This window comes from Podarcis cretensis, assembly GCF_951804945.1.
Source record: "Podarcis cretensis genome assembly, chromosome: 17".
NCBI classification, from domain to species: domain Eukaryota; kingdom Metazoa; phylum Chordata; class Lepidosauria; order Squamata; family Lacertidae; genus Podarcis; species Podarcis cretensis.
Window position 1 is genome coordinate 41613707 of NC_137187.1, and position 143677 is coordinate 41757383.

Below are 143677 nucleotides of genomic sequence, written 5' to 3' on the forward strand. Positions count from 1 at the left end.
TGGGTCCAAGGGGCTAAAGCTCTTTGGGGCCCCTCAATCTTTCTCTTGAAGGGGCCCATTGTTGAGGCCAAACGCAGAGCTGGGCACAGAGCAATGTTAGAACGTCACACAATGTCGCACACGTGACGTCAGGACAGTGTGCGACATCACTTTGGGCCTGCTCAATGTACTTTAGAAGATGACGCCTCTGGCACTCGTCAGAGTGGGCCTCTTCCCCCTCCCCCAAGCCCCTGGTGATGGCCTTCGAATCCCACTTCAACCATTGGGTGAGATGGATTTGATTCCCTCCCCTTGTTCCTGACTCCCCTCTTCTTCCCTGGCCTGGGAGGGGGTGCCAAAATGAGGTGAACCAAAATGTCTTGGGTTGGTCCTGGCTGATGGGAGGGAGGGAGGGCAGTGGCTTCAGGGCTGCCAGAAGGGTCACTCAGCCAGAATTTTACACAGCTGGCTTCTGCTAGAAACAGCTCAAATATATATTCACTCCAGAGCAGAGGTCATCAACGTTTTTAGGTCCATGGGCTCGTTTGGCATTTTGAGCGAGGGCCATAAGCGCCACCCCCTCTGGTCCCTTCTCTCTATCCCTTCCTCTTAATTAGCCTCCCTCCCCCAAGACAGAAGGGAAAGCTGCAGTCATTTCAGAACCAGTAAGTTGCTCTGAGTCGTTTCCATGAGCTCAGCAGCGAAATCATCTAAACCACTGAGCCTCTTGGGCTTGTCGATCAGAAGGTGGTGGTTCGAATCCCCGCGACGGGGTGAGCTCCCATTGCTCTGTCCCAGCTCCTGCCAACTTCGCAGTTCAAAAGCACACCAGTGCAAGTAGATAAATAGGTACCGTTGCAGTTGGAAGGTAAATGGCATTTCCATGCGCTCTGGTTTCCGTCACGGTGTCCCGTTGTGCCAGAAGCGGTTTAGTCATGTTGGCTACATGACTCGGAAAGCTGTCTGTGGGCAAACGCCAGCTCCCTCGGCTTGAAAGCAAGATGAGCGCCGCAACCCCAGAGTCACCTTTGACTGGACTTAACCGTCCAGGGGTCCTTTACTTTTTCCTTGTACAGTATAGTATTAATTTGGGTGTGTTCGTGGTCTCACTGTGTGTAGGCAGCCTGTGTCTGGACTTTACCATGGGGCATGCTAGAATCCTCCCCCCCACAACTGCAAAAAAACTTCACAGATGACAGTAGAGGCACTTTTCTCATACTCTGAATCTATGTCTGAGTTACACATTGCATGTATTTTATAATGTGTGTGTTTTATTCAACTGACCAAAAGAGTTATAAAAATAAATAAATATGGAAGTTTAATAATCTCACAGTTCTTCTTGATTATAGAACAGCTGCTATTCAAATATATTCAGCAACATTTACTCTCTGGGTCAGGCAGCAGACATAGTTCCATGACTGAGCAGGCAAAGCCCAGATGACCACGAATGAACTGTACTTGCCTCAGGGGAGCCTCCCTTGGCTGTAGCAGTTGGCCAGTCAAGTAACACAGGCCTTCCCCCTCTCCCCTTCCCACAAATGCCTATAAATTATTATTGTTATTGATACAAAATACCTTTCACTTACACATCATTTCACATCTGTAAAAACTAATAATTTTGGTATATACATTTGGCAAAACTTTAATATATTGTGAAATGTGTTTATTGTTGTTTTATTCTTATTTTGTATTTCATGTAATTGTTGCATGTCATATGCCACCGTGTTAAATAGTTTAAATAGATGAAAATGAATAAAAACTGGGTTACAAAAAAAGAAAAAGAAAAAAACAATGCCCAGCTTTCGAGCCCCTACAGGCCTGATGCAAGATTTCCTCTTTGTCAGCTGCTCCACGCGTGGGAACCCAGCAGGCAGGCGCCTGCCACCTCCTCCTTGCAGGAAGCCAAACATCATGTGGGCGCTCAAGAGAGTCCTGCAGCCCAGGCTTTTCCCCTCCTACCTCCGCCTGGCTGGCTGCAAAGAGAGGGCCATCTACGCACCACTTCTCCTTCCTGTTCCTGTGTGATCAACTCTCACACAGTTCCAGCCACAGTGTGTGTGGAGAGAGAGAGAGAGAGAGAGAGAGAGCAAGCAGCTGAAGCAAAGTTCACCGAGGGAAGGTGCCTCTGAGCAACTGCAGAGTGCCTTCACCTCCATTACTCAGTGTAATGGTTCTAGGGGTTGCTCGTGGGTAAACCAGTGCAACACCTGGCTGGGTTGCCTGAGTGAACCTTTTCTGTCCGGACAGCCACTCGCCCGTGGCTGCCTCAATCGCTGGCAGAATCCGTCAGTGGGCGTTTCTTAAACTTCTTCCAGCAAAGAAGCTCTTTGACATCTAGTCTCCTCCTACTCTCCCTGCGCGGAAGCCTTCTGCGCAAGCAGGGTGTAGGCAGCGGAGGACCCTTACTCTCCCCACTGGTCCCTGGCAAGGAGTCATGGGACCGCCTCGCCGATTCCCCCATCTGCCCCCCTTCTCCACTGGTGCTACACTGATTCTCTTCCCCAGAAGATGGGCTGCCTTTCCCCATCCAGGGACGCTCTCTGGAATCCCTCTGGAGCCCGCTCTCTCCCTCCGGCCCTGATGGCAGTTCCCTGACACTCAGTTACCCACAAACATGAAATTAAGGGGAGGTCTCTAGACCTAAGGCAGGGACTCCCACAGAGCCTTAAGCACATCTGGACACATTCTTCTTTGGAAATAATTCACTACTAGCGTCTATGGGAGAGAGTGCCCTTGAGCACATGCAGATACCTCACCACTGGGTATTCTGAGCCTAGGGGGTCTTTTCTGACCTCATATGTATATGGCAGGGCCCCTCCAGCCCAGTGGGTTATTTTATTTCGCAAGGTGTATCCTGCTCCATGCCACTGATGCAAGAATGGTGCATTAGTGGGAGTTTCATTCTGCACTGTTAGTTCTGAGATGCTCCCCCAGTGCTACTGTATTGCTGCCATCTGGAGGGGCACTCTTGAGGTATAGCGCACGACAAAAAAAGCAGCCACCTCTGAACATTTGTGGTATAAAAGGCTACAGGATTTCATAGAATCATAGAGTTGGAAGAGACCACAAGGGCCATCGAGTCCAACCCCCTGCCAAGCAGGAAACACCATCAGAGCACTCCTGACATATGGTTGTCAAGCCTCTGCTTAAAGACCTCCAAAGGAGGAGACTCCACCACACTCCTTGGCAGCAAATTCCACTGTCGAACAGCTCTTACTGTCAGGAAGTTCTTCCTAATGTTTAGGTGGAATCTTCTTTCTTGTAGTTTGGATCAATTGCTCCGTGTCTGCTTCTCTGGAGCAGCAGAAAACAACCTTTCTCCCTCCTCTATGTGACATCCTTTTATATATTTGAACATGGCTATCATATCACCCCTTTAACCTCCTCTTCTCCAGGCTAAACATGCCCCGCTCCCTTAGCCGTTCCTCATAAGGCATCGTTTCCAGGCCTTTGACCATTTTGGTTGCCCTCCTCTGGACACGTTCCAGTTTGTCAGTGTCCTTCTTGAACTGTGGTGCCCAGAACTGGACACAGTACTCCAGGTGAGGTCTGACCAGAGCAGAATACAGTGGCACTATTACTTCCCTTGATCTAGATCCTATACTCCTATTGATGCAGCCCAGAATTGCATTTCAGCAAGAAGTTATGGAGGGAATACACTGATTGGAAGCAAAGCAATAAGACTACCCCCAAAGTTTTGCAGGCTGCACAAATAGTATTGAAAGTGGGATTGCATATACTGGAAAGGCCCATAATCTGCTAAAGCCTGAGACCAACATACATTTAAAGCACACCCACCAGGAACTGTAGTTTGTTAATGGTGCTGTGAGCTGTAGCCCTGTGATAGGGTAAACTAAAGTTCCCAGGAATTGGGGTGTGTGGTTTAAATGTATTATGCGTCCACAACCCAGCTATTTCTTAAGAGCAATAGCAGTGAATAACCCTTTAAAGACTTCCGGGTTAGCGCCATCGGCAATGGCGGAATTCCTCTGACTAAGAGGAACCCGCTCTGTGAAATTCGGGTCTTGCCGCCGCAGCGAAGGCGGAGACCCCTTAAAAATCCCAGGCGGAGGAAGCCTGGGAATGTGGGATTCGGCTGACACCAGGAACGCCCCCCTACCCGCAGGGAAACCCCTTTTTTGGGGCTTCGAAACGACGTGGGGTGAGCGGCACGGTGTTTTGAATCGACCGCTATTTTTACGGAGTGAAGCCGCATAGCCATTGCCAGAGAGCGCTGACTTTTTCTTGTGGACAATTGGATTTCAAACAACAACCCGTGAGTAGAACGGGAAATTAGGTTTTTAAAACAATTTAATTTGGCAAGGAACGGGGGAAGGTCTAAACAGGAAGTCCACCTCCCCCTTTTGTAAATAGACTGAAGCAAAGAGATTGTTAACTAAGGTCTTGGAAAGCTCTACATAAAGGATTAAAACTTCACTGATTGAAACTATTACCTACACTCCCTTTGGAAGCAGGGGAAGCCTGCTGGAGAAGGTAAAATTTAGGAACTGAAGCGTCACAACTCCAAACCCGGGAGAGGCCTGTGAGGAGCCCATCGACGGTGAATAGAAAGGTTTGACAGCTAGCTGTTAAGATACAATTGTCCATTTTTGCGTCTAAAAAGAAGGAAAGGTAACTGGAATTGTTATTAATTTACTTTTGAGACTTTTGGGACTGTGCTGGAAGGATTGATAGACTGCTTTCCACTAGAGGGAGTTTTGGGACATAGTCATAAAAATGCAGCTTGGAAATTAGCCTAAAGATAAAAACTCTGAGAAATTAGCTTTGACCTTGGACATTTCAAGGATGTCGGCGGAGAAAAAAGTTACACTTGAATTGAATAGGACATTTTATCTGTTGGGAAAGCTGAATGAACAGATAGATGCCATGGCTACCAGTGTTGATATTTTGGGAACAAAAGTAGGCATCAGTAAAGAAGTCGACAAGAATCCGGCACAAGAATCTTTCTCAATTGAACAAATTGAAGAACCAGAGAAGGAGAAAGTTGTTGTTAAAATGATGCAAGGGAGAGCTTTAACCCTACAGAGACAATTGGAGGATTACAAGTTGAGGCCTTACATGACTGTAATTAGGAGAAGCCAGTTTTTGGAGATGGGAGCCTGGCTTGATTTGGAAAATGAAAAGTGGAGAGATCACCCTATGTGGGGATCAAATGACTTTTGGGATATGAATTTGAGCCAGGAGGGGACCGAAGTTTCTGGGGCCTTTGGACTCGGAAGAAGTGTGAAACAAGATCGGGAATACTTTATGGGCCCTATCTTTAATTGTGGAAATCTGGCAGACTTGATAAGAAGGAATATGACCATCATTGGGTTGGAGCTCCCCCGAGAACTGTTTCTTAATATTAAAGATTATCAAGAAGATTGGCAGATGCGACATGAAAAAGACTTAAGAGCTTCGGATTTGAGATCTCCAGGTTGATGGACTGTTGTAAGCCGATGGAACTGTTGGCAGGGGCCGAGACCGGGGAGGGGAGACGGTGAAAGAAAACTGGGAATTTAAAGTGTATATATTGAGATTTTTTTTTAATTGCTTTTAATGAGAGATGGAGAAATCGTGGAATGGAATTTTTATGACCCTAGGGGAAATGTCTTAAGAGAATAGGTTTAAATATATCAGTTTTAATGAGAAATAAGATTAAATAAAGTAAAAGTGGATGGCTAATTGGTGAAAGAGAGAATGGAAAATTACAGTATATTAAGATAAATTATTAGGATAAAAATAAAGATGAAGGATTTGCTGAAATATCTATTTGAACTAGAAAACAAAGAGGGGAGGTGTGAGGAGGTCAAGGAAATAAGTCATAGAAAAAAAATTATGTAAAGGTTTAACTTGTTTTTTTTCTGTATTGATTGTATGTATTTTCTAATTTTTTTCTTTTTTATCTGTTTTTGCTTTTTTTGCTTTTTTGCATTTTTTCTTGGAATTTTTTTTTTGGTATTGTGTTTTCTGTTTTTTTACATTGCAATGTTTTAAAACCTGAATAAATATTATTTAAAAAAAAGAAAGAAAGAAAAATAAAGATGCTGTGGCAATCCAATCTAAACAAAAGAAGATGGGAGCAGGAATCTCACAGAAAGGGGAACAAACTTAGCCCCTTATCTTCGTAAACTTATTTTCCATCCTTCACTCATCCAGTTCTATCTCCTACAGCCTTCCAAAGGTCTCCTCTTCCCTCACTTGCTTTAAGCCCCTTATCAAAAATCAAGTTTTCTGGGAAGCCTTAGAACTTCGATCCTTCTCTGCAATTGTATACTATCACCAAAGTTTGGTGGTTGAAACAACCCCATATTCTTCCTTGTCCTCTCCATGCCTCCATTTCTCACTCCAACACACACACTTTCCTTGCTGTTTCCCTGTCTGTTCCAGACAGTAAGCCCCTCAGTGTAGGAATACGCCATCTCTCTTCTTAGATGGTGCTATATAAATTATAGTTTCTGTTGTTACTGTTTTTGTTTTTATTAAATGGTGGATTAACATCTGGTGTCCATCTAACCACCCTGCAAACTGTGCTCAAATGAATTAAGATAAGAGCTAATCCACACTTCCGCTTGAACCATGCCTGGAAAACATGAGTCTGAGAAATTTTCCCCTTGCCCCATTCGTTTCCCAGGGAAAGCCTGCTATTCAGTGCTAAATGGGAGCAGCTGTCAATCCAGATGAAACCTGAATTGCCATTTGATCTGAGTGCTAAAAAGCAGTTTTCCGGGGGGGGGGGCAGTGGGAGAAGAGCCCTAAACACATGAGCCCTAAATGCTTACTGAACAGGAGCAGACATCTGGTTTTGCTGCTACTGGTGCAACATGGCGTTTATTCTCTCTGCACCACTCCCAGTGGTCATTCCTCCTGTGGTCACTTCTGTGGATATCTTTAAATCTTTTGCTTTTTGTTCTCCATTTTTTTAAAAAAACAAACAACAACAGCGGCTGTGAGGCAGGAGGCTGCCCCGATCCAGACTGAGGATACAGCATTCATTGAGGGGGAGAATTTTAATACCTTTTCTTTGGCCGCTGCACCATTTCTCTACTGAACCCCCCCCCCTTGCTATTTGTTGCAAATTGTAGCTCAGTTGCTTGGCTACATTACAACTGCTTTCTGTGAAATCAAAAGCCCATACGTACAGTGGTTACAAACTTAATTCGTTCCGGAGGTCTGTTCTTAACCTGAAACTGTTCTTAACCTGAGAAGCGCTTTCGCTAATGGGGCCTCCTGCTGCTGCTGCGCCACCACCATATGATTTCCATTCTCATCCTGGGGCAAATTTCTCAACCTGAGGTACTACTTCTGGGTGTTACCCGAGGTGTCTGTAACCCAAAAGTACCACTGTAGTTTGCTTCCGCCTGCAATGCTCTTCATCCCATTCATCGACTAATCTCTTGCCTGAAACAAGCTCTGGGCTCAGCTTGGCCTGCCTCCCTAGATGGTGCTTCCATCATTGCCTCAGCTTTCCCCAGGAGCTTTCTGGGCATTGGGGTCCGTCAGAGATGCAGCTCTCCAGGCCATTCATGCTGGAGTTGTCACCCACGTGTTTGCAGCATGCTGAGTGCATCTTTCTTGCGCAGATGCTTTGCAGCTTAGGAATCTGCGGAATGGAGCCCAGGAGACCTCCTCTCCATATGCTGGGCCTGCTCCAGAGAGGCCTGTGTCTTATCCCAGCCTGGCCTGGCATAGCTGGCCCCTCTCCCTGCATCATTCCTGCCCCACCTCCTTCCCTTCCACAGCACCCTGCGGGGAGGGAAGCACTTCCTTCTCTCTTCTCCCCGGCACTTCCTTCTTTGTGCAGAAGAGACCATGTTTTCTCTTGAGCAGCGCAGGGGAAATCCAGGGGGTGGACACTGTGTTTTCTCACTCTCTGTGCAAGGAGGAAGTAGGCAGCTGAGGGGAGTTTTGAGGCAGCAGGAAGTTACCTTGTAAAGAAGGTTACATTTCCACTTTTAACTGAGAATATGGATTTGTCGGATGGAAGTGAAGTCCTTAGGCATCTGCTGGGGACAGGTAATAAGGAAAGAGGGTTGCCAGCAGGGATGGAAGGAGCTTAACTCCAGTTCTTTCACATTCTCATTTTTCTCATCTTAAATTCAGCTCTCTCCATTTTACAGCAATTGGTGGGGTTTTTTAACTCACAACATTTTAGTGCAAAGTTATCCTAATAAACATCTGCTATATGTAGTTTTCATCCCCTTCATGGATCACTGCCTTGCCGTGGCGAAGGGGCTTGAATAACTCAGAGAAGCTATGAGCTATGCCGTGCAGGGCCACCCAAGATGGACAGGTCATAGTGGAGAGTTTTGACCAAACGTGATCCACCTGGAGCAGGAACCGGCAAGCCACTCCAGTATCCCTGCCAAGAAAACTCCACGGACAAAGACAACGGGCATATAAAAGTTATGACGCTGGAAGATGAGCCCCTCAGGTCGGAAGGCATCCAACATGCTACTGAGGAAGAGCGGAGGACAAGTACAAGTAGATTCAGAGCTGATGAAGTGGCTGGGCCAAAGCCGAAAGGACACTCAGTTGCGGATATGCCTGGAAGCAAAAGGAAAGTCCAATGCTGTAAAGAAAAATATTGCATAGGAACCTGGAATGTAAGAACCATGAACATGGGTAAGTTGGAGGTGGTCAAAAATGAGATGGCAAGAATAAATATTGACATCCTGGGCATCAGTGAACTAAAATGGACGGGAATGGGAGAATTCAGTTCGGATGACCATCATATCTACTACTGTGGGCAAGAATCCCGTAAAAGAAATGGAGTGGCCCTCATAGTCAACAAAAGAGTGGCGAAAGCTGTACTGGGATGCAATCTCAAAAATGATAGAATGATCTCGATACGAATCCAAGGCAGACCTTTTAACATCACAGTAATCCAAGTTTATGCACCAACCACTGGTGCTGAAGAAACTGAAATTGACCAATTCTATGAAGACTTACAACACCTTATAGAAATGACACCAAAGAAGGATGTTCTTCTCATTATAGGGGATTGGAATGCTAAAGTAGGGAGTCAAGAGACAAAAGGAACAATTGGCAATTTTGGCCTTGGAGTTCAAAATGAAGCAGGGCAAAGGCTAATAAAGTTCTGCCAAGAGAACAAGCTGGTCATCACAAACACTCTTTTCCAACAACACAAGAGACGACTCTACACATGGACATCACCGGATGGGCAGCATCGAAATCAGATTGATTATATTCTCTGCAGCCAAAGATGGAGAAGCTCTATACAGTCAGCAAAAACAAGACCTGGAGCTGACTGTGGCTCAGATCATCAGCTTCTTATAGCAAAATTCAAGCTTAAACTGAAGAAAGTAGGAAAAACCACTGGGCCGGTAAGATGCAATCTAAGTCAAATCCCTTATGAATACACAGTGGAAGTGAGGAACAGATTTAAGGATTTGGTGGACAGAGTGCCTCGTAACATTATACAAGAGGCAGCAACTAAAACCATCCCAATGAAAAGGAAATGCAAGAAAGCAAAGTGGCTGTCCAATGAGGCCTTACAAATAGCGGGGGAGAGAAGGCAAGCAAAATGCGAGCGAGAGAGAAAGATACAGGAAATTGAATGCAGATTTCAAAAAAATAGCAAGGAGAGACAAGAAGGCCTTCTTAAACAAGCAATGCAAAGAAATAGAGGAAAACAATAGAATGGGGAAAACCAGAGATCTGTTCAAGAAAATTGGAGATGTGAAAGGAACTTTTCGTACAAAGATTTCCATAATAAAGGACAAAAGTGGTAAGGACCTAACAGAAGCAGAAGACATCAAGAAGAGGTGGCAAGAATACACAGAGGAATTATACCAGAAAGATATGGATGTCTCGTAGTGTGGTTGCTGACCTTGAGCCAGACATCCTGGAGAGTGAAGTCAAATGGGCCTTAGAAAGCACTGCTAATAACAAGGCCAGTGGAAGTGATGATATTCCAGCGGAACTATTTAAAATTTTAAAAGATGATGCTGTTAAGATGCTACACTCAATATGCCAGCAAATTTGGAAAACTCAGCAGTGGCCAGAGGATTGGAGAAGATCAGTCTACATCCCAATCCCAAAGAAGGGCAGTGCCAAAGAATGCTCCAACTACCGCACAATTGCACTCATTTCACACGCTAGCAAGGTTATGCTTAAAATTCTACAAGGCAGGCTCAAGCAGTATGTGGATCGAGAACTCCCAGAAGTGCAAGCTGGATTTTGAAGGGGCAGAGGAACCAGAGTCCAAATTGCAAACATGCGCTGGATTATGGAGAAAGCTAGAGAGTTCCAGAAAGACATCTACTTCTGCTTCATTGACTATGCAAAAGCCTTTGACTGTGTCGACCGCAGCAAACTATGGCAAGTTCTTAAAGAAATGGGGGTGTGCTGGTCCAGGGGGGAGATTACCGTGGGGCGAGGTCCAGGACCTGAGTTGAGGGTCGGCAGACAGTCCTCCACGGGCGAAGCGGGGTCCACAGCAAGAAGCCGGGCAAGGACAGGAACTCTGGGGGAACAGGACTGGATGCTGGCCGAAACAGCTCTTCAACGACGTTGCTCCTGCAACCTGGGACCGGGCTGACTGGCCTTTATCTTCTCTGAGGCCAGGGGCGGTCCTGGCCCCCAGGAGACCTGCCTCTCCTGGCCTTAAGGTGAGCACTCCTCCTGGGAGAAACCAGTTCCCTTCGCCTCTCTGCCCTGAGCCTCTGCAGTTCAGGAGAGGCTGAAGGGTTACTGGACCCAGGGGGGAGACTCACCTGTAGGCACTGAGTCCTCAACCACCTCTGGAGCCAGAGTGGATTCACCTGGTCCCTGCTCCTGAGGATCTGGCACAGGTGCAGGCGCTTCAGAATCAAGGCCCTGTCCCAGCTCAGCCGGCCGTGAAGGCAGGGACTCCTGTGCAGGCTGGGATTCCTCCGGTTCAGCCTCTGAATTGGATTCCCAGGCCATCACAGGGAGTGCCTGATCACCTCATCTGTCTCCTGAGAAATCTCTATGTGGGACAAGAAGCTACAGTTAGAACTGGATTCAGTTAATTTATTAACGGATGCGAGAGAAAGAGGTGGCTTCGCCCTGCCAGACTTGAAACTATATTATGAAGCATCATGCCTCTGTTGGTTAAAGGAATGGATTAAATTAGTGAATGGAGAATTGTTAGATTTAGAAGGATTTGATATCTGTGGTATGAAAAGAAAAAAATTCATAAAGGTTTTGAAAACCACATCTTCCGAAGATCATTGATAGAGGTGTGGGAGAGGTATAAAAATTTGTTGGAACCAAGACTCCCCCATTGGCTTTCACCATTGGAAGGGTGCTCAATGGTTCCTCTTCATCCTGGAGAAGAGTGACTAGTGGGGTGCCACAGGGTTCTGTCTTGGGCCCGGTCTTATTCAACATCTTTATCAACGACTTGGATGATGGACTCAAGGGCATCCTGATCAAATTTGCAGATGACACCAAACTGGGAGGGGTGGCTAACACCCCAGAGGACAGGATCACACTTCAAAACGACCTTGACAGATTAGAGAACTGGGCCAAAACAAACAAGATGAATTTTAACAGGGAGAATACAAGATGGGTGACACCTGGCTTGAGAGCAGTACATGTGAAAAGGATCTAGGAGTCTTGGTTGACCACAAACTTGACATGAGCCAACAGTGTGACGCAGCAGCTAAAAAAGCCAATGCAATTCTGGGCTGCATCAATAGGAGTATAGCATCTAGATCAAGGGAAGTAATAGTGCAATGTATTCTGCTCTGGTCAGACCTCACCTGGAGTACTGTGTCCAGTTCTGGGCACCACAGTTCAAGAAGGACACCGACAAACTGGAACGTGTCCAGAGGAGCCATGTTCAAATATATAAAAGGATGTCACATAGAGGAGGGAGAAAGGTTGTTTTCTGCTGCTCCAGAGAAGCGGGCACGGAGCAATGGATCCAAACTACAAGGAAGAAGATTCCACCTAAACATTAGGAAGAACTTCCTGACAGTAAGAGCTGTTCGACAGTGGAATTTGCTGCCAAGGAGTGTGGTGGAGTCTCCTCCTTTGGAGGTCTTTAAGCAGAGGCTTGACAACCATATGTCAGGAGTGCTCTGATGGTGTTTCCTGCTTGGCAGGGGGTTGGACTCGATGGCCCTTGTGGTCTCTTCCAACTCTATGATTCTATGATTCTATGATGAGTGTGAAAAAGATAAACATGAGGGGGAGGTGGATAACTTATGGAGAATTGATAGTAAGAGAGGGGGGAAATGGAAAATGAAGACTTATGAAAAATTAAGAAATATTATAAAAAAGAAAGTAGGAGAAAGGAAGAGGAATGGTTAAAGGCAATAATAAGTTCAGAAATGCGTTAACAATAGAAATTTTAACGAAAGATTGGCAGAGAAACTGAGGGAAGTCAAAAATTGATGAATGTGAGAGTTAATATGAGTTGATTGTATAAAAATGTTTGGAAAATGAATAAAAATTATTATTAAAAAAAAGAACTGGATATGGAACAACTGATTGGTTCAAAATTGGGAAAGGAGTACGGCAAGGCTGTATATTGTCTCCCTGCTTATTTAACTTATATGCAGAATTCATCATGCGAAAGGCTGGGCTGGATGAATCCCTAGCCGGAATTAAGATCGCCAGAAGAAATATCAACAACCTCAGATATGCAGATGACACAACCTTGATGGCAGAAAGTGAGGAGGAATTAAAGAACCTTTTAATGAGGGTGAAAGAGGAGAGCGCAAAATATGGTTTGAAGCTCAACATCAAAAAAACGAAGATCATGGCCACTGGGCCCATCACCTCCTGGCAAATAGAAGGGGAAGAAATGGAGGCTATGAGAGATTTTACTTTCTTGGGCTCCATGATCACTGCAGATGGTAACAGCAGCCACAAAATTGCTGCTTCTTGGGAGAAAAGCAATGACAAACCTAGACAACATCTTAAAAAGCAGAGACATCACCTTGCCAACAAAGGTCTGTATAGTTAAAGCCATGGTTTTCCCAGTAGTGATATATGGAAGTGAGAGCTGGACCATAAAGAAGGCTGATCGCCGAAGAATTGATGCTTTTGAATTATGGTGCTGGAGGAGACTCTTGAGAGTCCCATGAACGGCAAGAAGATCAAACCTCTCCATTCTGAAGGAAATCAGCCCGGGGTGCTCACTGGAAGGACAGATCCTGAAGCTGAGGCTCCAAGACTTTGGCCACCCCATGAGAAGAGAAGACTCCCTGAAAAAGACCCTGATGCTGGGAAAGATGGAGGGTGCAAGGAGAAGGGGACGACAGAGGACGAGATGATTGGACAGTGTTCTCAAAGCTACAAACATGAGTCTGACCAAACTGCGGGAGGCAGTGGAAGACAGGAGGGCCTGGCGTGCTCTGATCCATGGGGTCACGAAGAGTCGGACACGACTAAACGACTAAACAACAACAACAACAACATATGTAGTTTTCACTAATGTACACATTTGTCAGCAATTTCCCCTAACATAATGCATTTTGTGCATTCTTTTCACAAATACGTTCATTTTTATGCATACTTTCCCCTAATAAGTGTATTTTTGTGAACATTTTTCGGATGGCATAGCAAAATGAGGCTGTGCTTCATTTCATACATTGTTTTCAAAAGTGCAAATTTGACAGACACGTGAATCAAATTTCTCTCCTCTTTCTAGCAACCAGTAGAGCGGGGGGGGGGGGTTGTAGTTCTTCCAGACTTCGGGGGGGGGGGGAATGCTGAGTAGCGGACCTTGAGCTGCTACACACCTTCGCGCTGCAGCATGGGAGAGGAGTTCGTTTTTTCTCTGTAGGGAGACAAACCAGGAAAGTGGCTGGAAAACCCCTCATGACTCTCAGCCGTTGTGCTGTCACACATTTCTATGGTAACCACTTCTCCAAATGTTAGAGATTTCAGGAGCAGCCTTTTACAGGATTTGTTTCCTTATAATTAAAAAGTACGGCAGTCTTTATGGGTTTTGGGTGTTGCTTCGTGGTGGTGGTTTTTTTGGGGGTAATTTCTGTTTATTTGCAAATATCCAAGTTGAAAAGGAGGAAGCTGTCACAGAGTCAGTGTTGGTCTTGCAGGCAGCTTAGTTTCATTAAAAAGCATCTTCCATATCTTTGGAATTCACACACACACTGGCTTTTTCTTACCAAGCAGCTGAAAAAGCTCTGACTTCTTTTTCATTTGCCGGCTACTTTCAGGGCTTATGCACACGAGAGTTTCATGTCGATTTGAAGCTGTTTATGTCATTAAGGTTGTGGTTATGATTATGATTTGCTCTGTCCACATGATGTCCTCCTCATTTGGTCCATGGCATCCACTGCTCCAGGCTGTTCCAATGGCCAGCCTCTCTTCCTCTGTCTCTTAGGACTGCAGCTGACATTGAGCTTTTGGACTCACATGTTACAATCCAAGTTAGAATCATGTAATCAGCTCAGAGGACCCTTCTTTCCTTTTTTGTTTTCCCCACCTGCACCCTGCAAACAACTTGAATTAAAGACCTCCATGCCTCTCTGCACACCAGCACAGCTTCAAGCTTCCGCAGCGTATGGGAAGGATATAAATGTTCTATTTAAAATAATAATAATGAGACATTATTAAGTGACTATCTCAGGAAGCAGATTGTCAGATTGTCATTGAAGGCAGCAAAGTAAGGGGAAAGGTCAAGTGACTCACAGGACATGCCCACAATCTATGCAGAAATTATCCTGTGTGTGCTTCTGTTAAACAGCCAGTTCACACAACACACCAGCAGCTCTGAGCGTGTGGCAAATTCAGAACAGGTTAGAACGGAGTGTGCAGCAAGAGCAGTCATCCGATTGCACCCCATCCCATAGCCAGATCAGGTCTCATGGGTGCATTGACATTTGATCAGGTGATATATGCCATTACCTGCCAGCAATGCCCTTCTGAGGACAGAGACAAGTCTCCATGCAGAAGAATGAATGGACACAAATCTGACATCAGAAATGGCCAGGACCAGCCAACACATGAGACAAGGTGAAGTGACCATCTTGGGTGGCAGGATCCGCAGGGGCAGCAGATCCGGCCTTCAAGGAATGCATCGCCTGCTGCTGCTACCACCATGGTGGCAACGACTGCTGTGGTGTGAGCCTGAGATGCTGGATCTGCTGCCTCCTGGACATCCCTGCTCCCTGCAGTGGCCTCTCCGTGATTAGGAGGTGCTGCTGGTCTCCCCCCCCCCCTTGTTCCTGATAAAGATCTTTATCCCCCTCTTATTCCCCTAATGTACTCCCCGCCCCCTTCTTTCCTGTTGGCGGAGGTGCCGTTTTGTGGTTTGCTTTAAACCCAGCCCTGGACATAGCAAGATTCAAAAGTCATTGGGGGAGCATTCCAACCTCCCAAGACATCCAAGGCCTATGAGTGAGAGGTGTCATTGTCATTGGTGGTTTTTTGATCCTTGACGTACTTCTGTCACGTCATGTTCTCTCAGTACCTGTTCACTATGTTAATATACAAAACTCCCAGGGCATTTTGATCAGGGGGATTTTTTTTTTTTATAATAATATTTATTCAGGTTTTTTAAAGATTACAAAGAAAACATGAGAAAACAAAAAACAAAAAAAATACACAATACAACACAAAACAGAAAAATACAAAGAAAAAATACAATCATTAAAAAAGAAAAAAGAAAAAAGCAATTTAAATCCTTTGCATAACAACTTCCCTTTTACTTATTTTCTTCACCTCCCCACACCTCCCCTTTCTGTATTCAGATTCAGATTTTTATTTCAGCAAGTCCTTTCAACCTTATTTTTTTAACTTAATAATTTATTTTAATATGTTATTATTTTACTTTCTCTCTTTCATCCATTTCCTCGGTTCATTTTTGCTTAATCCTCTATATCTAATCATTTTCCCTTTATATCCTTCCAACCTTATTTTCATTTGATTTAATTCATCTTAAAAACCACTTTTACTTTATTCAATCTTAACTCTCATCCAAACTTATACATCAGTACTTATTCTTAAACCATTTCTCTAAGGTCGACCAAAGTTCCCTTCCACGAATTTTCCCAATTTTCATACAGATAACAAGACAAAAAGAAAAACAAATTATAATTATATACCCTTTGAGTTCCCAGTTTCTATTCCACCCATTCCCCCTTCCCGGTTCCAGTCCCCCGCATGTGTCCATCAGTCTCAATATACAATTAGCCTGGAGATCTTAAATCCGAGGCTCTTAATTCTCTCTCACTTCCTCTCTGCCGGTCTTTTTGATAGTCCTTAATATTGAAAACCAAATCTCGGGGAAGCTCCGGCCCAACAGGATCCACTTTTCTTCCATCCAGGCCTTCATACTTAAAGATGAAGCCTATGGGGTATTCCAGATCTTGTTTCATACTCCTTTCAAATCCAAATGTCCCCAAAGCTCCAACTTACACCTTGATCAAGTTTGTAATCCTTAGGTCTTCAGATCTCCACATAAGGAGATCTCTCCATTTTTCAACCTCCAATTCAGGCCAGACTTTCCACATCAAGTTTTTATTTTCCTTTATTGCCATCATGTCAGGCCTCAAATTACAGCTCTCCTTTAACATCTGCAAAATTACAGCTCCCCCTTCCTTTTCTTCAGGGACAACATATATCTCCTTCTCCAAATTCTCAAGGCTCTCAAATTTCTCTATTTGTCCAGTTAAGTAGGCTTCCTGCGTCAGATCCTTGTCCTTATCAAATTCAATGAAGGTATTCACTGTTAAATCCAAAGCTGTAGCATTTGTAGCCAAAACATCAATTTGACCTTGCAACTTTCCCAAGAGAACAAATGCTCTGTTCAGTTCAGCCTGTATTTTTCCTCCTCCAGCCATTCTTTGTAATGTCCCAAAACCCCCTCTAGGGGAGTTTTAGTTCCTTGATGTTCCTTTCAGCACAAATCCAAAAGTCCAGTTAGTTTGTATCAGCCCTTCATTTTTCAGGAGCAGATTGTAACAAAATATAACCAGCATAAGCAACAGAAACAAAGTCCTCTTTTTGCATCTTGACAGCTAACTTGACAGCTGTCAAGATCTTCTATACCTCATCACCAGGCTCTCGCGGGACACTCCTGGGTCCGGGGGGGTGGCGCTTTCGCTCCCAAATTTAGTTCTTTTTCTGCAGGCTCCCCTGCCTCCAATAAAATTCTTATGGTGCCAAACCGTGAAATTAAAATCTTTTACAAGAAAAAAGAAGAAAAATTCTCCTCGACCTTAGTTAACCGGTCCTTTGCTTTAAGATGTTTACAGAGAGGGAAGGCTGACTTCCTGTTTAGACCTTCCCCGATCGTGCCAAATTTTTTTAAAAAAATTCTTTAAAGTTCCAATTTCCGTACTACTCACGGGTTGTTGCTTTAGAGTCCAAATGTTCACAAGAAGAAGTCAGCGCTCTCCGACAAATGGCTATGCGGCTTCACTCCGCGGGAGAAGCAATCGACTCTCAGCACCGCGCCGCTCACCCTGTCCCGTTCCGGAGCCTTTAAAAAGGCTCCTTCACGGCTTGGGTGCCCGCCGAGTCCCCACGCTCACAGGCTTCACCCACCTGTGATTTTTTGAGGGTCCCCGCTTCGCCGCAGCGGTAAGACCCGATCCCGCGAAGCCGATCCCTCCGGAGCTCAGAGGGAATCCGCCATTAGTCGTTGGCGCTAACCCGGAAGTCCTGATCAGGGGGAATTTAGTCCTTAGTACTCAAGTTTTCTTGGGGCTTAGTATCACTACCCACAATGATTCTGTGGAGGACAAGAATTTTTAACAGATTATACATATTAATTGACTTAACCAGTACCAGGATGTCTATATTATCAAGAACTGTTTCGTGAATTACCAATGGTACTTAGGAAATTACCATTGTCTGTATTTTTCTACATTTCCTTTCCTTCTTACCTCACAATCTCCCCACTCCCACAAAAAAACCCTACATGTACTCAGGATAACATTTCATTACGTAGTGGTGGACTTTAGCATCTCAAATTTCAGTGGTGTCCTTGCGATGCCAAAATTTGGCGTCCCACCTGCCTCCGGTGCTCCATTTGAAATACTAGTTGTGGAATCTCCCACAGCACCTCCAAGGCTCCATGCCCAGTGTGACCGAACCAGTCATGCTCCCCTAAATCCGCTTCTGACTTCATACTGTATGTGTACTATATCCACAACAGAAAAGCTTGACTGCTTAGGCAGCACTAGAGAGTTGGAGGTTTGTGTGCAAGCACTTCCTGGGCAAGCACACACTTGCCCCCCTAGGCTGGCACTTGATCAGAGGAGCCCTGAAACTGCCACTCGCTTCTGGGAATGTCTTCCAGGGTAGGCAATGTCAAAAGTCTATATAAGGGCTTGCGCACCATTGTTCTGGGTTCCTCCTCCCTCTGTGTGGTGAGTGTGGACCCTGTTGCAACAGTTAATGAAGATCAGGCTCACTAGCTGCATTGCTTCTCCCTATTCTCTGGCTGGCCTCTGTTATTTTCTCCTTCTGATAGAGAACTTACTTAAGGACTCTATATGGGCTCTTGGATACCCCATAAGGGAAAAGGATCAGTTTTTCTTATAAGAGTAGGAACAGAGAGGAATCAAGGGGGGTGGCATGTGTAAACCTGTGGCCTAGCCTTTAGGTTTGTGGACCCTGCAGGGGCTTAGCGTGTGCCCCAGGAAGGGCAGGCACGTGGCGGGTGGGAACAGAGGGAGCCCGGCCTATCAGCCCAGCCTTCCCCGCTGCTTCAGGGCACACTGGCCCTGCCTTGGCAGCCCCCCAGATACCCCAACAGCAGCACCGGCACGCTGCAGGGGGCTCGCTTGGAAATGCGGGGGAAGCGGTCCTTTGCTCTGGCCAGCCCGAGTCTGCCTCCTTCTTTGGCGAGCAAATGGGCAGGGGTCACTCTGGCCAGGCAGGGAGTGCTGTGTTGCTGTTCAACACCACCTAACCTTAAACAGTAGGTATACTTAGATGTAGAAGAGGCTTTTATGCAAAGGTTTCAAATGCAGCAAGATACAGTAAGATATTATAAAATTTAATTTCTTTGGAGCCCTCCCACTTAACCCCACCGCAACTAATCAGGCCCACTCCTCCCTTCCCCCTGCCATTGCAGCCCCACTGCTTGCTTGCAGGATGCATCTGGGCATCTGATCGGCGGCCGCTGTGAGAAGAGGATGCTGGACTAGCTGGGCCCCCGGGGGCTTGCGCTTAGCATAAGATCCTTCTGGATTTGGATAGTCGGGGTCATGTTCTTTGTAAGAGCAACGAATCATAGAATTGTGGTGTTGGAGGGGTCCCCATGGTCAAACCCCGTGGTCAAACCCCACGGCTTTGTATATTGTAATACATGTTTGTGTTCGTGACTGCATTAGTCTTTTAATGGATTAACTCTCCGTTCTTTTTGAAGAGGGGAGGTGAATTGTGGTCCTGCCAGTTTAGCCATCCTCTAAGGAAAGAAAGGGATGCGGGTGGCACTGTGGGTTAAACCACAGAGCCTAAGGCTTGCCGATCAGAAGGTCGGCGGTTCGAATCCCCACGACGGAGTGAACTCCTGTTGCTCGGTCCCTGCTCCTGCCAACCTAGCAGTTCGAAAGCACATCAAAGTGCAAGTAGATAAATACCATAGGTACCGCTCCGGCGGGAAGGTAAACGCCGTTTCCGTGCGCTGCTCTGGTTCGCCAGAAGTGGCTTAGTCATGCTGGCCACATGACCCGGAAGCTGCATGCCGGCTCCCTCGGACAGTAAAGTGAGATGAGCGCCGCAACCCCAGAGTCGGTCACGACTGGACCTAATGGTCAGGGGTCCCTTTACCTTTACCTTTAAGGAAAGAAAACTACTAAGACTACAAATGCTGTTGCTCCTGCTACCAATTTGAGCATCTGTTTGCAGGGTTATGCTCACCTCACGCTAGAACTGGAAACACAACACTAAGGTGGAACTGCATGGTGCAATCTGTGACAATCTGGCAGGGGAGAGGAAAACACACACAAACAGAAAATGAAAAAATTGTGTTTTGCACCAGTGTATCTGAAAAGTTCCTCCAGCGTAACTGTCACTGTGGTAGTATATCTGGTGAATCTCAAGTGCAGGATTGTGTCCTAAGTCACTGGTCTGATATATTTGTTGCAATCTACGAGACTTCTGCCACACCAAAGCTAATTCTCTTAAAAATCAAATAGTTGTTTCAGTTTCAAATGGCAATTCAATATACTGTAAACACAGAACAGCATTAGCAAATGGGGCAGGAATGTACTGTTGGCTTGCAGGCTTCCGGTGGGGGTGGGGGAAAGGAGAACTATGCTTTTTCTAGTAGGGAGAAAATCCAGTATCTAAGTAAGCCAGCTCAGTCTCCTGTTCCGGAAATATTTGTTTGATGCAGAACTGATATTTAACTCTGCCTTCGCAAATTCAAAAAGGGGGTGGGGGGGCAGCAATTATTTCTTCCTGGTTTTGAGCCAATCTTCAACTATCACGGGGAAATTGTCGGAATATAAGTAGATGACAATGTCCTTGATAAAGACTATTTAAGGCTCACAAACTTTCCACAGAATTTCCCAGGTTGGCTAAGTATTTTCCACAAGTCATTTCTTTGTCCCTTTACACAAACATCCAGGGAGCAATTTTTAAGGGATACATATGACACAAAGAGATTCTGAACACTTTGTTGAGAAATTCTGTTTGCTGGAGAGGGAAAGACAGCTCTTTGCTGAAAGGGAAACTGAGTGTTTCATTCACTTCAACAAAATTCCCGAGAAATTAGCCAGCTGAGAAAATTCCATGGAAATTCCGTGAGGTCTCAAATTTTGTATGTAAGAATGGGTCACTTGAAAATTGCTGGGGGTGTTGGAATCATAGAATATATATTTATAATAATTTTGTAATAGTAACTTTCATGAGACATTTTAAAAAGAAGCATATTTTTTTAATACTCTGTATACGGTAAGTGCCCGTTGTCACTTCAGTTTTTGGTATGCCACGTAGAGATTTTTAAATAAATTCAGCAATGTAGACATTAAATAATCAATAATAAGCTGTTCAATCATAGAATTGTAGAGTTGGAAAAGCTGTGTGGGCTACTCATAGCACAACCTCTACAGCCTGAACACGTTCTTCTCTGGCAAAATAACGAGGGTCCTAGGGACACCCGAGGCCAGGCCCCTGCCCCTTGATGCCACCAGGCCCTTCTGACACCTCCTCTCCCAGTCCTCTCCCTCGGGCCACTCCTTGTTGTCCCCCACCAGCCCCTGGGCTCTGCGCTTTCTTCCCCTGGGGGTTCCCCAACTGGTGCCTCCCACCATTCCTTTGTCCAACCAGCCCCGGACAGTTTTTTGGAAATTACTGAGCGGACTTCAGCCGTCTGCTAAGGCGATCATTCTGTCAGGGGAGGCATTTGGGCTTGCTAGATGGAATGATCCTCCCCGCTACCCCCACTGCACTGCTCCAGGGATACTGGGAGCAGAGATAAAATACTGGGAGCAGAGAGAAAAGAGCCATTGCACAAGCAGAAATCCTTCTGCCAGGCTTCCACTACCAAGACTCACTAACTGAACCTCACCTTGAGTCTTTTTTTAAAAAAAATTATAAGCACTTTGATTCACGTCTATTATTAAGTCTCAAAATATTATTTATGATTAAAAGTCATATTAGTTCAATCTTTTTTGTTTTAATTCCTGGATGCAGCACAGATCCATTCCTGGAAAAGCCAGGCTAGCTTCCTGGTCAGGTAATGGCCCTCTAAGTTTGGGCCATTAAGGTAACAAAGCCAGTGTCTCTGTGTCAGATGGCAAATGGGTGGGCTTCCCTCCATCAACCCACTAGTAGAAATACAAAGGCCTGAGTTGGGATCTTTAAAAAAATATTTTTTTAATGACTCTCTTGGTTTACAAAAGTACATGCCTTGTCTCTTTTTTCAGGTTGTACAGCCTTTCTTACAAATCAGTTACATTTGTTGTGAGTACAGTACAGTGGTACCTCAGGTTAAGTACTTAATTCATTCCGGAGGTCCGTTCTTAACCTGAAACTCTTCGTAACCTGAAGCACCACTTTAGCTAATGGGGCCTCCCACTGCCACCGCACCGCCGGAGCACGATTTCTGTTCTCATCCTGAAGCACTATTTCTGGGTTAGCGGAGTCTGTAACCTGAAGCGTATGTAACCTGAAGCGTATGTAACCTGAGGTACCACTGTATAAGGTTGGGGAAGACGAGGTGGGGAAAGGAGGGCTGGGGTGGAGAAGCTTATTTTCTTTTGTATAGTGTGCATGTGGGGTTTTGTGTCATCATCTGGGTAGGTGCTCTTTCTATTTGTTATTACATTTCCTTGGTAGTGAAAGGTATTTGGGGGGGGCAGGGGGTGGTTGGTTGCCTGTGGTTGGCGGCTGTGGGGTTTGTTTGCATTTGTGTGGGGGAGAGGGCTTGTTGGGTCAAATTAGCCAGAATGATTTGTATGCTATCAGTGGATTCTTGTCGTTGTCTTGTTGGGTTGTGTGATAAAGGGGAGCCATACTGGGGTGAAGGCGTCCTATTTTTCCCTGTGTCAGTTTCAGTCTGTTGGTTATCTTTTCTAGTAAGGCTGTTTTCCATACTATTTGGTACCAGTGGTTCATGTTTACTCCTGACAGGTCTCTCCAGTGTCTGGCTATGAGGCTTCTGGCTGCTGAAAGCTCTTTATAATGTGAGTGGTCATTATGATCTTGGAAGATGTTCAGTAGGGCCAGTTCTGGGGTGAATTCTGTTTAGTTATTTTGCATATCTCTTGGAGGACTGATGTCCAGAAGGGTTGGATTTTAGGGCATTCCCACCACATCTGGAGGTATGTGCCTGTGGAGGTGCAGCCTCTCCAACATCTTGGTGAGGTTCCTGGGTGTACAGTGGTGCCTCGCAAGACAAAATTAATTCATTCCGCGAGTTGCTTTGTCTTGCGATTTTTTCGTCTTGCGGAGCGCGGATTCCCCGGGTATTAACGGCTTTAAGAAAAAGGAAGCAAACCCGCAAGACATTTTCGTCTTATGAAGCAAGCCCATAGGGAAATTCGTCTTGCGAAGCAACTCAAGAAACGAAAAACCCTTTCGTCTTGCGCGTTTTTCGTCTAGCGAGGCATTCGTCTTGCGGGGCACCACTGTATCAGCGCCAGTTTCCGTGGTGTTGAGTACCACCCGTAGGTGAGTTTCTGAGTGAGTTCCCTTCTTTTGGCGACAAGGACTTAAAGGGAGGTTTAGACCATATTCTAGTCCATTGGGTGGGTTTAATTTCATACCCTATGTTGTGCTCCCATTATTCTTTGATTGCGTCAAGGGGGATTTTGAGCAGTATTTTGTATATTGTGGATACCATCCTTTTGCTGTGTCCCTCTGCTGCCAGGAGAAGGTTTTCGAAGGTGGTCAAGGGCCTAGTGGTTGCTGATTTTGCCACTGGATTGTTTAATAAGACAGTAGTTGACGATGTGTTAGCCAAGGCATTTGGGTGTCCCCTACTTGTATTTCTTGGGTTGGTATGGGTTTGTTGTTTTGTAGAAGTCTTTTAGACAGTGTAGGCCTTTGACTTGCCAGGTTTTTATCTGGAAGTTTTGTGCTGCATGTTGGAATCGTGGGTGATCGGCCAGAAGGGTTAGTGAGGATGGAGAGAGTTTGCCTAATTTTCCTTTCCATGCCTTAAGCCAGATCTTGTGGATAGTTCAATCTTTTGAACATTTAAAAAAATAATTAGGAGAGATAGGTTTGAAAGAGGGTGGGATTTTTAGAATAGCTAAAAGAAGCAGGCATGGGTTTAGAAAGGTTGTGAAACAGTGGTGAAACAGATGCTGTCTGCAAGGTCAACCCAAGTTATTTTGCCACTAGCAGCAAAACAGAAAATGGAGTTTCCCCTCCTCGTCCTTTGCAGTCCACCCCCATTTCGACCCCCAGCTGCCACACCTCCTTCCCCCCACGGCCTGAGGCAGCTGGAGGCGGCCTAGGGAAGCCCCATCCCACTGAAGGCAGTGAGCAATGAAGAGGCAGCCCCAGAGGAGCCGGCGGAGGCAGCGCGGAGCAGCCCAAAGGCAACTGCTTCCCCCAGCCTCATGGCAGGCCAACCTTGGCGGTCTGCTTCTCATTTCCAAAAAAAATATTTGTTTAAAGAAAATCCCCTCACACAAAATTTTCGCAAGTCAAGGGAAATTTCTCTCCAGTCTATGTACGAGAGCTGCCCCTAAGCAAAGTGGAAGGAGAAGGCGGGGGGGGGCAGGGGGGCAGGTTTCACACTGAGGCACTGAATATTACACATGGCTAGATTACACCAAATAGAGTCATGCAGTTTTCTTTTAACCCCACGGCTCCCCCCTGTGGTAGTCGCAAGAAAGCCAAGGAAGCTAAAACAGACAAGACACTTGTGGCACCTGAAAGATTAACCCAGTGGTTCATAGGCGCTGTGTGCAGGGGGGGGGGGGGGCTGGGTGCTCCTGCCACCACACCATTCCCCATGAAGGGGCCAGGCACCCACAGCTTTTTGCACCAGGAGGGGGCGCGGAGGAGGGTGGGACACAGAGGGAGCTCGCTGCGCCCCGCCCCACCCCAGTGAGAAGGCTACCTTGGCAGCATCCTTGCACAGTGCTGCCTAGTTGAGGTGAGGGGCAGCAGCCCAGCCACAACTCTCCTCCTTCTCTTCACCTCTCGGGTCATGCCTGACCCAGGAGCGCAGCTGTGGCTGGGCCTGAGGGAGCTGGCAACTCCCAGGCGTGCAGCCCTGTGCTGGAGAGAGGTGGGGTGGCAACATGGCTGCCGCTGCCTCTCCTCCTCCTCCTCCTCCTCCTCTCAGGGCAGGGCAGGGCAGGGCAGGAGATGAGTGCCTTGGCCGCAGTGGTGCCGCTGCCGCCTCTCCTCCCCTCCGGCCCTGGGTCAGACCTGACCCACAGCGGAACTGCTGCTGGGAGCGAGGAGGCAGCCTCCAGGGACGGAGCCGGGGGGTGCCTGATCACACCATCTCTCCAAATGTGTGTGATGTCAGCTCATGCCGTGGATGTGTCGACATCAGGCGTCCACACACCCACGTTGTGTGCGGCCCCCGGCCCCCACAGTCCCTTGCTCCCTTGACCATCCACAGTCCTTCCATGGCTGCCACGCGCACTGCAGGCATGGAAGTGGAGATTTCCCCATTCTGCCCCATTCTGCCCAGACCCCTTTTGGCACCATTTTTGGCACTTGTGTAAGTGGGAACACAAGCCACTGTTCTCCATGTGGCAGCCCCAACCTGCCTTTCACAAAATTAGTGTGCACATGGGGGTGGGGGCTGGAGAGGGCAAAACAAGATTAAGATCAGAAGCAGAAATATTTTGTCACTGCCAGGGGGAGGAAAGCAAGAAACACACAACACACATGCAGACATGGTCCTTTCCTGCAAGGTTCCCCCTGTCCCCATAAAGCTGGTTGACTGTTAAGGAGGAGCAGGGATGCCTATGTTTTCAATTAAACTGTTCAAGATGAGGTTTAAACTCTGCTCAGCACCGTGCTTTTAAATGCAAGTGGTAAGCTTATCCTTTTGACTGATACCTCACACACATGGGCCTGTAGGGTGATAAAATATAGTTCATTATATTGTAGCACCCTGCTTGTGGTTAACGCTTAGCTGGAATGAAATATTCAACGCAGCAATAGAGAAATTAAAATAATAATTTATTTGTCAGACAAATAAATATGAGGCACAGTGGTATATGGTTACCAAGCTCTGGCCTGGCCTCTTGCCATTCTGGCCAGCACTTATATTTCCTTAATCCAGCCCCCTTGCTCCTCCTGTGGCTGCCTCTGTCCAATCAGCCTGGTTGAAATTCCTATTGGTTGTTTGCTAGAACCAATCACAAAAGATACACCCATTTCCTTTTGCCCTTTTATGGGAAACAAAAAGCTATATATTCTTCTATCTATAAATGACAAATAAGTAGTAATATATCTTACATGTGTCTCAACAAGGAATCTTAATTACCAGCTCACCTCTTGCCCTCCTTGCCCTATTGCCTTCCAAAACAGATGGTTAATCTTGAATTTTTATCTTAAACATATGTCAAGGATTTTGAGTTCACATCAACATTGAGAGATCGCCTTCATTTTAAGGTTTCTAAACAAAAGGCCTGACAACCATATATCAGGAGTGCTCGATGGCGTCTCCTGTCTGGCAGGAGGCTGGGCTGGTGGCTGACTTAATTTCAGGATAGTTACAACTCTTACAACTATATGAAATAAGAATCTAGCATTTCTTAAATCCTTTGCATAATTATATTTAAACTAATATATTTAATACATAAATAACCTTTTAAAAGGAAAAGAAATCTTAAAAGGATCTTAATTTAAGAAAGAAACAGCTTTAGAAAAGACTTCCCAAAAATGCTCTCTTTCTGCCAGCCAGACCAGTTGCTTTTCAATTTGCTCTTGGCCTTTTTAACCTTAGGAAGAAGATATGGCTCATTTTACTATTTATCAACCCTTAATTTGTAGGGTCAGTGTAACCTTGGCTGTCAGCCTGTAATTCCCTTTTTACGACTTTGAGAATTGTTTTCTGCTATAAATCAGGGGGCCCCCTTGTCTAGGAGTAAAAACATTGCCAAGGTTCTTAGGCAGCTGCTCTTCTGCCTGGCATGAACATTTGAAAATCTTTAAGCTCATTTTAAAATACAAGCCCTGATTAAACATATAAGCTTTAATAAAAATGCAGGCTTATGATTAGATGCCTCAATATTCCCACACCTACCTAATACAACCCATCAGCCATTGTCACCAAAATGCTGGACAATGAGAGCAGATTTACTTCTACAGAGCATCTGCCCCCATATTTAACTCTGGCAACTCCAAAAGGGAAAGATTAAGAAATGTAGTTTTTCTACAAGCAAATGTAGTTGTTATGTACTGAAGTTCTCACCATAGGCCAGCAGGGGGATACTGTAGATAGTTTTCACTCAGGTCCACATATGCAAATAAGGGATTGAAAGTGACGTTCAGTGATTGGATAGTTACAGAAAATGGTTAATGTTGTGTTCTAGTGGAGCTCTATATAAGCAGCCTGGCTGAACCCTTCAGTTCAGTTGTGTTCTGGCCTGTGAATAAACAAGAGCTGTTTGAAGAATCGCTGTGTCGTCTGATATGTTCACCCACAACTTAACAGTAGTCTTTCTGTAAACAAGCCAAACACTTAAAATTCAAGGAACAGGCCAGGAATATCCCAGAGGTTTCCAGGCCCCCATGGAGCCTGTGGTTTAGAGCTTTGCCTGCATTAACCTCAGAGAGGGATGCATACCCAGCAGCCTTTTTCAAAGACAGTGGAAATGCGCAGCCATAAACACTCCTTTCCCCAAGCACCAAGATTAGCCTATGTCTCTAGACTGTTGAGAGAAAGTGGTTCCGTGGGTGTCCCTTTTCCAAGATGGGGAAGGGTATCATGAGCATCTGCTTATCTACAGGGTCTGGTGGCTCCTCCTCTGAGACATGCTTCAGAGGCAAAACTTGCTGTTGCCAAGCTCAGTGGCAGGCATCCCCCTTAGGGAGATTTGTATGGGTGGCATACCGAAGCCTTTGTCATTTAGTACTCACACTTCAGGTCTGTGACATTCATTTCTCAAGCATGAGGCAAGCTTACCACTATATACCAGTTGGAAACGTTTAACCAAATAAATGATTTTATTGGGAGAAAGGTGGGCAGAGAAGGGCTGCTGAACCCCAAAATCTGCACCAAGGAAAGTTACATTCAGCAACCTGTATAAATGCATAAATGGGGGGGGGGAAGCAAAATTTATCTTATTTTGCATAATTTATTCTGGTGCTGCAAATCATAGGGAAGGTCTCCCCACAGCGGCTGGGATTTTTAATCAAACCAGACTAAGCTTCTGAGATTTCAATGGACATTTTCCACATCCTTAAGGGCTGAAAACTTGATCCCCTCACCTTTGAGTAATACAAAGATTCTTTTCTAGCTGAATTCCATGTCTGATACCATATTCTATATGTTTTCTCTGCCAGAGCTCTAAGATCCACTCCAGCTGCTCTAAAGGTACTTGGCTGTTCACCAGGGGTGTGGGAAGGGGGGGCAGTGAGAGCGGTTCTCCCTGGGTGTCATCCCTGGGGGAGGGGTGACAAAATCCCCCCAGTGGTGATCCACTGCGCGGATCGCACGCCCTGGGCAGGATGCTCCGCCCCCTGGTGCACGGCATGTGCGCTGCTCCGGCTGCCCGAGTGGCTAGCTCCACCATTGCTCTTCACAGCAGCAGTCCCTGATTTTGTCTACAGCTGGTAGCAGATTAATGGAATTCATGTGCTTTCAGGCTGTCATCCAGTTCTGCCGAGTGCGGTCATACCTGAATCACAGTAAATTATACCCTCTCTTGGTTGCTTCTGTGGGGGCTTGCTAAGAAATGGATCTTTTAGCCGTCTCCATTGTGCCAAGAACAGTCTCTTTGAGACTTTGAGCTTTCTTCCCCAATGATCATCTTCTTTTTAGGCAGTAGCAAATGGTGCCCAAGATGCCCAAGACCAACACCGACACGATCACCCAGACTGTAACCCAGCTGCGAGGCGCCTCTGCAATAATAGAAGACAGCACATTAGGTAATGGATGTAATGGGTGCCTGAATCCAGATTTCTGCATTGCAGGGGTTTGAGCTGGATGACTCTCAACGTCCCTTCCAACTCTACCATTCTATGATTCTAGGATGGAATTTGGCTGCAGAGGAAGAAGTGCTCAGTAAGTGGGGGACAAGCAGCAAGAAGGGCTTGTGCACTGGAAAACAGGCTGCTGCAACAGATGGACCCTGGGGCACAACCAGCCATGGAGAAATTCTGCATGAGCCTAATTGAAACCAACAGGATGTAGGAAGTAGGCAAGAGCCATACAGTGCCTCACATTTCAGATCTCCTGTTCAAAACAGTGGCAGTGGTTGAGAGCGCTGTCTTCCTGCTGTTCCCCAACCTGGTTTGGAGGCTGGCGGTGCTGAGAAGCGCTGCTTTCCCCACTGCCAGCCCCACAAGCTGGGGGGACAGCAGGGAGGCAGAGCATTGACTTCCCGCTATTCCCCGACCTGGTCTTTGAGGCTGGCGGTGGGGGAAAGCAGCGCTTCTCCCCCCCAGCCCCAAAGAGCAGGTCGAAAGGAACCCAAAGCCTCCAGAGCCCAGCGGGAACTCCCACTGGGCTCCAGAGGCTTTGGGTGAACACACCCTGAACGCACAGAACGCACCTTGACTTAGAGGGGAAGAACAAGGGGGAAAAAAATTTTCCCCTCTTCTCTCCCTCCTTTTTTTTATTTTTCTTTATTAATTTTCATACACACATATACACACAAATGTACAGAAAATAAATTATTCACGAAAAAAAACAATAAGAAGAACAACACAACTTAATTATGAGAAGAAACAGAAACAAAGACAAACATGTAAGTTATTGACTTCCCTCCACCTCAGTTTTGGGTTATGTAATACATTTTCCCCCGCAGTTTTTCTTTAAAACTTTTGTATGTCGAAGGGTTATAATAAGCCTACTGTGATCTTTGGATTTTTTAAATCTACTTCAATATAGGTTATGAATTTGTTCCATTCTTTAATAAACTTTGTTTCTTTCTGGTCTCTAATTTTTTGTGTTAATTTTGCCAATTCTGAATATTCAAATAATTTACTTTGCCAATCTCTTACTGTTGGGATATTGGTTGATTTCCAATTTTGGGCGATTAAAATTCTAGCAGCTGTTGTTGCATACTGGAATAAGTTCTGGTCCTCTATCTTAATTTCATTGCCAATCATTCCCAGAAGAAAATTTTCAGGTTTTTTAACAAAAGTATATTTAAACATTTTTTTTAGTTCATTAAAAATGAGCTCCCAGAAGTTCTTGATTTTTTCACAGGTCCACCACATGTGGTAAAAACTACCTTCCTTGTTTTTACACCTCCAGCACAGTTTATCTCCATTCTTATAGATTTTTCCTAAATTAGGAAAAATCCTCTTCTCTCCCTCCTATGGTCCGGTGCGTCCAATAGAGCGAAAAATGTCTTCTTTGCTGCCTTCACTGCCACAAGGTAGGCTTCATAATGAGCCCTTACCAGTGTTTGGTTGCATTCATTTGGATCTTCCCTCCATTTGTGTTCAAGTCGTCTTCCAGCTTGTTTCCTCGCCCTAAGCTCTGGAGTGTACCAGGAGACCAGTTGGGCTCCACGAAGTGGGAGAGGGTGCTCAGGGGAGTTTGTGTCAATAGCCCGACCCATTCGGGTGTTCCAGAAGTCAGCCAGGGCTTTGACAGGGGCACCAGTCATATCAGCCGGAAAAAACCCCAGAGCCACTGGGAATCCCACTGGATCCATCAGCCTCCATGGGCGGACCTTCCTAATAGGTCCCCCACCTGTGCAGAGGGAAAAGGTGCTGGCATCCTAAATCTCAACAGGAAGTGATCTGAACATGACAGGGGACTGATGTCGATGTCCGCCCCCCATCACCCTTTTCCTGCCCAGTCAAGAAAGCAAGGTCCAGAGTGTGGCCTGCCATGGGCGTTGGGCCGGTGACATGGTGGGACAGCCCCATGGTTGTCATGGCTGTCATGAGGTCCTGAGGCGCCCCAGAGCCAACTGCCTTGGCATGGATGTTGAAGTCTCCCAGAACCACCTAAAAGTAGGGCCCATGTGCCCAGGAATCATAGGACCAGCTAGTAGTCAGGCTTCATGTGCCTTCGTGCCCAGGAGATCAAAGGACCAGCTGGGAGGACAGAGTTAGTGCAGGGCCTGAAGATGCTTCATGAAGAAGCTCCCAACAATTCCTCACATGCATACCCTCCAAGTGTCCCAATTTTATGGAGGCAGTCCTGGAATTATCATCCCGGCTTTTGTTTTGATCCCGGAATGTCCTGGAATGTCCCTATTACCCCCACCAGCACCAAGCTTGAGGAGGAGGAGGAGCTTGTCGCGAGTGATGACGATGGTGGCAGTGGCAGCTGCCCATCGCTGTCGGCCTCCTCCTTTGGGCAACTCACAGCAGCTGCTGGAGAGCAGGCGAGGAGGAGGAGAGGCTGCCACCGCCAAGGCTCAGGCCCAGCCCCGTGGGACGTGCAGGCTCTGAGGGGCAGGCAGAGCCCTGCCCTCCTGCGAGGGGAAGAAAGGGGGGAGCAGAACGCAATTGGTCTGGATTTTAAAAAAAATGCTTTGTGCATCTACATCTAATTTTGCCCCTTTCTAAAATGTATTTATGGCTGTGTGTTTTTCTTTTTGTAAATCTACCAAAGAATAAAATAATATAAAACAAAATCGGGATTAAGGTGTTTTCTCAGGACAGTGAAGGGCCTGTGTGCTGTGTCCTGTTGGTGTAGCAGTGGTGGCCCTTGCCTTTTTTCTGACAGGAAATGACATCACAATAGCAGCTCATATTCTTCCCTCATTTAATCTGAGTTTACCCATTCTGGGGGAAATTAAATGAGTTAAAAAAGCAACAATGACTGGTATCAATGGCCCATTTGTGACATTTCACACTTGCAAATTAAGTCCCGTCCTGGAAGCACCCTTGGATGAGGAAGGACTTTGAGAAAGTGCTACACTGGGGGAAGGGGGAGACTGGAAAGAAAGTCATATGCAGCCTACCTTCATACAGAATGTCCACCTCTGTCGAGCCATCACCATAGACATTATGTACTAGACATCGGTAAGTCCCATTGTGGTATTTTTGCGCTGAAGGGATTGTGATGGTCTTATTGTTATCTGAGTACTCCACGCCAGTCTGGGAGGGGAGATCCCATGAAAACTCTGGAAAGGGCTTTCCCTCTGCATGGCACTTCACCACAAGGGCTGCACCAGTTTTGTACACCGTGAAATTTGTTGAGATGTTCACATTGTATGGACTGGCTGCAATAAGAAAAAACAATGGTTGATGAGTTGCAGAAGCCATCAGCCACCTGCAATCGATATACAAATGGTCCTTGCTTTACTATGAACACTTTTCTATTCCAATCCTCTTTTAATTAAACTAAAGTGTTCTTTGAAAAATTAAAAAAATGTTTTATGCTTGTTCTGATTATGCTATAATTTGTTATTAAATAAAGCACTATGACAGGTTTAATTTTGTTAGCACTGCTGCTTAGATTTTGTAAATATAGTTAGATTGCAGTAGTGAAATAGTTTTAAAATTACTGTCATTGTTTTGTGTAATGGTTCTAGGGGTTGCTCGTGCGTAAATCGGCGCCACACCTGGCTGGGTTGCCTGAGTGAACCCTTTCTGTCTGGACAGCCACTCACCCGTGGCTGTCTCAATCGCTGGCAGAATCTGTCAGTGGCCGTTTCTTGAACTTCTTCCAGCAAAGAAGCTCTTTGACGCCTAGTCTCCGCCTACTCTCCCTGTGCGGAAGGCTTCTACGCAGGGAGGGTGTGGGCAGCGGAGGACCCGTGCTCTCCCCGCTGGTCTCCGGCGAGGAGTCATGGAGCCACCTCACCGATTCCCCCATCTGCCCCCCTCCTCCACTGGTGCTACGCTGATTTCCTTCCCCAGAAGATGGGCTGCTTCTCTCCCTCCTGGGACGCTCTCCGGAATCCCTCTGGAGCCCTCCCTCTCCCTCTGGCTCCGATGGCAGTTCCCTGACATCCACCTCCTCCCCAGGACCCCCTCCACCCCCGGCGCAATTTTCCGATTCAACCTCGTCTCTTTCCTCGGCCGACGATGCAGGGAATCCCGTGAAGGAGCTGTCACCATCCTCTGAGGATTCAAAACCAGCTTCCCACCCGCTCAGATCTCTTCCCGCAGGGGGGACCTCCCAGTCTGATTCTTCTCCCTCTGACACCTCCCCTCCCTCCTCTTCGGAGGCAGGAAAACCCACAAAGTCCCCTTCATCGTCTGTGGGTCCAAATTCTTCCTCCCAGAACCTCGCCAGTGGTTTTGGTTTATCCGGGAACAAACTGTGGAATTCTTCCACCAGATAGCCATCATTGATTGATTCAGCGGGGACCCACGTGTTTTCTGACCTGGGTTCTCCCTCCCAAGCTACTAAGTACTCCACCTGGCGACCTCGCCACCTTGAATCGAGTATTTCCGTGGCTTGGTTGCGGTGTTCCCTCTCCTCTACCCGCGGGTGGGTGGTGACTCGGAAATTCCCACCCCTCCCTGTACGGTGAAAGTAGGGACCTATGGAACACCGGATGTATCTTCATGCTGTCAGGCAACTTGAGTTTGAATGCCACTGGGTTCACCTGCTGTGTTACCTCAAAAGGTCCCAGCCACCTTGGCTGCAACTTCTTGCACCCTCCCTTTAGGGGTAACCCTTGGGTTGACAACCACACCCGGTCTCCCACCCGTATGGCCTCCCCCTCCCGACAGTGCTTGTCTGCCTGCCTATTGTAAACTTCCTTGGCCCGCTCCAAGTTCATCTTGAGTTGCTGGTGCAAGGCCTCCATTTCTTCTACAAACTGCTCAGCCGCAGGCCCTGGGGTGACACCCATAACTGGCCATGAACGGGCTCATTCCCGTGGACACATGTTCAGCGTTACTGTACGCAAATTCAGCCAAAGCTAGTTTCTCTACCCAATCGTTCTGTCTCTCGCTGACGTAGCAGCGTAGGTATTGCTTGAGTATACTGTTCGCTCTTTCTGCTTGTCCGTTGGTTTCGGGGTGCCTTGCCGTCGAGAAGCCCACCTCTACCTGTAGCAAGCTCATGAGCTTCCTCCAGAACCGGGAAGTAAATTGTTTCCTGCGATCTGAGATTACTCTCGAGGGAGCCCCATGCAGTCTGAAAATGTGAGCCACAAACAACCTGGCTGTCTCCTCTGCCGTCACCGCATGTGAGCAAGCTATGAAATGGCACATTTTTGTCAGTAGATCGACTACTACCATGACTGCTGTTTTCCCCCTTGATTTGGGCAGATCTGTCATAAAATCAATGGACACCACCTCCCAGGGTCTTCCCGGTGTAGGTAAGGGTTCCAGTAACACTGCGGGGGCAGCCCTCTGCCCCTTTGCCCTCTGGCATCGGTCGCACCCCCATACATATTCCCATACGTCTTCCCTCACCTTTGGCCACCAGAACTGCCTGGTCACGAGCAACATGGTCTTGTGCTGTCCAAAGTGCCCAGCTGTTGGGCTGTCATGGAGTTGTTTAAGTACCTTCCCCCTCAAGGTCTCCCCCGGTACATACAGTGCCCCCTTATAGTACAGTAGTCCTTCCTTTTCCTCAAACCCTCCATGGTCTTCCCTTCCGTCCCGGAGTTCCCTGATTTTCGCTTGAACAAACGCGTCGTCTCTAATAAGCCCTGCCAGTTCTCGTTTCCCAACCAACGCTCCCACACACACACACCGGTCCTCGGGAAAGACATGTCGGATCTCCGGTGGTCCCTCTCCTTCCATGTACTCCGGTTTCCGGGAGAGAGCATCTGCTCTTACGTTTTCCTCCCCCGGCACGTATCTGATCTCGAAGGAAAACTTGGAGAACTCCTGGGCCCATCAAATCTGTCTCTGGTTGAGCACTCGTGCGGTCCGCCAATATTCCAAGTTCTTGTGGTCAGTACAAACCTGGATCTTGTGCCGCGACCCTATCAACAGATGTCTCCATCGCCGAAACGCCGCATAGATCGCAAGCAGTTCTCGGTCATATACTGTATAGTTTTGCTCTGACTTGCTCAGCTTCCTTGAGAAAAAGGCACATGGCCTCCAGTCCTGCTTGGCCCCGGGCTGCAAAAGGACCGCTCCAACGGCTCGGTCGGACGCGTCCGTCTCCAGTCTCATGGGCTTCTCCAGATCAACGTGCAGGAGCTGCTCTTCCGAAGCGAACGCCTTCTTCAGCCTTTCAAAGGATTGCTGGGCACTTTCTGTCCATGCGAACTTCTTTTTGCTACTGAGACAATCTATGATGGGCGCTGTCAAGTGAGCGAAGTTCTTTATGATCTTCCTGTAGAAGTTGCTGAACCCTAAGAACCTCTGCACATCCTTCCGGGTTTTGGGGGCTTTTCATTCCAGCACCGCCTTCACCTTGCCTGGGTCCATAGCTAGGCCCTTGTCTGACAACTTGTACCCCAGAAACTCAACCTCTCTGGCGTTTTTCCAGCTTGACCCACAACTGATGCTTCTGCAGTCTCTGTAGCACTTCCCTGACGTCTCCTGAGTCCGCACTTCCTGGCGTACGCCGATCGCCAGCACAGCCTTTGTGAGCTCATCCATCGACCGTGGCCGGGGTGCTCGGGACAACTCGTCTTTCACTTCGGGGGACAGACCCTCCTCAAACAACATTTGTATCAGTTCAGAGTCCAGATCCCACCCGAGCCGATGAACTAACATCGCAAAACGCGACCAGTAGTTTCTGACGGACTGGCCCCCCTGCTTGCACCCCATCAGTTCCCGCCGAGTCACACTTTGCTCCACCTCGCTGGAGAACATCGCGTCCATCCCCTGGAAGAATTTCTTAAGGTCCTTCAAGGCATCATTTTGCGTCGCAATTAGGGGCCTGATCCATTTGCGTGCCCCATCCTGCAGATGCCCCACAATGTAAGCCACCCTCTCCCTGTCATCAGCAAAGTCATCTTTCTGCAGTTCCAAAGCGTACTGCACTTCCATTCGGAAAGCATTGTAGTCCTGGGGCTTCCCACCAAACATGTGTACCAGCCCCGGTACCTTCCTTGCAATGGGGGTGGGTCTGACCTGTGCATCCTGAGCCCGTCTTTCATCCAGCCACGCCGTCAGGATAGCTACATGCTGCTCCCAGTCTCGGTTCCTCTCGACCAGACTCCACACTGCAGCTGGTTGCTTCGTCTCTCCGGCTGTCCCTGTTTGGCTCATCGTGCTGCCTCTCTGGGGCTGCGCACAAGCAACGTCAGGGACTGACGGATTGCTGTAATGGTTCTAGGGGTTGCTCGTGCATAAATCGGCGCCACACCTGGCTGGGTTGCCTGAGTGAACCCTTTCTGTCCAGACAGCCACTCACCCGTGGCTGTCTCAATCGCTGGCAGAATCCGTCAGTGGGCGTTTCTTGAACTTCTTCCAGCAAAGAAGCTCTTTGACGCCTAGTCTCCTCCTATTCTCCCTGCGCGGAAGCCTTCTGCACAGGGAGGGTGTGGGCAGCAGAGGACCCGTGCTCTCCCCGCTGGTCTCCGGCGAGGAGTCATGGAGCCACCTCGCCGATTCCCCCATCTGCCCCCCTTCTCCACTGGTGCTACACTGATTTCCTTCCGCAGAAGATGGGCAGCTTCTCTCCCTCCCGGGACACTCTCCGGAATCCCTCTGGAGCCCTCCCTCTCCCTCTGGCTCCGATGGCAGTTCCCTGACATTTTGAGTGATCTTTGTAAGCTGCTTTCAGAAGGCTCATCATAAAAAGCGTGATAATAGGTAAACAAATAAATCATAAACCTAAAACAGCTGTGAGATACCCTAGAAAGCCATAGACAGATGCTATTCCAGTCACAGCACCAGAAGCCAAGCATTGCCAGGCTACGATGGAGACCAAACACTCCCCACTCCCAATTACATTGTACCCAAAAAGGAATGACCGCTCCTCACATTAAATGGAGGGTGCCCTTTGCATGGTTGCAGGCAGTCCCCTGGACCCTATGCGGCACCATTAGCACAGGCTTGGCTTCACCTCCCCCCAGGTGGGATACCTGGAGGTCTCTGCCTACCTCAGTCAGTTGCCCAATCCCGCCTGGGGAGGTGTTGCCAAGGTGATCAGGCCAGGTAGGGGGAGGGACTACCTGCCCACACAATAGGGGGAGGGTCTTACTTGGGAATCACCAGTTGGCTCCAGAGCTTCTCCCACCCTACCCACCCTCAGTTAAGACTTCTTTTGCAGGTTAACCTTTTCTCCACAGGTACGTGGGCGCTGCTACGTCAAGGTCGCTGTTGAAGGGCCGGAAAGGAATTCTCCTGCATTGGCAGGTTTGCCTTCCCCGTAGCAAAACATCACAACTTTGGCAGTATCAGGCCTTGGGTGGAATCCTTTAGTCTATCTTTCCTGAACTGGGGGGGGGGTGCAGAAGTGACCCACGCCCCCCTCCTCTTTGCAGCTGTGATACCAGGGTTCCCTGTTAAAGGGGTTATTTGAGGGGAGGCTTTGGCCTTACGCCTAGAGGTCATCCTTGCTCTCCCCTGTGATGGGGATGTTGTACTCCATTACCCAAACTTTGTTGTACTCCATTACCCAAACAGAAGGATGCCCTCCAGCCTTTCAAATAAGCTCACAAAAGATAGTAGCTTTTTACTTTGGCTTCTTTTGCTAGCCCGATGCCGTAGCATCCTGATCGCCTCCTGGGCCAGGCACGAACGGGGGGAGCCCACTGCTTCCACACTGCAGCCGGCTCACAGTGTTGAGCCGCCTCTCCAACTCTTGCCCGGGGGGTGGAGCTGCACAGATCGCAGTGTTGGAAGAGGGCCCTGTGGCTGCTCTCCGATTCTTCCGGGGGATGAAGCTCCCTCCACACAGCTCCCTTGGGTGCCATCGTCAGAGAGGGGGGCATAAAAAGGCTGGCCCAGTCAGGCCTTTCTCTGTTGAGGTTCCTGGTTGAGCCCCTTAAAAAAATGTGCCTGGGCGGTGACCTCCTCAACCCCCCCCCCCATGCTATGCCACTGTACTAGCCTGCTAAGTGAGCAGCCTGCGAGCTGCAGAGGAGGGGGAAATGCTTCTTCCACAGCCAGCCACTATGGAAACACAATGTCCGAGCCTCTTAACAGGCCAATAAAATCAACACCCTGATCATAAAAAGCTCAGCAACTTTGATTTCCTAAAAACAGCTCAACAACTTTGGTCTGCCCCAGACACCGGCCGGGGTTGCTACACCGCTGCTGGTCCTCAACTCCCCCTATCAGGTAAGGAGGGTGAGCTGAGCCTGGATGGAGATGAATTCTCCCCAGTCCCATCCCCTGAGAGTTGAAGCAGCTTGAAGGTGATACAAGGTGACAGCATGTTTGTCCATAATGTTCAGGCCCATCCCACAATTCTCAAACAGGTTTTGTAGAGTTTTATATTGCCTCAAAAATAGACAACAATGGGACAAAAAATAAACCACAGGCAACAACAGTTTTGCTAATATTGTAATGTATAAAGCCCAAGACAGCTTAGGTAACACTTTCTCCCGTATAGTTCATTGGTGGGGCCTTCTTGGTTATACCACAGCCTGCAGATGCCCTTCTTGAAGTCACCATGGAAACAGCCTTCTCAGTTTGGGCTCCCACCCAATAGTGCTTTTCCCTCCAAAGGGTACTCAAGTGTATGCAGTACCAGCACCTTTTTTGTTGTTGTTACACTAAGTGCCACACTTTTTAACCACCACAACTTCATGGTGAGTACTGGCACCTATTCCCCCCCCCAAAAAAAAAACACTGCCCAACTCCATGGGCGTAGCTGGGGGGGGCAGGGAGGGGCAGCTGCCTCCCCTAAATCAATAAAGATCAATAGTAATACATAGGTAGCTGAGGTTCTCCCCCCCGCCCCCCGGCCAACCCTATGCAATAACATGCCCTTGAAGCACCAACAGTAATGTGCTTCCATCATTTCTAGAATACTTGTTTATTTACACTGGTCTTAGGGGCCCAATAAGATTTAATGGGGAACAATAGTTAGTGGTGGGGGCTTTATTATTTATTGTTTAATGGACTGGCTTAAATGAATTTGTATTTCAGCTGGTTGTAAATTGGGTGGCATATAAATGCGTTTTAACACGTAAATAAATAAAATACTTAGCTACAGAAGTATCCTAAGCCCTCTAGGCTAGAACAAATCGTTAGATACATGTGTGCATAAATTACTTCCAAACTGGCCCTCCCAGCCCTGAACACGTGGCAAAACCAATCAGATGCATAGCAAATAGAACTTACCCACAATCTTCAAGGTTCTGTTTGCACTTTTTTGCAGTACTTCTGAGCCCACCTGGAGGTTAGCTTCGCAGAGAATTTCATCCCCATCCTCCTGAGGCTTAGCCAAAAAGCTGTACTCCACAGAGATGCTGCGCTCCCACTTCAGGATATTACTGCCCTTTCTCAGGAAGATGCTGACATTAGATGGGGAGCTGGAACCTCTCACTTTCAAACTCGGGATGCTGCATACAATTTTCTCCCGGTGATTAGCCACAATCTTGGAAGTAAGGTTGAGAACTGGGGTTGAGAACTCTGGGGGAAATAAAGATATGAATGGCCACCATCTGAAATGGTAAGTGAGGACCAACTAGTAAAGAGGCCTAGGAAAGCTCCTGGCTTTCTGAAGTTGGAAATGTTAACCATCCCAGTTGTTTAAAATAAATATAAACAATTTCAGGGCAATGGGAGGGAAAACTCTGTATGACAACTGAGCATCCTAACCTAATCAAATAATGGTGGACAAGGATGAGCTCCTATTGGTTGGTTGGTTGATTGACTGACTGCACTTATATACTGATTTTCAGGGCAAAGGCATTCCAAAGAAGTTTACAAAAGATAATTTATGTACAATAGAAGGACATAAACAAAGTATCAAAGGCTTCTTTTGAAAGTTCAGTTTGTTTTCAATAAAATATTTTCTTTATAGGAAACCACTACTCAAAAGTTCAGCCCAAGCCATCCTCTTGTTCCAGAGGTTGGCCAAGGCTTTGACAGGAACGCCAGTCATATCAGGCAGAAAATCCTCCAGAGCTGTCTGGAAACTACATGGATCCCACAACCTCTGAAAGTGGGTCCCCTGCCTCTACAGAGTGGGGAAGAGGCTAAAAGCCTCTTTCAGATCACCCTCTTCCTGCCCAGTCGAAAAGACAAGATTCAGAGTGTGACCTACGATGTGCGTTGGGCTGATGTTATATTGTGACAGCCCCATGGTTGCCATGGCAGACATGAAGTCCTGAGCATCCTGAAGCAGTGGCATAGCATGGAGGGGGCACGACCAGGCAGGCCCCCCCCCCATGGCAGGCTCCCTCATTGTGATGGCCCAACACCGCCAGCCACCCCAGCTCCACTCCCGGATCAGACCTGACCCAGGAGTGGATTTGCCACCCCTCTTCTTGGCTGGGCACAAGTATGCCCCACCCCGCTCCACTTTGCGAGAAAAGATGCAGCAAGCTCCCTCCACGCTCCACCCCAGGCAGTGGTAGCTATATGCTTTGCCGCTGCCCTTAAGTTATGTTAAAGTGCTCCCAGAAGGTGTTTTGTTGTAAGATTGGTGTTGCTAATACTACATGCAGCATGATTTTTGTAGAGCAGAGGAGCCTCTAAGATCATGTGCCCCAATCACCAAAATGTCTTGGGCGGGTCTTGGGTTTTCCTCCCTCTTTCCTCAGGCCTCACAGCCATGTTATGCAGCATACTATGTCTAATAACATGTGTACTCTGCTATTTTGTTTTAGGGTAGTGGGACGACATGGAAACATGGGACCTATTTCCCCCCTCGACATTATGTGTGTGAGGAAGGAGGCTAAATTACATAGCCTCCAGATGCCTCTCCGCCATGAAATTATGTGCATACTCACGGTAAACATAGATGACCACATTGGTGTCTAAGGAATCAAAGCCTGCTCTTTGGACTATGCATATAGGTTGAAGTTCCCATTCAGACACATTGGTGAGGTTTAGAGAAATCCACCCATCGCCCTTCTGGATTCCTCCTTCAACAGATATCTCCCAGTCCAACCGGGTGTAGTTAGCACACGTAGTTGTGCAGTTCAGATTCACAGAACCTCCAAATTCCACAGCAGGTGCCTCAGGGTGGATAGTCACATTGCAAGTGTCAAGGAAGTGCACTATAAGAAAGAAAGAAAAGATATGGGGAGATATCTGAGAGGGAGAACTGCACAGCGCCCCTTCAGTGAAGCTGGAGAAGGAACAGAAGGAGTCCCTTCTGTTCCTCCTCCGGCTTCGCAGGACAGGCGCTGTGCAGAGAGGGAGAGCTGCGCAGCGCACCTTCAGTGAAGTGGGAGGAGGAACAGAAGGGGCTCCATTCCTCCTCCCGCTTCGCTGAAGGGGCACTGCACAGCTCTACCTCTCTGCGCAGCGCCATTCACTCCATAAGACACACTCACATTTCCCCTTACTTTTTAGGAGGAAAAAAGTGCATCTTATGGAGCGAAAAATACGGTAATTAGTTCTTTCTCGTTTCTAATCAGTCCATCTAATATCTGCTTTTTCTTATTTTTTCTAATTTTCTTCTGATAGGCATTTTCTTGGATAAAAAATGCTCTCATTACCACCTTACTAGCATCCCAGACAATCCTCCTATCAGTGTATTGATCTAAGTTTAGTTCAAAATAATCTTTCAGGGCTTTTTCTGTTTTTTGTCTTATATCCTGATTATCTAATAACTCCTCATTCGATCTCCATCTAAATGGGGTATTCCCCTCCCCTTTTTAGTTCAAGAATTATCAAATTGTGATCCAGGAGTGTTCTTGGTTGTATTTCTACTCTTTTTTTACTGTTATTGATAACGCTTTAGATAGCCATACCGAGTCTATCCTTCTGCTGGATTGATGGACCTTTGAATGAAATGTATATTCTCTATCCAGTGGGTGTTTAAAACTCCAAGTATCTGGTAAACTGAAATTCTCCACCAATTTGAAGAAGGTTGTGTGTAGTCTCCCTTCCTTTGAATCTGTTTTTCTTAAGATTTTGTTCATTTCCAGGGAGACTACTCCATTTGTATCTCCCATTAATTAATCTAAATATAAAATTCTGATTTATTCTCATTCAGTGCATATATTCCAACTAAAACAATTTTTTCACCTTGTATTGTTATTTATACTACCATCATTCTTCCTTTATCATCCTTAAATAGCTGTTTTGGGTCCAGTTTGGGTTTAATATTGAAAACTACTCCTCTTTTCTTTGTAATGTCTGAGGATATAAATTCCTGTCCAATTCTCTTATTTATCAAGATTCTTCTGTGAGTAGATCTCAGTCTCTTGGGAGTTGGTTGTGCCTGCTATATTTTTATTCCGTGCCAACCCATCTGGGCTGTCCTGTTTCTCACCTTATATTGTCTATTGAACCTATTGTGTTGTGCTGACATATAGTATGATGGGTGGGAGAAGAGGGGAGTTAGGGATGGGCTGAAGATTGGGTGGTAGGTTATAGAGAGTAGCCTATATGTAGCTTAATTTTTTTTAATAAAAATGTTGAGATGTTTGGAATCTAAAAAATAAAAGGTAGAAATAAGATGATAGTGATAGTGAGAAGGCGGGTTTTTTTAAATTAGAATTTTTTTAAAAAAATAGAAAGGGTAAAAATACAAAAGATAAGTAATCATAGAAAATGTGTGAAAGGAATAAAAAATAGAAACTAATGGTACTAATAAAAAAGTGCTTCATGTATATAATTAAAAAATGTATTTGCTGTAATTTTGACTCACAGGCAGTTTTAATTTCACTGCGGGGCCCGCAGAGTCTGAATTTCAGGTCCCTGGATTAAGGCTAAGGCAGGAGTCCCAGGGAGTGGCTTTCAGTGGTTCAGGCCTCTTACATGGATGCCATTACAGTTTTTTGAAGAAATAATAATAAAATTATTTAAAAAATATTATATATATATATATATATATATATATATTTCCAACGGGGGGAACCCGTGCTGTGTTTTTTCCTGTGGGGTGGTCTCCCGCACACTGTTCCCCCTGGGTCCCAGCCTGCTATTTTTGCGCTAACCGCCAGGGAGGTAGCCTCGGGGTCAGGCCTGGGCTAGGCTGTGCAATTCCTCACGGCCTCCCTGGCCCTCCCGGTACCCTCCTATCTAAGCTGGTGCTCGGCTGGGGGGGCCTCCTTTTTGTTTTCTGTTCAGCTCCAGAGGCCTCCAGGTCGTGGAGCTCCACTGGGCCGTTGGTGCTCCCGGTCCCAGCGGGGTTGAGGCCGCTGGAGGAGCTGGGGGCTCTATGCAGCCTCCCTGGTTGTCGCGTTGGGCACCTTGGTCCCCCCCCCCCCAATCGCAGTAGTGGCGGCAGCAGTTGGCATGCGGACCAGCCAGGCAGCGCAGTTGGTGCTGGTGGTCCTCAGAGGGGCTTGCCATCTTGCTTCACCAGAAGTCCTGAGTTGGGAATTTGAGTTATGTGAGCTAGAAACCAGAAGCTGGAAGCTGCAGGCTAGGCAGCTGGGAGAGGCAGAGCCATGCCTGATTTCTGTTGGAATCCAAAGCTATAGCCATGAGAGAATGCTCTGTTGGAGTGTTGATGCTGTGAGTCCCACCATCATAGTTTCAGATCGTATATATATGTAAATTAACCATATATCAAACAGATGACACAAAGCCTTATTACAAAACAAAACATGAACCCTAGGTCAGCACCTGGAACCTCTGGAATCTTGCACCACCAGAGATTTGGGTGATGTGCAACAGTAGGGACTTTTATCTGGTAGAGATTCCTAGTCCCCTTCCCCTCACTACAGTTCTCATGTTTCCTTTGAAGTACGAGTACCTGTTAGATAATTTATGGCTATAAAAAAAGATTTAACAGAGTCCAGACACAAGTAGGCAGCCAATGAAGTAGAAAAGAGGACTGGACCTGTTCCAGTTGCTCAGCCTAAGGCTAAGAATGCAAATCTCTCCCACACCTTGTGATTGAAGTATGTATCCATCAGCTTTTCATTTTTCCTTTTTTTTAATGAAATATTTATTGAAATTTTACATGATAAAACAAATATTCAACATAGACATTTAAACACAATAAAAGGCATAACAGAAAAAACAAACAGAAAAAACATAAAAATCCAATTTTTTACTAACCATCTTTTACTAACCATCTTCATAACCCTCTTTCCTGACTTCCTCGCATCTCCCTTTTCTGCGTTCCCCTTTACACAATCAAATTCAGCAATTCCTTACCCTCTTTCCAATCTTATTTAATATTATACATTTCAACCTATTATGTCTTCGGTTTTCCTTTCTTTTTAAATCCATTTTTACATGTTCTTTATAACTTAATCCCTTGTATCATTTTGTTTAGATTTGACATAATATTACTCTGGTCTTTTCACCCTTTCCATTTTAAAACATTTTTGCATATTCCTTTTAACTATGTCACTGATGCCATGTTATCTTTATATCCAACATCATTTTAACATTCAAACATTTTACAATGTTTTTGGAGATATTCTTTGAACTTCTTCCAGTCCTTTTCCACCGACTCTTCTCCCAGGTCTCGGATTCTGCCAGTCATTTCTGCCAATTCCATATAGTCTATCACTTGCATCTGCCATTCTTCCAGAGTGGGCAAATCTTGTGTCTTCCAATACTTTGCGATAAGTATTCTTGCTGCGGTTGTTGCATACATAAAAAATGTTCTATCTTTCTTTAACACCAATTGGCCGACAATGCCCAGAAGGAAGGCCTCTGGTTTCTTGGGAAAGGTATATTTAAATACCTTTTTTAGTTCATTATGGATCATTTCCCAGAAAGCCTTAACCTTTGGGCATGTCCACCAAAGGTGAAAGAATGTTCCCTCAGTTTCTTTACATTTCCAACATTTATTGTCAGGCAGGTGATAAATTTTTGCAAGCTTGACTGGGGTCATGTACCACCTATAGATCATTTTCATAATGTTCTCTCTTAAGGCATTACATGCCGTGAACTTCATACCAGTGGTCCACAACTTTTCCCAGTCAGCAAACATAATGTTATAACCTATGTCCTGTGCCCATTTAATCATAGCTGATTTAACTGTTTCATCCTGAGTATTCCATTTCAGCAGCAAGTTATACATTCTTGAAAGAATCTTAGTTTTCGGTTCTAACAATTCTGTTTCTAGTTTCGATTTTTCCACCTGGAAGCCTACTTTTTTATCCAAATTAAAGGCCTCTCTAATTTGATAGTAATGTAACCAATCTCGCACTTTGTCTTTTAGTTTCTCAAAACTCTGCAATCTCAATGTATCTCGGTCTTGTTCTAATATCTCCCAATATTTCGGCCACCTGGCCTCCATATTGAGTTTTTTCAAAGACTTAGCCTCCATAGGTGATAACCACCTTGGGGTCTTGTTTTCCAATAAGTCTTTATATCTTGTCCAGACATTAAACACAGCTTTCCTGACAATATGGTTTTTGAATGCTCTATTAGCTTTTACCTTGTCGTACCACAAGTATGCATGCCACCCAAAAGCGTTATTGAACCCTTCCAAATCCAAAATGTCAGTGTTCTCAAGAAGTAGCCAATCTTTCAACCAGCAGAATGCTGCTGATTCATAGTACAACTTCATGTCTGGCAGGGCAAACCCCCCCTCTTTCTTTAGCATCAGTCAATATTTTAAATTTTATTCTGGGCTTTTTGCCCTGCCAGACAAATTTAGAGATATCTCTTTGCCACCTCTTGAAACAGTCCATTTTGTCCACAATTTGCAAAGTTTGAAACAAAAACAACATTTTTGGCAATACATTCATCTTTATAGCAGCGATCCGACCCAACAAGGAAAGCTTCAATTTTGACCAAATTTCTAGATCTTTCTTAACTTCTATCCAACATTTCTCATAATTATCTTTAAATAAATTCAAATTTTTAGCCGTCATATTAATCCCTAGGTATTTCACTTTCTTAACCACAGTTAAGTCTGTCTCCTTCTGAAACCTTTCTTTTTCCATTATTGTCAGATTTTTCTCTAAAACCTTAGTTTTTTGCTTGTTCAATTTAAATCCTGCCACGTGACCAAATTCTTGAATCAGATCTAACACCCTTTTTGTACTGGATTCTGGCTCCTGTAATGTCAAAACCAAGTCATCTGCGAAAGCCTTAAGTTTATATTGTTTAGCTCCGACCTTAATTCCTTGGATCAGCCAGTCCCTTCTAATCATATTCAAGAGCACCTCCAGGACCGAAATAAATAACAATGGAGAGATAGGGCAGCCCTGTCGTGTTCCTTTTTCTATTCTAAACTCTTCTGACACCACATTATTAACTATCAATTTTGCTTTTTGTTCTGAATAAATTGCTTCTATACCATTTTCAAACCCCCGTCCCACTCCCATTCCCTTAAGATTTTTCTTCATAAAATTCCAAGAAATATTATCAAAGGCCTTCTCCGCATCAATAAAAATTAAAACTGCTTTTGTATTAATATTCTCTTGTAATAATTCCAGAATATCAATAATGTTCCTTGTGTTATCGGACAAGTGTCTGCCTGGGAGAAAGCCTGCCTGATCTTTGTGTATCACTTCATTTAGGACTCTTTTTAATCTATTAGCTAAAATATCTGCAAAAATTTTGTAATCCACATTTAGAAGGGATATGGGACAGTAGTTCTTTAGTTGTGTCTTTTCAGATTCAGATTTCGGTATAAGTGTGATGAAAGCTTCTTTCCACGACTCCGGCGCCTTCTTTCCCTCCAAAATCTCATTGCATACCTCTTTTAATGGTTGAATTAAGTAGTCTTTCAAAGTCTTGTAATACTTGGAGGTTAATCCGTCCGGTCCTGGAGACTTGCCCAATTGCATGTTCTGAATGGCACCTTCAATCTCCTGTTCTGTTATTTTGTAGTTCAACTTTGTCTTGTTTTCTTGAGATATTTTTTGTAATCCATTAGTTCTTAAGAATTGGTCTATATCCTCCTCTTTCTGTGGCCCCTGGGTGTAGAGTTGTTTGAAGTATCTCTGGAAGCATTTTCTAATCTCCACGGGATTCTGAATTTCAAGATTTGTAACCGTATTCAACTTCTGTCTTTTTTTCAACTGCCACGCTAGCAGTTTTCCACATTTATTAGCTGATTCAAAAGTCTTTTGTCTCATTTGTTTAATTTTCCACTCAACTTCCTGATTTATCAATTTCGTGTATTGAACTTGATATAATTTAATTTCTCTCAAAATCTCCTGTGACTTTGGTTTCGATCTTAATTTTTTCTCTCCCTCTTTTATTTTCTCCAAAATTTTGTCTTTTTTCTCATTTAGAGCTCTCTTTTTTATTACATTCTGTTGTATCAGAAACCCCCTCATGACCGCTTTACTTGCGTCCCAGATTACTCTTTTTTCAACTGTAGTTTTCAAATTTACTTCAAAATAGTCTCTCAAAGTCTTTAGGGCCTTCTTAACAATCTCTTGGTCTCTTAATAAGGTGTCATTCATCTTCCATCTGAAGGAACCGACTTGTGTTAGTTTCATTTCCATCTTTACAGCATTATGGTCGGAGCAGGTTTTAGGGCAGATTTCCACCTTTCTAGTCTTTGGTGCCAGTCCTCTAGTTATCCATATTTGGTCAATTCATTTTTCCAACCTTAAGTTCAGTTTTCCAAGTTTCCAAATCAGTTTGCAATAGTAACAATAAAGACCTCATGATAATTCACCAGTATTTTTGTGTGAATATCTCCACAGTCAGATATATTAGACATGTACAATAACATCATACAATACTACAAAAAATGCTATAAATATTTTTTATGTAATTTTTCCTAATATACATATTTTTGAAAGGCAGTTCCCCCTAATATGCCTCTGGGGTGTTAGGTGAGGGGCAGTATGTTGGGGGGGGAAAGCATATTGTCTGAAATAGTCAAAAGGCAGGAGTCTTGAAACTGGATATGAAAAAGACACAGCAGCTTAGCTTGGCTTGCTCAGTGGTGAATCCAGTGCTTTGGCACTCGGGCTCCTTTAGAAATCTAATGGGCAGATAGGAGATCTCTATCTCCTATCTCCTATCACAGAAAAGTCATCAATTCCCAGTCCTCTTCCTTCCAAGGAAACTAAACCAAGGGTCTCTCCAGGAACCAGGAACTGCCTCCTTACTCCCATAATAATACTGCAGCCTGCCACCCACCCTGGCCTCCGAGGGGGTGTGAGTTTCCAGGGGTTCCAGGCACTCACGCAGAGCTCATGTTTCTTTTTGGAATGAGTTTGTTTTTCTCAGATTAGACCTAGTATAAATGAGATTGGATCTTGGCATCCAAGATTTTTCCTTTTATACCTATTTTTTTCCCTTGCCACCAACACTTCTGACACCTCATCCATCACACAAGACATTTTCCATTCCCCCATTTGTATTTGGGGATCTTAGGATGCTTTTAGAAAGACATTTAGCATGGGAACAGTGTGCCTTAGTCATGCAGTACCCACACAGCATTCTCATCCTCAAAATGCCAGCCCATAGCGCACACACACAATTTAATCTGGATTTACCCTTTCTATGGAAACGACAATACACTTTTTGAAAAACTGTTGCAACAACTCACTGGCAAATATCTCAATAATCTGTTTGCAAATTAAGCCCCCATCGGGAAGCACCTTTAGATGAAGCCAGTTTCCAGATTCCTCCACCAAGGTAACACATACTAGACAGCTCTCCTTGGCTCTGAAATGTAAAGAGTTTTCAGGATGACTCACCCACTTGCAACCAGAAGATGAGAAGCACAGGAAAGTTCAGAGGCAAGACAGGTATCATCTTCACCAAGACAAGGCAGAAAAGATGACTATTGGGAGTTTGATGGTTTTCCAGCTAGCTATATGGAGCCAGAACAGTCCAGGGAAGTCTAAGCTTAGCCACGCTTTTGTCTAAAGTTTTATTTAATGTTTCAGTTCAGGAAACATGCATATCCTTTAACCGGCTGACTCACCGCCCCACCCAAGCACTTCCTCCCTTCGAAACAAAAATATGGCTCTGAGGAAATAGCTCTGAGGAATATAAAACTGAGTGTAGGGATAAGTGTTCAATGGCCAGTATAGTTCCTTGAGTTTCAGAACAGGTCTGGGGGAGCTCTGGCCCGCCAACTACTGCTTCTGCTGTTAGACTCTATCTCCCATCAGCCCCAGGCAAGACGGCCAGTGGTCAACAATGATGAGAACAGCAGTCCGGTAACATCTGGAGGACCACAGGCTCCCCCATCCCTGCTTTGAATCACTCAGAAGATGTGATCCTACCAGATGCAGTTTTGACAAGGCATGTGTGCATATTGAGAATTACATTTTCCTCACCTCTGTAGCCACACATACACACACTTCTGTTTTTCTAATTTCAGCCTGTCAGCTCAAATAAACTTGCAAAGCATGTCCGTGAGATGGGGTCCTTCACTGCAGCAGTGACCTAGGCAAGCAGAAGTCAGATCATCATACTATAAACAGCTTCCACACTGTTTCCAAATGTGCTCCCACTGCCCAACAGTCCTCTAGCTGCATGGAAGTGGTTTTGCAATGACAACATCAGGGTCAGGCCATGGAGAAAGGACTTCCAGTTCAAACGTCACTAGTTCTCACTCTATACTACAGGAGCAAACTAATCAAAACCCACAGGAAGTGTGAAAACTTACAATATATTAAACCCAAGTTGCATCTGCTTGATCTTTTTCATGCGTCTGTAGGGCAACTGCTGATGGGAATCTGGAGTGGGGAGAATAGTGTTGCCATCATGCTTCTAGACTTCTGAGAGGCATCAGGCTGGTCACAGTGAGAAGAGGATGCTGGACTGCTTGTGAGCCCATGCGCTAACCCCCCCCCCCGGCTCAGGAGCCAGCCCGTAAATAAGGAGACACAACAACAGATGTATGGGATTAAATGAGGCCACAATTTCATTGACTTCAGATGTAGGAATCCTTGGCTTAGGCACTGGACGGCATCCCTCTCAGCCCCATGGGTCTGAGGATGCGCAGCGCAGACAGGTGTTATGAGGGGGACTGCAAAATGAGAATTTTCATAGCGTACCCCCCACTTCACCCGATGTAGGGAGTTTAACCTTACACCACCACTCTGGGCCAGTGACTCCTGCAATCAAACCTTTAACAGGCCCTGCAAATGTCGCTGCATGGGGGTGCATTAACAATGCTACCCCCCATTCCGAAGATAGACTATAGGATTCCGCCCAGGACCTAAAAACCACCAAAAAACTGACAATTGCTATGGGGAAGGCAAAACCTGCCGAGCAGGGAAAATTCCTTCCTGGCTCTGGGACACAGAAACCATCGTGCGATCATAGCAACACCCGCGGACCTAGGAAGGAAAAGGTTAGCCTGCAAGAAAACCACATGACAGTTAGAGGGAGGGATGGGTGAGTGATGCTCCAGAGACCAAATGGAGAGGTGGTCAGCTGGAGCCCCGCACTACCTGGTCTTTGCTCCGCCCCCCAGCCAGCAGCTGATTGGGTAGCCAGGGAGTGGGGGGGAGCAAGAGCCAGCAACAAAAGGGGGTGTCACCCTGGCACAGGAAGCCTGCACAGGGTCACAAACCCCACCCACTGCTTTGATGAGTGAGCAGTAATTATCAGCACAGCAAAAAATCATTGAAATAAATCTGTTGCTCTTCTAGTCTACAGCTCTGATACTGTACAAGCACACAGAATATTGACTGTACTGATAAAAGTTTTCAGATCAACTTACCGAAAACAAAAATATGCTTCTTACAAAATAACTAGCATAGTTGCCACTTTTTATTCTGGCTCTGCCCCAATGTTTTTAACACAACCCTGAAACAAAACAAACTATAGGAAATGAAGCTTTTCCTGACCTGGCAGGTGAAAATAAGGGAGCAGTTTCAGCTCCTTAATCTCTGTGTCTCAGGATGGAATCAGGATGCTGGAATAAAACCTGTCAGCCATAATACGCTACTAGTACAGGCTGTCTCTGTGGACTTTGGGAAGGGTTTTTCCTTTCCCAACTGCAGTGAATCTTGGAAGTCTTTGCAGGCACTCTGTGTGCTTTTCAAAGGCAGACTTGCAAAAGTTGTGATCTCTCAAGCCCAACACAGCACACCTACAAGGTAGGCCTACAAGGACTCAATGGGCCTCCTAGTTTTGCTGCCTTCCTAGAACTGGAAAAATGGGAGTAGGGAGTTGGGTCAGCTGCCAGGTCACAATTCATGGCGAATGAGCTGTATTCAGCCAGGTGGTGCATAAAACATCTACACCTGTTTTCATTTGAACCAGAAAGTTCCCAAACCCCAAAGCTGATATTCTCAGATTCTAAATTCTGCACAATATTCCTTGGCACACCCAGGTGGGGAAAAGCCATTTGGCAGAAGGGTAAATGAAACTTTTATTTCAATTACTCAGAAGTCTCTGAGTGTTATGTACTGAAGTTGTCACCCTGGGCCAGCAGGGGGATACTGTAGATAGTTATGCAAATGAAGGATCGAAAGTGACGTTCAGTGATTGGATAGTTTGTATGCAAATGAAGGATCGAAAGTGACGTTCAGTGATTGGCTAGTTGCAGAAAATGGTTACTGTCGCATTCTAATGGAGCTCTATATAAGCAGGCTGACTGAGCTCCTCAGTTCAGTTCTGTTCCAGCTTACAAATAAAGAGTTGCTTTGGAAGAATCACTGTGTCGTCTGATATGTTCGCCCACAACTTAACACTGGGGATCCCTGATAATAAAATCTATCACCTTACAGCAGCTTTCCCATAAACAGCAACAGTTGTATGCCATCTGAGCAGGAACCCAGGAAAATATATCTGAACTTTGGCTCTGAAACAGTTTCAATTAGAGGGAAAGAATTCAGCAAAACATCAGAAATAAAAGTTTGCTCTGGACAGTGCTGTTGAAATCACACACAAGCACACAGATCTCCCATAGAAATCCAACAAAGTTGCATTGGGCAACTTTAAGGGTAAAAAACTTTAAAGGTCAAGAGGCTCAAATCTCTCCAGAATGCTGGGTCAGGTGAAAGGAGGAGAGAGAAAATCTCAGGAAAGGTACCACTAAGTCCAAGAGGATGCCAGCATTGTTAACAGAGTCAAGGAAACTTCTAGAGGTAAGAAGACTTAATTCGGAAAATGGAAGTCTTGCCCAAAAAAGAACAAAAAGGGACACAAGGTCTAGCAAAATAAATGCAAACAGGTCATCAGAGCAACAAAGCAAAATAATTTCAAGGAACTTTCCACCAGCTGAATAACAAGAAAAATATTTAACTACGTTGGAAGCAGGAAACCCGTTAGGGAAGGCAGTAGTGCCTTTGGACAACAAGGGAGTTAAATATATGCTAAAGGAGAAGGGGATGTTGTTTGAATGCAAGTGGATTTGAAAGAACATTGCTGCTGTTCCCTCGGTGGAAGGAAGGAAACAATTATGGATTGGAGTTACTTTGTTTTTGCTCCTATTGGCAGAAACCAAAAATGCTGGAATGTGGATAATATCAGGGGAAAATATTTCACACAGAATTATGAAGACAAAAGTTTGAACAGACCAGTGGTTGTAAACATAAATGAAAATTAAGTGAAGGATTAACATTGGAATGGTTTATTGACTAATTAAGAAATGCAATGTGATAGTAGATGATTAGCACTCCGTGAAATTCAGAGCATGGGAAGTCTCTCAAAGATATATAATTTGGCAATATATTTGGCTTTTTATTGTATTGTAATTTGGAATGTTTTAATGTGGTTCTTATTGGATTATTAAATTGGAAAACTCAATAAAACTCAATAAAATTATATATATATATATATATATATATATATATATATATATATATATATATGAGAAGGGGATATTTTAAAGAAGCTGGTTGAATTATTTGCATCCATCTTTACTCCAAAATGTGCAAGTCAGGTCCCTATGTCTGAACTTTCTCAGAAGAACTGGAACAAAGTGTGTTGGCAAGAGACAAAGAATGAGGGGCCTCTCCAGATTGGTGGTGTTTTTTTTCTTTTTTCAATTATATTCTGAAACCTGTTATCAATGCAATAATATCCCATCTGCTTTATTAATTGTTCTGTAAAGCTCCCCCAGTGTATACTGCATTACTGCCATGGGGGCAGGCACTCTTCCACTATAGCGCAAGAAGAGTGGCACACAAAAACAAAAACATGGAACACTGGTGGCATCAAAGGCTGATTTCAACAGGAAGTTTGCCCGTGTGGAAATGAGGCTCTCTCCCCACTTGTGCAATTAAAAAAGGATCCTATTGGGTTGAAAAAGCCTTGGCAGCTGCCCAGCACCTCTGCTTAGCATGCAGATGTTCTGTGTGGTAAATGATCTTGCATAGAGGAAACAGCAACTGTAGTTCAAAACCACAAACCCCAAGATTAAGAGGCTTCCTGTTTTGCTGCTTAGTTTGATACTACTTTACCAAAGGAAGCCAAAGTGTAAAAGTGCATTAACTTTCTGTGCTGTTGCCCAGACAAAACTGCAGAAGCAAAATCAAGTCAAGCAATGAGTGCAATTCTTACCTTGGTACCATTCAGGGGTTTCCAACCTGGTCCCTCCTGCCCACTAGTGGGCGTTTCAGGATTCTAGGTGGGCGGGAGGGGGCTCTACGGCACAAGCTGAATCCTCCTTCCATCGAGCACTGGGGGGGGCGGTAAGGAAATTTTACCATCAAGAAAGATGCATTACTGGGCAGTAGGTATAAAAAGGTTGACACCCCTGATATAGTTGGTTGGAAAAGTTAAAAGTCTTCAGCTTCCGGGGTGACTGCAAGATGGCGAGGAAGTAAGAGTCTTAGTTTCCAAGAAAGACTCTGCCATCAAGAGACTTTTGGGGTGCGCACAAGGACGCTGTGCCTCCAGAAAGAAGCCCAAAGAGAAGATTTGGGCGTGGAGCTTTGGCAACGCTAAACTGCGGGTTCTTGTGTCTCCCCCACCAAAAAAAGGGGGGGGGGTTGAAATGGGATTGAGCAGCAGAGGTGCAAGAAGAAAACAAGAAGTCTCTGGTGGAAAGCCCTGAACTTCAGCCTCAAGCAGTAATATTTTTCAATAAATTTAAAGCCACATTGGTAAAATAAATTGAAAAATTGGAATGGGACCATTAATTGGCAAAAAACAGACAAGGTGAAAAAAATGGAGGTTCACTTTGTGCTATCAAAATTTAACTTGCAATTCAGATGCCAACGAAATGAGATCTTTGATGGAGCCCCAGATCGAGGGAGGTTGACAATTATTTTGTGATTCTTCTGTCTGCAAATTATTGCACCAACTGTTGTCACCTTCTCACCAAGCTGCTTGGCAATAGTCTTGTAGCCCAGTCCAGCCTTGTGCAGGTCTACAATCTTGTCTCTGACATCCTTGGACAGCTCTTTGGTCTTGGTCATGGTGGCTACTTTGGAATCTGCTGGATTGATTGCTTCTCTCGACAGGTGTCTTTTGTACAGGTACTGTATCGAGCTGGAATTACAGGTGAGACTTCTCCCTTACAGCGGGTGCTTCTAATCTCAGCTCGTTACATACAGTGAAGATACCAGGTAGCCAGGCATCTGGCTGGTTGATAGGGGATCAAATACTTATTTCACTCATGATAATGCGCATCAATCCCTGACTTTTGTCTTCTGGGTTTCTGGGGGTTTTCCTGTTGTTATTCTGTCTCTCACAGCTACAATAAACCTACCATTAAAATTATGGACTGGTCATTTCTTCATCAGAGGGCAAACGGGCAAATTTAGCAGGGGATCAAATACTTTCCCCCCTCACTGTAATATTGCTTTTAAAGTGTAGCAGTAGCAGCAGCAGTGGTAATATTGCTTTCAAAGTGTTGTTGTTGTTAATTAGATTATTACCCACCCAGAAGAAGAGTGGCAGTTAAAATTGACAGAATATGTTGAATGGGCAAATTTTACCATGAAATTAGAAATCAAGAAGAAGCAGATTTTAAGGATTGGAAACGTTTTCTAGAATATCTAAAGTGCTATTGCAAGCATGTAAAAAAGCAAGAAGGATTTGAATTAAGAACAACAGTAAAACATGTATCTGGGAACAAGCAGGAAGGGTAGGGTATAGAGTAATTAAAATATGCAACAATATTAGAAAATACAGTGGTACCTTGGTTCTTGAACTTAATCCATTCCGGAAGTCTGTTCGACTCCCGAAACCATTTGAAAACCAAGACGCGGCTTCCGATTGGCTGCAGGAGCTTCCTGCACTCAAGTGCAAGCCGCTTCACAAAAAACATTCACAAACTGGAACATTCACTTGCAGGTTTGCAGCGTTCTCAGTGGCTTTTTTTGATATTATTGACCATGGTATCCTTCTGGACTGTCTTAGGGGGGTTGGGAGTTGGGGGCACTGTTATATAATGCTCCCACTCCTTTCTTTTAGGCCATGTTCAGAAAGTGCAGGGGGGGGGGTAAGTGTTCAGACCCCTGGGCTCTCACTTGTGGGGTGCCTCACGGTTCTGTCCGCTCCCCCATGCTTTTCAACATCTATATGAAGCCGCTGGGAGAGATCATCAGGGGGTTTGGACTGGGTGTTTACCAATATGCAGATGATACCCAGCTCTACCTCTGTTTAAATCAGAAGCAGTGAAGGCAGTGAGTGTCCTGTGTGTCTGGAGGCGGTTGGAGGATAGCAGCTAATGGATTCAAGTTTAATTTCGACAAGACAGGAGTATTGTTTCTGGGGGACAGAGGGCAGGCAGGTGGGGGGGTACGACTCCCTGGTCCTGAATGGAGTAACTGTGCCCCTAAAGCTGTCCATGGAGGCACAAGTTAATTCTATGTCCAGGGCAGCTGTCTCCCAGCTCCATCTGGTAAACAGGCTGAGACATGTCTGTGCACTGTCTTGCCAGAGTGGTATGTGCCCTGGTCATCTCCTGCTTAGACTACTGCATTAGGCTGCAATCTACTATCCAATATCAAAAACTGGCAGTGATCCACCACACTCTCCCACTGTCATTCTGCAGCTTAAACATATATTTGGCTGGGGAAACCCAGCAAAATGGGCGGGATATAAATACAGTGGTACCTCAGGTTACATACTCCGCTAACCCAGAAATAGTGCTTCAGGTTAAGAACTTTGCTTCCTGATGAGAACAGAAATTGTGATCCAGTGGTGTGGCGCCAGCAAGAGGCCCCATTAGCTAAAGTGGTGCTTCAGGTTAAGAAGAGTTTCAGGTTAAGTACGGACCTCCGGAACGAATTAAGTTCTTAACCTGAGGTACAACTGTAATAATGATGATGATAAAAATAACAAATTATTACCCCCACACCAGCCCCCTTCCAGGGCCCTTGGTGCACACGGGAAGCCAACACACTCCGAAATGTCCAATTCCCCCTTTACTAGAAGAAGAGCTCTATGGAGAGGGGGGCAGCGGCTTACTTACGTGTAAACACAGCTAGGCTGGAGCTGGAAAGTGGGGAATGTTCAGCATCCAGCAGAACTAGAAGGGAGAGGGCATTTTCTTTCCATGGGAACCGGCAGGAGGGGCTAACCAGGCACGTCCGCAGCTGCAGCCCATGCAGAGCCCACACGTCTCATCTTTGCCTCCCTGCCCCATGGCTGCGGCTTGCAGAGGGTAGAGGCAGGTGCCTCGTACCTTTCCAGGCTGGCCAGCTGACTGGGCATCGGGCAAAGCCAGCGGCCGGAGTGGGGTGCTTGAGGCAGCCACGAGGCAGAGGCAGTGCAAGTGCCAGCCAGAATGCTTGCTGCGGCAGCACCACAGTGATCAAGCCTGGCTAAGCAGAGCCTCAAACGCCCATGCCGCCTGCGGAGTCACTCTGCCCGTGGCCTAGCGTGTGCCAAGGGCACCTGGTGACCATGGGTGAGGCGGAGGCACGCCAAGGCTTGGGTCCTGATTGATGAAAATCCATTGCACAATTGACTCATCGATCACGATCAACGTATTGGACATGTCTGGACTACGGCAATGCGCTCCACATGGAGCTACAAACTAATCCAGAAAGCAGCAGGTAGACTGGTGATCTTGTATGATCTACACTCCCAGTACATTTCCAAGCACAATTCAAAGTGTTGGTAATGACCATTAAAGCCCTAAACGGCCTCGGCCCTGTATACCTGAAGGAGCGTTTCCACCCCCATCATTAAGCCCACACACTGAGATGCAGCACTGAGGGCCTTCTGGCAGTTCCCTCACAGACGTGAAGCTACAGGGAACCAGGAAGAAGGTCTTCTTGGTAGTGACACCCACCCTGTGGAACGCCCTCCCATCAGATGTCAAGGAGATGAATAACTATATAACCTTTAGAAGACATCTGAAGGCAGCCCTCTACAGTCAAACCTCAGTTCCCAAATGCCTCCGTTTTGGAACATTTCAGCTCCCAAACGCCGAAAACCCAGAAGTGTTCCAATTTTTGAACTTTTTCTGTTAGCCGAATGTCCAACACGGCTTCCGCTTGAGTGCAGGAAGCTCCTGCAACCAATCAGAAGCTGCGCCTCGGTTGTCGAACATTTCAGAAGCCTAATGGACTTCCAGAATGGATTACGTTTGACAACCAAGGTTTGACTGTATCGGGAGGTTTTAAAAGTTTAATGTTTTATTATGTTTTTGTATATGCTGGAATTATTAATATGGAAACGGTGCTGACTAGGAGAGCCCTTGGTCTGATCCAGCAGGGCTCTTTTTCCACACCCTCCATCCGAAATTCACCATACAAACATATAGCACAAAAGCATTTTGGCTTTTTTGTTTCCTCACTTGTGCAAATTCAACAGTAAGCACCAAAAATCAACTGTTTTTAAAAAAATTAAAATTTTTGAAAGAGGAACTATGTCTCAAGATAAAGGCAGGCTGCAACTTGGGAAGACAAGTTAGCTTTAATGTTCATGTTAGGTGGGGGAAAACTCTTCCAAGGATGCAAGGAGTGAGAGGGGTCCAGCTCACAGCTGTTCAGTCCACCTTCGCCATAAAGGTTATGGGAAGTCGCTATAGGGCAACTGCAAAGGGTAGAGCAGCCTGTATCGTGAGTCATGCCACAGCAGCTTCTCTTCCAGGAAGGCAATTGTATCCAGGGTCAGCACAAGGGTCTCGTACTTCAGCATACTGTGCACATTGAGACCTGTGAGAAAAAAAGACACAGGAGTCAGGCTGTATCTCTAATGAGACCTGGCCCCAAAGAGCGGAAGGGTAGCAATGGCAAGACATGACAAGAAGACTAGCTTGGATGCAAGAGACAGGGGGGGGCCAGTGAGGGGAAATGTCATAGTACCTGCCTTCCATCCAGAAGATCCGAGGTTCCATTCCCAGCATCTCCAGGTGGACAGCCTGGAGTGTTTTTCTTTTTATTTATTGCATTTGAGCCCCTTATAGGAACTGGCCTTGTTATGCAATCATTGGTGCTCTACAGTCAGATATGGATATATTGGCTACATTATTCACTGTCAATGTTAGCACAAGTCATAGTAAATATCCTCAGACTGTTAACTATAAAGATGACCAATTAACTTAAGAACTTGCTTAAGAATATGCCTTTGTCCTGTGTGTGCACGCACTTTACTATACTTTGTTTCTTGTTAAAACTACAGTGTAAGGCCAATAGTCATAAGCAGTAAAGGATGAAGTAAATAATATCAATAGACAGATATGGATAGATGTTTTGTGCATTGAAACTGCTGTGCTGTATGAAGAATTAGAGACTGGATGGGATGCTTGCCTGCAACTGCCTAAGCATCCTACTCCACCCAGACTAAGTATGCAGTGAGAAGGCCCTGCCCATTCTCCCCAACCCCACTCACCTACGGCTGGCAGGACTGTGATGGTTTTAAGGCCTCTCGTTGCAGCTTTGATGTTCTCAGGTAAGTCATTGCTGGAAGCCAGAAAGGGAAAATTATGTATGTTTTGCAGGTTCAGGTCCAGGATTTGTTGGGTACAAAATACTAGTCATTCCCCTTTACATTTTGGCTGGGCGGTATGCAGTGACCGGGGGGGGGGGGGTCCTCATTTGCCTCCCTCCGTACCTATCTCCTGTCCCTGCTGGAGTCTGCACTAGAGGCTCATTGCTCAAAAACTTGATTAGCAAAAGGGGCTTGAAGAGTCGCTCTGATGCGGAAGCCTCACCAAAATTACAACTGTTCCAAAATGTTTGCCATGAAATTGTGTTGCCACAAAATAGAAAATATTGCTACAGTGCCTTAAGAAATTAATGTCTTATAGCTGTTGCAGGCTAAAGCGCACTTTGCAGACAATAAATCTGTTAAGTCTTTAAGTCAGTCTGTAAGGCAACCTTTGCCAAACGGCTGCCCTCTGGATATTATGGACTCCAATTCCCATCATCCCTGACTATGCTTATGCTGCCTGGGCTGGTGGGAGTTGGAGTCCAACATCATCTGGAGGGCACCAGCTTGGGAAAGGCTGCTTAAAGCATTGCAAGTCTCTATGCTGTTTCAATATGAAAGTTGTTTGCATGAATTTTGGTCAGAAGAATACTCTGTATAGGAATTATTTGTGGGATTGAGTGTAAGTATGTTTGAACACTTTTAAGGATTGTATGAAATGTATGTTTGTATGCTTGTATATCTGTAATATATGTGTATTAATGATGAAGAATCCAACCCAGAGGCACAATGAAAAACAAGCCCAACAAATGGACTTCAACGAGGGCTTCAGGTTTCAGGGCCCTCTACTGTTAACACAGCAGTTTAAGGTAAAGGTAAAGGGACCCCGACCGTTAGGTCGTTGCAAACGACTCTGGGGTTGCGGCACTCATCTTGCTTTATTGGCCAAGAGAGCCGGTGTACACCTTCTGGGTCATGTGGCCAGCATGACTAAGCCGCTTCTGGCGAACCAGAGCAGTGCACGGAAACACCGTTTACCTTCCTGCTGGAGCTGTACCAATTTATCTACTTGCACTTTGACGTGCTTTTGAACTGCTAGGTTGGCAGAAGCAGGAACCAAGCAACGGGAGCTCACCCCGTCGCAGGGATTTGAACCGCTGACCTTCCGATCGGCAAGCCCTAGGCTCTGTGGTTTAGACCACAGCGCCACCAGCATCCCACTCAGCTTAAGGTAATTGCGCCCAAATAAAAAAGTGCCTAACATGAGTTTGGCCAAACTGCAAGAGGCAGTGGAAGACAAGGGTGCTCTGGTCCATGGGTCACGAAAAGTCGGATACAACTAAACAACAACAACAACAATCAAAGTGCCTAATTTCCAACCTTTACAAAAGACATGTTCTTGCACACCTAAACAAGCGTGCGACATTTATGATGAAGGGCATTTCAAACTTGGATGAAATCGCAAAGGACACGGTTGAAACTTGAGCCATTTTATTTAGAGACACATTCTGACACATAAAAGCTACCTAAATCCATAAAGCTCCAGTACCCAGTCACATGACTGAAGCTAATGCTATTTTTCTTGTTTTACATGACCAAAAAAACATCTTCCACCTTGGTTGGAAACCTTCTCCATCTCAACCTCACGGTCACTGGAATGCACCATGGAGCATCCCAAGGCATACTTTAGAGAACAAAGCAGATTCCCAGGGGCCGGGCCTGATGGATCTTACTCTCACCCTGCGTGAACCAAACACTGAATGTGACTGCACAGTTCAAGAGATCAGTAGTGGTGGGTACTTCAAAGCAACTGATCTTTTTATTCTGGACCCCTGAAAAAGGTTCTGCCGAACTCTAGGGTTTTTCAGTTTGAAAACCAATGGCCTGGATAAAAGTTGTCACAAACACTTGGGCCATTTCTGAAAGTGTTCCCGTGGCTCAAGACAGCAGCAACCTTTGGTCAAACCAACATCCTCCAAAACCACATGAGTGTCTCTAAAGCTCTGACCCCAGTGACAGGCTGTATCCTCAGCCACCCCCCAAACAGAACCTGAAGAAGCAAAACTCACACATCGACAATCAGCACTGATTCTCCCCAGTGTCTGTAGCGAGCCAGGTCCATCAGATACTGTGGGTCAGAAGTTGGCATATCTAGAGAGTCTACAACACGCAGATTATCCTGCAAGCAAAGAGAGAAGAGCCGAAGGAAATGAACAGAAGCCTGCCTGCTAAGCTACTTCTCCCATGGTGTTTCTTATGTCTGCAGCTCTCTTCCAGGGCACCTGTGAGGTGTCACAGAAGCCTTTCCTGAAAATCCCAAACAAGTGTTTGTAGCTCAGTGACAGAGCACATGCCTTGCATGCAGAAGGTTGCAGGTTCACACCCCCTTCCCCACCCTGTTAAAAGGATGTCAGAGCTGGAAGAAACACTGTCTGAGTTGTGCAGAGCTACTGCCACTTTGAGTAGACAAAAAGCAACTTGATGGACCAGTGGTCTGACTCAAGGAAAAGACAGCAGAAGTAAAGCTTTCCTCAAATCCTTTGGCTTAACCCTTCAAATTATTCATTCTGAACTAGAACAAAGCCCAATTACATGAAACCTCAGTTGCAGGGATCTGTCATTTCTGCTTACGCTAGTCAGTAAGGCTACATGCACATTGACCACTCTGTATAAAACATTAGCAACAACTACAAAGCAGCAACAATAACAGCTGCCAACTCAGGCAGCCCTTTGTAGGGGAGAGAGAATTTTTCTGCTGCAGCAGATGAGCAGTGGTGCCTTAGCCTACAGGCATTTTTGTTTGTCAGTAAAAGCAGTGGCAAGGGGAAGGGTTCTATTTAAAAAGACAAAAAAACCCAAACTCAGACTGAAGTTCTCAGCAGCAGCTCACAAGAGCAAGCATGGAGACAGAAGGCTGACAGTGAATCACTGGCAGGGAGGGAAGCCACAGCAGCTTGTCACTGTTGGAAATGGGAACACACAAAAAGGGCAAGAGCACAGCATGCAGGCTTCACATGGGAAACGTGGGGAGAGGCTGCCAGAACCAGGAATACCAGAATCTAGTGCTGTTGGCCAGGTCACTGGTTCTTAAACACTGCTATACTGAGGCCCGCAACTGCTTTTCTCCACAGACCATCATATTTTCTTGCCAGCATATGGGATGCTTTTGGGAAGGATTCTGAATTAAATAATCAAATTTCCACACATCTCCTCTGTGATTATGGACTAATTAAAATAAATGTGCATTAAGCAGAGAGCATTCCATATATAGCCAGGGGTTTCTTTAGCCACATGTAAACAGGCAGGGGCAAGTATAACATGGCAACACTATTTTTATTATATATATATATATATTACTGTTATATATATATATATATATATATATATATATATATAACAGTCATATATATATATATGTGCCAGTCTTTCCCAACTTCATGCTCCAGGTATTCCTCAACCATAACAAGGTGAGAGCTGCCACTGCAGGGTTGTGATGGGTCCTAAAAATTGATGTTTTTATTTTTTTCAGAATTTAGTTAATTCTACTCATTGGAATTAAGTTAGTAGTGCTTAAAATGACCTCAGAAATGCTATTTAAATTATTTTGATCTTCTTAGTGTCTAGCCAGAACCTGCTTGTTCTGTTATGTTAGGAGAAAGGCGCATAGAGGGTAAAAAGCACAATATTTCTCTATTTCCAAAGTAACAAATCATTCACTTTCAGTAGCCTCACTACTATCAGGGATCAATAGTAACCCCCCCCCCAGGTTAATGAAGTGCTTTTACAAACCTGATTTGTCCCCTAGTTAGAAATCCTTGCAACCCAGCTGTTCCTCTTCATGACTGTTATTATTCTGTGCAAAAATTTGGGTTACTGTGACCCCAATTGCATCTGCAAAGGACTGCAAGCAACCTGCACCCCACTGCAACAGGTGGACAGACCTAATGGGTTCTTCAGATTCCCTATGTTACAGAACTGCTGTAGAATATACTATGATGATGTTGTTTGGAAACCCTGTAAGTACTATATAAATACTAAGTAATATGACTACTGCTAGACAGAGATATACAAACATAACTACAGAGTCCAGTTCCAGACCTTAAAAAAATAACCATGAGCCAACCCTTCGACCAGTCACAGCATATTACACTGGTAATAACTCTTTGAATTCACAAAGAATTGTGGCTGTGTGATACCTGTGCCAGTTTGGTTGTCAATGCCACCTTGAGTCCCAGGACACGCATTTTCATGGGGATCATGTAGTAGTAGCTGGTGGGACCACGAGGGCCACAGGCAACACCACCTAAAAGCAAGAGCCAGAGAAGTCTATGGGACGTTAGTGGGAATAAACACATCATCCAATCAATCCAGGAGGGAGAGGGGGATTGACAGTTAACGAAACACCATGGGACTGCCCTCCCCGCTTGGGGTGCGGTTGGTTGGGTTTTATCTTCTAGGGATACTGACCCTATCAAAACTTCACCTCTTCCCCATACCATTTTGACCCAGGAGTCCTGGTCCAGGGATGACTTGTTAGTGAGGGGATGTTACCCCTCTATTGGGGAAGCTAGTATGGGGTCTGGGATTTCCACTATTGATGGGCTAGGGAGGAATGGCGGTGGGGCTAGATATCACTATCGGCGAAGGGTTTTGAGACGCAATGATGTTTGAACCCCTTCCAATCTACGCCCCATCCCAAGGGACGAGGGTAGGGCGAGCAGGGATTACCCACCTCCGTCATTAGTGCTGTGCAATGCCAGGTCCATAAGTAACAAAACCGCCAACATGCATGACTTTTTTGTCTCGCAGGGGATTGACCTAGTGACTTCCATGGCAACACTAGGGCTCTCCCAGTTTCTTTTGGGTCCCACTCATCAAGCAGGCCACACGCTGGATCTGATCTTTGGTGCTGGCATAGATGAGATCATGCTCCTCTCTGTGGAAGTGCCATGGTCTGATCACTACACTCTGAAAGCCAAGATTGACTTCCCGCTCCTCCCCTGCTTGGGTGGCGAGCCTATCTGGGCTCGCCCGTGAAGGCTGATGGATCCTGATAGATTCCGTCAGGCCTTGCGGGACCCTGCTCCTCCTGGCGACTCATTAGATGACCTTGTCGAGGACTGGAATAACCGGCTCTTGGCAGCCATCGATGAGATCGCGCCTAAGCACCCTCTGCGACCCCGTCGAAACCGGGCTCCTTGGTTTACTGAGGAGTTCCGGAAAATGAAGCGGGATCTCAGACAGCTAGAGTGAATATGGCGACGGACTCATGACGGAGCCTCAATAACATCTTATAGGACACTTATGAAAGCCTATGAGATGGCTATGAAAGCTGCTAAGAAATCTTACTTCGCAGCTTCCATTGCATCCGCTAGCTCTCGCCCGGCACAACTTTTTAGAATAATTAGGAGGACAACCAAATTTAAGCCCAGATTCGACCCACAGCTGTGAGGCATTCGTGAGCTTTTTTGCGGAGAAAGTCCTGTTGCTCCGCCGTGACCTCCCTAATTTAGATACAGTGACTAAACTGGAGGCCCCTCGACTGACTTCGGGTCCAGTGTTGGACCATTTCGATCGGATACTCCCTGCTGATGTGGATAGATTCCTCCAAGTTGGTAGGCCCACCACCTGCCTCCTCGATCCGTGCCCATCTTGGCTGATTAGGGCGTGTCCAGATGCTGCGCGGACCCCGCTGGTTGAAATTATCAATTTGTCCCTTGGCACGGGGACATTCCCAGGGGAACTGAAGGAAGCAGTGGTGTGTCCGCTCTTAAAGAAAACTTCACTAGATCCTTTAGACCTATCCAATTACCGCCCAGTTTCAAATCTTCCATACCTGGGTAAGGTAATTGAGAGAGCGGTTGCTGAACAGCTTGGTAGGTTTCTGGAGGAAACATCGGCTTTAGATACATTTCAGTCCGGGTTCCGTCCTGGTTTCGGGACGGAGACGGCTCTGGTTGCCCTAACAGATGATCTCTGTAGACAACTGGATTGAGGCGGGTCAGGACTGCTGATCCTTTTAGATTTGTCAGCAGCCTTTGACATGGTCGATCATGATCTTCTGGACCACCGCCTCGCCGACGTGGGGATACAGGGCATAGCCCGTAAATGGCTGTGGGTGGCACTAGGGAGGGAAATGTCGTCGCGCCACTCCTTGGTGTGTGGAGTGCCACAGGGCGCAATCCTCTCCCCCATGCTTTTTAACATGTTTATGTGCCCCCTTGCCTGGGCTGGGCTGTCACCAATATGCTGATGACACTCACCTCTATCTGCTGATGGATGGCCACACCGACTCGGCCCCGAACACACTGACCAGATGCTTGGAAGCTGTGGCTGGATGGTTTCATGGAAGCCAATTGAAACTAAATCCTTCAAAGACAGCAGTCCTATGGCTGGGTCGGGATGGCATGGGGATGAGGGACCAACTCCCTTCTCTTGCGGGGGCCCAATTAGTGCCATTGCCTTCCGTTAAAGAGTTTGGGTGTAATCCTTGACACCTCCCTTTCCATGGAGGCGCAGGTTACAGCAACAGCCAAGGTGACATTTTTCCACCTTCGCCTCATCAAGCCCCGACCTGGCCACAGTGATCCATGCAACGGTCACGTCCAGGCTTGACTACTGTAGTTCGCTCTACACGGGGCTGCCCTTGAAGCTGTCCCAGAAACTACAGTGGGTGCAGAATGCTGCAGCGAGGTTCCTCACATGGTCTCTGCCATGGGAGCAAATTCACCCAGTGCTTCTCCAGCTGCACTGGCTCCCAGTGGAGTACAGGGTCAGATTTAAGGTGCTGCTTTTGACCTTTAATGCCCTTCACGGCCTAGGACCCTCGTACCTACGGGACCGCCCCACAGAGAGCCTCAAGGTCCATAAATAGCAACACCCTAGTGGTCCCGGGCGTAGTGGTCCCGAAGTTAGATTAGCTTCAACCAGAGCCAGGGCCTTTTCAACACTGGCTCCGGCCTGGTGGAATGCTCTGCTTCATGAGACCAGGGCCCTGCAGGATCTGATTTCTTTCCGCAGGGCCTGTAAGGCAGAGTTGTTCCGCCTGGCCTTTGGCTTGGAGCCACTTTGATTCCCTCCCCCTCTTTCTTTTTCCTTTCTCCTCCTGTGATGAGGCTGCATTTTAATATTTTAATGTTTCAATATTTTAATGTTGTATTTTAATCTTGTTTTTAAGTTGTATTCATTCAACTTGTTTTTATTATTGCTTTTTAGCCGCCCTGAGCCCAGCCTTGGCTGGGGAGGGCGGGGTATAAATAAAAATTATTATTATTGCTATTATTACTATTATTATTATCTTGGCTGCACAGTAACAGCCTTCTGAAGGGACAGTGTTTGGGCTCTGTTGACACAGCAATGTTTTGGGTATCTGCATCCCAGCCACAAAGGGAACAGCTACTAGTGTCTCCAAGGCTTACAGAGATGACATATCGCACAGTGGTTTGAGATGGAGAGAGAGATCATCACGCACCACCACGCCACAAAGGTGACCGGATACTGCCATGCCGGGCCCGTCCGCTGCCCTTCTGTGCCCAGGGTTTTCTGCCGCCACCACGCATCTCCGCACGAGTCTTTGTGTTGGCATAACTCTGGAAAATTAAGGCAGGTGAGACTGGCCAAACACAATCAGAATGCTCAAAGTGCTGGGCACAATTTGCCTCAGTAATTCCTACAACAACCTTGTAAGATTGTTGTCCCCAAAGGTGGTAAGGGGTGGGGGCTGAAGCTGAGAAAGAATTGCTTTCTTAGTGGAATTCATGGATGTGGCAAAATGTTAAGGAGTCTTCCCAAGATAAGCAAATTGACTTTGGACTTTTAACTTCATTATGCAAAGAGTGGCCCTCCCTTTACCACTGCCTATTATTTTGCCCCCTTTCTCCCTGGCAAATTGTCTGCCCCAAATTTCTCCCTGCAAAACTCCCACTAAACAATGTTCTTCCCCATATTGCCCACCAGCTCCTGATCTTCCAATTTCTATACTTACAATTCTCTTAAAGTTCTTCTGCCAGATGGCCACTGTGTGTAGAATATCAACGCTGAGAGGAAAACACACAGACACCAACAAGAAGCAAGTTAGCAGGAGATCTGGGAAATGGGACAGCACCACAGTAATCGTCATGATGGAAAGCAGTATGGTTAAAATGGTTCAGAATTTAAACACAAGATTTTTACACCAGTCCCTTTTGCCACAGTAACTGAAGCCTCCATTTTATCCAAGGGAGAAGATACAGCTGGAGGTGGAGGATACCAATTGAAACCTGGCGTAGGAAAGTCATGAGGAAGTAAGATTTCAACTTCTGTTTTGGTGTTAAATGCTCCCTAACCAGCTTAGCTAATACAGGCAACTCACATTTTAGGCACAACTGATACAGTGGTGCCCCGCAAGACGAATGCCTCGCAAGACGAAAAGCCCGCAAGACGAAAGGGTTTTTCGAGGCACTTCGCAAGACGAATTTTCCTATGGGCTTGCTTCGCAAGACGAAAACGTCTTGCGAGTCCTGCAATTTTTTTCGCCCCCCCCTTTTTCTAAGCCGCTAAGCCGCTAATAGCCGCTAAGCCGCTAATAGCGCTAAGCCGCTAATAGGGTTGCTTCGCAAGACGAAAAAAACGCAAGACGAAGAGACTCGCGGAACGGATTCTTTTCGTCTTGCGAGGCACCACTGTATGTGTGCAATCACACACATGCACACAGTGGCGAACCCAGAAATGACCCAGAAATATCATCAAAGACGTCACTAAAAGGGCAGAACAGGAGCAGGGGCAGAGAGGGGTGTTTCAATTGCATGCAATTTCATGCAAGAGTGCAATGACCCGAAAAGCAACCCCCACACAAATTGGGAGTTGCCTGTAAAAACAAACTGAAAAGCCCAGACTCCTGAAATGACAGTGCCAAATTTCAGGAACTATTCAAGGCATCTTATCCCCAACCTTCACCACCATTCCTTGATGCATGAAATGCTTTATGAGAAATCCCCACACCCACTTTTTGACGACTGATGGTCACTTCCAGCCCATCTCTGCAAATGCCTAGTAACTGGTAATCAATTCTTACCGGGGCATTACTGCAAACACATCAGGATGCAAATCTGTCAAGCCCACGTGCCTGGCATCATAATGCTTCAGGGACTCTACCCAGGCCTGAACAGGTGCAAGCTGCTTGGGGATGGCAATGCTGCATTTCCGTAGGATGGGCTCACTAGAGACTATGTCAGGACACTTTTCTAAAAGGAGACAAGGCGTGGGGGGGGGGAAATGTGTAGGTGTGATTTCGGGCAATCTTGCCTGAAATAATTTCTTTGAAACTTAAAAGTAAATTCACAAAAGCATCACCCCATATACATTTTTACAAGGCCATATGCACACATTCCTGTTTTATTTATTTGGGACTCATTATTGCAAAGAAGAAAGGTAACATCTTACCCAATTTACAAATGCTTTCTTAATTGTATGCCTAGAGGAAATGCCAGTTGACTCTTTAAAAGCCTGTTGATTCTATTTCAAAGCCTGTTGATTCTACTTCAAACCATGACTAGAAAAATATTTGAAATGGCTAGGTGCTATCATCAGATCTCTTTTAGGACATAACTGGACTGAAAATACTGTTTCAAACTTCTAGATATCCGCACTAAGTGTTTAGGTAGGCAATCCCTTCCAAGTTTGTCAGCCACATTTTAAGCATTTTAGAGCCTGTAAAGTTGTTGCTTGCAGATTACTCTAATGATATCGCCTGAAATCGCCAACTTCCTCAGAAGCAATGGGTTGAGAACTACAGGTGCACACGCAACTGGGATTGATTCTCTTTCAAAAATTTATTCCATTCTTAATCATAGTATGTAGCAGTGATATCTGTTTACTGGAAGATTTTGAATCAGAAAAAAATCTACTACCCTAAATTGATGGTGTTCTTATTTATGTTTGACTCATATTTAGTAAAAAACAAAACAAAAACCACACCATATTACTTTCGGGGTGCAACAAAAGTTAGTTTCAATAGCCAAAAACATACAATGCAATTTTAATTTTATAGTTAAATTCAAAACTTTACTTGGAAATTATTCTTACTGAAATAATTGTAAGTATTTTAAAGACACGACAACTTGATAGAATTGTAGAGTTGGAAGAGACCCCAAGGGTCATCTAGTCTGACCCCCTGCAATGCAGGAATCTCAGCTCAAGCAGCCATGACAGATGGTCATCCAAGCTCTGTTTAAAAATCTCCAAGGAAGGAGAGTCCACCATCGTTGGACTTGATGGCCCTTGTGGTCTCTTCCAACTCTATGATTCTACCTCTTGTGAGAGTCTGTTCCACTGCCGAACAGCCCTTACTGACACAAAGTTTTTCCGAATGTTTAATTGGAATCTCCTTTCTTGCAACTTGATGCCATTTGTTCGAGTTCTACGCTCCAGAGCAGGAGAAAACAAGCTTGCTCCCTCCTCCATGTGACAGCCCTTAAGATATATGAAGACGACTATCATATCTTCTCTCAGTCTCCTCTTCACCAGGCTAAACATACCCAGCTCCTTCAAGCACTCCTCATAAGGCTTAGTTTCCAGACCGTTGATCATCTTGGTCGCCCTCCTCTGCACATGTTCCAGCTTGTCAAAATCCTTCTTAAATTGTGGTGTGCAGATTTGGACACAGTATTCCAAGTGTGATCTGACTAAGTCAGAAAATCTGAGTGATACTATTACAGTGGCGCCTCCCAAGACGAAATTAATCCGTTCCATGAGGCTCTTCGTATAGCGGTTTTTTCGTCTTGCGAAGCAAGCCCATTGACAGCTTAGCAGATTAGCGCTATTAGCGGTTTAGTGGCTTTTAGCGGATCAGCTGATAAGCGGCTTAGGGCTTAGGAAAAGGGGGGGGAGGGAAAAAACCCCACAGGAACTCGCAATACATTTTCGTCTTGCGAAGCAAGCCCATAGGGAAATTCGTTTTGCGAAGCGCCTCCAAAACGGAAAACCCTTTCGTCTAGCGGGTTTTCCGTCTTGCGAGGCGTTCGTCTTGCGGGGCACCACTGTACTTCCCTTGATCTGGACTATTGATGCAGCTTAAAATAGCATTAGCTTTTTTTGCTACTACATCACACTGATGACTCGTGTTAAGCTTGTGGTCCACCAAGACCCCTAGATCCTTTTCACATGTACTGCTAGTAAGCCAGGTGTCCTCCATCCTATATTCGTGCATCTGGTTCTTGCTGCCTAAGTGCAGAACCTGACATTTGTCCCTACTGAAATTCATTTTGTTAGCTTGTACCCAGTTCTCCAATCTGTTAAGATCATTTTGAATTCTGATTTTGTCTTCTGCTACCCTTTCCAGTTTGGTGTTGTTTGCAAATTTGATGAGCATCCCTTCAATTCCTTCATCCAAGTCATTTACAAAGACGCTGAACAACGTATAGCATGCATTTCCCCTAACACTGTTTAAATTTAAAAAGTGAATGCACTCAGGACAGTTACCATATTAACTCTAGCATGCTCAAAGAGCTGAATACATAAATGCATGTACTTTCCAGGGGTACTCATGTGAAAAAAAATGATAATATTTATTTTATCTTTGACTGCTAGTAGATCCATTCAGTATGCTGCTAATTACTTGTATTAAATGATGCATTTCTAAAAGTGGAATGTTTTCCACCTCACATCACTGTTATGGATCAGGCATTTCTAACACACTTGATAACTAACAGTACAAGTTTATACATGTCGCATCAGAAGTAAGCTCCACTGAGTTCAATGGGACTCACTCTCAAGTGTGTAAAGGATTACAACCATTCCCCAGTGAGGAAGTTCTAATGTTCTGCCAACAATTCTCACTGCGCCTACAATTGGCCATGCAATCTAGGACTGATGGAATCTGGGTGCCCTACAACATCTAGAGGCAACAAGTCTGTTCTAGTCATGAAAAGGCCTTACCTTTTAATGAAGCTACATCCGTCACACTAGCTGAAACACCAGGGTTGCCTAGAAATCCTGTCTGGTTCGATAATGTACACAAAGGCTAGGGGAAGAAATAAAAATGGAGTAAGATATCTGAAGGTACCGACAGCTCAATCAAGATAGCTCCTGTAAATGGCTGCTCATTTATCACGGAGATGGCTTATGCTTGGATCTTTAGACAGAATGCCAACCTGGTGCCACCTCTCTCAACTTAGCCCCAAATCCAGTTTTCCCATGGGGTCATTTGAGATAACCCTGTACTTTTCACTGTGCACCTTCACAGTCCTAATGAAATACAGAAAAAGGCTAGCCTTGCAGATGTTTAACCACAGTGTAATTCCACTAAACTGATGCATAGGGATTAGGCTGTAACTAAGGAATGCATAACTTTTTAAATCATATTAATCCCATTATCCTTACCATCATCCTTCCTCTTTAACACCCCCCACACTACTGAAATGTACATATATGCTCACTGAGGCAGAGGCCTGACATTTTTGCTTATTTCCCCCCTTTTCTTTTGCTTATGTTGCTTTGTAATGTTCACTTGTGATGCTGTATATAAAAATGAGTGACAATACATTGATGCTTTTCGATACACGTGCTCACCATACTGTCAAAATGTTATGACTTTGCCCTAAACTCCTTTTAGTGGCACAGTACAAAAAAGATAGCACTCCCTGTCATGAAAGCTCTCTCTGCCTCATATGTTGGATCTCCGAAAATGCTTTTGATGAATAGTCCCCACAAACATCAAGGATGCTGTGGGTATCTCAGGACTGGAGTGGATTGGGTTTGCATAGCAGGTGGATGTGCTGTGCAATCAAGTGAAGACTCAGAAAATTCTAAAAGACTATGCACTTCTTTACACAGCTGCAAGTACGTCTGCACAGGGCTTCACCTTGTTCTTGTTCCCTCTGTGGCTATATTCACATGTATTGAGAACAACTGACTGAATATAAAAAGTAAGATTCAAGACAAGGCAAAGAAACTCCCTTTTTACACAAAAATAATGAACTTGCTGCTGTGATATGTGGTGATCAACACTAACATGTTTTTTTTTTTCAAATACTCTTTGTTAATTTTGCACATAGCTTAGAAACCAATAAAGCAAACATAATGGGGGGTGGTGAATCACATTTTGATGCGCAATAGACATAAAGTAAGTGGCTAGTGTATCTTATGCTTCACAGAACAAATACAAAGATAGGAAATGAGCTGTGGAGGCTGTCAAGGAGTGCAGCAGCTTTGCCCTGTTCATATATTCAATAAGATCTCTCCAAAACACCCCAAAGGCTTCTGGCTTAACCCTACCAGCCCTCTCCAATGCTGCCTTCTACTTCTGAACCATGCTAGTACGTGCTGCCATGAATAAAAAAATTAATAGCGTCTTCAGTTTTATTTCCTCGTTTCCATAGCGCCCCCCCCCCCGTTAATGGGCCCTGCCATTCAAATGGTGTGCAGGCACAGCGTCTTGTGATTACGTGGCGTGAGGCTTACCGGGGCCCATGGGGGTAGCCAAGGGGGGTAGATGCCCCCCTAATTCAATAAAAAGTACTTAACTGAGGTTCTCCCCGCCAAAAAAAATCCGGCCTAGGCCCATGCCAGCCTCCCCGCAATATTTTATTCCGGTTGGGGCCCCGGCTCGTTTCTATCCCCAAATATTGATGGCAGCGCCAGCTGAAGTCCAGCCAAGTACCACCCTCATTTCATTTCCAGCCCCCGGGGCGCGCGCGCCTGCGCCCGAGCGCGCTCCCGCCTGAGTGGGGAGGGGGAGGCCCCCGCTTCCCAGGAGCCCCACAGCTCCCTGGCGCGCGCCCCGTCGCCTCACCCGCCAAGCGCCTCCCCGACGCCGCAGCGACGCGCAGAGCCGGAGCATCACAGCAGCCCCTTTCGCGCCTTGCCCGCCGGAAAACACAGAGCATGCGCACTAAAAAAAAGCTTTCGTCCCTGCCCGATGACGTCAGGCGCGAAAGGGGCTTTGCTTCATCTGGGCGCGCAGGAATTTTCATGAGAGTGAAAAAAGACGCCACGCGACGGACCCTTCCGCTCTAGGAACGACTTTCCCTACTTCCGCTTCCGGTGCTTAGCTGGCTCTTCAGTGTAGAAAGAGACGAGGGACAAGGCATTTCCGCTTTCTGGGGACCGGAGTCATAAGAGACGAGAAAGCAAACAAATGGTAGACTCGTTCAGACTGTGCAAGATGGCGCCTGGCGACGCCTCTCGTGTCCGGGCTGCCTTGCGCAGGAACCGTCGTCTCCCCGGCTGCCTCTCAGGACTGTCGTGAGGCGAAAAAGGAAGCGAGCGGGGGGGGGGCGCAATTGGGGCCGCCCCTCCTCTGGACGAAGGGCGGAATAAAACCACAAGAATAGAGGCATGACGACGACGACGAGGATAAACGATAAGGAAGTGTGCTTATCCTGCGAGGAGGAGCGAGCGGGTGCTGGACATCTGCTCCTGCCGGGTGCGGAGGCTGCGTCGGACGCCCCAGCCTGCCTGCCTGCCCCCCTCCCTCCCTGGGAAGGCCAACACACACGGACTTGGCAGCCTTTATAAATACAGCCCTAAATACTTTCCTTCTACTCTACTGTTGTTGCATTTTGGAGGCTGCCCGGAAGGCACCCTCGTGTGTGTGTGTGGGGGGGGTGTACTCCTTATTCATACCCCAAGTATTTAATGAGATGCAGAACACCAGTTTTCTCACAGTTCACAAACTGCCTAACACACTTTGGAAACTTACTCCCTTAATAGCACAGCCATAAGTGTCCACTCAAAAGGGAAAGATTCACACTTTCTTGCAGAAAACTGATTTTCTAGATCCATTTCCATCAGTTTTGGTACAAAAACTGCTTTGGCCACACTGTATGATTACCTCTGTCAGGAGAGAGACAATGGAAATATGTCCTTGTTAATTCTCAGCCTCTTAGCTTTCAATACCATCGCCCATGGTATCCTTCTGGAGTGGCTGTCTGAGTTAGGGGTGGGTGGCACGGCTTTGCACTGGTACCAGTCCTACTTGGAAGGTCATTTGCAGAGGGATATGCTTGTGCAGTGCTCTTCAGCCCCATTGAGACTTCAATGTGGGGTCTTCAGGGTTCAGTTTTATCCCTTACACCACAGGTTTTCAACCTATGAGTACACGGCTCCCTTGACTAACTACTGATGTAAACAGAACTGGGGGGGGGATTCCCCCCTTCACATTCCTGTAACCTACTGTTAATAAAGTGTGTGCCCAAGGACTAACAGAATAATGTATGACCTTGAAATAATCATGTAAAATGTAACACTGTATTCTATGAATGAGTTCTCTAATGAATTCAATGAATGTCTCTAAAGGGATGCTTAAGAAATACCCTATGAAATAATGTAACAACAAAGTGAGAACTTATGTCTATAAATGTAAAAATTGTTGCCATTATGACATGTCTGATATAGGCAGCCCCACACTGCCATCTATTGAGTCTACGCCAGGGGTTGTCAACCTGGTCCCTACCGCCCACTAGTGGGCATTTCGGGATTCTAGGTGGGCGGGAGGGGGTTCTACAGCACAAGCTGAATACAGTGGACGCTCCGGTTGCGAATGTGATCCGTGCGGGATCCACATTCGGAACCCGCAGCGGTGCGTCTGCGCACGTGCAGGTTGCTATTCGGCGCTTCTGTGCATGCGCAAAGCATGATTTAGCACTGTATCAGGAAATTTTAAATTTCTATTTTAAAAAAAGATTTTGTGCTGTAAGCTGCCCAGAATGGGTGGGGTATAAATAAATAATCACCTCGGAAGTTGAGTCTGCCCTCCAAAGCTGGCTAATTGATGCTCCAGGCAAGCCAATAGAGCTCACCAGCAGGTACTCACCATGAAGTTGCTACAGTAAGTGCCACACTTTTTACATTTGGGGGGAAAGGTGCCCGTATGGTATACTCTTGATTACCCCCAGAAAAAGCACTGATAAGGTCATAGAATTGCAGATTTGGAAAGGACCCTAAGGGCCATCTAGCCCAACCCTCTGCAATGCAAGAACCACAACTAACCAACCTCATCCTCATGCAATGCAGGAATCACAGGTAAGTTGCAGTCCATAACTTTTCACTTTGTTTAACTTACAAGAGCAAAAGGATTTTTACGAACCAGGAATCATCTGAAAAGTTTGCAAAAGTTTGCTTCAAAGGGCTGCCCAAACTTTTTCAAGAGCCATTATGGCCTAGGATCTCCAGGCCTTCCTCAGACTGAGGCACACCTGGAGACTCCCTCATTGTGCCAATTGCATGAAAATAATAATAAAAATTATAATAATAATATTTTTTTATTTATACCCCGCCCTCCCCAGCCAAGGCCGGGCTCAGAGCGGCTTACAAGCAAAATAAAAACAAGATGAATGATTACAACTTAAAAACAAAAATAAAATACAACATTAAAATAATGGAACATTAAAATATTAAAATGTAGCCTCATCGCAGGAGGAGAAGGAAAAGAAAAAAGAAAAAAAAAAGAGAGGGAGGGAGGGAATCAAATTGGCTCCAAGCCAAAGGCAGGGCGGAACAACTCTGTCTTACAGGCCCTGTGGAAAGAAATCAGATCCTGCAGGGCCCTGGTCTCATGAGGCAGAGCGTTCCACCAGGCCGGAGCCAGAGTTGAAAAGGCCCTGGCTCTGGTTGAAGCCAATCTAACTTCCTTAGGGCCTGGGACCACTAGGGTGTTGCTATTTATGGACCTTGAGGCTCTCCGTGGGGCATACCAGGAGAGGCGGTCCCGTAGGTACGAGGGTCCTAGGCCGTGAAGGGCTTTAAAGGTCAAAAGCAGCACCTTAAATCTGACCCTGTACTCCACTGGGAGCCAGTGCAGCTTGAAAAGCACTGGGTGAATATGCTCCCATGGCAGAGACCATGTGAGGAACCTCGCTGCAGCATTCTGCACCCACTGTAGTTTCTGGGACAGCTTCAAGGGCAGCCCCGTGTAGAGCGAACTACAGTAGTCAAGCCTGGACGTGACCGTTGCATGGATCACTGTGGCCATGTCGGGGTCGGAAAGGTAAGGGACCAACTGCTTGATGAGGCGAAGGTGGAAAAATGTCACCTTGGCTGTTGCTGTAACCTGCGCCTCCATGGAAAGGGAGGTGTCAAGGATTACACCCAAGCTCTTTAACGGAAGGCAATGGCACTAATTGGGCCCCCGCAAGAGAAGGGAGTTGGTCCCTCATCCCCATGCCATCCCGACCCAGCCATAGGACTGCTGTCTTTGAAGGATTTAGTTTCAATTGGCTTCCATGAAACCATCCAGCCACAGCTTCCAAGCATCTGGTCAGTGTGTTCGGGGCCGAGTCGGTGTGGCCATCCATCAGCAGATAGAGGTGAGTGTCATCAGCATATTGGTGACAGCCCAGCCCAAAGCTCCGGGCAAGGGGGCACATAAACATGTTAAAAAGCATGGGGGAGAGGATTGCGCCCTGTGGCACTCCACACACCAAGGAGTGGCGCGATGACATTTCCCTCCCTAGTGCCACCCACAGCCGTTTACGGGCTATGCCCTGTATCCCCACGTCGGCGAGGCGGTGGTCCAGAAGATCATGATCGACCATGTCAAAGGCTGCTGACAAATCTAAAAGGATCAGCAGTCCTGACCCGCCTCAATCCAGTTGTCTACAGAGATCATCTGTTAGGGCAACCAGAGCCGTCTCCTTCCCGGAACCAGGACGGAACCCGGACTGAAATGTATCTAAGGCCGATGTTTCCTCCAGAAACCTACCAAGCTGTTCAGCAACCGCTCTCTCAATTACCTTACCCAGGTATGGAACGGAAGGCAATGGCACTAATTGGGCCCCCGCAAGAGAAGGAAGTTGGTCCCTCATCCCCATGCCATCCCGACCTAGCCATAGGACCTCTGTCTTCGAAGGATTTACCGTATTTTTCGCTCTATTGGATGCAGTTTTTCCCCTCCAAAAATTGAGGGGAAATGTGTGTGCGTCCTATGGAGCGAATGCAGGCTTCTGCCATAGCCGCGCGCAACCCCTCCGGCAAGGATAGGCTGCACGGGGCTATGGATTCTTTAGCCCCACGCAGCCTCTCCCGGGAGGCTGAGGGAGGGAGAGGCTGCACGGGGCTAAAGGGGAAGCCAAAGCAGTGAGCGGGATCCATCCCGCTCGCTGCCTTGCCTTCTTCCATAGCTGCGCGCAACCTCTCCTGCTTCATTTCCCGGAGCTCCTCAGTAAACCAAGGGGCCCAGTTTCGACGGGGTCGCAGAGGGCGCTTAGGCGCGATCTCATCAATGGCTGCCAAGAGCCAGTTATTCCAGTCCTCAACAAGGTCATCTAATGAGTTGCCAGGAGGAGCAGGGTTCCGCAAGGCTTGTCGGAATCTATCAGGACCATCAGTTCGCGGACGAGCCCAAATAGGTTCGCCACCCGAGCTGGGGAGGAGCGGGAAGTCAATCTTGGCTTTCAGAGCGTAGTGATCAAACCATGGCACTTCCACAGCAGGGAGCATGATCACATCTATGCCAGCCCCAAAGATCAGATCCAGCGTGTGGCCTGCTTGATGAGTGGGGCCCAAAACAACCTGGGAGAGCTCTAGTGTTGCCATGGAAGTCACTAGGTCCAGAGCCTGTGAGGAGGGAGCGGCATCGGCATGGACGTTGAAGTCTTCCAAAACCAGTAGGTTTGGGAACTCCAATATATCCAAATATCACTAAGTCTCAAATTACATAGAATTGTAGAGCAGGGGTCAGCAAACGTTTTCAGCAGGGGATCGGTCCACTGTCCCTCAGACCTTGTGGGGGTCCGGACTATATTTGGGGGGGGGGAGTGAATGAATTCCTATGCCCCACAAGTAACCCAGAGATGCATTTTAAATAAAACCACACATTCTACTCCTATAAAAACATGCTGATTCCCAGACCGTCTGCGGGTCAGATTTAGAAGGCAATTGGGCCGGATCTGGTCCCTGGGCCTTAGTTTGCCTACCCATGTCGTAGAGTATCAAAGAGAATGGAGTCCTAGGAAGGGAGTTTCTTAAAGATAAAATATTGAAGGCACAAATGCAAACAATTCCAACAAGATAGAAAAGTGGGAAGCATCTAAAAAGAATGGTGTGGCTGTATAAGGAGTTTATAGATCAGCTGAGATTTAAGAAGGGTAAGCTGTGGGTGTAGTGTATCTATATCTCAGTAAGGCTTTTGACAAAGTCCTTCATTACATTCTTGTGGAGAAGCTGGTAAAATGTGGACTAGACAGGGTAACTGTTGGGTAGATTGGCAGCTAGTTAACTTTCCAAACCCAAAGAGTGCTCACAAATGGTTTCTCATCATCTGGGAATAAAGGGACAAATGAAGTGCCACAGAGTTCTGTCCTGGGACTGCTCAATGCCTTTATAAATGGATGAATCAAATTTCAAGATGACACAAAGTGGGAGGGGTAGCTAAGGCCACAGAAGATAAAACTGGGATTTAAGACAACCTTAACAGTTTGGAGAACTGGGCCCAAACTAACAAAATGAATTTCAATAGGGACAAATATAAGCTGCTGCAGTTAGGCAGGACGAACCAGATGCACAAATATAGGATGGGGGATACCTGGCTTACTAGCAGTACATGTGAAAAGGATCTAGGAGTCTTAGTAGCTCACTAGCTTAGCATTAGTCAACAGGGTGATGCAGTAGCAAAATAAGCTAATGTTATTCTAGGCTGCATCAACAGAAGCTGGGTGCCAAGATCAAGGGAAGTATGAGTCCTGCTCTATTCTGCCATGGTCAGACCACGTCTTGGTCAGACCACAATTTAAGAAGGTTATTGACAAGCTGGAATGTGTGCAAAGGAGGGTGACCAATATGATCAAGGGTTTGGAAACCAAGTCTTATGAGGAGCACTTGAAGGAACTGGGTATGTTTAGCCTAGAGAAGAGAGTGAGATATGATTGCCATCTTCAAAAATCTACAGGGCTGTCTCATGGAAGATGCAGCAAGCTTGTTTTTTCCTGCTTCGGAAGCTAGGACCTGAAGCACAGACCTTTCTAGTGTCCCTATTTTCCAGGGGCATCCCTGATTTAGAGTAGCTGTTCCAGCGTCTGATTTGATCCCGTAATGCCCCACTTTTCCTTAGATGTTCCTATTTTAATTGGAGAAATGTTGGAGTGTATGGAGTTATCTGACCCCCGCACTGTCTGAAAGCAGTCTTGTATAGGGAAATTTTTAAAATGTTTTATTATGTTTTTATATATGTTGGAAGCTGCCCAGAGTGGCCGGGGCAACCCAGTAAGATGTGTGTGGTATAAATAGTAAAATTATCATCATGGAATGGGATGTCCCTATTTTCATCGGGGAAATGATGGACAGTTTAGAACCAATGACTTCAAGTTATAAGAAATAAGATTCTGATTAAACATCGGGAAGAGTTTTTGTGACAGTAAGAGCTGTTCAACAGTGGAACTGACTCCCCTCAGGTGGCTGTGAACTCTTCTTCATTAGAGGTTTTTAAGCAGAGGTTTGCCATCTGTTATGGCTGCATTAGTTGACCTTCCTGCATTGCGGGGATTGGACTAGATGACACTTGGGGTCCCATTTCTATTATTCTATATCCCCAAAATTAAATGCAGCCAAATATATCTAAGGAATTTTTTTTCTTCAAAGATCAGCATTGCCTGTTATGTACTGGACACCTCCTACTCCATTTCTCCCTCACCTTATAGGAACAAAACCTTGAGTTTGGTTTCCATTGTTTATCATACTCAGAGATGGTACATTAATTTCAGTCGATCTACTCTGTGTAGAATGAAGGTGGTCTGAAGCAATTACAGTAGAGCTGTGTACACATCATACATTCAAAACACAGAGTTTTCCCCAAAGAATCCTTGGAACTTTCATTTCTCCTTCACAAAGCTACAGTTCCCAGCACCCTTGACAAACTACAGCTCCAGGGATTCTTTGGGGGGAGTACTGTGCTTTAAATGTCTGGTGTGCACAAGGTGACTCTGATGCAGGCACCAGTCAGGCAATGAAGGCTAGGTACACATTAGCAGCCTGAAACACAGTGAAGTGGTTGGCAGTGGCTGCATCTGAAGTCACGTTTATATGTGAGCTTGCAGGGCAGCAGCTGAAGAAGTAGCAAAAAGGGTTTTCTGGTGTGTGTGTTTCTTTGTGGCTGATTAGCTGCTCTCCCTGTGCAAAGGTCAGAGGGGCAGGGTTTCTGTTGAGGCAGGTGATTAGCTGTGGGAGGAGCTTATCAGAGCTTGCAGGGCAGTTTGATCCATCTTTTAGATTTAGGGGAGCTAGTCTCAAACTTTTGTTGGGGGAGACCTAGGTTTTTTTTGGGGGGGAGTTATTTGTCCTGTCTTCACGCTTTTTATGATGGAGGACCGCTGTAGCCACCCCCAACAACACGTTCTCAAGATGGAGGGGGAGGGAATAGCTGCAGTCGCCTGCGGTTCCTGCGCAATGTTTGCCATCTTGCCAAAGGTTGCAGGCAGCTTTACCTGCAGCAATTGCATGTTGATTGCCCTCTTAGAAGACAAAGTCCAGCAACTGGAGGAACGTGTGGCTACGCTCCAAAGAATTAGAGAGCTGGAGCTCTTCTTGGAAGCAACAGAGCACACCGTCTCCACCAAGGAGGAGACAGGGGACTCCCCTGAGAAGGAGGCTAGTTCACCAACACAGGAGCCAGATATATGGAGAAACGTGACTCAAAGAAGTAGGAGGCCCAGGGTTCACTCTGATTGTTTAGAAATACACAGTCGCTTTGAGGTCCTCTCCCCTAGCATGGAAGACGAAGAGCAGACTCCATTTGAGGATCTCTCCCTCATTACAGTCGATCAGGTATATGAAGACGAGCAGCAAAGTCAGTCCTCAGGGAATGTGCGGGCGACCTTGGAACGGACAGCTCATGGAAGAACCCCGACCAGACCTAAGAGGAGGCGTGTAGTGGTGATAGGGGATTCATTGTCCAGAAAGTGGGAGAAGCAACAAGAGGAACAGCCATTTTAGATCTGGTCCTAACCAATGTTGATGACTTGGTTAGTGGGGTAGAAGTGGAAGGATCATTAGGCGCGAGTGATCATGCTCTTCTGAAGTTTACTATACAGCGGAAAGGAGCAGCCAAGCATACTAGGACTCAATTTTTTGACTTTAAGAAAGCCGACTTCATAAAACTTAGGGAAGTGCTGGGTGAGATCCCATGGACAGTAATACTAAAAGGAAAGGGAGTTCATGATGGCTGGGAGTTTGTTAAGAGGGAGGTAGTAAAAGCACAACTTCAGGCAATACCAATGAGACGGAAACATGGAAGGTGCCTAAAGAAGCCAGGGTGGCTATCTAAAGAACTTTTAACTGAGTTAAGATTTAAAAAGGCTGTGTACAAAGAAATGGAAAAGGGGGGAACCACCAAAGAGGAATTCAAACAAATAGCCAGCACGTGTAGACACAAAGTCAGAAAAGCTAAAGCACAGAATGAACTCAGGCTTGCTAGAGAGGTTAAAAGCAACAAAAAAGGCTTTTATGGGTATGTTCGTAGCAAAAGGAAGAACAAAGAAACAGTGGGGTCACTCAGAGGAGAAGATGGTGAAATGCAAACAGGGGACACAGAAAGGGCTGAACTCCTCAATGCCTTCTTTGCCCCAGTCTTCTCCGATAAAGAAAACAATGCCCGACCTGAAGAATTTGGAGCAAATGATTCAGCAGAGGAAACACAGCCCAGAATAACTAAGGAGACAGTACAAGAATACTTGGCTAGTTTAGATGTATTCAAGTCTCCAGGGCCAGATGAACTGCATCCAAGAGTATTAAAAGAACTGGCAGATGTGATCTCAGAACCACTGGCAGTCATCTTTGAGAATTCCTGGAGAACAGGCGAAGTCCCAGCAGACTGGAGGAGGGCAAATGTTGTCCCTATTTTCAAAAAGGGGAAAAGAGAGGACCCAAATAATTACCGCCCAGTCAGTCTGACATCAATACCAGGGAAGATTCTGGAGCAGATCATTAAGCAAACAGTCTGTGAGCACCTAGAAAGGAATGCTGTGATCACCAATAGTCAGCATGGATTTCTGAAAAATAAGTCATGTCAGACTAACTTGATCTCGTTTTTTGACAGAATTACAAGCCTGGTAGATGAAGGGAACGCAGTGGATGTAGCCTACCTTGATTTCAGCAAGGCATTTGACAAGGTGCCCCATGATATTCTTGTAAAGAAGCTGGTAAAATGCGGTCTTGACTATGCTACCACTCAGTGGATTTGTAACTGGCTGACTGACCGAACCCAAAGGGTGCTCATCAATGGTTCCTCTTCATCCTGGAGAAGAGTGACTAGTGGGGTGCCACAGGGTTCTGTCTTGGGCCCGGTCTTATTCAACATCTTTATCAATGACTTGGATGATGGACCCAAGGGCATCCTGATCAAATTTGCAGATGACACCAAACTGGGAGGGGTGGCTAACACCCCAGAGGACAGGATCACACTTCAAAACGACCTTGACAGATTAGAGAACTGGGCCCAAACAAACAAGATGAATTTTAACAGGGCGAAATGTAAAGTATTGCACTTGGGCAAAAAAAAATTAAAAAAATGAGAGGCACAAATACAAGATGTGTGACACCTGGCTTGAGAGCAGTACATGTGAAAAGGATCTAGGAGTCTTGGTTGACCGCAAACTTGACATGAGCCAACAGTGTGACGTGGCAGCTAAAAAAGCCAATGCAATTCTGGGCTGCATCAATAGGAGTATAGCATCTAGATCAAGGGAAGTAATAGTGCCACTGTATTCTGCTCTGGTCAGACCTCACCTGGAGTACTGTGTCCAGTTCTGGGCACCACAGTTCAAGAAGGACACTGACAAACTGGAACGTGTCCTGAGGAGGGCAACCAAAATGGTCAAAGGCCTGGAAACGATGCCTTATGAGGAACGGCTAAGGGAGCGGGGCATGTTTAGCCTGGAGAAGAGGAGGTTAAGGGGTGATATGATAGCCATGTTCAAATATATAAAAGGATGTCACATAGAGGAGGGAGAAAGGTTGTTTTCTGCTGCTCCAGAGAAGCGGACACGGAGCAATGGCTCCAAACTACAAGAAAGAAGATTCCACCTAAACATTAGGAAGAACTTCCTGACAGTAAGAGCTGTTCAACAGTGGAATTTGCTGCCAAGGAGTGTGGTGGAGTCTCCTCCTTTGGAGGTCTTTAAGCAGAGGCTTGACAACCATATGTCAGGAGTGCTCTGATGGTGTTTCCTGCTTGGCAGGGGGTTGGACTCGATGGCCCTTGTGGTCTCTTCCAACTCTATGATTCTATGATAACCCTGGGTTGCTGACTGCAGGGAAAGAGCCATCATGCATGCAGTTGTCACATGCAGGGCTTTCAACAGAGGTTATAGCTGCAGGCTAAGGGTAGAGCCAGTCACTGCAATGACACACTACCATGTGCAACCATTTAACTCTAAATGAAGGTCTGTACAGGGCTTTAAGTTAAAACCCTAAATACACTTAAAGGTAAAGGTAAAGGTACCCCTGCCCGTACGGGCCAGTCTTGACAGACTCTGGGGTTGTGCGCCCATCTCACTCAAGAGGCCGGGGGCCAGCGCTGTCCGGAGACACTTCCGGGTCACGTGGCCAGCGTGACATCGCTGCTCTGGCGAGCCAGAGCCGCACACGGAAACGCCGTTTACCTTCCCGCCGGTAAGCGGTCCCTATTTATCTACTTGCACCCGGAGGTGCTTTCGAACTGCTAGGTTGGCAGGCGCTGGGACCGAGCAGCGGGAGCGCACCCCGCCGCAGGGATTCGAACCGCCGACCTTTCGATCGGCAAGTCCTAGGCGCTGAGGCTTTAACCCACAGCGCCACCTGCGTCCCCACAGCGCCACCTGCGTCCCCTACACTTACTAACACATAAATCCCACTGAACTTGCTGAAATTTGCTTCTAGTATAAATTTAGGATTGCAGTTAGTTGATTAAGTAGATGATTTTTCATGGTTTAATCATTAATTGATTAAATTTGCATAAAGGTAAAAACAATACATTCTGAAGCCAAAAGTGTGCTTTCTTTATTTGTTTTCAGTGTGTTGTCCCAGACATTATTTATTATTTCCTGTATGAGTCAGAAAATGTATCTGCTACTTGCTCTCTGTAATTTGTTATAGGGTTGTCATATTTTGAAGAGCAAAATAGAGGACTCGCATGTGCACCCCCTTATTTGTTACTTCCTGCTCCTCCACACAGTCAGAGGCCAGGATGCTTCACAACCACCCAGCCCCCCCGCCCCCCCCAAGGGGCCTCAGGCTGCGTCATTGTGCATCATGTCCCAGAGTCCATCCTCTCTCTCACCTTAAAACCGCCTTCTGTTCAGCAGGACTTAACTCCCAGGCAACCTAAGAAGGGGCTGCTGGGTTTACATGTTCGCTGGGCTTTTCCGTGGAAGCCAACAGAGAAATTCATTCCGTGAAGGCTGCGATCAAATGGCAGCAGAAGAAACGGTGGAAGCAAAGACCAGGCGCCTGATGGATTTCAAGCCTTCTTTCTTGAGGGGAATTTATTTATGCATTTATGTATTTATATGTGCACACCATTCTATGTTATTCTATGTTGCTGTGCACACCAGAGATGAGGTGGGGATGTCTTCACCTGATGTGTGTTACCTGGATTGTCTCCCTGCACCTGCAACCCCACCCTGAATCTGACATCTGTGCATGTGAAATGACTGTCTCAAACGTCACACATCAGCTTAGCCACAGCCAAGTGGGAATGTTGGAGGGAAACAATGTTTCTCAAGAAGCTAAGGATACCTATGGATTGTGGCTCATGTCTTGCATTCTCAGCTTCAAACCCTAGCGGTGGGAGCACACTGGAGCCAGAGCCAGAGCCATGACAATACATGACATGACCATGTACACAGTCTAGTATGTTTTTCTAGCTTGCTGCTCTTGGTAGCTTTTATCTTTGTTCCCAACTTGATAAAGGGATTAACTCTTCTTCTGAGTTAAACAACTCTCAGCATTACCAACTTCACCACTGCCTAAGTTCCCCAGATTTTAAAACTCCAAATCCTAGATTGCACCCAAGTTTTTTATGTCCAAGTTTAGTGATCCCTCTTAAAGGAACCAGCAGAGGGCAGTCTAACATATTTTTATGTTCAAGCAAAAGGTTTCCTAGAAGGCACTTTTCAGCTTCCACATGATTGGCAAGAGCTAATTAGAAAAGGAAAGGAGCCTATATGAATTTCACCTCTTGCACAGTGCTTTTCATGTGGAAATGAGTTATAGACTTTTACCCTCATAATAACCTTTACAGCAAGGTAAATTAGACTGAGAAAAAACAGTGGCAAGTAGAAGAAGTTGATCCAAGTGAACTGATGTCTCAGGTGTGGCTGCCCCAGGCACTCTGTTGCGGCTTCAGTCAGATTGACAGGAGAAGTGAACAAGCAGCAGACACAGGGATGAGGAGCAGAAAGGGATGCACAAGGGAAACCAAGAAGCCTTTCACATCGACTGCCAGCTTCTTCAGCATGGAAGTGCCCAGAGGGCAGCAGAGCCTTGCCTCCCCCACCCTCAGACAAGGCCAGATGAGCAACAGCCTCTCCCAGGCTATGACTTTAAGAACAAAGCAGCAGCTGGAGGGGGAGGAGGGAGATTTTCTAAAAAAATTAAAAGCTGTGTGACTTTGTTTCTCTCTTTAATCCTTTGACATGCTTTTGTATGTATTGTGGTATTTTATGCATTGTGACTTGTTTTTTATTTTATTGATTTTATTGATTATAGAATTTCTGTGTAAGTAGTATTTGCTGATATCTTGAGTTAATTTTATTGTGTACTATTATATTCTAATGGATTGTTGAATATTACATCATTTGATATAAACTGCTTATTTTAAAGCTATGTTTTTATTATCACTTTCTGTATCGGATTAGATTGTTATAAGCCTGTGTGATCTTTGTGGTATATTGTTGTTGTAAACTGCTTTGTGTATACTAATATAGAAATGCAGTATACAAATGAAATGTGAAATGAAATGTTACCGGGATGGGGAAATGGGCCCAGCTAGTTAGTTCCAAAGCAACATCAGGGAATGGAAGTCAGTGTCTCCCCAGATGTTGGGGGACTGCAGCTCCTGCCTCCCTGGCCTTGGGATGCTATGCAGTGATGTCCAATAACTCCTGCTACAGCAGTAGAATTTAGCCAAAAAAAGATTATTCCTGCCCATTGCCCCTCACCCTGTACATCTCAACTGAAGAGAAGCAGATTACACACATTTGATCCAAGAACCAAATACACTGAGGAATTTTCTGCTTTCCAGTGAAATGGAAATTGACTCGGTGACACATCAACTTCTAAGTTAATAATTCCAGACAGAGACCATGTGATTTCCTCTTCCTCAGTCATCTGGCTACTTGACCCTAGTGACTTCTGCAAGGGGAAGAAGTCATTTTGCAAGAGATGACAGCCAACCTATTTTATTAGGCTGCAATATTTAACTGAACGAACAGATAAATCCATTTTAAAATGTTAGGTCAATTTAAAAGCCCCTCCTATTCACTTGAGGATCATAGTTTCACAGGAAATTGTTTTTAACACAAGTTCTGCAGATAACAAATTAGTGTTGCCATAAGTCGTTTTTTCCTGGACACGTCGTCTTTTTCAGGACTGAAACGTCCATCCGGGCGGATATTTTAAATGCCTCAAAATGTCCGGGGAGCTCCGTCCGCCCAGCTGCTCGCCTCCGCGGAGCGACAGAGCAGGGCCTTGGGCCAGGGAGCCGAGCAGGCGGAGCTCCGGCCCCCTCGCCGGAGGGCTGCTTCTCCCCCCGCCAGACCCGCCCGGGAGCGGAGGGAAAGGCGGCCTCCCTCCCCGCCAGGTCAAGCAGCCTCAAGGCGGGAGAGGGAATGGGTGGCGGCGGCGAAGGAGGCCGCGAGGCGCTCGCCGCTCGCCGCTCCCGGCCGGGCCCGGCCTTCCTCCGGCCCGGCCCGGCAGAACTGACATCTGATGAAGCAGTGTCAGATACCTGAGATCCCTTTTTCATTTCAGACACAATTCTGTCCAAACCCTTCAAGCATTCATTCTGAAAGGAGTCCTCAGCAGAGAGCAAATCTCCCCCATTGCTAGGACCCGCCAGTCTATGGGGCAGAAGAAAAGCATCTGGCGCAATGTAATGCGAAGCTGAGTGCAAGAACAAAGTTTCAAAGTTTAGTTTTATTGCGGCAAAAGCCAGCGACACAGAACACCACAAGATCAAACAAAAGGAAATCAACAACAACATAAAAAAAAAAAAAAATTACACAAGGGAACTTCGCAGTGTGCCATTCAACAAAAGAGATTTACGCTTCCTGATTGCTAAAGTGCAAAATTTGGCCACCTCATATGATATTAAGCTTGAGGAATCTTCCAGAAGGTATTTTCGTAGAATTTCGGGGGAGGATTCCAAATAATGTTGTAGGGGTATAAATTTTGATAAAAGCGGCAAAATAAGTTGAGCTCGTTCTTCACTATAAAATTTACAAAATAGAAGGATGTGAGTGACAGATTCTACCTTATTAGACATACAAGGGCAGAGACGCTCATGCATTGGTACCCGCGTAAATTTGCCGTACAGCACTGCTGAGGGCATTGTCTCAAAGCGGGCTCTGGAGAAAGCCCATCTATAAGCTTCATTAGTGATGTTAGTTAAGTAAGGGGCAGCTGCAAAATTAGGCCAAGCTTTTAGACATCTATACGTCTCTGGGAGTAGGGCGTCTTCTTGTTGTAATTCGACATCGTAAAGTCTCTGAGTGATAATTACTTTTGCCTTGTTCAGAGTTCCATTAAGAAGATTTTCAGGGTTTAGGCCAATTTGTTTGATCTTGTTAGTTATTTGCATAAGCCAAGGAGGATAGGGAACTGCGGCCAGGAAGTAAGGTAACAGTCCCTTAGGATTGTAATGGATTTTCAGCCAGAGGGATATTGCTTGCTCCCAGACTTTTAATTCCACTCTGGGCAGTCCTGCCTCTTGCCTTAAGACTGCATTAGGTGTACACTTTGGGGTAGCAAATAATGATCTTAAGAATTTTGATTGTACTGTTTCAAGAGTTTTAAGGTTGGCAGAAAGGCTAATTTGAGAGCCATACAGAAGTTGGGCTAATGATTTTGCCTGGAAAACTTTAAGGGCCATCGGGAGTGTTACCGGAAAAATCCGAGGGCTCCCTTGGACAAAACAAAGACACCAACCAGGATAACTTGGAGCAAAACAGCAGCCTGTAGGCTTGGCCTTTATTAAACTGTTGCAACAGGGTATTCCCCTCACGTGCAGGAGAGAGGAAAGACCCAGAAGAATAGTGTGCAAGGTCTTATAAAAACTTTTGAAATTCCCCTCCTCTAGGTCTAGCCCACCCCCAGAAACATCATGCATACATTACAGAAAGGAGGGGTTGAGGGAGGCATACATTACAGAAAGGAGGGGCTGAGGGAGGAGTTGGTGGTAACTTGAGTGTCTTGTCACCTGGCTGGTTCCTCCTTTCCCCCCTCCCCACAGTTTCCTGCCCCCTGAGGGAAGATCTGATCATTGTCCTTTGTTTCAGTCCATGTTGAATCCACTCCCATATGCAAGTTCTTTGTGATCTTGATTGTCTTCTGTCTGGGATCATCAGGGTTGGTATGGGCAGGGCTCCTGTGTATGTGCTGAGACAGTGAAGGGATTATGGCTGACCAGGACTAAGTCACCCTCCTTTGTTAGTTCTTGTCATATGGAGTAAAAATAAAATGAAACAGTGCAAATCCGATGTATGATTGATTTTCTATTTTTCTATGAATTTATAACAGAAATGTGGCGTGTGTGTGTGTGTGTGTGAAGTTTATACAAACAGAATGATTGGGGTGGGGGGGTTCCTGCAACAGTTCCCCCCTTCGGAGATAAGATTGCAAAGGTGGCTACTTTGCAATCCTTTTCTCCGCACAATTTAAAGTAACCTGCTATTCTCCCTCCCAGATGCGTGTGTCCATGTGAACCTGAAAGGGACTTGGATGTCACATTTCTCAAGGATATTTGCATAGAAATGTAACAGTGTAACAGTGCTCATAGTTAGACATAGGATATCACGTAAAATCAATATTTTGTTGCTCAGTTACTTGTGGTATGTTAGCACCTTGGAATAAATATTTTCTCAATAGTGGCGTATGCTTTACATTTAGCAGGAAGGTCCACTAATGACTGAAAAATGCAGTTTGCTTTGTCCCCCGCCATTTTTGTGTTCTCAGGTGTCAAGGTAGCTCTTCTGTGGTCTCACACCGGCCTGGTGTAACAGTAGTAGCAATCCCTGGTGAATCCACTTAGGGCTTTCATATTAACCATGTTGCCTGGCACTCACCACAGCTGGCACAGGTTTGGGCACGTCAGGAGAGAAATGTCCTTGCCTGGCCATTCTATGGGATTTTATTATTACAGGCTCTGGTCTTGCAGTCATGGGAAGTTGCTCACTTGCACATTAAGGACCAAAAAGCTAATTGCAGCCTGGATACACTTGCCCAATTCACACTGAGTCCAATTTGAATTTTTCTTGCCCCATGGTTCTCAACTTTTCAAACCAATCTGTTAAAAGAAACCCATTCTTAAAAGGGCACTTGTCCAAATAAGTCAATTTAACTCTATAAGGGATTATTCCGGCTAAACCAAAGCATACACACCTTCCTGAAGCTTCTCCTTGGTAAAGTGAGTTTTAGCACATTTTTAAAATGGGTAGGGAAGTTGGCAGAGTGCCAGGTGAAATAACTAAATGTGGTTATAAATTTATCTAATTCTAAACATTGGACTACATAATAGCCTGATCTGTAAAAAGCATAAAATGTATGAGAATCCTCCACTGGGGTGTAAGGAATAAGACATTAAACATAAAAACAATTACACACAAAAATAGCCACAAAAATAGCCCCAATTCCCCTCATTTGTGGAAATAACACACTGTCAGACACATTTCAACATTCCTACATAATAACATAATACAAAACAAACTAATAGTATCAGTTGCATATCTTGAGACAATTGTGATATTTTTACGCATGTATCTTGAGGTTCAAAAGTGAGGAATGTCCTTGCAATTCAACTCCTCCCCCCTTTGTCAGCCCCACTCCCCCGGCAGTCTATATCCTTTGAAAGAGATAGCTGTGGCCACTTTGAAAACTTTGGTGTCTGTTGCTGCAGGTGGTGGCGAAGCTTTTTCATCATAGGTCTGTAGTAACACATCTGTAGAAGTGACATCCTGTAAGGGGCAGGGTTTTGGAGACTTAAAAAGACAGGAGTTAGTAAGGGGAAGGGGCAAAAGGGAAAAAGGATGTCCTTCAGTTTCCATGGGAAGCTGCAAATAATAAAAATCTTTGCGGATTAAGCATTTTATTCATTTCAATATTATTATCACATTTCCATATAATTACTGTTATTATCTGCTAAGTTTGTTTGCTTTCCTTCGCTTAGTTTTGTTGTTGTTGTTGTTTTTTTCAAATTAAAAATTACTCCACATGTATAGAAAGAGGACTGTAAAAATACAACAAAGGTTAAAAAATAAAAAAGAAAGCCAAAAATTAGATTACCAGTCAGATGAAAACAGACTTGACACAAAGACATCAGATTTAGAAAAGAATTATTATTAAATAATACAAAGATATTATCAAAACCACAGATTACTACTGGACCGAAAGAATGAGAAAACAATGGAAAAGGGCTTAAAATGACTTTCAATATGTGATGGACATGTCCCCAAAGTAAAACACACACACAATGACCTATGAGGAACCAAAAATAATAATACTCAGGCAAAAAGGTAAACAAATACCATTCCACAAACAATGTTTGGTTGTGCTTCGATTAATTTCATAGACATCATGGAAAAACTGATTAAATAAATGAAAAGAGATTATTTGTAACTTAAAGCGTCAAAGCCACAAAGAGATGGAAGTCACTAATACAGCAGGGATTCAGACTTGTTTCACAGAACAGGAAAGAAAGTTGCTGTGGGAGAAAAGAAGGGACAAACACTTTGTTATCGGGGTTCACATATCCTGTTAAAAGGGAAAAATTATTTCATGTGAGAAGCCTGTGAGGAAATGCTGTTCCTAAAATGCACACAAAGTCTGTGATTTAAATCCCTTGGGGGGGGAGTGCTTTGATATTTACCTGTGAAAAGAATTTGGCATGTTAATCATGTTAAGATTTGAAACTTGGCAACCTCTTGACTTTGATGGTCCAGTACTTAACACCTTTTGTCTTACGAAGCCCCTGGAGCAAAAGACACATTAAGGGTGATTTCCCTCAGTGGCTCCAACATTAAGGGCGATTTCCCTCAGTGGCTCCAAGTTTTACATAAGGATAAATTTCCCCCTTCAGCCCAAGCTCCTACAGTTCCCCCTCCTTCCTCTCTCTATCTCTTCCCCCCCCCCTTTGTTTTTTTTTTGCTGATCTAGCCTCTGTGCATGTGCAGAGTTCATGTCTCAGCAAACCTTTTATACTATTGAAAATGTTGAAACCTTTGGCTAAATTACCATTTGAATAAAGGGAATGAAGGGTAAGGAGTAGATTTTAAAAATAGGGTTAGATTTTAAAACAAAAAAGAGAAACTCAGCAATTTAAGTATTCACAAAAGCTAGCAATTGCAGCCCAAGCAAAAGGGATTGCTTCCTTTATGTACAGGAAAGGGCTAATATCCCTCTGGCAATTCGCGGAACAATGCCACGCCCTTATATATGGGAAAAAATGGCCAGAGAGTCAGAATTTATAGGATTATTTTTTTTTTTTTTCAACATAGGATTTTTTTTTATTTTTTTTTAACATTCTCAGTCATTTCAGCCTTACCATTTGCAGACAAATTTTGCTGCCCTTTATTTACAGGATAAATGGTCAAGACTCATATGTATTTTATGTGCTTAAACTTTGAATTGACTTTGAAGTTTGATTTTTTATTTTTATTTTTAATAGTAGAGAAAATGATAAACACTGTAATTACTCAAATGCTTGAAATTACCAGTTCTGCTTCAAAACATCACGGATTTTACCTCTCACCTTTTTTTTTTTTTTTAAAGAAAAACAAAGAGCAAAGTTGGGCTGAATTTCAACTCATCACATGCTTGCAGACACATGGCCCTCCACACAGCCACAAACTGGGAGAGCTAAAAGGGACCCTTGGGTCATCTAGTCCAACCCTAAATACAGTGTTCATAGGAAGATTTCAAAGCAAGATTTGCACTACCAAAAGGACATATACATTTAAGTACAGATTTTCAACTGGGAAAGGAAACATCTATGCTCGTATCATGTACTAAGGAAGAGAAAAAGAAAAGTAGCCAACTTTACACAGAACCGTTTTAGCAGATCTTGAGATAGTTTGAGTGAGTTTGCTTCCTTCAAGTTCCTAGAGAAATTATCTTTAAAGGAAGATTGAAGTGAACATTTTTCCTAAGAGGGAGAGGATCTCTTATAAAACATAGTTAAAACAGCCATAGATTTGATTTAAAAGGAATACAAAAGTGAGTTTTTCCTGAACTTGCAGAGGAATAGTAAGCCTAATCTATGCCCCCCCCTTGCAGTTTCCTTTAAAGGAAGCTTACTTGGGAGTAAATTTACCTAGCACAGAAGTAAGAAGAAGGAAAAAAAAACCCTGAAAGAGACAGAATGAAACAAGGGGGGCATTTTCTAAGAAAAGAGGCCAGGAAGTCTTATAGAGACTGATATCAGGACTGGACTCAGATAGACAATTTCGCTGGCCATGGAAGCCTCTACATTTAATACCAATTTTCTTAGAAAGGACACATTTTCATAGGCATATACTTATGAAATACACACACTGCATTTTAGCTTGAGAGAGCAGTTGGCTCTACTAGGCTTTTGCAGCAGAAACATTAGTTTCTTCACAGCACATTTCAAAATACTAGAAAAAAGACTGGAACACAGATGTAGACTCACAAGCTTAAAAGTTGCAACAAAACATTATCTACCATCAACTTAAAATCATGCTCCTCACTCAAGCTACTCAGAGGAAGACTCCTTGGAGCCTCTCTCAAAGAACAAACATTTGCGCACTTCATTCTAATGATTTTTTATTTATTTATTTATTTTTGGTCCTGTTTAAGATTGATGAGGCCCAACATGGCTTCCTTAGATTTAAAATTTCGAAGCATGCTTGCAATTTAAAAACTATGTGCATTTAAGAACAGTCTGTGGATGCCGGAGCCAATGTAAACACAAACCCTTTAAATATTTCCAAATCTTTGAGTACATCTCTTATCTTTTTTTTTTTTTTTTTTTTTGAGAAACTAAGATCTCAAATGCATGGGCTCTCAGGCTGGGCTGTTATTATATCTACTGCCTTCTGAGCACCATTAAGTTTACGGTTTCATGTTCTAGCTTTAGGTTATAGTTTAACAACCCAAATTTGATGTGTTCAGCTCTCCCTAAGGGTTCAAACCCTGATTTTGTTAAAGGATCCCTGGGGTGGCCACTGTGCCCTGGGTTCCAGGTGGTGGGCCTAAGCCACCCACTAAAAGTTACAATGGTCTCATACTTTGTACTTGGAAAGACCATTTTGCCCCTTTATTTTTTTTTTATTTTTTTTTTTCCCAATTGGAGATGACAAGCTGGAGGGGCATATTAGAATCCTCTCTGGGGCAAAAAGGCTTCAAGGAAGCTTTGTTGCCAGGAGGAGTCCAGTTAGGGTGTTTAGTGAGCTCCCATTCTCTCATATGTTATTATTAGGCTTTTTTCTTCTTTTTTTTCGTTAACGAAGTACGCTAAAGACAGAAAGAGTGGACGCACACACACAAGGGAAGAGGGGCAATGGGAAAGAAAGGGGGGACAGATAAAAGATCCTTTCAGTACTCAAAGTACCCTTGACTAACAGAATTCCTACTTATCTATAAACCACGAATTAATTTCTGGAAATCTCAAACCTGAACCTGAAACTCAAACCACGGGTCTCTCTCTGCCCGGAAACTCAAACCACGGGTCTCTGCCCGGAAACTCAAACCACGGGTCCCTCTGCCCGGAAACTCAAACCACGGGTCTCTCTGCCCGGAAACTAAACCACGGGTCTCTCTGCCCAGAATTCCTTACCTCAGCGCTGTTTACAAGACAATTTCCCCCTCTACCCTCCACGACAGCCTCCTGCCTAGCCTTTGAGACTAAGTTCGGAACCCCTACTGGACGCTTGCGCAGTGCAATGCCAGATTAAGGCCCGAGAAAATGAAGGTTTGGAAAGGAAACAAACAACCTTGCGTTCTCACGTACCCGGATCATCCCTAACAAAGGTCGCCAGGCAGGAGGGGCAGCTTTGTTTGCATAATTAGAGGAGAGAGAGAGAGAGAGAGAGAGAGAGAGAGAGAGCTTTGAAGGATGCCTCTGGACGACTCCGAGAGAGGGACATCAGAGAAAAACAGTAAAGAGCCACGCTTTCCCGGACTCAATTCCAAGACGGAAAACGGGGGAGAAAAGGGATAGAGAGATTAAGACGTTCCTGGACGACCCCGAGGGGGAACGTCGGAAAACAGTAAAAGTACCACAATTTCCCCGGACACGTTCCGCGTAAGAAATTGGGGGGAGAGAAAGGGAAAGAGGAGAGAGAGAGAGGAGAGAGAGAGTGCTTTGAAGGACGCCTCTGGACGACTCCGAGAGAGGGACGTCAGAGAAAAACGGTAAAGAGCCACGCTTTCCCGGACTCAATTCCAAGACGGAAAACGGGGGAGAAAAGGGATAGAGAGATTAAGACGTTCCTGGACGACCCCGAGGGGGAACGTCGGAAAACAGTAAAAGTACCACAATTTCCCCGGACACGTTCCGCGTAAGAAATTGGGGGGAGAGAAAGGGAAAGGTTTTGGCGTTCCTGGACGACCCCGAGGGGGAACGTCAGACAGTAAAGTTCCGCGACCTCCCTGGCCACTTTCCGAAAGGGGAGGGTCGGGGGAGAAAAGGATAAAGCTGAACGTTCCTGGCCGACCCCGAGAGGGAACGTCGGAAATGAAAGAAGGAAAGTCTGGCTGTCGTGAGGACGCTGCTTCTCCACCCCCCTCCCAATGTATTTACTTCAAACCATACTCACGTTTGAAGATGTCCCCCGCGGATCCCGGGATCCTTTCCCCTTAGCCGGCTTGACCTCGCCTTTGCTCCCCCTGGTTGGGCTTTTGGTGACGATTGATTACCGCCCGCAAAGAGGAAGCAGGGAGAGAAAGAAGGATCCCTGGGCTAAGGTTGCCCAGTGGCGCCCGATCCCCTCTATCTCCCCTCTCACCTTTGCAGGAGAACCAAGTGTCCCTGAGCATGGTCGCCAAACTGTTACCGGAAAAATCCGAGGGCTCCCTTGGACAAAACAAAGACACCAACCAGGATAACTTGGAGCAAAACAGCAGCCTGTAGGCTTGGCCTTTATTAAACTGTTGCAACAGGGTATTCCCCTCACGTGCAGGAGAGAGGAAAGACCCAGAAGAATAGTGTGCAAGGTCTTATAAAAACTTTTGAAATTCCCCTCCTCTAGGTCTAGCCCACCCCCAGAAACATCATGCATACATTACAGAAAGGAGGGGTTGAGGGAGGCATACATTACAGAAAGGAGGGGCTGAGGGAGGAGTTGGTGGTAACTTGAGTGTCTTGTCACCTGGCTGGTTCCTCCTTTCCCCCCTCCCCACAGTTTCCTGCCCCCTGAGGGAAGATCTGATCATTGTCCTTTGTTTCAGTCCATGTTGAATCCACTCCCATATGCAAGTTCTTTGTGATCTTGATTGTCTTCTGTCTGGGATCATCAGGGTTGGTATGGGCAGGGCTCCTGTGTATGTGCTGAGACAGTGAAGGGATTATGGCTGACCAGGACTAAGTCACCCTCCTTTGTTAGTTCTTGTCATATGGAGTAAAAATAAAATGAAACAGTGCAAATCCGATGTATGATTGATTTTCTATTTTTCTATGAATTTATAACAGAAATGTGGCGTGTGTGTGTGTGTGTGTGAAGTTTATACAAACAGAATGATTGGGGTGGGGGGGTTCCTGCAACAGGAGGAAGCCAGCTCCTTTCCTTCTGAATAATCTAAGGATGGCATTTGCACTTCTTCCTGCTGATATAGCTGATGTGGTCAGGTGTGTTGACAATTTGGCATTATAAGAGAAAGTAATGCCTAAGTATTGGAAGATCTTAGTCTGTTCAATGGCGTTTCCCTTTACGCTCCAATTATCTTTCCTGAAGGAGCGGTTAAAATGTACAATTTTGGTTTTGGCAAAGTTAATTGTTAACAGCTCAGTGTTACATTGGTCACTAAACTTTCCTAAGGCACGTTTCAAGCCCACTTTGGTTTGAGAGAGAAGAACAGCGTCATCCGCATACATTAAAACTGGTACTTTTCTGCCGTTAGAGAACACGGGGGGATGGGTTTCGATTTCATGGCAACATGTGACCAGGGAGTTAACATAGATGTTAAATAAAAATGGGGCTAATAGACATCCTTTTGGCTGAGTGCAAGAACTGTTTGGCACAGACTACAGGAATATGGTCTAAATGCTAGAATTCCAAGGAAAAAGCCATTGTTATCTCAAACAAAGGTTGAAAAGATCAAACTGGGCTAAAACCCATGTTAACTGGACAGCAGAACAATGGGACAGTGCTATTTGGAGGGATGAGACCCAAATCTCTTTGCTTTTGGTAGTGGATGGCCTGAAATACCTGAGGAGAGGATTCGGAGAAGATTTCTATTCTACTTGCATTACAAGTACCTGAAACACCCAGTTAGTGTTATGATCTGAAGTTATATGACAGCAAAGGTGTGGGCATAATTCATGTCATCAATGGGAATGTAAATGCCCCAAAATGCATAGCCCAGACCTTAACCCAATCAAAAATCTATGGAGCCGACTAAAGAAACTTGTTAGTCAGAAGCAACCCAGCAAGAAAACCCAACTGATAGAGGCAATTATTGGTTTCACATTATTACAGCTGCAGAACTAAAAAAACTTGGTTTACTCCATGGGAAGGCATTATAAGGCCATAATTAAAGGTAAAGGTTACCCAACTAAGTTTTAACTGACATGGTGAGAATTTTTGTACATCTAATTTTTTCTATGTGTTTCACATTTCTTCTTTATGACTGCTGTTGTAATAAATAATCCTTTATAAAAGTCATTGTATTACATTCTTCATGAAATTATCTTTCCACTGATATATAATTTTACGGTATTGCTCCCAAAAAAATGGTGTTATGAGCCATAAAACCACGGAAATACACTTTTCCCAAAAGTTCTCCACAATTTTGGCCACTAGTGTAACTTCTATTGCAGCACCTACTTTTAAACCCTGCTAACAATATAATCCTGGGGAAAATTCTGTTGGGCTACTACTACCTATTATTTTACAAAAAGAGGGCGAGGGTACATTACATGTGCAGTTACGCTGGATGCTAAGCCTGGACTACACTGCTGGGTTATGGTCACATACGCCTACTCAGCTGCTCCCCTGCCAGCAGTGCTAACTTCTGGGGGTACGCAGGGGTACGCATACCCCTAAACATTTTGTGAATCTTTGTACTTTTGTCCATTTACTGTATTTTTCTTGAGTCAAAATGAGGGACACAAGACTAGGAGGGCTGTCCTAAGAGCCACCCTCGCTAAATTTTTAATATGGGATAATAATGATTGTATGTGTGTGCACATATAAATACATAAATGCATCAATAAATTCCCCTCAAGAAAGAAGGCTTGAAATCCATCAGGCACCCGGTCTTTGCTTCCAAATGTCAGATGTCAGATTCAGGGTGGGGTTGCAGGTGCAGGGAGACAATCCAGGTAACACACATCAGGTGAAGACATCCCCACCTCATCTCTGGTGTGCACAGCAACATAGAATAACATAGAATGGTGTGCACATATAAATACATAAATGCATAAATAAATTCCCCTCAAGAAAGAAGGCTTGAAATCCATCAGGCGCCTGGTCTTTGCTTCCACCGTTTCTTCTGCTGCCATTTGATCGCAGCCTTCACGGAATGAATTTCTCTGTTGGCTTCCACGGAAAAGCCCAGCGAACATGTAAACCCAGCAGCCCCTTCTTAGGTTGCCTGGGAGTTAAGTCCTGCTGAACAGAAGGCGGTTTTAAGGTGAGAGAGAGGATGGACTCTGGGACATGATGCACAATGACGCAGCCTGAGGCCCCTTGGGGGGGGCGGGGGGGCTGGGTGGTTGTGAAGCATCCTGGCCTCTGGCTGTGTAGAGGAGCAGGAAGTAACAAATAAGGGGGTGCACATGTGAGTCCTCTTTTTTGCTCTTCAAAATATGACAACCCTATAACAAATTACAGAGAGCAAGTAGCAGATACATTTTCTGACTCATACAGGAAATAATAAATAATGTCTGGGACAACACACTGAAAACAAATAAAGAAAGCACACTTTTGGCTTCAGAATGTATTGTTTTTACCTTAAGCAAATTTAATCAATTAATGATTAAACCATGAAAAATCATCTACTTAATCAACTAACTGCAATCCTAAATTTATACTAGAAGCAAATTTCAACAAGTTCAGTGGGATTTATGTGTTAGTAAGTGTATTTAGGGTTTTAACTTAAAGCCCTGTACAGACCTTCATTTAGAGTTAAATGGTTGCACATGGTAGTGTGTCATTGCAGTGACTGGCTCTACCCTTAGCCTGCAGCTATAACCTCTGTTGAAAGCCCTGCGTGTGACAACTGCATGCATGATGGCTCTTTCCCTGCAGTCAGCAACCCAGGGTTATCATAGAATCATAGAGTTGGAAGAGACCACAAGGGCCATCGAGTCCAACCCCCTGCCAAGCAGGAAACACCATCAGAGCACTCCTGACATATGGTTGTCAAGCCTCTGCTTAAAGACCTCCAAAGGAGGAGACTCCACCACACTCCTTGGCAGCAAATTCCACTGTTGAACAGCTCTTACAGTCAGGAAGTTCTTCCTAATGTTTAGGTGGAATCTTCTTTCTTGTAGTTTGGAGCCATTGCTCCGTGTCCGCTTCTCTGGAGCAGCAGAAAACAACCTTTCTCCCTCCTCTATGTGACATCCTTTTATATATTTGAACATGGCTATCATATCACCCCTTAACCTCCTCTTCTCCAGGCTAAACATGCCCCGCTCCCTTAGCCGTTCCTCATAAGGCATCGTTTCCAGGCCTTTGACCATTTTGGTTGCCCTCCTCAGGACACGTTCCAGTTTGTCAGTGTCCTTCTTGAACTGTGGTGCCCAGAACTGGACACAGTACTCCAGGTGAGGTCTGACCAGAGCAGAATACAGTGGTACTATTACTTCCCTTGATCTAGATGCTATACTCCTATTGATGCAGCCCAGAATTGCATTGGCTTTTTTAGCTGCCACATCACACTGTTGGCTCATGTCAAGTTTGTGGTCAACCAAGACTCCTAGATCCTTTTCACATGTACTGCTCTCAAGCCAGGTGTCACACATCTTGTATTTGTGCCTCTCATTTTTTTTTGCCCAGGTGCAATACTTTACATTTCTCCCTGTTAAAATTCATCTTGTTTGTTTTGGCCCAGTTCTCTAATCTGTCAAGGTCGTTTTGAAGTGTGATCCTGTCCTTAGGCCATGGAGGCCACCACAATGTGACTCTCCCTTCTGGGGTTCCTTTGACCCAATATGAATATTCTGAAAAGAGCTTAAGATTTCTTTACTCAGGGGACAGCCTTAATTAAGCAATAGGAAGCAGAGAGTAGGAGTAAATGGTCAGTTCTCCCAGTGGAGGAATGTAGATGATTTGTACAGTGGTACCTCTGGGACGCAGGTGGCGCTGTGGGTTAAAGCCTCAGCGCCTAGGGCTTGCCGATCGAAAGGTCGGCGGTTCGAATCCCTGCGGCGGGGTGCGCTCCCGCTGCTCGGTCCCAGCGCCTGCCAACCTAGCAGTTCGAAAGCACCTCCGGGTGCAAGTAGATAAATAGGGACCGCTTACCAGCGGGAAGGTAAACGGTGTTTCCGTGTGCGGCTCTGGCTCGCCAGAGCAGCGATGTCACGCTGGCCACGTGACCCGGAAGTGTCTCCGGACAGCGCTGGCCCCTGGCCTCTTAAGTGAGATGGGCGCACAACCCCAGAGTCTGTCAAGACTGGCCCGTACGGGCAGGGGTACCTTTACCTTTACTTTACCTCTGGTTACAGGGACGTGGGTGGTGCTGTGGGTTAAACAACAGAGCCTAGGACTTGCCGATCAGAAGGTTGGCGGTTCGATTCCCTGCGATGGGGTGAGCTCCCGTTGCTTGGTCCCTGCTCCTGCCAACCTAGCAGTTCGAAAGCACATCAGAGTGCAAGTAGATAAATAGGTACTGCTCCGGTGGGAAGGTAAATGGTGTTTCCATGCGCTGCTCTGGTTTGCCAGAAGCAGCTTAGTCATGCTGGCCACATGACCCAGAAACTGTATGCCGGCTCCCTCGGCCAATAAAGCAAGATGAGCGCCGCAACCCCAGAGTCAGCCACGACTGGACCTTACTGTCAGGGGTCCCTTTACCTTTACCTCTGGTTACGTACTTAATTCGTTCCGGAGATCAGTTCTTAACCTGAAACTGTTCTGAACCTGAACTCATTTGTAAACCCTTGTTCCTTTGGATCAAGGGTCAGCAACCTTTTTCAGCCCTGGGCCGGTCCTCCGTCCCTCAGACCATGTGGTGGGCCGGACTATATTTTGGGGGGAAATAATAATGAATGAATTCCTATGCCCCACAAATAACCCAGAGATACATTTTAAATAAAAGCACACATTCTACTCATGTAAAAACACGCTGATTCCTGGACCAACTGCGGGCCAGATTGAGAAGGCGACCCAGGCCTTAGGTTGCCTACCCCTGCTTTGGATGGATTGAGCCTTCTGCTTCTTAGCTCTCCTGCCCCTAGGAGAGCAGGCCTGTGCTGGCAAAGCTGATGGAATGTAAGCTCCCCTGGAAATACTGCTGAAGGCAGTATAAAATATAATAAATATAATGGTTATTTCCTTCCACACCAGCTTCTCCCCCAGTAGGCTTGCATGTAACTTATTGTTGCCCGTCTTTAGCAGGCTGGTTATTAAATAAAGCCAGCACACACCGTGGAAGGTGACAGGATCCCCAAGGATATGTTGTATGGGGAGCTGGCTTCAGGCACCAGGCCTCTTGGCAGCCCAACTCCGCATCACAAAGATGTCTGCAAATGTGCCATGAAGGCTGGCAACATCAACCTCCCTGGCAGACCATCACAGTGCCTGGAGACAGTCAGGTTGTGCATCCATAACAGTGACTGAAGGAGGAATGACCGCTGGGAGGAGCCCAGAGAGAAGAAACGTCATGGTGCATCTGCAACAGTACAACTGGGCGCCTTCATCTGCCCTGCTGCAACAAAACATCTCTCTTCCATATTGGTTTCTACAGCCACAACAACTTCACTCCCAAAGGATGCCAAATGCAACAACCATTAAATAAAAAGGGGCTTTGAAGTGTTCTCATTGTTGACCCAAGAGGAGTAGAAGATCCAGATCTTTTAATTCCATCTACTTGATGAGGAAGAGAAGCAGCAGTTATTTGCTTCCCAGACTCAGGTACATCTGATGTCCTAGTTTTTCACTGGCATCTCCCAACGCAGTAGAAAAGTTGGGTCTGGGAAAAGGTTCGTTAGGTGCCTCCTTGAGTTATTTCTGCCTGTGAAAAATGCTGAGAAGCTGGCAGAGATGAGAAAGAGAAACAGCAAAAGCTGCTAATCTTAGCTCTGTTTGTTTGAAAGGATTATTGGGGGGGCAGGCCTTTGTTAGGGGGGCAGAACCTCAGGTTTGTATTTATTTTATTGATTTAGGAGGGCAGCTGCCCTCCGTCTCCCCTTGGCTATGCCCATAGGCTGTTTTGTTTCTCTCTGAAGGTCAAACATCTGCAGCAGAGTTGGACATCACACCCAGCCCCCATGTGGTGCTTAGTAAAGATCCTTGGAGTCTACGTGGCCCAACTGTCCGAAGGAAAGGGGATGGCAAAGGAGTGTCTGTCCCAGGGACGGCCCGTCCTGTTTTGCCACCTGAGGCGAAATTAAGCCCATGTCTGGAAGCACTCTGAGTGACAATTTTTTTATTTGAAAAACACAACTCTTACTTACGCAATTTTAACATACAGTATCCATCACCATCAGGAAATCAGCCCTGAGTGTTCACTGGAAGGACAGATCGTGAAGCTGAGGCTCCAGTACTTTGGCCACCTCATGAGAAGAGAAGACTCCCTGGAAAAGACCCTGATGTTGGGAAAGATGGAGGGCCCAAGGAGAAGGGGACGACAGAGGACGAAATGGTGGGACAGTGTTCTCGAAACTACCAGCATGAGTTTGACCAAACTGTGGGAGGCAGTGGAAGACAGGAGTGCCTGGCGTGCTCTGGTCCAGGGGGGTCACAAAGAGTCGGACACGACTAAATGACTAAACAACAACAACACTTATCTCTTTTCCTAGGACTTCCCAGTCCATCTCTCCGTGGCATTCTAGGGAAACCCTGATCTGCTGCATATACGGTACTGATATTCCACCCATTATCATCTCAAGTCTTACTTTTCTGATGTTATCTTCTGCTCATTTGTTAACTCCTACTCGTAGGTTAAATTGTATATTGCACCCTCTAAAATAATCTCCAAAACACCTCCACTCTTCTCTTTAACTCATCCTCATTCCTTAGTTTCATGGTCAGAGTTACTAGTTCTATGTATTCTATCAATTTGTCCTGCCAAATTTCCTTTGTGGGCACCTCTTCTTCTTTCCACTTTTTTTGCATATACTACTCTAGCCACAGCAGTCATGTACAAAATGATTGTGAGTGCCTTTTTTGGAATGTCATCACTTATTATCCCTAACAGAAAGGCCTCTGGTCTTTGGGGAAATGTGAGTTTAAGAATATTTTTTTAATTCTTTGTGAATCATTTTCCATTACTTTCTAGTAACTATTGTTAACCAACCAGACAGTGCTGGACATGAGGCTCCCTCTGTAGTGCAGCTTCCCCGCAGTAGACAAGATCCTTGTTGTAAGTCAAGTGTTGGAAGCATTATGGAATCCTGTGCTTGATAACACAATCCCTATACAGCATTAATTTATGGTTCTGCTTTGTTTTCCAGATCTGACATAGGTGAATCTTAAATTTTACAGACATTCTTGCTGGCAGTTAATTCCTGAGAGTGTTGACATGCTGAACTGTCCAGTAATGCATTGCTTGGAAACCCTGGGGCAAACTGCGCACATGCTCAGTAGTACTTTATTTATTCTGAGGTTAAGCCTTGGCATAGAAAACACATTCCAGTTTTAGTCTTTACTTAAAATAAGTAAGCCCTGGAGGGAGGGAGTTGTAAAGCCATGTATGAAACTATGTGAAATTGTGGAATGATGTAAAGCACAATTCAGGAACTGAGCTATTTTTTAATTTTAATTTTTAAAGTCAAAGTTCACAGTTTCTCCAGACGTTTTCAATCCAGTTATGCAACCACCACCAATACTGCAATCAAAACTCTTAATTTGAAGCTCCTTGGTGCTTCAACTCCTGCTCTAAATTCCTGTAAATACTACTTCTGTGTGGTCATATATCTAATTTTCTGAACTGTTCAGCTCTTTTCCAGGCTGTTCAAATTTATGAAGTGGCACTAGAGGCATCAAGAGGAGAATTTCTGATTCACAGACTTTGAAGGGCTCTCATTCTGATTCCTAGGTTGGAGCCCCCTGTGCTGTGGGAGTTCAGCTGAAGCAAAGGCTCTCCAGGGTTCACGTAGATAAAGATTTATTTTCTTATCTATGAAGTGCATTAGTCACATCTCTATAAAATGCAAGCAGCACAAAATGAAAAATTAAAACAACATGTCTGTTAAAAACAAAACGACATTTAAAACCAGCAACAATAAATCACAGACTGAAAATGTACTTCCTGCATTTCATGGCTTTTGGACGTTACTATTTATATTACCCACCCACCCAGCTGTGTATACATGTAAATCTGCAAAATTAGAATGTGTTCTATGTGCTTCTTATCCCTGTTTCTTAATGATGGTCATTAATAAAGATTTAGTAGAAACATAGAATTGTAGATTTGGAAGGGACCCTGAGGGTCATCTAGTCCAACCCCTGCAATGCAGGGATCTCAGCTGAAGCAGCCATGGCAGGTGGCCACCCAGCCTCTGCTTAAAAACCTTCAAGGAAGGAGAGTCCACCGCCTCCAAATGGAATCCATTCCACTGTTGAACAGCTGTCACCACCATAAAGTTCTTCCTGATGTTTAACTTGAAGCCCTTGGTTTGGGTCCTTCCCTCCAGAGCAGGAGAAAAGAGGCTTGCTTCACCACCCATGTGGCAGCCCTCCTCTGCACACATTGATTTGATATGCCAAATAATTATTGATGAATCTGGCAATGTGTGCGCAAGTCCACAAATGTGCCTGCCATGATAATGTTGCAGTGCTGTGTAGCTTTACGTGAAAAGAATTTCCATTGTGTGCAATGGATTTTACTCTCCAATAAGTGCGTTTGGCATTGCAATCTAACAGTGACAGTGGAGGCTAGCCAAATAGGGCAAATGGGGCCACGTCCCACCAATGTGAGTCTCCCCCAGCCGGCACCCACCTGACTTTAACAACCAACCCAGAGGATGGCCCCAGCTGGCTGCCAGGCTCCTTTGTCTCAGTTTTCCCTTGTAGAACTCAGGAAGGAGGAAGATGGGGACAAAACTGCAAGGAAAAAATAGAGAAAAGAGAATTTCTGGATGCATAGATCCAAGTTTAGGGCCAGTACACTTTGGTGACAGAACCCCAGAAGAGATTTAAAATCACAAAATATGTAGCAAAGTAAGACCTTTAAAATACTGCATGTACAGTGGTACCTCGGGTTAAGTATTTCATTCGTTCCGGAGGTCTGTTCTTAACCTGAAACTGTTCTTAACCTGAAGCACCAATTTAGCTAATGGGGCCTCCTGCTGTTGCCGCGCCGCTGGAGCACAATTTCTGTTCTCAACCTGAAGCAAAGTTCTTAACCCGAGGTAATATCTCTGGGTTAGCGGAGTTTGTAACCTGAAGCGTATGTAACCTGAAGCGTATGTAACCTGAGGTACCACTGTAATTCCAAGTTCCTTCTAGTGTTTTTCACTTCCCCTAGCATAAGAAGATCTCACATTTGGTAAGTTAAAATTGGTTGTTTACAAACTCTCCAAAGGTCAGATTCATGTGTTTTTCCATATAGCATTCAGAAAAAAAGTGGCACAGGCAGTAAAACTTGACTTAGCATTTGGGAATGCCATTTCCAGAGGAGATATAAACTTTCAGTGACTGAGTTTTGTTGTGGGGTGTAACTAACACTTCTCATGTGTCTTATTCCTTCCTCCCTCAGGCAGATTTTCATGTGGTGTGAGATAAACTCACCTCTGTTATAGTGGACCAAGGCTGCAGGAGTACTGGTAAGTGGGAAGGTGGCGGCAACAACTACTGGAGTGTAGTTGGCAGCATTGTGGGGTTGTGCCCATCCACTGCCTTCGCTTTGGCAGGAAGCTGCCTCTCCCGGACACAATGGTTCTGCTTCCTGAGAGTTCTTCTGCAAGCGCAAGTGCCGGCTCATCCAACTCCCCACCCAAGCTGGGCGGCAGGGCTGGCTGGAGGGGGAAACAAACACTCCGGGATCAATTCAGAAGCCAGGGTGGATTCTGTAATTCCGGGACTGTCCTGGGAAAATAGGGGCACTTGAAAGGTATTGTCAGGGGTTCAGGAGCAGAAGCACAGGGAAGAGGGGAGATGGAGAGCGAAGGGGAAGAATCTGAGAGCAGCGTAGGAGAAGATGACAGTGGCCCGAGAGATTCCATGAGCCTCTCCAGCGAATCAGAAGATTCACAGAAGGGGGCGCCAGTGGCCAGGGCAAGGGGATTCCCAAGGGGGACACTCCAGGAGCAAGGGGCCAGCAGGGACTCCCAGAGTAGCAGTTGGAAATCAGGACCAGCTTCCCCACCAGAGCATAGTGGGGGGGGGAGAGTCCCAGGTATCGAGGGCAGAGGATTCCACACCAGGGAGTGAAGATAAGTCAGGGCTGGCCACGCCTCCATCGGAGAGCCAGACAACGGAGGGGAGGTCAGATCCGGGCAGTATCCCGGAAGAGGGAAGCAGTGACAGAAGCAGTGTGACGGTCAGGAGGAAGGTCACTGGGTTGGCGCGAGAGGCAAGTTCAAATGTACAGGAGCGCGGGACAGCAGAGAATGAGGATTGGGAACCGGGTCCTAAAGCCCGCCGGAGACAGGGGGAGGAGTCAGCCGACTCAGCGTCGGAAGAGTCCAGAAAGGGGAAACCCCCGGCGGGCAGGAGGACCCAGAGGAGGAGAGAACAACGGAAAAGGTGGAGCAGGGCTAGGATCTTAAACTGGTGCCAGAGGGGAGGAGATTCAGACGGGACTTCGCCGGTCTAGGGTTTAAGACGTAGGGCTGCGCGCTGCGGCTTTGGAATGGAAGTTGAACTTCAATAAAGACTTTTGTACATAACGACGATCGGGCGTTGGTCCTCTGTGAGCTGGGACCTAGGGGCAGCTCTGACAGGTATGTAACCCTAACCCCGGCGCTAACTCTAACTCTGGCCAGGCCCATACAAAGGCTCTGGGTGGCTGGGAGGTGCAGGGCATTCTTCATGACAGCAGAAGTCCAGCCGGCCACTTGCAGGGCCCCCAGCTTGCTTAGCCCTCTCAGACCTGGGGCAAGTGTATTTGGCAGCCCCCCCACCCACGCATGGGCCTGACTCTGGCCCTAACCCTTATCATAAACTTAACCTCAGCCCTAATCCTAGTCCTAAACATACCTCCGACTCTAACCCCAACCCTTATCTGAACCTCAAGCTTAGTCCTAACCCACTCCTTAACCTCAAACCAAATGTAACCCTGACCACAAATAACACTAACAGTAACCAGAACCCTAACACTAATGCTAACCCCAACCCAATCTCATTGCAGTTCTCAGCAGTGCAAACGGTCTCCTCCAGCTTTTGCTGATTCCTTCCTTTGTTCTTTGCCGCCTGCTCCTGCTTTCTAGCCCACTCCAATCTTTTCTCTTCAGTTTCCTTGATATTCACTCCCCTTCCTGCTGCCTCTCTCCTTGGAGAAGTTCAGCTGGGATGGGAAGGCTTTTGGAAGGGAAACTTGGGAAACAAAGTTTGGAGTTCCAAATCAATGCCTGTGTCCATAACCTGTTAGCAGACCCTGCAGCTTGGGTGAATTAGATTGGAATAATCACTTCTAGTTTCTGGCATTCAAAGGCTTTATTCATGCAGAAACTATTTTCTGGAGAAGTATGCACTTGAGGATGAATTTCTAAAAGAAGAGGGGGAAGTGGCTTGATGAGCAGGGGAAGAGGTTGTTTCTTTCAGGCCAGGGAGGCAGGTTCCAAGTCTGAGAGTGTACATGTAGAGGAGCATTGGTGGAGGTGCTCCACCCATGTTTGGTGAGAGAGTGTGGGTGGGTGCAATCTGCATACGTTGCCTCCATAGGCTTTGGCCAGACGCCCATCCTTCTTCTGCCTGTGCCTTTCTCAGCACCAGCCCCTTTCCCTCTTCATTCTTAAGCAGGGAGCCTCAGAATGCAGACGCCAGACCCTGCAGCCTCTTGTGCCTGAGTGGGTGGGAAATGGCAGTGTGGGAGTAAAGAGATAGCTGTTTTCAATTAGACTTCTTTTCTCCAGCTAGAGACAGAAATCGAGGAAACCTGATCCCTGGTTCTTTCTAACCAGTCAGCTCCGAGGAAGAAAGAGGCAGCTGGGTGGGAGAACAATTCCTGTCATTAGTACATGTTGATATTTTTCTTTTTGGCCCACCTAGAGATCTCCATCATCCATTCTGTGCCCCTCAACCATTTTTTTCTGGTGCCTCCACTAGATGACCACCTACAGCCAGGGCTTTCCCCCCTCCAGAACTCACTGGAACTCAGTTCCGGCACCTCTCAGGTGAGTTCCATTGCCATTCTAAGAAAATGAGGGAGGTGTTCATGGTGAGTTCAAGTCCAACTCATCTTCTTTAACTTTCCATATGCTGGCAGAATCTCACCATTCCAAATGGTTAGTTCGCATTGAGAGCAAAATCAGAATCTGTGGCCTATCACTCGAGTTGTGCTTATGCTCCCACAATTGGAAGCATTCCAGATAATCAAGTGCAGAATTCAAGAGGTTTAATTTCAAACCCTCAGCAGCACAGCCATTAAGACCTATTTCCCACTGGGGGTTGGAATTCCACCTTTATTTGGCCAGGAGGAATTTATATCCCCTTTATGATCCCCATCTATGCAGAGCTCTTTCCCTCACCGTCTGCAGTCTTGAAAGGTAGATTCTTCAAAATCCCATATTCTGAAAGGTGGCCCTTGTGGCACAAAACAGGTCGAATCCATCGCACGTTTTATTTCATTGCCTATTATATGCAAGAATATATGTTAAATATTTCCCCCCCCCCCTTAATGAAGGAGGGGATCTATCACACTGACTCTTCCAGAGTAACCTATCTGTTGAATAATTGTAGGATTGACATTGTGGAGAATGTAGCAATATTTTTGATTGATGCCATGAAATTACTTCACCATAGTCAGGGGTCAGCAAACTTTTTCAGCAGGCGGCCAGTCCACTGTCCCTCAGACCTTGTGGAGGGCCAGACTATATATATATATATATATATATATATATATATATATATATATATATATATATTTGGGGTGGGGGTGGGGATGAACGAATTCCTATGCCCCACAAATAACCCAGAGATGCATTTTAAATAAAAGGGCACATTCTACTCATGTAAAAACACGCTGATTCCCGGACCGTCCGTGGGCTGGATTGAGAAGGCAATTGGGCCGGATCTGGCCCCCAGGCCTTAGTGTGCCTACCCCTGCCATAGGTCCTAAGAGCCACCTTTGTATTTCATGATGTCTGGACAGTCTTACCCTAAAGTACCTCCTACTACATTTCGTTACCTGTGTTGTGTTCTGATCCATGTATACGACGTACCCTTACTATGCCAAAAAAGGAGATTGATTGACTGACTGATTGATTGCGTTCCAGCACCTCTTTTTCTGGAAAAATAGCACTGCTTACAGCCCACACGGTGTGGGGCCAAGTATAGTCATGCTCATTGTGTAATCTACTGCCTTTGCCAGATTTGAAGAGGGGATTATTTTCCACAGTAGCAATTATCATCTGTACCCTCAGGGTCCACAATATTGTGATAAATCTTTTCACTCATGAAGCTCCAAGAGGCTTTTGCCTCAACTGAGTTTGTAACAGGAAGGAAATTTGTAACCTACCTTGACCCAGAATGCTCATTGACATGACAAATGTCCCTCCTCTGCTTCCTGTTTCGCATTGACAGTTGATCAGGATTCAAAATGAAAAGAGCAAGGGAGGCTCAAAAGGTGACATGTGAAAACGCCTCGCCTGTTTACCAAAGGTGGGTGCTAATTTTGATGTGCACCACAGCAGCAAAGACTGTGTTGTGATCTGCACCCAGACACTACTATCAGTTGTGCTGCAGACAATTGTATTGTATTGCAGACAATGAATTAGTACATCTGGCCTACCCATAAGCTTCTCTCTTTCTCTCTCTCTCTCTCTCTCTCTCTCTCTCTCTCTCAAACACACACACACACACACACACACACACACACACACACACAAAATTGGAGGGATCATTAGGAAGAAAAAGTGGCACGGTTGCTAAAGACCCAACCCATGATCCATTTGCTCAGACTGCTGCTCTTCACAGTCTTTCCACGTATTCCATGAAAGGGCTCCCCAAACACAGCCTTTGCCCTCCCCTGGGGAAGCACAGCATCCTATACAACTGAGATTACTCTTGTTCTTAAACCCTGCAATCAGGCACACACTAAGTTCTAGACTTTTTCATTTTGCTTCCCATTAGCGCTTGTAGGTTGAAGGTTGATTTATACTTCTTGGAACTGCCCAGGACATGGATTCCTGGGAGAGAACATCTATTTCTTAAGCCAAAAGAAGAGGGTGGAGGGAAAGCAAGAGGCCTTCCTGCGATATGACTGACCTATCAGAGAAGGGCTATGGTTATCTCTTTCAACTGGAAGCATTTTGGCTGCTGACAGAGGCAACATTTTCAGAATTTTCTCCTTTCCTTTGGTAGAAGAAGCCTTGATAAGGAGAGGGGAAGATTAACTGTTTGTTGATTTTTTAAATATTTTAAATGCCAGGTGATGTTGCTCACTCGAGTGCTGACGGGGGGGGGGGCGCTCCCTTCAGTGAAAAATAAATGTTAAAACAATCTTTAAATAGCTAGGCATTGTGGTGCAGGGGAAGTGGGAGTCTTGTACTGTTTTATTTTTATGTCTAAAAGAGGCAAATATATGTGTGACTTCAGAGGAAGAAAGGGGCTTCTTTCCACAGGTTTGAGTTTTTTGCATTCCCTCTACGTGTTTCTCCTTCACTCAATAACAACTAAAGCATTTTTAAAAAACATCTGGAAAGTTGCTTCGAGAAGATGGGTTGGTTATTGTGCTACTCATAGAATCATAGCATTGTAGAGCTGGAAAGGAAGCCAAGAATCATCTAGTCCAACCCCCTGCAGTGCTAAAGTGTCCATGACGGATGGCCACCCAACCTCTGCTTAAAAACCTCCAAGGAAGGAGAGTCCACCACCTTCCAAGGTAGCTCATTCCAAACCTCAGTTTCCCCTGCCACTTTCCCCTGGGGAAACCCAATCTTTGGTGCTGAATCGGAACAAACAGTAAACAGGTTTTCCGCAGGTTGCCATTTGTTCCAATTCAGTGCTAAGGAGCAGCTTTTCTGGAGGAATGTGGTGGAGCCAAGGCAAAAGAGCTTAGACCTGTGCTGGCTACGCAACAGTGCAAGCAGGACAAGCCCTTATTATCAGAAAGTTCTTCCTGATGTTTAGCCGGAAACTCAAATCTTGTACCTTTGCCACTGGTTTGGGGGTACTCCTGGATCCTTTGCTGTTGCTTGAGGTTCAGGTGGCTTCAGTGGTGCAGAGTGCCTTCCATCAGCTTTGATTGGTGGCCCAACTGCGCCCTTATCTGAACAGGGGCACTCTAACTACTGTTGTCTATGATCTGGTAAACTCTAGGTTAGATTACTGCAACATGGTAACATACCCTCCAACATTTCTCCGATGAAAATAGGGACATCCCATTCCATGATGACAATTTTACTATTTATACCACACACATCTTACTGGGTTGCCCCGGCCACTCTGGGCAGCTTCCAACATATATAAAAACATAATAAAACATTTAAAAATCTTCCCTATACAGGACTGCTTTCAGACAGTGCGGGGGTCGGATAACTCCATACACTCCAACATTTCTCCAATTAAAATAGGAACATCTAAGGAAAAGTGGGGCATTACGGGATCAAATCAGATGCTGGAACAGCTTAGAATCATAGAATCATAGAGTTGGAAGAGACCACAAGGGCCATCGAGTCCAACCCCCTGCCAAGCAGGAAACAGCATCAGAACACGCCTGACATATGGTTGTCAAGCCTCTGCTTAAAGACCTCCAAAGAAGGAGACTCCACCACACTCCTTGGCAGCAAATTCCACTGTCAAACAGCTCTTACTGTCAGGAAGTTCTTCCTAATGTTCAGGTGGAATCTTTTTTCTTGTAGTTTGGATCCATTGCTCCGTGTCCGCTTCTCTGGAGCAGCAGAAAACAACTTTTCTCCCTCCTCTATGTGACATCCTTTTATATATTTGAACATGGCTATCATATCACCCCTTAACCTCCTCTTCTCCAGGCTAAACATGCCCAGCTCCCTTAGCCGTTCCTCATAAGGCATCGTTTCCAGGCCTTTGACCATTTTGGTTGCCCTCCTCTGGACACGTTCCAGTTTGTCAGTATCCTTCTTGAACTGTGGTGCCCAGAACTGGACACAGTACTCCAGGTGAGGTCTGACCAGAGCAGAATACAGTGGCACTATTACTTCCCTTGATTTAGATGCTATACTCCTATTGATGCAGCCCAGAATTACATTGGCTTTTTTAGCTGCCGCGTCACACTGTTGGCTCATGTCAAGTTTGTGGTCAACCAAGACTCCTAGATCCTTTTCACATGTACTGCTCTCAAGCCAGGTGTCACCCATCTTGTATTTGTGCCTCTCATTTTTTTTGCCCAAGTGCAATACTTTACATTTCTCCCTGTTAAAATTCATCTTGTTTGTTTTGGCCCAGTTCTCTAATCTGTCAAGGTCGTTTTGAAGTGTGATCCTGTCCTCTGGGGTGTTAGCCACCCCTCCCAGTTTGGTGTCATCTGCAAATTTGATCAGGATGCCCTTGAGTCCATCATCCAAGTCGTTGATAAAGATGTTGAATAAGCTTCTCTAAATCAGGGACGCCCCTGGAAAATAGGGACACTTGAAGGGTCTGTGCTTCAGGTCCTAGCTTCCGAAGCAGGAAAAAACAAGCTTGCTGCATCTTCCATGAGACAGCCCTGTAGATTTTTGAAGATGGCAATCATATCACCTCTCACTCTCTTCTCTAGGCTAAACATACCCAGTTCCTTCAAGTGCTCCTCATAAGACTTGGTTTCCAAACCCTTGATCATATTGGTCACCCTCCTTTGCACACATTCCAGCTTGTCAATAACCTTCTTAAATTGTGGTCTGACCAAGTATTCTATAACTTCAACTATATTTCTTATGTTGTCTTTCATCTGGAGGCTTGGCAAGAAACCTGCCTGATCATGATGAATTAGATTAATTAAAACCTTCTTCATTCCATTGGCAAAGGTTTGCAAATATTTTATAATCATTATTTAATAGAGAAATTGGCCTATACTTTTTGACTAACAGTGGGTCAGCATCTTGTTTCAGAATCATTGTAATATAGGCTTCTTTCCAGGATTCTGTACTTCCCCAATCATTAATATCTCATTCATTAAGTCTTTAAGTGGTTGTACCAGAAAATCCTGTAATTTTTTATAGTACTTTGCTGATACAGTGGTACCTTGGGTTATATACGCTTCAGGTTACATACGCTTCAGGTTACAGACTCCGCTAACCCAGAAATAGTACCTTGGGTTAAGAACTTTGCTTCAGGATGAGAACAGAAATCACGTGGTGGCAGCAGGAGGCCCCATTAGCTAAAGTGGTACCTCAGGTTAAGAACAGTTTCAGGTTAAGAACGAATTTTGTTGGAAGCCACGAATTAAGTACTTAACCCGAGGTACCACTGTAGTCCATCTGGCCCTGGCGTTTTATCTATTTTAGCTTGTATAATTGCTTCTTACACCTCCTGTGTTGAAATTGGCTCATTTAATAAAGCCATTTTCTCTTTTGGAACTTTTGGCAGGTTATTTTGTTTTAAATATTCTACAATTTTCTCTTTATTTTCAGAACCGACTAGGTATAGTTCTGTATAATATTTTGTGAATTGCCTTTGTGTATCTTTCAGATTATCTTTTACTTTCCCCTCTACATTTAATTTGTTCACGAAGTTCATACCCTGTTTCTTCTTTAATAATAATAATAATAATAATAATAATAATAACAATAATATATTATTTACACCCCGCCCATCTGGCTGGGTTTACCCAGCTACTCTGGGTGGCTTCCAACAAAATATTAAAATGCAGTGGTCTGTTAAACATTAAAAGCTTCCCTAAATAGGGCTGCCTTCAGATGTATTCTAAAAGTCTGGTTGTTGTTTTTGTCTTTGACATCTGTTGGGAGGGCGTTCCAAACCCGCTAGACGAAAGGGTTTTCCGTTTTGGAGGCGCTTCACAAAACGAATTTCTCTATGGGCTTGCTTCGCAAGACGAAATGTCTTGCGAGTTTTTCCAACGTTTTTTCCCTTTCCCCCCCTTTTTCTAAGCCGCTAAGCCGCTTATCCGCTAAGCTGATAAGCCGCTAAAAGCCGCTAAAAGCCGCTAAACTGCTAATAGCGCTAATCCGCCAAGCCGTCAATGGGCTTGCTTCGCAAGACGAAAAAACCGCTAGACGAAGAGAATCGCGGAACGCATTCTTTTCGTCTTGCGAGGCACCACTGTACAGTGGTGCCCCGCAAGACGAACGCCTCGCAAGACGGAAAACCCGCTAGACGAAAGGGTTTTCCGTTTTGGAGGCGCTTCGCAAAACGAATTTCCCTATGGGCTTCCTTCGCAAGACGAAAGCCCATAGGGAAATCTCTGGGACAGCGGGGAAGCGCAGCGCGTCTTCCGCACTGTCCTCGGACCTCCTCCGAAGGCTGGCGTTGGGGCGCAGAGACCTCCTCCCACCGCCAGCCTTCGGATGGCTGTTCTGAAGACTTGCGGTGGGAGGAGGGTTTTCCTTCTCACCGCCAACTTTCAGAATGCTGTTCTGAATGTTGGCGTGGGGAGGAAAAACCCTCCTCCCACCGCAAGCCCCGGGAACAGAGGAGAAGCGCTGCGCGCCTTCCCCTCTGTTCCCGTACCTGTCCTGAAGGCGTGCGGTGGGGAGAAAAGCCCTTCTCTGCATCGCCAGCCTGGCAAGCGGTCTCCATAGGAGCACATTAATTGATTTTCAATGCATTCCTATGGGAAACCGTGCTTCGCAAGACGAAAAACTCGCAAGAAGAAAAAACTTGCGGAACGAATTAATTTCGTCTTGCGAGGCACCACTGTATTGTAATTTTATGTTGTGAACCACCCTGAGGTCTGCAGATGAATGGTGTTATACAAATTTAATAATAAATAAAATAAAAAATAAAGCCCTCCTTTTAAGAACGGTTTTTGGGCCATGACAGGTTGCTCCCTTTCTGAAGTAATTTTGATTGTTGTGATTAAGTTATTTTTGACATTGTTTGGTTGTTTGTACTGTTCCTTCTCCCCCCTATTTCAGGAGTATTATAAAACATAAAACAAGTATATGTTTTTAAACAAGTTTTACAGGGTTGAGATCTGGGGAAGTGGTATTAAATCTGAACTAGAAGTCCAACAAAACAAATCCACGAGGCAGATGTTGGGGCTTCCACTGGGGAACCGGCAGTCCACCTCAGAGCTGAGTTTGGTCTCCCCTCAATAAGAGCCAGAATCAATCTAGCCTCCCTCAGACTAAATGCCTCCGAGGACATATTACAACTAAGCTCTGCTGGTTAGAGGAACTAAGGTCAGGTGGCTGGTGCAGAAGTGTCACAATAAGCTTAGGGCTTACAATTTAAAAATGGAGAAATATTTAGTCCTCAGTCCACATGACCTAAGAAATTGGAACTTTGATCAGGATGCCAACCAAGATAGGGCATCCATGGCTGCCTGTTATTCTATCTGGTACCCCCAAATCAAGATCAGCCACTCAAGGCTCCATTACCTTTCCCACAGCTACGTAGGGCATTTGTTGAACCAAGGTTCCAGCAGATGCCCTCAGCTTATTTAGAGGGGAAACACCTGGGAATTCCCCATATGAAGCGCAGGTGCATTTGTGGATGCAATCAGGTTGAGGATGTCATCCATTACCTGCTGCTTTGCCCCTTATAGTCAGTGTCCAGAGGAAAAGAATTACCATCTGTTCTTGGCTGTCTCTCAGTCCTGCAGATGAAGGGTCTTATACAAATTTATTAATAAACAAAATAAGCAGCTGACAGTTGAGCTCCTAGCTGATAAAGATCTGCAGCTTACACACCTGGTAGTCAAATTTGTTCTGGCAACTAAGAAGCTCCATTCTGGATATGTTAATGCTCTCAAATTTTATGCTGTAAACTTTTTATAGGGTATGTCATGCAGTCTTAGAGGAAAGCCTTGCCTTGCCTTCTGTTGTTCATGGTAATGAGCTTTCCATCTGTTTGACATATGATTTCTACTCCTGAGGGGAGTTTCCCTTCGACAAAGTGTAGGATCATGGCGATGAAAATAATGAATAGAGTAGGGGCAATAACACAACCCTGTTTAACACCTGATCCCACTCTCCCACTTTGTGAGCCATTGTTATCGGTGATTGTTGCTGTCATATTATCATGGAGGAGCCAAATGACGTTTACAAATTTCTCTGGGCAGCCAATTTTTAGAAGGGCAGTCCACAGGGCATTACGATTTGCAGTGCTGATGGCCTTAGTCAGGTCAATAAACTCCATGGAAAGGGGTTGGTTTTGCTCTCTGCATTTTTCTTGAAGCTGTCGAGTGATGAGAATCATGTCCACTGTCCCCCTAGAGAGTCTATATTATATGTTGTGTGCTGAATTACTGCCTGGTGTCGGTGTCTCTCCTTGACTACTGTTGTAACCCTCATACTTATTCCCATTTGATGCATCTGTTGTGTATTGAGTCAAAGGATTTTATATCTGTATTATTATTGTCTGTAATTGCATTAGGGTAAAGAAACTGCCTTTTGGTTCCAGAGGGTACAGCTACTATTGGTTCATTTAAGCTGCTGTATTTGGATCCTCTGTCTTATTGGTTTCCTCCAAAAGGCAGGACTGTGATTGCCTGATATTGTTCCCTCCAAAATGTATCCCTTCTAGCTAGTTCCCTGTCCCTATAAATGTAGCTCTCCCCTCCTCAGGTCTCAGTCTTGTTGCTTTAATAAAGAAGTGTTACTAGAGAACTGTCTCCAGCATATTATGTCAAGAGAGCTGAAATCACAAACCCCACGTCACAACAGCATCCCTCTCATTTTACTGTTTTATGACTGCTTTATATTGCCAGTGTCAAATTCTCTTTTATAAGTTGCTAAACTGTTGTTTTAATTTTATTTTATGCATTGATTTAAAATACTTCCAGCCTGCCCAAGCAGCCCCAGGTCAAGGGACAACAATCCCATATGCTGCTCACTGCCTTGGGCTCCCTGAGGAGCTCCCTGGTCTCTCTCCTGACACACCATTAGACTTAAGATAACTGTGGTCCTCATCCATTCCACTGTTATTCTCCAGAACCCATAATATTAGGCTGCCTCAATTGGATAATTAGCAGCATGTCAGTGGCTACAGCAGGATAATAGCAGCTGCCAGGAATGGTCTGTGCCAGGTGTCTGCCAACAGACTGGAAGGCAGTTCCATTAGTCTGCAATTAATAATTTCCTTTTGTTTTAGAAGTAACATCTGGGTTGGCACAACTAGCACTGTGGTTTTCTTCCTGTGGTCAGCAGCAAAACCAAAGCCCAGCATTATATAGCTCTCTGATTCCTGTAGGAGAAAAAGGAAGTGGCTCTTGAAGGCAGTACTTTGGAACTGTGGGCTGACAGCCTTGAGGATATTGGCTTGCTGGGTTAAACTTTGTGCTGGGCCACACTAATAGTATCATACCTGAAGTGCAGGTGGGTTCAAGCATGACCTGAGGCCTAGGTTCAGCTCAGAAGGATTTATTGGAGCATCAGGAACAAGAGTGACAAACTGGGGCACTCGGCCCAGTGTACAGACACCTTAAGCCAGCCCAGGTAACACCCTCCCACCTGTGATAGTGTTGTGTACTGAAGTTCTCACCCTGGGCCAGCAGGGGGATACTGTAGATAGTTTTCACTCAGGTCCACATATGCAAATAAGGGATTGAAAGTGACGTTCAGTGATTGGATAGTTACAGAAAGTTGTTACAGTTGCATTGTAGTGGAGCTCTATATAAGCAGGCTGGCTGAACCCTTCAGTTCAGTTCTGTTCTGGCCTGTGAATAAACAAGAGCTGTTTGAAGAATCGCTGTGTCATCTGATATGTTCACCCACAACTTAACAGATAGGTCACCTTATGCTGCAGGTAGCAAATCACAACACTGGCCCTATGCCAGCAGGGATTGGCTGCCTGCCAGCTACCAACAAATACTATTGGAGGGTTTTAGAATCCTTCCTATCTTTTGTTATGCTGCTAAAGCGCCTGAGCTCCAGGAGGCCTCAAGGGTGCCCTGCACTGGGTTTTGCCTGCACTGCCTGCATACATAGCAATACTGTAAAGGTTCCAAGTGGTTGCTTGAGAGCAAGCAGGCAAATACCTGCCTGCTCGGCTGTAAAGCCTTGCTTTAGCTGCAAAAATAAACTTTATCTGTCCAGAGCGCCACTCTCCCGTGGCTGGCTCATTCACTGGCAGAATCCGCGAGTGGGCGGTCCTTAAACTTTCCCCAGCAAAGTAATTTATTGACACCCAGCCTGTGCCTCCCCTCTCTGCGCGGAAGCTTACTGCGCAAGGAGGGCGTGGGTAACGGAGGACCCCTCTCCTCCCCACTTTGCCCAGGCATGGTGTCCTGGCACCGCCTCGCCCCCTCCGAGCCCTGCAGCTCCTCTCCACTGGAGATGTGGTTACTCTCCTCCGCTGAGGAGGAGCTGCTTCCCACGATCCTTGGAGGCTCTCTGTAATCCATTCGGCTTTTCCTCTCTCCCTCCTGAACCGATGGCAGTTCCCTGACAAATACCCTCCAACATTTCTCAGCTGAAAATTGGGATGTGAGTCACGCTGCTGCACGAGATAACTGGCTCACGCAGAAGCGCAGCACCAAAAGGCTTGTGCTGCTGTACCAGTCTACCTGTCAGCTGCTCGCTCTCTTCCCTCCTCACTCCCTTCCTCTGCCCACATCACCATCATTCAAGGCACCCCAGGGTGCCACGGCACACTGGTTGAAAACCACTGCATTATGGAATACACAACAGCAAACAAGCAGCCAGTGAGCACTGCCATCTTGATGCAGGTCACAAATAAAGAATTCCATAAATTACTTGAAGTTTTGTGCTCTGTGATAGCTCAATCCCTTAGGCTGATGCTGTTTGAAGACAAAGTATTCATATTTTAGTAGGGTGAATAGGCTTTATCCTTTTACAATATTGCAGGATGAGCCCTTTTAGTCAATATTGTTGTATTATCTTTTTAATAACTTTTTAAATTTTGTTTTTTAAATGTTATTACAAAAGTGAACCACCCTGAGACCCCTGGGTATAGGGCAGTATATAAATTCAATAAATAAATAAATAATTTTGAGGCATTTCACGTAGTAAGCAATGAATAATTAATAACCACAACAATAATAAATTGTTATTATTAACTCAACTATCAACATAGCTGAAAAGATTTCCAATTTTCCATCTGCTAGTTACATAAAATTATTCTAAACATGCACTCTAGTATTACATACAACTGTTCTACTTTCTGTTAAGCAATATTTTCCCAATCTTCAGAGCCAAATGTCTGAATTACTTTTGATTTCTAGGCAACACTTTCATCAAGAAAACAAAAATAAAGAAAATACAAATTCTTAGCACACAGAACTACCTTGCTCATTTAAACTTTCTTGCCTCAAAACAATTGGAGCAGGCTTATTCCCTTATTCTTGAAGCCAGAAAGTAGCTCACACATCAAATGTCAATGTCTACCAGCAGACAGAAAAATCTCTGTCCGTTATAAATTATAACCATCTAGCAAATAATTAAGAAAAGAGGTTTTTGCAGATCCAATGCCTATCAGGGCTCTTGTGTGGCTTTTGGGTAAGATGTTGATTCCTTCACTCACAAGTCACTTAACCCTGTCAGGGTTCCCAGAAACTGACCATTTCTCAGGCTCCCAATGCAGAAAACGGCCTTTTAAAGACCATCAAAGGTCAATCCCCTGTTCACTCTTTTTTCCAGAGTGAATTTTATAGCCAAGAGTTATATCTGAATATCATCAATTGCCACACAACTATCTTCATTAGTAGCCTGCTGACAAAATACTTGAATCCACCATGTTCCTCCCCTGGAAGGACTTTGCATCAGGATATTTATCAGGTGACGGCACCTTCATTTCAGTGGAGCTTATGCTAGGGAAAACGCTAGGGGATTGAGGCTCATGTTACTTAGCAAGGCAGTGGAAAAAGGAACTGTCTGGGTTTTCCTTCTCATGGGGCACAAGGTCTTGGCCGGGCCATGTGTGTTAGGTTGCTCACATCACATCTTGAAAAGGCAACTGTCCTCTTAAGAGGTGCTCGAATTTCACCAGACCTTCAGACGTGGCTTCCTGTGTCAATGCAATAGTGTGCTGGGGAAACCAGCAATTTAACTTCATTTCTATGCAACTCTTGATACCTGTACATGGCAACTCTACTCATGCAAATCACACCTACTACTCAGCAAAACCACATTTTTGGCAGTATGTATACCACATCCCCTTATGTTTCACACTAACTTCTTCCCCAGATGCACACAACACACAATTCTCTCCCCAGGCCTGTTGTGTCTGCAGGGGCTGTGAGCTGGTGCAGTCATAACACATTCACAGAAGGTGCATCTTCCTTCCTGTCTATTGCTGAGATGTTGCTTCTGCCTCCTCCGATAGGCCTAGATAGCTATTATCTGTCTAGTCTCCCCTTAGGTACTCTTGTTCCGTGCACCCACTTTCTTACTTCTCCAGAACAGAGTTTCTGAACAAGTATGTAACTCTGCAACAGACCGGGGGGGGGGAGGGGCATAATGACTGAAAAAAGTGGGCTATAAAACAGGAAGTCTGTGGCTCTAACTTTTCCTTTCTCATGAGCTTATTGAGGCTTGCCAAAGTAAGAGGAAATGCATCACCCACCCACCCAAAAACCCAGATGGCACAGATTTGTAATACAGTCATACCTTGGGCAGTCGAATGGAATCCATTCCAGAGCTCCCCTCCCCGTGGATGGGACCACAAGTGTCATCTAGTCCAACCCCCTGCAAGGGGGATAAAGGACATTGTGCATTAAGAGGCAGTTTCCCACTCTTAGCAGCATTCTGTCCAATTTAGTGGGCCCTCTTCTATCTACTGACGTTTTGACTCAGCTTTCCATGAAGTGGTTTGCACTGTTGGCTCCCATGACAGTTCATGGGTTTTCCTACTTGGGATCTTAATTGGGTCCTGACAGGGTTAATAGAGGCTCCAACTGAATCTATGGATTCTTGTGACTTAAAGTTTCTGACCTATAAGATAATTTTCTTAGTTTCCATTATTTCACCAAGGTAGATTTCCAAGTTGGGCGCTCTTTCCTCTGATCCCAAACTTTGTTTCTTCTGTTCAGATAAGGTAGTTCTCAAACCTGACCCAGGATTTATCCCTAAATTGAATTCCCGTTTTTTTATAGATCACAGGAAATGGTTCTGCCTTCCTTTTGTCCTAATCCTTCTTGCTCAGAAGAGCATAGTTGGAATTCATTGGGTGTGCATAAGGCCCTAAAGCTTTATTTAGATCAATCAGCTCCGTTCCATGTCAGAGGTGCTCATTCCTTGCATGGGGCAGCAGTCTCAGTGTGTGTAAGGGAGGTTTTCCAATAGTGGATGTCTATAGGACTGCTCCATGGGCCTCTCCGCATACTTTCATTAAGCATTACAAAATGGATTCCTTCGCTTCTTCTGATGCGGCCTTTGGTTGCAAGGTGCTGCAGAGAGTAGTTCCACAGTAATTTGGAGGCGGAGGAAGCCCTTCCCAGTGCTGGGATTCTGCTCTGGTATATCCCTATCAGGAATGGCATCCCCCTAAATCTGGTAATTTCAGTTTACGGAAGGGGGATGAAGGTATTCCATCCTCCTCTATCTTCCTGTGGTTCAACGCATTGCAGCACTTGTCGCCTCTAGTGGCGGCTTCTGTTGGTTTATAGATTGATATGAGGAGGCATTTGTGGGGTATTACCTTTGGCATTGCTATCTAACCACATGCTTTGTGTATGAGTGTCCTTCCTTTCTAGGACTGTGCTCCAGTGATTTGGCTGGCATACGGGCATCTGCTTCAGGGTGAGGAGTTATTCTGCTCTGGTACTCGGAGACGGGATGACTCTCCCCCTCTAGAGAGGACCCTGTCTGTCTCCAGTAGAGGGAGTCATCTCTATCAGGAATGTTGTCCCCCCACCCCAATCTGTAAACTGAAATTCATGGTAAGAAGAAAATGTTCTTCTAGTTGCTCTCCCAGGTTTTGTGCAATAGCTAGCTTAAGAGTCAGAAGAGAAGGGCAGGGCCCTTTTTCACACTATGCTTCTCTGTATTCCACATCTGTGCTGATTGAAGCCACATGTGTTAATAAACACTCACAGCTCCTCTCAGTTCTTTATCCAACTATGCAGCTCCTTCCTGCCTCCAAGTTTATTCTTCTGCCTAGCAGGGCCCTAGGAAATCCTTGATGCTGTCTTCAATTATGGAAACACTTTCCTTTCCAGTCTCCAGTTCAGTTCTGCCAGTGGATTGGGTTGGAAGCTGGACTGCAAGCTTTTTAAAGCATTTAACACGCATCTGGCTACTTAAAACAGTTTAGGTTGCCCATGGCCAGATAAGCAGTCTGTCGGGACTCATGAACTCTGGAAAACAGCTACCACGGGGCAAAACTGACCTCTCTCTCAGACTGTAGGCACCTCACAACAGTCGGTCATGTCTGCAAACAGGCCATTGGCATGCAGCAAAGTGTGGGAAGGGGGGGGAGAGCCAGCTGAAAAAGTGTAGAGGTAGGGGTGCCAAATCCTTCCTATACCCATTATACCCCCTCCCAAAAAAAAACAACACAAAATTTGTATGATTTTTACAATGGTGGGATCTCCCACTTTAAAAAAATAAAGGGAAAAGAGGTATAATTACACTCTCTGCATGTGTTAATCTGTGTGTTTTGAGTCTTTGTTCTCAAGCAACCAAAGACGAAGAACGTGATAATGAGGTCTCTCCTAAAGGAAAAACAGCTGTAGGTGGTAATGGAGGCTGTGGGGAGAGACACACCTGTGATTTTAGATCTTTTTGGACTATTTCATATTTTATAAGAAACTGAGCCTGTGCTGGATGTGTACATGATTGTATGGAATTATTTGGATGTATCATTGATGTTTTTGTACCTGATTTGATGAAGTTCTGGTTAGTAAAGCTTTGAGTAATAATTGCAGGTCTGGACACTTTTTATTCCAGTTTGTCTGCTTCAAGCTGTGCAATATTAATAGTTGTATTATAGAATCATAGAATCATAGAATCACAGAGTTGGAAGAGACCACAAGGGCCATCGAGTCCAACCCCCTGCCAAGCAGGAAACACCATCAGAGCACTCCTGACATATGGTTGTCAAGCCTCTGCTTAAAGACCTCCAAAGAAGGAGACTCCACCACACTCCTTGGCAGCAAATTCCACTGTCGAACAGCTCTTACTGTCAGGAAGTTCTTCCTAATGTTCTTCCTAATGTTTAGGTGGAATCTTTTTTCTTGTAGTTTGGATCCATTGCTCCGTGTCCGCTTCTCTGGAGCAGCAGAAAACAACCTTTCTCCCTCCTCTATGTGACATCCTTTTATATATTTGAACATGGCTATCATATCACCCTTTAACTTCCTCTTCTCCAGGCTAAACATGCCCATTAGTTCCTTCCTATAGCCTTCCAGATGTTTTAGAACTACAACTCGCACCAGCTGGACTCTTGGTAAAGGTGCATACCTATGGTTCTCAGGTAGCCACTCATTCAGGTACCAAGAAGATCCAGGCTAGCCTACCTGCAGTAAGCACCCAATTTGCCTTCAGACCACACCCTAAAACAAAGACTTCCCTGTTATGGAGCACATATGCTCAGGAACTGCACTTCACACAGATTAAATAACTTAATATCTTGTACCTTTATGTTTACAAGGAGTCCAACCAAGCACTAAGAAACAAAAATAGAAAATAAATTGAGGAAATAAAATTAAATAATTAAATAAAATATGGAAAATTAAAGCAACACCCCAAAGCAGCAAAAGTCCATTCAGACATAAAGTTATATCAAGTGAAGTTGAAAATTCAGTTGCAATTCTTAACATCCTCAGAAAGCCATAACTGGGTTCCCTAAATGACAGTCCTGAGGCCCCCAAGGACAAAAATGTGAAACATAACATCTGAAAAGATAATAATAATAATAATAATAATAATAATAATAATACTCTGTTATCTGACTGGGTTGCCCCAGCCACTCTGGGCGGCTTCCAACATATGTAAAAACTTAATAACACATTAAACTTTTAAGCAAGTAGGCTTAATTTCTTGCAACATATGAGCTTTTTCTTTTCCTTGTGAGTAAAGCTTCAGATAAAGTCTGTCCTTCCATAATAAATATTGGGCTGGCAGATACCAGAGGGCCAGATTCAGCACACTGTCATGGTGCTCAGTGGAGCCTGTTGAGAAGACTGTTGAGGAGACATAAGTGGACTGTCACTGCCCTAAATTAAGTAGAGGGGAAGGCGTGGGGTGTCTGTGTCTGTGTGTACTCTCTTCCGGTTTTCCACCTCAGCCACCAAGCTGTGTCCATATCCCTCTCAATGCAGCACCATGTAATTCATCTGCCACTCTTGCGGGTGCAGCGTTACCTGTTTCATGAAACCTGTGTTTGCTTAACAGAAAGCAAATCTGAATGTTGGAACAGTTCGCATTGTGGCAGGTTCCCTCACATGCCTCATTCTGCTGCAGCCACTGCCCCAAATTACCTGTTAAGATCTATTACTAAGCCAGAGCGGCGGGCGGGAGGCTAGCCAGGTTTTTGCCCTGGGTGAAGCCTCCAGATGTGCACCATTGAGGCTCCCAGCCTGTGTATGTATATGTGCAAATGTGCATGGGTGCGTGTGCCAAACTGGGACTTTGACCTGGGTTAAATAAAGCCTAGTTTTGCCCCTGACTAAGCCTGAATACTGAAGACTCCATTTCTGCTTTTGCAAAACACAGTGGCAGGAAAAAGATGCTTGTGAGTTAAGACAAGTGGGAAAGCGCTTCTGTGTCAAGTTTTCAAGGTCCACTTGGTCAGACAAAAACATGACTTTCAGGTCTTGCCATTCAACACAAACACACCAGTTCTTTGTGGTGCGAGCCAGCATACCTAGTGGCTGAGTGCCAATAGCTAACAACGGAAAGCCTCCACCTGACTGTGTCCGCCCCTCTCAGTGTGATCCCAAGGAAGCCCTGTTTGTCCCGCTGCACCTCATGCTGGGCCTGCTAAGTTTTACCCCCCTCCCTTTCATGTTGTTCCATCCTCAGCTGCCACTACCCCAGGAGAGTTTCCTTGCATAGAGAGAGTACTGCAGACTTTGCTTTGTTAAAGCATTTAGAAACAACCACAAGAACTGAAGAGTGAACAGATGCTATCTGATTAACCAATAATCCCCATATAACACTCTATAACAACAACTAATACCAAACTATGCTGCTGCAAACAATTTAAACATCTTTCTTTCTATGTCCTCTCTTGCCCCAGTCCATCCCTAACTTCTCTAACTAATCCAAGAATGTTATTGTCTTGCTCCTTACACAGCAGTTCCAGTCACCATGTGACTTACAACTTTTCAAGTGGGGGGTGTGTGTGTGTGTGTGTGTGTGTGTGTGTGAAAAAGTTGATTCACTTTGCATTTAAAGGCAATCAGAACTAATTCCTACTTCCTGAAACAATACAGAAACCAAAATGCAACTATCATTTCAGATTCAAACTTCTCCAAATCTTGCAGTGCAGTTCTCCAAAGCAAAAGTTGGTAGAACAATATATTTCAGAGGAGAGTGTGCATAAAAATATACACATACAAAAATGCATTGCAATAAAAGGGTATTGTTGCCAGAAAACCAGGGTCTTGCTTGGGGCCAGAGCCCCTTACTTGAGTCACTGTTGCTGAAGGCTAGGTTCCTCAGTCACAGCAAGAAGAAAAAGAGAAGACTACCAGGCACAAATATAAAACCAAGTTAATCATTTGATTATATTTATTTGTTGCAAGAGAAGTTTCAACCTCCCTAAAAGCAAAAGAATAATCCTGGGCAATGGGTGTTTGGCCTTTTAAAGGTTCATATTTGGTGCCAAAGCAGTAAGAAGTCACATCCCACAAACATAATGATACATAGGCAAAACGTCAGAAATATATCATATTCGAGGAGGGGTTACAGCAGGTCAGACAGGTCAAAATCTACAATATGTCAACCAAATAATTTGTGAATTGTAAGGCTCACACCCGTCCAGGTGCAGTTTACATACAGCACTGACATTTTGATTAGTTAAAACAAGTTACATTCAAATCACAACATAGGTAACCAAGCTGACCGGTGAATGTCATTCATGTGATAGTCTGAACTTGAATAAAATATGGGAGGGCAGGTCAGCCTGAGGCGAGAAAAGTGTGCATGCACACAATTTGAATGGCAATACCCATCAACTTGGGGGGGGGGTTCTGCCCCCCTCAGATATTTTATTGAGGGGGGCAAAGGGACCTCAGGCCTCTAGCAATTGGCTCCTATGGTCTGAACAAACAGTACTGTGTACATAGTCAATTCCTGTTATCAAGGGCTTTTGTAAAGAGAAAAGCCTTTTCCGGGCGCTTCCCCATGGGGGGCAGCCTCTGTGAGTGTGCACTTGGGGGGGCGTAGGGCTAACAGTGGCTCCCATAATGCAAGGCTGCTGGAGAGGTTTTCAGAAGTCAAAAGTAGAAAATAAACATTTACAGACTATTTTATAACGTTTTCAGCACATACATTAAGATAAATTTGCACTAAGTGCTGATGAATTTTTACTGGAATTTTCTTTCCAGTGCTATTTTCTAGAAAAAGTGGTGTGGGAACTCACCACGAATGCCTCCCTTGTTCTCTTATAATGGCAAGGGCGCCCACCTGAGAGGTGTCAGAACTGAGTTCCAATGAGTTCCAGCTGGAAATAAAGCCCTGACTCTTGCAAACTAATGTGAAAATATGGAGAACTGAACTTAAGTTTGGAAAAAATGTTACTGAGAGAAACCGAAAATGAAAGACTTTCCCACCCCTAGCAAAACCATGCAGGGGCAGATGGGGCTCGTCAACGTAGGAACCTAGCCCATCCAGGAGAAGGATAATTCTGGTCCTAAACTTTGCAGGACATCTTTGAGAGAAGAAAAGGCTCAGGAGTAAACCCTACACAAATCCAGAGTCCCTAAGACGGTTGGATGGCTCTTTGTATGCCTCCTTCTGGCAACTCCTGCAGCCAAGCAGGTGCCGAATGTATTGCTCTGCTTTCCTTTGGACCACATCAGTCTTGTTGGCTGCGCAGCCCAGGTCCTACATGCACAATGCTTAGACTTGCACCCTGTGGATGTCATTTTGATGCTGAAAATGCAGCGGTTGGACTTCACCCTGGAGGCATACTCCATTGTCTCCCAAGACAGATGGATACCAACAACGACAATGGGTAAATCACTCTCTCACTTAAATGAGCTTGTGTGCCTTCCACAAATATACTGGACAGAGACTTGTGTGCCTTTCTGCATTATTTACAGATATACACTTTCTGTGCAGAGGAGTACACTGCCACTAGTGCTAGTCTTGAAAGCAACAGCAGTCCCATCCCAAAAACAAATAGCAGACTCTAAGGTTGTTTTTAATAAATGTTACATTTTAGACATAATTCTAATTTGTGTTTTGTTGGAAATCACCCTTGAGGCAAGGAAGCATCCTGTTGCCTCTCCATGGTTGCTGCTGCCAGCCTCCTCCCTTGGGCAGCTCACAGTGGCTGCTGGAGAGCGGGTGAGGAGTAGGAGAGGCTGCCGCTGTCGAGGCCCAGCCCTGTGTGATGTGTTGGCTCTGAGGGGGCAGAAGGAGGGCAGGGCTGCCCTGGGCAGGAAGAAAGGGGGAGTGAAGCAGAGCGCAAGGAGCCTTCCTTCCTTCCTTCCTTCCTTCCTTCCTTCCTTCCTTCCTTCCTTCCTTCCTTCCTTCCTTTGTCTGTGTCTAAATTTGCCCCTTTATTTATTTTTCTTTATTGGTGTGCATTTTCCCAAAGAATAAATTTGGGATTAAGGGGTTTTCTCAGGGCAGTGGAGGGCCTGTGTGCTGTGTCCCATTGGTGAAGTGGGGGTGGCACTTGCCCTTCTAATAAGAAATGCTCTGTGGAGGGATGGGACAAAAAAATGGGGGTCAGTAGAGGGGAGTCAGAAATGCCCCTATTTTCACCTGAGGAACGTTTGAGGGTATGGGATCCTGGGCTTGCACCTTAATGGCATTTGGAGTTTAAATGCACCTGCAGAAGTGAAACTGAGCACTGGATCCCTGTGGAAGAGGACACTTTACTCTTGGATACAATCACACTGAGACTCTGAGTTTGGAAAAAGTAGTAAGCTAAATTTAAAGGAAATACATACTTGATAGGAAAAATTCTAGTTCTGTCTAACTGAGGTGGAAATACAAAGAACCTCTTGGTTTTCAGCAGGAGACATACACAAATATGTATCCACTCCGAAGGTGAAGATGCAGAAGGGAGCAGTAGGAAATGAGATCAGCAACCCTAAGACCATCGCCTAACATACGAAGGAGGATCAGCAGAGGTTAAACAACAGTCTAAGAAGCTTTGGTATTCATATGTCTCTCTACTTTGGGGATGCCAATTTAAATTAAATATTGGGGGGGCAGGTAAGCCCTGCTCTGCATAATCTATCACAAGACGTGGTGTACAAACACCATTTAAATGGCAATGCCCATCAACTTTGGAAGGGCAGCCCCCTCAAATGTTTTACTGGAGGTCCAAAGGGACCTCGGCCCCTAGGAGTCAGCTCCTATTGTCTACTTTCTCGCCATCCAGACCACCAGTCTTAAATACAAGTTGAGTTGCACCCCAGCACTTCCAACATGCTCTGCAGATCATGTGGTGTGACCATTTGGGGCAGTAAAACTACTGCATCTAGCCTTGTTTTCCCATGCCCATACAATTCCTTTTTCTCCTTTATACAGTGGTACCTCGGGTTACATACGCTTCAGGTTACAGACTCCGCTAACCCAGAAATAATACCTCGAGTTAAGAACTTTCTTCAGGATGAGAACAGAAATCGTGCTCCAGCGGCGCAGCAGCAGCAGGAGGCCCCATTAGCTAAAGTGGTGCTTCAGGTTAAGAACAGTTTCAGGTTAAGAACGGACCTCCGGAATGAATTAAATACGTAACCAGAGGTACCACTGTACACACATACCTCCCAGCATCATAGATCACCCACCCATCCACATGCCATTTCCTCTTGTTCTCTCTCTGCCCCTGTCCCTGCCACATCTGGTGAGAATAGCTGTCCTGTGTGCAGATGCTCTGAGGCTGACATAGAGGGGTGCTAGGAGCCTATTGTCCTCCCACAAGCATTTTCACATTGCTCTATAAATGATGTTGCACAGGACTCTTTCTCCCTGGATGCATCATTTCATTAAAATGAAGGGAGACGCAGTAGCTGTCTTTAGAGAAATGTCCCAGCTGCAGCTCTTCATCCAAGAAGGAATCTCTTGTGTCCAGGGGTCCTCGAAGGCTAAGGCAGCCATCCAGAGCGCTTAGGAATTTAGAGGAAGCAGCAGCACAGATAAGTCCCAGATCTCCCATTTCAACCAGGCAAAGAGCTAGAAGTCTGATATTAAACACTGTGCAGAACTGAGGAGGGGGTGGGCATTTCTCCCATGTTCAAGATGTGTGAGCAGAAGGCCCAGAAGTAGCACCAGCTTTTTGAAATGAGCTTGAGCAAGAGGATGCTGAATCCCAACTCCACTGTGTACCATGTGACGTGTGGATCAGACTTAGTTCTTCATCTGTAAAATGGAACATAATCTAGCCCTTGTGGCACAAGTAGTTCTGTCCTCTAAAACCTCACCACCATTCCTGCAGCTGTTGTCTGAGGCAGCTGCTTCATTCTGCCAAATAGAAGGACCAGTCTTAGAACTCATCTGCAAGCTGACTTGCTTTGGCAATCTTAGCAGCCAAACAAGGACCACAGTATGTGAAAGTGAGGCCTCGTGAGTGGAAAGTGAATGAGGAGAGCATCTCTGGATCTCAGAGCCATCTGACTCAACAGCCACGCTAGCCAATCTTGCTGGGAACCTTCTCACTTTCTGATGTGTACTTCAGAGCCCAGGGCTTGAGATGTGGTGGATCTTCATTGGGACTGATGAGGGTGCCTTAGAGCAGCCTTCCTCTGGTGCCCCATTCTGACTGCAGCTGAAGGGAGTTGGGAGTCCAAAGTAACTGAAGGGTAGCCATTTAAGGAAGACTGTCTCAGCATGAGGTGGAATGCCAAATTTAACTTTGTCCACATTCATATAATTTTTTTCACACTTGTGATCCTATGACATTTGCCATTTGTTTCATATGTTGTAAGTATAGGGTTCCAACAAACCACTTTAGCTGCAAATAAAATTATATTTACATCAGCACTGCTAGCCCCAACACTCTCCTCCTATGGAGCAGTGGGGGAAGCTGATGTTGGAACCCATCATCAGAAAAGGGAAAGTTTATAATAGACGTGAGTAGTGGTCCTGTGTGCTTGGCAGGCCTGGAGCTACCATGCACCTCTCTGTGGCAGTCACCTCAAGAGGCATTCTGGAAGAGGCGGCAGATTTGAATCTAAGTGCTGTGCCCACCTCCCTGCAGCCTGCCTGCTTGCTCATAGTGACAAAACCTCCTTCTCCCTGGGACGGCTTCCTCATATTCACACATTCCTTTCTGTCCTCCATTCAGACAAGCACTCATCTCCCCCCCCCCCGTCACCCCAAAACACAACTCCTCCTTCCATTCTGCTGACTTCTCTGTCTCTCATGTGCCTTTACCCCATGGCTGGAGACTGAAGCTGCTCTCTGCAAAGCTGGGAGCCTGACCATCAGGGAGGGCTGCCATACGTCTGAGATTTCAAAGGCAGAATTGACATGGTTGGGATTTCTGAAAGGTGGTGCTTTTTGAAATATATTGTCAGAGACCTGGCTGAGGAATACAACTCAATGAGGGATGGTGGGAACCTACCCCTCCCCCTGCTCATGGCCAGTCTCCTGAAACTCCACAGGACCAGTGGAGTAGTGTTGATTTGGAACAATGGTTTGCTGAAGGGCACAGTTCGGGAGACAATAGCTGGGCGGAACTGGGAGGTGATCAGCAAGAAGAAGAACGGGAAGAGAGTGAGGTAGCCGGCTTTCACTGGAAGATGTGCAGCCTCTCAGTCCCAAGGCTAGGAGGTTAGATAAGGTGGCTTCACAAAAGGCTCAGTGGTTGAGAGATCAGGTGGCTAGGAGACGAGAGGATGAAAGTGACTGGAGGGAAGTGGAAGGAACCTTAATTGGGAGCACCTCCGAGAATGGTTGCTTGTTCTTTTGCTGCATTCATTAAACTTTTCTGTTACTGGTAAGAGCATGGGTAGGCAAACTAAGGCCCGGGGGCCGGATCTGGCCCAATTGCCTTCTAAATCTGGTCTGCAGACGGTCTGGGAATCAGCGTGTTTTTACATGAGTAGAATGTGTGCTTTTATTTAAAATGCATCTCTGGGTTATTTGTGGGGCATAGGAATTTGTTCATTCCCCCCCCAAAAAAAAAATAGTCTGGGCCCTCACAAGGTCTGAGGGACAGTGGACCGGCCCCCTGCTGAAAAGGTTTGCTGACCCCTGGGTAAGAGACTGCTTTCTCTTTGTACTGCTTATCTACGGCCAAGGGGCAGGGAGGCAGCTGCTCACACAGCGTGGAACTTGAGTAGAACTCTTGTGGGTTAGTGGTCTGACAGAGATATGGAAAGGAGGGTGAAGGAAGATTACATGAAATGGGGAGGAGAAGCAAAGGGGGATGAAATGGAGAAGGAAAACGGGGGGGGGGGGGAGGGAAGCAAGAGAGCCAGCCCTGGTGCTTGCAGGTTTTATCATCGCTATATGCCAGGCAAATAGCAGTGTGGTGGGAGATTTTTAACTGGAAAAATATCAGCAGGAAATGTTTACCCTGTAGGTCACTATCGCAGTTCCAGGTGGATTCAGCAGCACCTCTGCCAGCTGTTAAGTTTGTAGAACACAGTGTGAATGTTCCTGTCACGGAACCTTAAGAATGGCCATGCTCTTGCCAGGTGTCTCCTCCTCCTCATTCTCCAAGGTTCTGGCTGAGGATGACCTGAAACCTCTGGATGCAGCCCAGAACAGCAGCCAAGGAAGAAATGGGGCCCTTGGGGAAGACTGACAGGGATCCTTCCCCTCAGAATGGGAATTTGGTGTCTGACTCAGAGACAGAGCAACCCTTGTGTCCCCAGGAGCAACGGTGCTGCAAGAGGCTGTCTGTACCTGGAACCCAGCTAGGACAGGGCAAAAACACTAAGAAAAGTCCTGTGGGATGAATGTAAAAACCCTCCAGTATAGCATTCTGTTCTCATCATGGCCAACCAACTCCTCATTTGTGATTACCAGCAACTGGCATTGAGGGGCCTGTTTCTGGCCCACAAGCAAGACACGAGGGCAATAGCCTTCTCCCACTGTTATTTCTCAGTGGCAAAACTCTCTTCTGAACTTTAGTGTTTATGGATAATAACCATTGACTGACCCCTCCACAAATTTATCTTATTCTTCTAAAAGCCATTGGCCATAACCCCCCCTTGTGGTAATGGGGTTCCATACATTAATTAGAAATGTCTTCATATGAGTGCTGCACAGAGAACAGTGTTGGACTTGGACTGGGGAAGATCTCAGTTGAAATGCCTACTTTACTGACCATGGGCCTCACACAATCCACCTCACAGGTTTAATAGAATCATTGAATTGTAGAGTTAGAAGGGACCCCGAGGGTCATCTAGTCCAACCCCCTGCAAGGCAGGAATCTCAAGCAAAGCATCCGTGACAGAAGGCCATCCAAGCGCCGCTTAAAAGCCTCCATTGGAGGAGAGCCCATCACTTTCTTGTCAAACAGCTCTTCAGAAAGCTCTTCCTGATGTTTAGTCGGAATCTCCTTTCTTTTTACTTGAGGCCATTATTTTAAAGCCAGCTTAATACTGGTGGCATTTAACTAAGTTTACTCAGAGCAGACCCACTGAAATTAAAGGACCTAACAGATGTTCATTATTTTCAATGGATCTACACTGAGGAAAACTTAGTTGCATACCACCCTAAGTATCTCTACCTGTCTTATCTGAAACAGTGAGATCACTAGAAACAACAACAAACTTTGCAAAATTCAGCAGCTGGTCTTCCTTCCCATTCTTTTTGGTTTTAGAAAACTGCAGTGCAGTATTATCCTGTTCCAGTGACAAAGCCTTTTGCTGTTCCATGGACAACAAAAGTCAATGGAGCTTTACAGCAAAATGCTAAGATTTGTTAACAGAACTAAATCTGTGGTTTTGATGGTTGAATGAGGTCAGCCCAAAACTGCTATAGGCACAGGAAATGTATCTACATGATATAATTATCTGGAACATCACCACTTCCTTCCTAATGTGGCCCAGGAAAATTCTCTCTCAGTGCATGCAGCTGTCAGTCTCAGATCTATCTGTTTTCTGAGTGGGTGTACAAATGAATAAATAGCAGGACAAGTCACTTTTTGGTGAAAGCTGACATATGCACACCCCAGACACCTGTGGCTCCAGCACTAACAATAAGGCCGGCTTGGTCCTGCAGTTCTCACTGGGAAAACCCACACCCACAGCTCTCTGCTGCTCACAGCTGTTTGAAGCTGGAACCTCAAGATGAAAAGCTGATGTGAAAGTTGCCCAGGAGGATACGATCCCATCCGGACAATTGCCATTATTTTGAGAAAGGTGTAATAACTATCAAGAGTGGATCCAAATTGGGACCCTAGATGAAGGGGTACGGGCTTTAACTATTTGGGGACTCCTGTGCCGGATAGGAAAGTTCCCATTGGCTCCCTGGGCACCAAGAAGTAGGCGCCAAGAGTGGCTAACTTTTATTTTAAATTTTAGCATATCAAACTGAATGCTTTTGAAAAAGTGCAGAGAGTCTTTTTCTTGTTGAATGAAATAAATAAACTATCTAAAGAAAGCATTCTTTAAGCAGTCTGTGAGCACCTAGAAAGAAATGCTGTGATCACCAATAGTCAGCATGGATTTCTGAAAAATAAGTCATGTCAGACTAACCTGATCTCATTTTTTGACAGAATTACAAGCCTGGTAGATGAAGGGAACACAGTGGATGTAGCCTACCTTGATTTCAGCAAGGCATTTGACAAGGTGCCCCATGATATTCTTGTAAAGAAGCTGGTAAAATGTGGACTTGACTATGCTACCACTCAGTGGATTTGTAACTGGCTGACTGACCGAACCCAAAGGGTGCTCATCAATGGTTCCTCTTCATCCTGGAGAAGAGTGACTAGTGGGGTGCCACAGGGTTCTGTCTTGGGCCCGGTCTTATTCAACATCTTTATCAACGACTTGGATGATGGACTCAAGGGCATCCTGATCAAATTTGCAGATGACACCAAACTGGGAGGGGTGGCTAACACCCCAGAGGACAGGATCACACTTCAAAACGACCTTGACAGATTAGAGAACTGGGCCAAAACAAACAAGATGAATTTTAACAGGGAGAAATGTAAAGTATTGCACTTGGGCAAAAAAAATGAGAGGCACAAATACAAGATGGGTGACACCTGGCTTGAGAGCAGTACATGTGAAAAGGATCTAGGAGTCTTGGCTGACCACAAACTTGACATGAGCCCACAGTGTGACGCGGCAGCTAAAAAAGCCAATGCAATTCTGGGCTGCATCAATAGGAGTATAGCATCTAGATCAAGGGAAGTAATAGTGCCACTGTATTCTGCTCTGGTCAGACCTCACCTGGAGTACTGTGTCCAGTTCTGGGCACCACAGTTCAAGAAGGACACTGACAAACTGGAACGTGTCCAGAGGAGGGCAACCAAAATGGTCAAAGGCCTGGAAATGATGCCTTATGAGGAACGGCTAAGGGAGCTGGGCATGTTTAGCCTGGAGAAGAGGAGGTTAAGGGGTGATATGATAGCCATGTTCAAATATATAAAAGGATGTCACATAGAGGAGGGAGAAAGGTTGTTTTCTGCTGCTCCAGAGACACGGAGCAATGGTTCCAAACTACAAGAAAGAAGATTCCACCTAAACATTAGGCAGAACTTCCTGACAGTAAGAGCTGTTTGACAGTGGAATTTGCTGCCAATGAGTGTGGTGGAGTCTCCTTCTTTGGAGGTCTTTAAGCAGAGGCTTGACAACCATATGTCAGGCGTGTTCTGATGGTGTTTCCTGCTTGGCAGGGGGTTGGACTCAATGGCTCTTGTGGTCTCTTCCAACTCTATGATTCTATGATTCATTTGTTTGTAAGTCTTATAAATTTATTTAATTTTAAATTATTAATAATAAGTTGCCAAATACAGAGTTTGTTTAAGTGTTTGCCGATTTCTACAAATTACTATAGTTGGAGGTGGCAGAGCAAGCTAGATCTATAAAGGTGGACACAATCATAGGGGTGCAGGGTCCTGAGGGGCATCCTGAATCACTAAAAGATGCAGGAAAGTCACCCTTCTTTGGTCAAAGAAGCTTTGTGGATTTCTGGAGTGTTTCAAAAACTGATAAACACCATTTGAGCAGTGGGCAAAAGAAACATGCTTGTTACACCAAGGACAACTATCAATTCATCTTTAGTTTATTTTCTATAACTTCTATTTTCTTGGCAAAATAATGTATTGGAAAAGAACTTCCTGTTGAACTTGTTGGTAGCAAGCAAAAAAAAAAAAAAAAAGGAATATAAAATGAGAATTCCCTGGATGCTGAGATCCAGGTTCGGGGCATGTACTATTTGGTGAGACAACCTCAGCAGGGATTTAAAATCACAAAAAAGCAGCAAAGTAAAGCACGGAAACATCAGTTGTTAGGGACCTTTAAAATATGCCCTTGTGCATTCCAAAGCTTTTCCCATCCCTTAACATAGAAAAAGACCACACATTTGGTAAGTTAAAATATGGTTTACATACAAACTGTTCAAAGGTCAGATTCATGTGTTTTTCCATACACCATTCAGAAAAAGTTGCACAGGCAGTAAAACTTGGCTTAGCTATAGTGGTGAAAGTATCTAAATTATTGGTATAGGAACTCCAGGGTGACTTGTGAGAGCCACGCAGTTTGGAGCAACCAGCTCAGATCTCCCATGTGCTTGATTACTTTCCGCCCAAGGTGAGGGGGAGTGACCTAACTAAGTCTGGCAGGACAGCTTACTCTATGGCATGCATACCCAAGGCACTCTTTCATGCATTAAGTAGACTTAAGCATGCTGGTTATATGAGGCTGGTTTTCCCACAGAACTGAACAACAGAGAGTTTTTAAGCTCACTACTGGAAGATGGCGCAAACATTTGTCAAGTGTTTACTTTCTCTGAAAGTCCTTTTCACATACAGATACAACTGTAATCCAAGTTTTATGAAATCCCTGCTTGCAAATAAGGTTTTGTGTGTCCAATGAAGAGAACCATGAAAGATCATGCCATCATAAATGTGTTAGTATTTCAGAAGCCACAAGACTTTGATGTTTTCCTGAAAGAGACAAGCATAGCTACCCTTCTGGGAATAGTGCTTTCCTGCCCATTTTCTCTCTATTTATCTTTGCTGCAAACACCAGCAGTGCAAAGGCCTCCAAGCCCATCATTTACCAGCCTGATGTTGTGCATAGGGTGAACTTCCTACTTGTCTGACAGTGGGAGAGTGTCACTTGGTGATATGTTAAGCCTTGTGGTTATCATGAATGATGAATGAACCATCTCTGACTCTGGGTGACAGTAAGACCCTTCCCCATCACAACTTCTGTTTTAAAGAGTGACTAAGTCAGAGAACTCATGCAGAACCGTACCTAGGAAAACCAGGCATGTTTTCAACATAATTTCCCCCTAAGATGCGGTTCCAGTGATGATGACTACATCTGCAGGTCTGATGCAATAGCCAATTCTGATCTTTCAAATATGCAATTAAAAACAAGCATATTTTTTCATAAGTTGAAAGTTCCCCTCCTGCACAACAGAAGTGCAGCTCTTCAGCAAGTGAAAATTAACAAATGACAGAAAATCTACTTCCTTCCTTCTAATTTTATTTACTTTATCAGCTGATATCCCCACCAAAGCTGTTTTCTATGACCCCCATCATGTTGTTGCCGCCACCCCAATCTCTGAGTGGTGAGAGATTCATGGGGCTCCAGGCACTTACCCAGGGTTCTATTTCCTGGGACTGAGGGACAGCAGAGACTGTGGTATCTTTATGATAGATGGTTTATTGACACATATATACAACCTGAACCTACAATGGAGGGGCTCACAGCATTAATACCCCAAGAGGGTCTTGCTTCCCCCCTAGTCACAGCCTTGGATTCAGGCAGAAATCAAGCATGTCTCTCCCTCTCTGACTTCTGCTACTTGTAGCCCAGTTTTCACACACTCTAGTTCAGCTTTTGTTTTTCTTACTACTAGCCGGGGGGGGGGGGGGAGAGAGAGCTCACCCATTTGCCTTCCTGCACAGAGCAACTCCTTTCTTATACTAAACACACACACACACACACACACACACACCCCCCCCATACTTAGGGCCCATTAACTCACCAAGAAACTTGCCTAGCTCCTTCAACAATGGAATCCCCCAAACTCACAACAATATATACAAGTCGTTTGTAGTTATTTAGTGGTGAAAGAAGGACTCTCTTTTCATTGTGCCTTTCAGAATAGGTTCTGGTGCTAAGTTATTGTGAGACACTTTCATTCAGATCTTGGGTTAGCTAACAGCACTGATCCTTTAGGAATAATGGTTTTAATTTAGAGGGGGGTGAGACTGGGGCAGTGTGTGAGTGTGTGGGAAGAGAACATGTCTGGCTGTAATCCCAAGAAGGATTTGGTAGCTAGAAGCACTGTATTCACTCTTTATTCACTATTTATTTCCAATATTTATATACCACCTCTGAGTGGTTTACAAGTTAAAAATTAAAAATGTAAAATACAACAGGAAACTAAAATCTAATACAGACTAAAACCATAAAAAGTGGGTAATATTCAGTACAATATTCAGTAAAAGCAAAAAGAATATTTACGACTGAATATTTCACCTGGCACCTAAAAAGGTAATAAATAATATAGGGACTAGACCAGTTTGTAGCCGACCTGTTGCATTTTGTTCACACTCTGTCCTATGTGACACAACTGGCAGAAGGTACAGTCATACCTCGGGTTGCGATCGCTGCAGGTTGAGCGTTTTTGGGTTACGGACGCGCCGAACCCAGATGTACCGGAAAGTACTGACTATCATTCAAGGCACCCCAGGATGTCATGGCACACTGGTTGAAGACCTAGGGGATAGGATGGCCCTGCAGAACCCCACACTGAAAGTTCCACGGGGTTGAAAAGCATTCTCCAAGCAACACCCTCTGAGAAAGACCATCCAAGTAGGACTGGAACTACCGCAAAGCGGTGCCACCCACCGCTCCAGCAGGATACCATGTTCAATGGTATTGAAAGCCACTGAAAGGTCAAGGAGAATTAACAAGGACATATTTCCCTTGTCTCTCTCTCAACAGAGGTCATCATACAGAGCGACCAAAGCAGTTTCTGTGCCAAAACCAGGCCTAAACCCCATTTGAAATGGATCTAGAAAATCAGTTCTTTCCAAAAATGCCTGGATCTGGTCTGCGACCACTCGCTCCAGAACCTTGCCCAGGAAAGGGAGATTAGCAACTGGCCAGTAGTTAGTTAGGTTTTCTGAATCCAGGGAAGGTTTCTTAAGGAGTGGTTTTACCACTGCCTCCTTCAAACAGGCAGGGACCACCCCCTCTTGTAAGAGGCATTGATCACCTCCCCGGCCCAGCCAGCTGTTCCCTCCCTGATGGTTTTTATCAGCCAGGAGGGGCAAGGGTCCAGAGCGCAAGTGGTCGCCCTGACTGATCCAAGCACCACATCCTCGAGCCTCACCAACTGAAACTCATCCAGCACAACAGGACTAGACTGTGTTCTGGACACCCCATGAGTTTCATCTGCTATAACAGCAGAGTCAAGGTCTTGATGGATGCAAGTGATCTTATCCTCAAAATGCCTTGCAAATAAGTCACAGCGAGCTACCACCTCCCAATTGCCCAACGCCAGGAACACACTCTTTAGATCCCTGCCCCCCCCCCCCCCGGGACAGAGAACCTGGAGATAGAGAATCTCTCTAAACCACAGCAACTCCCCCTCCCTGACCCTCGAGTCTGGCCTGAGTACCCAGGTGGGCACAGCTGCTCCACCCTGTTCCCCCACCCAGTTTCAGTGATACATACCAGATCTGCCTCCCCATCCATAATCAGATCATGAATAAGGGAGATTTTATTCTGGGCTGACCTGGCATTCAACAGCAGCAGTCGCAGACCCGAGGGCTGGCTGATATGACAACCACAATTCCCCAGGTTGGAGAAGGGACTGGCACATGGCACACTCACTAACTTACCCAGCCTGCCCCTAAATTAATAGAATTTGTGGAACTAGTGAGTATGATTGCCAAAATAAGAAACTGGGATGAAAATAGGAAGTGAGTGGAATTGCCTTGGAGAGTACTTAAAAAGAGATGGTAAACTTTCAAATAGGGACAAATTTCTGAACAGCAGCAGAAAACATAAGAGAATTGAGGGGATAAAAAAGGGTGGAATAAAGGAGATGTAGCAGATCAAAGGAAGTCATATAGGATGTCCATGGAAGATAAGTTGGGAAGTCTATAAGATGATGAATGTATGTAAACTTAAAATGGTGTTGTTTTTTTAAAAAAAGAACTCAGTTGAACTATTTTGGCATTTGAGGTATAAAATTCTGTCAGTACCTCTCTCGCTCTGTTAATAAAAATTCAGTAATGATAAATGGAAACTTGCTTCACATGACTCTCAGAAGTCTCTTGGAGGCAGGCTCCTTGGGTCATCTCTGCGCATGCCCTGCTCTGCTGCTGATGCGCTGATGCTCCATGACATTTAAATGCTTAAATATTTAATGCACTTAAAAGCCTCCGTAACAGAAGAAAATAATGTAAATTCTGAAATGAATGTATAAAGCGGGGCTATGGGTGCCATTTTAATGTCTATTTGGCTGTCAGTCTGAGTTGTCTTAACTCTGCTGCTCTTTACTACTTTCCAGCCAGGACCGCCTGTTGCTGCCACCTTCCCTACAGCTTAAGTGTGAGGGAGGGAATCATACATTTTCAACCTTTTCCTCCTCCTCCGCAGACAGCGAGCCAGGTTTTGCTTTTGCAGCATTGATTTCTAGTGCCTGGTGTTCTTGAGGGTCTGCTTGAGGGTCCGTTTGGCTGTGCACACACTACATCTTTAAAGTACATTTGAAGCACATTCTTTCCCTCAAAGGCTTCTGGGCACTGTAGTTTGTTAAAGGTTGGTGAGAATTGTACCCCCTTGAGGGGTAGACTACAGCGCCCAGAATTCTTTGAGGGGGTGAAATGTGCTGCAAATGTGCTTTAAAGGTGTAGCCCAGCTGTCAGTGAAATCATGAAATGAAAGTAGAATCACAAGTCTCAGTCTGGTGTGGATGACACACTGACTGTTCACTCCCATCCCCAAATCGGCAAGGTATTCTGTCCAATCCCAGGCATGTGGAGGCTGGTTGTGATTAGTCAGAGGTGAAAAGTAGTCTGCACACACTTCATAGCTTCTTGCTTCACATTTGCAGGACTGAAAACTCTCCCAATGCTGGCCAAAATATTGGGAAATTTTGGAACAAGAGGGAGACAGACTAAAATTGCAGAGTTTTGAAAAATTAAAAAATAGAGTGTGAGATTGGCTTCACTATTACCAGATAATGGAGGCATATAATTTGGACAAAAAAAATTGGCTTCCAGGTGGAAAAATCAAAATTGGAAACAGAACTGCTAGATCCTAAAATTAAGAACTTGTGAAGAATGTATAACTTGCTGTTGAAATGGAATACTCAGGATGAAACGGTGAAATCTGTTATGATTAAATGGGCACAAGACGTTGGACATAATATTATGATGGCTGACTGGGAACAGTTATGGACCACAGGTATCAAGTTCACGGCATGTAATGCCTTAAGAGAGAATATAATGAAAATGATATACAGGTGGTACATGACGCCAGTCAAGCTTGCAAAAATCTATCATCTGCCCGATAATAAATGTTGGAAATGTAAAGAGACCGAAGGTACATTCTTTCACCTCTGGTGGACATGCCCAAGGATTAAGACTTTCTGGGAGATTATCTATAATGAAATGAAAAAGGTATTTAAATATACCTTTCTGAAGAAACCAGAGGCCTTTCTCCTGGGCATGGTCGGCCAATTGGTGCCAAAGAAGGACAGAACTTTCATTATGTATGCCACAACAGCAGCAAGAATACTTATTGCAAAGTACTGGAAGACACAAGATCTACCCACCCGGGAAGAATGGCAGGTGAAGGTGATGGACTACATGGAACTGGCGGAAATGACTGGCAGAATCCGAGACCAGGGAGAAGAGTCGGTGGAGGAAGATTGGAAGAAATTTAAAGACTATTTACAGAAACATTGTAAAATTAATAACTGTTAGAAGGATGTTGGAATAATATTATATGATTTTAGCAGGAATGATATAAAGGATTTGGGAATAGCTGACTGTTAATTGGTGAAAGGAGGAAAAGTAAAGTTACATTATATTAAGATAATTTATAGGACTAAAATTTTAAAAGAGGGAAAGGATTTGCTGAAATGGATAATTGATCTAGAATACAAAAAAGGGAGGTGTGAGGAGGTCAAGGAAATAAGCTAATGAAAGATAAGTAATGAGAAGATTTGCTGTATTTTTCTTTGCGTTTTTGTTTCTGTTTAATGGATTTTATTTTTCTGTTTTTTCATATTGTGATGTGTTGTCTTGTTTTTGTATAATGTGGTATTTTTACTTTTTCTTTCTGTAACCTTTAAAATTTTAATAAATATTATTTTTTTAAAAAAAGAAAACTCTCCCAATGCTATGCCATCGTAGGCCGTGGCTCCAATTAAACTATTATTGTTGTCCAAGTGGCTGAAATGATTAGTTTATTCAATGTTAGGGAAAGAAGAGTATCGGGGGGGGGAGGGCATCTGACTCCCACATGCAACAAGAATTGTTCCTTGACCCTTTAAAGGCTTTTATAGACTGGCTATTGAACATGGGTATATTATGTTTTCTCCTAAATAATGCATGCATTAATATGGCATGAGTGGTTTAACCTCTAAATGAGAGGTGCTGGGACTCACCAAGTCCTGGGGTCATGTGTGTAGCTCCTGACACCTCAGTGTCACAGTTTACCTGGGAGCTGGGCTACATGATCTACAAGAGACCAAGGGCTCCTTGCAATGTCAATGTCAGGGAAACACATGAAACTGCCTTGTACCAAGTCAGGTCATTGGTTCATGATCTGGCTTAGTATTGCCAACACCGACACACAGCGGGTCCCCAGGGTTTCAGGCAGGGGAAATTCTCGGCCAACTTGAGATGCTGGGGACGGAACCTGGGACCTTCTGCATGCAAAGCAGTTGCTCTACAACTGAGCTATGCACCTTCCTCAAATGTCACAATGATAGCTGAGGGTGAAACTAATTTCACTTTGCACACTATTTGACTGGAAGCCCAAGCAATCCTGTCCAGTCAAGGAGTTGATTGGATTCCTTATGCATTCTGCCTTAGCTGCAATCTTATGCATACTTACTGGGAGTGCCACTGAGGAAGCGCAGATGGGATCAGGCTCCCAGCATGTGTGTGCAGAGTTTAAGGTTGAAACCCAGAAAATCTAACTTCTGTTTTGAGGGAGGTTGTTGCCACCATCACAGTTTCTCTGTTTCTCATTTATTGGGCTCATTCACATTCCCAACCTGCTGTCAGGCAAAATCAATATTCTCTTTGTTACAATGGATGGGGGAAGAGATCCTAGAGAGTACCAGGGGAGAGGCAAGAGAGCACCTCCCTGGACAAAGACTTCCCTCCCGCTGCACCTCTGTGGTTCCTTGGAAGAAGGGCACTTGTTGCAGCCTCATCTCTCCCAAAAATGCACTTTGCCCATTTAGTGCTCTCCCATAATTTTTTTCTGGTGCCACCACTGGAAATGGGTTTGCTACCATACCTGGGAAAGAACAGAGAGGGAGGAACCAGCAGCCACAGCTGCTGAAGAGATACTAGATATGAAGGTGTAAAGCAGGGAAGGAGAACTTGTGGTGCTTCATTTTTTATTTTAATGCTTTATTAATTTTGCAAAAAACAATCCAAGATCAATACATATTACAAAAAGAAAAAAAATTAGATTCATACATAACAGATTCCATTATGACTTCCGATCACCCCAACGTGGTTCCTAAGTTACATTTTTGACTGCACACTTTCCATTGTCTCTCATAAATTGTCTCAATTGTCTTGGTTTTGTAAAGTTTCCTAGTGTCTTTCAGGGGTCAATCAAGACCTGCCAAAGAATTTAGATGTTTACAATGTTCTTTTATGTATACTCTCTAAGTGTCCCATTCTCTATTAAATCACTGTTCTGTATCATCTCTAAGTCTTCCTGTCATTTTTGCTAACAGCGTCTTCTAGCATTTTCACCTGCCAGTCCTACTTAGTAGGAATGGATTCTCCTTTCCATCCTTTAGATTCTTGCTGCAGCTATTGCATACATGAAAATTCTCCTTATATTTTTTGAAATATCGTTACTCATTATACCCAGGGGAGACCACCAGGGGAGGTTTTATACATTTTAGCCAGTTTTGAAGGTGTTAGGTACCAACGGCAAAACATTTTCATGAAATCTCTTTCAGGTTATAACACACACTTGAATCAGAGCCTGAATGAGCTTCCCCATAGTTGTACAGTCTACAGCACGGAGGCGACTTTTGCATATACTGTAGTCCACAAATTCTCAATGAGATTTACGTACGGGGAATTCCCTGGCCAATCAAGTACTTGTATTTGCTGCTCTGTCATGAATTTCTTCACCGCTTTCGATGTGTGACAGGGGTCTAGGTCCTGCTGCAATAACCCAGTACCATCAGGATACCTCTTTTCCAGCTCTGGAATAACTTTTTTTCATAGAACCTCAATATATTGTGGCGAGCGCATCATTCCTTCTATTGGCTGCAGGCTCCGACACCATAACGATCAACTGACTTTTCATGCTTGTTTTGCGTGCAGGATTAAGAGTAAGATAGAAAACATGCTTTGTTTCAACTAATTTGCACAACGGTGTATGTTATTATCACATATTAACTTAATAATAGATTTGCCCACTTAATTTTGGCCAGATGGAAAGATAGGGCTCCTGTACCTTTAGCATGGGTGAAGAGGAGGCTACACAGCTATTAAAGGGGCAAGAGCCCCGGCCTCCTTTCCACTAGACCACCCTAATTTGGTAATTCTTTTATATAATGTGTAGCTGCAATAAGGAGCACCTTCTCAATCACTTCTGAAAAACTGGAATCCTGCTCATTCAAAACTTGTGAGAACACCTGACCCACAAAACCCCAAATGCCCACCTGGCCACCTCCATCTGCAGAAGTGGCACCGCCAGTACACAATGCGCTCCAGTGCTCCCTTCCAGTAATCCTGAAGCAGAAACTGGCCTTGCAAATAGGTTGCCAGCTTATCAACCCGCCTCTGCTCCTGTGCTGTGGCCACCGGTAGCCAGGAGGGGTGGGGCTGCCCCCCATCCAGGAAATAAATAAAAAATGCTGAACTAACCAGCCAGTTGCGTCTCCGATACCTCAGCTCTGCCTCCCCCCAGGCTGGGGCTGTGGGGCAGCTTCATGTGTCCGGTTCATCTCCATCCCTCCGAGAAGCCCCGTCAGCAGAGGGGCCGACTGGAAGGAAGCATTGGGGGCCAAGGGAAGCCCCGGCCGCGTCACGGAGCCCAGGACGCCGAGCGACCCCCCCCCCCGCCCGGCCCCGCTCCCAGGCTGGAAACATCGGGGGCCCCTCTCCCCGTTGCAGAGCAGCCCGCCCGGAAGAGGCGACGGGGCGCCCAGCAGCAGCAGCAGCAGCAGCAGCAGCAGCAGCAGCTCCCCCCTCAGCCGGGAGCCCCACCGTCGGGCGGCGCGCGGAGCTCCCCCTGCCGGGGAAAGCGCGGCCCCGCCGTCGGCGCGCCTCCTCCTCCTTCTCCTCCCCCCTCCCTCCCTCCCTCCCTCCCTCCTCCGCCTGTGGCGCGCCGCTGGCTGGCCCCGACGCCT

General features: G+C 45.4%; 2 protein-coding genes and 1 long non-coding RNA gene across 7 annotated transcripts; all 3 read right to left on the reverse strand.

Annotated features, from left to right (window-relative positions):
- Positions 1-27529: 27529 nt before the first annotated feature.
- Positions 27530-48274, reverse strand: LOC307206003 (intercellular adhesion molecule 4-like). Of its 2 annotated transcripts, none has more exons than XM_079958798.1 (5): positions 48096-48274; positions 40293-40562; positions 38677-38967; positions 31479-31739; positions 27530-28449 (listed from the first exon to the last, which is right to left on the reverse strand). In XM_079958798.1, exons 1-5 carry the CDS (start codon positions 48151-48153, stop codon positions 28355-28357), a joined length of 975 nt encoding a protein of 324 aa, XP_079814924.1. In that variant the 5' UTR covers positions 48154-48274; the 3' UTR covers positions 27530-28354. The 2 variants fall into 2 exon arrangements, with proteins under 2 accessions (XP_079814924.1, XP_079814923.1); XM_079958797.1 differs by lacking the exon at positions 48096-48274 and adding an exon at positions 40723-42275 and having other exon boundaries at positions 40293-40622.
- An 8887-nt stretch (positions 48275-57161) lies between these two features.
- On the reverse strand, positions 57162-72058 carry MRPL4 (mitochondrial ribosomal protein L4). Its single transcript, XM_079958967.1, has 9 exons — positions 71906-72058; positions 70051-70135; positions 67190-67358; positions 66122-66173; positions 65609-65726; positions 62334-62440; positions 60207-60316; positions 58099-58169; positions 57162-57422 (listed from the first exon to the last, which is right to left on the reverse strand). The coding sequence occupies exons 1-9, from the start codon at positions 71951-71953 to the stop codon at positions 57277-57279; spliced, it is 906 nt and encodes a 301-aa protein (XP_079815093.1). The 5' UTR covers positions 71954-72058; the 3' UTR covers positions 57162-57276.
- A 25015-nt stretch (positions 72059-97073) lies between these two features.
- Positions 97074-143378, reverse strand: LOC307206056. Of its 4 annotated transcripts, none has more exons than XR_013834243.1 (4): positions 143193-143378; positions 104370-104596; positions 103579-103682; positions 97074-97291 (listed from the first exon to the last, which is right to left on the reverse strand). It is a non-coding gene; the product is annotated as an uncharacterized lncRNA (long non-coding RNA). The 4 variants fall into 4 exon arrangements; XR_013834244.1 differs by lacking the exon at positions 143193-143378 and adding an exon at positions 108259-108494; XR_013834246.1 differs by lacking the exons at positions 97074-97291; positions 143193-143378 and adding exons at positions 101504-102780; positions 108259-108494.
- Positions 143379-143677: the final 299 nt, after the last annotated feature.

Coding starts and splice junctions, on each gene's coding strand:
- LOC307206003 (XM_079958797.1), bottom strand. CDS start 40,819: ATGGCGCTGCGCAGAGAGGTAGAGCTGTGCAGTGCCCCTTCAGCGAAG. Junction 38,968..40,292: donor TGTGGTCATCTATGTTTACC/GTGAGTATGCAC, acceptor TATTTCCCCCAG/AGTTCTCAACCCCAGTTCTC. Junction 31,740..38,676: donor CAGAACCTTGAAGATTGTGG/GTAAGTTCTATT, acceptor TTCTTATTGCAG/CCAGTCCATACAATGTGAAC.
- MRPL4 (XM_079958967.1), bottom strand. CDS start 71,953: ATGCTCCGGCTCTGCGCGTCGCTGCGGCGTCGGGGAGGCGCTTGGCGG. Junction 67,359..70,050: donor GGATGTAGCTTCATTAAAAG/GTAAGGCCTTTT, acceptor GTCTCCTTTTAG/AAAAGTGTCCTGACATAGTC. Junction 62,441..65,608: donor GTCACCTTTGTGGCGTGGTG/GTGCGTGATGAT, acceptor TCTTGCTTTTAG/GTGGTGTTGCCTGTGGCCCT.